This window comes from Plectropomus leopardus, chromosome 4 (assembly GCF_008729295.1).
Source record: "Plectropomus leopardus isolate mb chromosome 4, YSFRI_Pleo_2.0, whole genome shotgun sequence".
Classification (NCBI taxonomy): Eukaryota; Metazoa; Chordata; class Actinopteri; order Perciformes; family Serranidae; genus Plectropomus; species Plectropomus leopardus.
In genome coordinates this window covers 3369563-3491458 of record NC_056466.1, presented here as the reverse complement: position 1 = coordinate 3491458, position 121896 = coordinate 3369563, and the positions used below count along the sequence as shown (strand labels likewise).

The following is a 121896-nucleotide window of genomic DNA, read 5'->3' as shown; positions in this document are numbered from 1 at the left end:
GACATGTTTAACATTCTACTCTACTCCTCCTCCTCTCCTCTCATCCAGCCACAGCCTCAAGTCCCTGCTGCACTCTGGTTACTGATGGCCAGAGACGAGAGGAGAGGCACAGAAAATCCCTTAATCATGACCAGCACGCCGTTGTTGCTGCATTGTTGTTGCTGTATCTTATGAGCTCATTCTGCACAAGCGATATGCCAATGACACGCATGCTGTTGTTTTGAGCATTTTCAGCATTTTCATCTCAGGATGCCTTTTACCTCTTAGTCAATGATTTTTTCAAACAACAAATTTACTGCAGCACCGAATATCAGCTATGGAGAGCTTTATAGTTACATGCTTCTGTGTTGTTTTCAGAAAAAAAAGTTGTATAACTCAGCACATTGGTCAAAACTTCTAGAACTTTTAAGGATCCAGTCTTTATCATTGATATAAATGTTCTGTACACAATTAGGGCATACCTGCCATTTTTTAATAGCAGTGATTTATATGTATACGTATGTTTTTATGTGAGCAAGCAATTTTTGAAACCTGCTGAGGTCCAGGGAAATGCTTCATGAAACTCATATGTTCTATTTCCAATTTAGAGTTGTCTTTGTGATTTATCTCACTCGAAATAAAATCTATATTAGGCATGTGTGCTTTTAATACAATATGGGGTGGGGGGGCAAAGGCACATGTGGACGCCAAACCAGAGCTAAGGGAAGAGTGAATGTTGGCCTTACATTTGTCACCAATCCAAAAGACAATACATTATCACTACCAATGTGTTAAATACTGATGCTTGGTCAGTGGCCTGTCATGTCAAAAATGTGAGGTGTTAGGAAGCCTATTCTATTGTGTCAGTTTTGGACATTCAGGGATGGTGTGTCAATTTATACTTGTTACTTGCATCACAGGACATGTACAGCTCCTGCTTGTTAAATGTCAAAATAAAAATCATTTTAAGGTTTACTTTTGTAGGTTTAGGCAACAATGAATGTTGTTAGTTTTAGAAAGAAAAAAAACATACTTCGGTTTATAATTTCTATGTTTGTTGCTCACATAATGTATTATACATCACTATGCAGCATGTATGAGCACACCACTTTGTTATGAAAATAACGTGGTGTAGGAGTGCCGGAGTGACAAGATGGAGAGACTCTCTCACTTCAAAACAGCAACAACACAAGCTCAGGACAAGCTCACAGTAAACAAGACAAGACTGGTATAAAAAGTTGCTCACCACAACAACTTTAGAAGATGATGATGTCAATGTTGTGTTTCTACCTTGACCAGCTGACCCCAAGTGGCCGATACTATAGTATAGTATAGTATATAGTACTATAGTGGATAGTTACAGCTTTGAATATTTGCTTGGACTGTGCTGTGAAGCCATGCCTTCAAAGTGGCCATTGTTGAGATGGTTTGCTTCTGTTTGACAGTGCAAAGTTGTCCAACTTGATGCAAATGCTTTTATGGGTGTTTTATTCGCTGCCATGACCTATTGCACAGATCACAGCATTTCCTATTCAGCTTAAACTCTGCAGCCATAAATGGTTTTAGCGATATTGTTCATCTCTGCTGCATTCCTGTAAGAGTGACTGTGTGCAGAAGGTGGGTGCATCAACATGTGCACTGCATTTTAATTTAAAAGCACCTTTGTATGTGGATCTTAGCATATTTTACACACAGTGACACACCTACAGAACTTGCAACCTATTTCACCAGAGTCTTATTTGTACATGTCTAATTTAGGCTAACGTGGCTCCATTCTCTTCTTCACCTCACAATTCCTATCTTTTTGTCTCTATCAGACTCCGAAGCACTTCTATCCTCCCTGTTTTCCCCTTTCTCTTCCCTCTTCCTCCCTCTCCCCCTCGTTGCCTGAGGGTGAGCCAGGGTGTCCTGTTCCTCTCGCTCTCATCGCAAGCTTCCAGTCTGCATGAATGACTCTGCGTTACCTGCTGCAACCTGGCCTACTTCGAAAGTTCCTCCTCTGCTCTGCTCCAGCGCCACCAGCAAAGTCACAGCCAGACAGAAAGAGGTGGTGGGTTGGTGAATTAGCAATGTGGAGGGAGGCAGAGAGCAGATAAGAGAGCGGCAAAGACAGAAAAGTGTATAGCTTTGGATATATTTTAAAGACGCTGCATTCACGTTGTGCTCCAGAGTAGACAAACTGGTTGCTCATTGTTTTCTGTGAGAGAACAATGGAAAATGTTTTGCCAGCAGTGATGTAAAGGGGTTCATGCAGGGTTTTTTTTTGTCTTTTTTTCTAGCTTGAGAAAAAAACAGCCGTGGAAAAGCCCGTCGGAATGGATGCTGCATGTTTGTCCAGCTGTTCCTTTTGTCGCTAGCTCTCCAAAAGACTTTTCCTCTTTTTTTGGATGAAATGACAGAAAGTGAAATTGTGGTTCAGTTTCCACATCTCCCATTTGCTTCCTTTGAATTTACAGTGGAAACATTTAAAGTGGAATCATGTAAATAAATCATGTCCACATTCATTTTCAGACATTACTATAATTACCCTCAACAAATTAGACCATCACTGAGACAACAGGCAGCCTCTACGCTGAATTAAAATGGGTCAGAGTGTGTGTTGAATCTGCTACGTTCCTGTGTAGCACAAAATTGAAACACTTATTATTTTGCAATCTTAAACTTTACATGCTGCAGCTTTATTCTAAGCCTAGTTTATTCCAATTTGGTTTTCGCATTAGCTGACCCCGTCAGAATAAATTTTCGCTGTTATCAAAAACTGTTACCAGAGGGGTAAACAGCAACATGCTCACTGTACTCACAGAAATGAGAGTATGAGAAATATGGTCTTTGTTAAACAGCATAAAATGCTATGCTGCAGCTTTGATCATTTATTCAAAATGTATCGGTTTATTAGAGAACACGCAAAGCTCTTTAAAGCATAATTTCACCCAAATCACACACACAAATAAGCCCAGCTATCTGGAGTGGCACAGGTATCAATGGAGAAAGTGTAATTTTTTTATTTTTTGCTACCAGCGGTATCTTTAGTGTTTTCTTATCTTAACTAAAAGGATGGCCTCCTGACCTCCTTTCATGATTAATTTGCATTCAATAAATAATACATCAACACACTCAGTAGGAAGATTCTGAATCCTCAAAAGCAAAAGTAAAAATCAAGAGTAGACGCCCTTTTTTTTCAGTGTGCAAACTGCTTACTTGTTTATTCATGCCCGAAACACCCGTGCATGAATTAGCAATTTAATTGGAGTGTCATCCTCATGGGATTTTTCATTTGCATTAAACCATACTTTTCGCCACCTTACTGTTCTTTTTCTTTCCATGTTTTTTAGTCATTCACCTTGTATCTGTTGTACTTTGTGTCTTCTGAGTCTGCTGTGATTCAGTTGTACACTCCCATGTTCATACTGCATAGTGCTCTTCTGCAATGGACGTCACTCCTAACTTCAGCTATTCACCACTGATGAACATGTACATAATAAGAGAGAAAAAAGATCAGAGTGAGGAGGAATCAGCATGAGATTCACCTTAATAGATTTAAGAAAAAAAAAATCCCAAATACTGAAACTGCTTAGTTTGAGTAGTCAACAAGTCCTCCAACCCACATGGCCATGTAGGTTGTTTGTTCTGACCTTCAAATATGACCCACAGGAGTGTTTCTGAATTTTGCACTCTAAACATGTCCTCTTACCTAAATAACAGAATGGGTCCTTCTGCCAACGACTCCCAAAACAACATATAAGGCCATAAATGGTTGCAGTTTCAAACTTGTGTTTAACTTGTTTGTTTGTTTTTGGAAAAACATCATGGTTTTTGTTAAAATAAGCATCTATGTTACATTACTTAAGCTACATACAAAGTGTAACAGAAATATTGTTGTTTATGAAGGAAGCCTGTGTGACTTTAACTCACATATGTCACGCATGTGTTACGTTTGCGCCAGGCGACGATGATTTGTTACATTTTGTACCTAAATTGGCAGTAGTATATGACTTAAAGAAACACAATGTAGACACAAATAGCCTACATTGTGTTTCTTTACGTATGTTACATTTTGTACTTAAATTAACACAAGTTTGCGCCATTTATGCAAGTACCCTGTAATACATTAACTTACGTGTGTTACACATTGTACCTAAATTAATAGAAGTATGTGATGTTATGGACACCAAAGTGTTTTTTGTACTAGGCTCTGAACGTGTTTATTTTTGCTGTAAAGTCAGACATGTTCACACTGGTGTCCCTGGGAATTTAAGATTTGTGTTTTGGGGTCAACCTCAGGTGGCAATTAGAGGAACTGCAGTTTTTGGCTTACTTTTTCAGCCTCAGAGGATGCTGCTCGGTGAAAACATTGCTAACTTTTGGTGTCACACAGGACACAAACAGCTGTCACCTGGGCCAAAGTCCTGTGTTTGTTTGACCAATCTACCACCCCGACCTCCTGTGGACATTGACATTGTTGCTCTATTCAATGCTACCTTACTTTTTCCTTTTCTCTGCTCATAATTACAACAGTCACCATAGGTCGCTGCCTCACAGTAAACGTAAATATGAGTTGTATTCATGTTAAATGTGAGCATTTTTTATATTTGCTTGTACAAATGACCTATGAGGTTGTTTCAGAGGGAGAACAGTCCCTCTATTTATAAAGTATAACAATGTTTAGTTTACTCTAGCAAGAAGACAATGCAAACAGGCCAACATAGGGGCAAAAATATGCTGTGTGTCACAGCTTTTAAGGTTGAAGAGATTATCTTTTTTTTCACTCCTGCTTTTGACTCCTAGACTGAAAACCACAGGTAAAGTTAAAATACTGCATAACACTGTAATCAGCATTTTTATGGATGACGAGTGACTAGTCCCCTATAAAAAGGCCTCATATTCAAGGTCAAAACTGTAGGTCAAAGAGCTAACTCATATTTCTCCCTCTTTAAGCCACGGGTACAATTTAAATAAGCAGATAAGTGCAGGAATGAGTACGAAGAGAGACGGGCTAATTGCTGTGGATTTTCAGTCCTCCAAGGTATTGTCTCCCAGACCTTGCTGTTACAGAGGTGAACTTCTCTCTCCTCTCGTCTCCTGGGTGAACAAGGGAGGTCCCAAGGCAGCCCTCCCTCCTCAGAAGTCAGTGTTAATGGGGGCAGAGGGGAGCAGAGGGAGAGAAAGACAAGAGCTCAATCAAGATTTCGGTAGCTCTTTTTTCACCCTCAGCGTTTTCCGTTTTCTCTCTCTCTCCCCTTACTTTTTCACTTATATATTCTGACATCCTGTAAGAGATTATCTGTGTTTCTGACTCTGTGGTGTGTGTTGGCCAGTATCCACAGTGTGGATGAGCTGACACATCCGTCCAAGAACACCAGCCTACACAGGGCCCACCTTATCTTCTGTCACCTGTTTATCATTATTCTGTGTTAGTTTATTTACAGTAATCACATATTTATAGAGCAAGCAGCACCGTCAGCGAGAAGTCTGTTCCTGTCGTATAGAGCTGCGAAGTGGAAGCAAGGTCTTCCGGAAGTAAAAAAGTTCTCTGAGGATATTTTGGACCATGATCATGAGCTGGTGTCACCCTCTGAATCTAATGGCTATGTGATAATGATTTTACTTAATAATCTAACAGGCCTATTGGTTATTTTGCATATGCAGGGTACAGTAATCTTTAGAAGATGCTGCAAACCTTTTGTAAGAGGTATTAAACGGTTAATTTGTGGTTGAAATGGAATTAACAAATTAATTATCTTTTTTTTATTTGCTTTTCTTCCACTACGAAAGCTCTCGCCATTTATAGCAGCTTTGCCACACAGTGCACAATAGAAGCATCATGTCAGAAAACGGGCCATGAATGCATCTTTCCAGCTCAGTTGCTTAAGAGGCCTCAAGACTGACATCAATCTTCATTAAAGGAACAGTTCAACCCAAAATCAAAAATACACATTTTACACATTTGAAATAACTCTTTTAAAGTATTTTTCAGGTAAGGTCAGCTTAGTTTTACAAGTAAATTTAAGTTGTCTTTATTTGAAAAATTCTGTTAACTTTACTTAAAAACTTAAGTTGATTTTACTGGCAAAATTAAGCTGACTTTACTTGGAAGATTAATTTTGTACATACAAAAAAGGGTAGATCATACAATCACCAGTCTTGTTTGATCTACATACTAATCTTGCAATGCAAAAAGTTGCCAAAAGTTGCCTTCATTTTATTTCTAAAGTAGATCAAGCAGAATATTTTTATCAGTGAATGAACTAAGAGCCAAACACTCAGTAGACAGAAAAACTGGATTTGATTGCAAAAAAGAAGTCATAAAATATAAGTGAAATTACAGAAAAGCTATTCTAAAAAAAAGTGGGTTTTATCTCAGGTCTCAGGTGGGTTTGTTTGAAGTCCAGACACATGACTCAAGCCCTCATCTCCATGAAGTGCCATAGTAGATACTCATTTGTCTTGGGAAAACTGATTTTAAGCTCCTATAACATGAATTAATGTTTAAGAAAGACTGATGTATGAAACCTTCAATGACAGATTGCAATAGAGTGATGCAGGAATGATTCCTAAAATCATCTGAAATGATGCTGGCATTTTGGCACTTCAGGTTCCATCATCTTGAATGAGTTTAAGAGACTTCCCTGTTTTGTTGTGCGACATAAAATATGTCACATGTAAATTTGGTGTGATGATTTGCTTTTTTTTTTTGTAATATTTTTGTATATCTTTTCTCTCTCCCTCCCCTTTCTGTCCTTTGTCTCCTGCAGGGCATTTGTGTTAGAGGGTGTGGCTGGCTCCTCCTCCAGCAGCAGCTCATCAACCTGCCTATATAAGCCTGGTCTTCCTTTCACTCATTTTGTGTAGCTTGGCGGTGCTCTTTGTTCTTTCAAGTGTTCCTTCTGTGATTTTATTTTATTTTTTTTTCCCCAAAGTTGCATATGCCTTGCTATGTCTCCAGCGTTTTTATAACATGTGCTCAGCCTACGCCAGAGGTTTTTCTTTGAGTCAGCCAGCTCCCTGCCTCCACTGCCTGCTCCTTTGTTTTTTGTTTTTTTTTGTAACTAAAGACTAGCGTCAGTTTCCACTTTGGGGTCCAAAAAAAACCCCCAAAACCTAACATTTAGAAGCTTTTAAGTGTCTTTAAAAGACGGTTTCCGACAAGTGGCTAAATATGAACGTCATCAAGACAGACACAGCTTTGCTGCCTTGATGTGGTTGCAACCTGGAGTCCCAAACCATGCTGTTGTACACGTTTATTCATTAGGATAAGCTTCTTGAGATGAACCATCTCAGTTCCAAGGCCTAACTCAAAGAAATTAATGACAAGAAACAAAACAAAGACTTAAAGGAAAGGAAAAGACAAAACAAAAATTAACAATTCATGCGAAAACTAAGACAGTCAACACAAAATCATTGAAAAGAAGAGTAAATAACACAACCACAGAGCTTATTTTCGACAAGAATCCAGAATTCAATGGAACAATCTCATTGTATTTTGACATGGGGACCAGGGTGATGCTAACTTCAGTGTCAGACTTCCAAAAAAAAAAGTAATCCTTGCAGCACTCTTAGTGGAACAGAGGATAGCCCGGATGTGACGTCAGGACTTGTGCTCTCTATAGACATCAAACAGCCTGTAGTGAAATAGCAGGGAAAAAAAGTCTTTTAACACATGCTCCACTGATCCTGACTTGGACATCTGAGACATATATTTGAAATGTCCTTTGGTCGAGGTCTGCCTTTACTCATTTCTTGTCTCTCTCTCTCTCTCTGTTTCTTCATTTCTCTCTCTCTGGAAGTTAAAGGGCCAGTGGAGCCTGATTAGGATGCAGAGGAGGAAGGCTCTGCTGCAAATTGAAAACATATTGATTCTCCTCATGCTTGGAGGGAGAGGGGGCGAGAGACAGAGGGAGAGAAGGAAAAAGTGGGGGGGGGGGGTAGAAAAAGGAGGATAAAATCTGGTGATGAAGCAGAGAGGGCAGGACAGTCTCCCAGTGCCGGTAGCAACTTGTGTGGATGTCTGGTCTCTGTCACATGCACACATATGCATTTTTTTTCTCTGCATATACTGAGAGAGCATCCCATGGGTTAAGGGCTCTATGGTCGCCATGGCAACGGGGTCAGGGCAGTTGTGCGCATTTTGTGTTTGCATGCTGTCTTGTACATGTGAGCCGCATGCTGTCATGTCCAGCTGTGGCGAGGAGAGGCCACGGGATGCCGATGAGAGAGGACAGCGCATAACACGTACAGATGTGCTGACTGCACAGTTTCCATGGGAACAAGCCCCCCCACCACCACCACCACCTCCACCACCAACATATCCCTCCTCCTTTCCATCGCTCCTCATTGCTCTTGCAAAAAGCTTGACAAGATCAACCAATACGTCTCGCTGCGTCTTTATGTGTGTCCATGCATTCCTGGTGGAGCTCTCAGATCAGCTACGGCTCAATCTATCTTGTTCTGAGTGCAAGAGTCACATCCTATAAGTGTGTGTGTGTGTGTGTGCGCATATTAGTATATGTGACATGCTTGTCTCATTCTTTAATCAAGGATGAGGATGAAGAGAGGAGAGAGTGAGGGAAGTGATGGATGTTATCAAACAGAGTGGCTTTCTGTCTTGTGCACACACACACACACACACACACACACGTGTAATGTATGCACACAACATCATTTGTGTGCACACAGGCAATCACAGTCATTGCCGGTACTCTGTTGACAGGAACTGAGTGATTTTGTATGTGTGTGTGTGTGTGTGTGTGTGTGTGTGTGTGTGTGCCTGCGTGTGTGTGTGTGTGTTATAAGTACCAGAGCTGATCATAATGCACATTCTTGTCTTCTGTACAAAAGCTGCCATCATATGGTTATGCACTGCCACTGCGGGTTAAATAACTAAAGTGTTGGTGGCAATATGAGTTCACGCTGCATGCATTTTCTAGCATGTGCACATAATTAAAGGTATCTGCTGCAGATTATTTTGAGTCTTGCATGACCATTTACCCCTTCTGAAACCTGAAAAAACTGCCTTGATTTATTTTTTTTTTTAAATAATTGGAAAAAGGCAATGACAGATGAAAGAAGAAATGACCCCCAAATTAGCAAGAAAAAAGTACAAGAAATGTACCTAAAAAAATTATTTTAAAACATTAAAATAAAACAGAAAAACAAAGTAAAACAAACAAAAAAAGCTAAATGACCTGGCAAAAATAGCTTAAAAATATAATAATTCTGTAACATAGCCTAATTTTAAATATGTAATTATGATAACTAGGGAGATAAAAAAAAAAAGGCTAAGGAAAACTATACTTCTAGATGTTTTCTCTAGCCTTTTAAAAATAATGTTCTAAATCTATTTTTTATTTATTTATTTATTTTTTTTTGCAGTTTAAGGTACATTTATTACAATGTTACGCAATCACTTTTTGCCCATGTTTTTGAGTGAAATCGTCCCAATTTACTCCAAAGTTGTACAGAATAGTACAAGAATATTACCTGAACATTATTTACACAAAACAAAACAAAACAAAAGAAAAAAAAACAAAACAAAACAAAACAAAACAAAACAAAATTTTTTATTGCTCTTTACTTCTGTACAGCGTCTCGAGTTCCTTTTAAAAGCGCTCTATAGATAAAATGTATTATTGCTGTTATTATTATAAAACAACACACAAAAAATAAAAAACACTGTTCTTGTAGTTAATAGTCCACGATTAAATGGATCATTTTTATTTATTTATTTATTTATTTTAATTTAATTTCATACGTTTTCACTTTCATTAACATGTATGGAAACCTTAGTCAGGATGATGCAAAGAAAATAAAAGGATTTGAAGTTTTTTGTTGAACGTTGTTCGCTTGGGAGCCCGGTTCTGATTTACGACAGTTTCACAAACACAGAGCCGCCTCGCTTTACGGTAGTGTGCCGCTCCGTTCGTGCCAGCCAGCTGTTAGAAGGTAAACTACAAAAAAACCTTCAGAGTTTCAGCTTTTTCCACGCGTATTAACCAAATTATATGACATTTTAATATGCTCGTCTTACAGTGTTCTCATAAAGGCGACATCGCTTTTGCTCCCGACTAACAACTAACGTTACTGCTAGCTGTCGCTCATGCTAACTGCTAGCTAAACACACCGCGTCTGCATGTCAGCAATAAACTACAAACAGTGACTGTTCAGTGGTTATTACACGGATTTAGCGTGTCACAGTTGCATACCTTTGTGGGCAAATGGCTGTATGATTTCTATAGCATGTTTGTCTTTTAAAGTAAGATAAAATAACGAGTAAATAAGACTGGTTTTATGCATATATTGCCACTGCACCACAGCACGGTGCACTGTGTACAGAGTACATTCCAGTACTCTGCTGCAGTACATCCAATAAATACACCGAATATGTCCCAAGAACAAAATACTCGAGCTGTATATTAACAGGTCTCACATGTGAAACCTGGCTGCATGACCGTGTTACTAAGTAAATGGTGGAATAGTTTCAAGTAACGTTACATGTGCAGTATTTATATACAGTTTGAGGTACAATTGTGTAGCCTACTGCTACTCCACTGCATTTCTGAAGGAAATATTTGACATTTACAGTCACTAGTAAAAAATTTTTTACATAATAATAACAAATGATATACAGCAATGAACTACAACTAGAAATGTTTCCTGTCATTTCACTGACCACACGTTAATATAATGGAGCACAATTTCATACTTAATGTTAAACATGGTCAGGGAAACAAAATGTGAATATTATAAGAGCAATTTGAAATTGAAAACAAAAAAAGTCATATATTTCAGTAGCCAAAATTTACTTATAATGTCCCTAAAATGTGTAGCATTTAGCACTGTGCACTGTGCACAACAAACAAATAAGGTGTTTTCACTGGATGAACGCAATTGTGTAAATTAATAATAATTCTTGTAATAACTCTATCCAACTGGTATTTTTTGTGCAGACTTGCGAGAGTATCAATTTTTACATGTATTTGTTAGTGAAGAACATATATGCGTAATTTGCTGTAGTAATATAACACTTTGTAAGCAGCCATTCTGTTTGATGAATATTTTTACTTTAAATACTTTAACTGATAATAATTAAGTACATGTACTCACATGACATTTAGTGATTGGGACTTTGACATGTAATGGAGTAATTTTAGACTATTCTGTATTTATTTAGGTAAAGGATCTGAGCTCTTCTTCCATTGAAGGTGCACAGTTTTTTTTAATCAAACTTGTGTTATTAAAATGCTGTGAAGGACGGCCATATCTTGCACTCAGGGATAATTATGAGTTAGTAGGAAGAGAATATCAGCAAAAACAAACAAACTCTGCACTCTTAAATGTAACAACCCCTTTTTACTGGTGCCATTGTGTTCATTTCAATGTTCAATTTGTTAGATAAAAGAATTTTTGAAATTTCCTTTTTTCTTTATTTATTAATTCAGCAAGCAATTTGTTTTAATTGAGCCGAAAATAGTAAAAGCAGCAGCAACAGGCACTTAAATATCCGTTTATTTATAGAAAGTTATATTGTTATTGTCAGACTTTTATTCCACCACTGGTGCTGGCTAACTGGTTATGTTTTTGACCTGCTCAGGCAATGCGCATTGGACTGCCCGGTGCAGAATCCCTGCGAGGTGGATCATTGAAAGCTTTAGTTGTGGTGAGTGTGTGTTTGCTGCATGCTTTATTCTGCATGCAGATGTCTCTAACACAGTTTGGGTGGTTTGTTCATGTTTTCTATACTCCATGCCTTGCTCTAATGCATTTTGGACACCTTGTTACGCAGTTGTTTGCTGGGTTTCATCCTCTTGCTCCTGTTGTTCTCCTCCCAGACGGTGCTCCTGAGTGTGTTTATGTTCCAGCTGCTGAGGACTGTTGGACTGAGGGCGTTTTCCATGGCATCTGAGACGTACACGTCGGGCACACACTCTGCCGCTTTCGTCACTTGTCCGAACGACACAGTGGCCAAAGACTTGGCAAGGTGACACATCCACCAACATCCTCATTCAGTTTTAGACATGATTTTTTTTTATAACGTATTATAGAATAAAAGATCAAATAAATGTTAGAAAAATGATCCATTCTTAGTCTCTCTCCCCTCTGTTATTTACTTGAGTCAAAATGTATTGTCCAGTTTCATTGGAATTGTTTTAGCTCGTATTACTTTACCTGCAAAACAAATTTAGATTTTGATTTCTGCTGTTCAGTCAACAGCATTTAGCATCCTTGCTAGTTATTTCATGCATAATCCTTAGTGTCTGATGCATTATTTTCTTCTGTTTCTCAGGGGAATTGTGGAAAAGAAGCTAGCTGCTTGTGTCAACATCGTCCCAGCAATTACATCTGTGTAAGTTTTGAGACGGCTGCTTTGAAGTGTCATGCCCGACTGAGTTTTCCCTTTTTTCAATATGTACAAGGTGTTTTTTTACTCTCTGTGTCATTTTTGATCAAAACCTAAACTTAGATAAACTCAAATCAGTTGTTTCTCCTGATTTTATCATCTCAGATATTACACATTACAAAGTTTAGACCACTTCTTTCCACCAAAAATCTTTAATCCCTTGCTTCATTACTAATCCATTAGATGAATATATTTCCTTACTCTCTACCCCTTGGTAAAAAAAAATCCCTTTACCCTTGTCGGCTCATCCAAAATTCTGCTGCCAAAGTTTTGATTCAGACTAGGAAACATGACCACATTTCACCGATCCTGGTTTCACTTACTACCAGCTGCTTTGAGAATAGATTTTAAGGTGTTATTAATCACTCACAGAGCCCCGAGAGGCCTCACCCCACGTTACTTATCTGGTCCGTTCCTGTCTGTGTCCCTTCTCGCACCCCGAGACAAGCGTGTTGTTCCAACGTCCAGATTAATTCACAAAGGTGATAGAGCCCCCAGACTTAAAAATAACCGACCGGGGAGATCAGGGCCACAAACTCTAAATTGTCTTTTAAATCACTTTTAAAAACTCTTTTTTTAATGATTGTTTTTTTGTGATTTCACTGATGTTTTATGACATTTTAATTCATCTTGCTCTGTTTTTACCATGTGCATACTGTTTGGCTTTAAGTCTGTTCTTATTGTAAAACGTTATGTAACTGTTCCGAAAGGTGCTGTATTTAAAATTTATCATCATAACTATTAGATTAGATTAGTCTTTTTGTCCTTGAGGGGCAATTCAGTTTGCAGCCATGGTCAACACAACCAATTCACACCATTAAAGCAAATTCAATAAATATTGAATAAATATTTATGGTTATTGAGGGTTTATGAATGACTGGTTTTCTTTGTCAGCATATGAAATAAATGATTTTGCCCTTTAATAATATGGTTGACAAGGACTTAGTTGAGGTGAAATTCCTTATTTTGTTTTGTTCCTTCAGATATGAATGGCAGGGTAAGATTGAAGAGGACAATGAAGTGCTACTGGTGAGTGTTGAATAAGTACTCTGATATTTTATGCTTTGGCAAAAATAACTAAATGCAGCTAAATACCTGTTCTACATGGGCTTTCTTATAATAGTCTCATTGCTTCAGCTGCACACACACACACACACACATATATATATGATTTAAATGTTTTGTCTCTTCATGACCAATGGACTTAAAGGACAGACAACTTGTCTATCCATTGATGGTACCTTCTGTACAGAAAGATGAGGGGAAAAACGGTGCAACATTTCCGCCTTGAACAGGCAGTGTAAAAGGGGCTATAAACTCACACTGGGTGAGAGAGGGCAAGCATTTTTGGGGCGTACTAGACACAGACCAGGTTGTTTTTTTTTTACTACCAGAAATATATTTCATGTGAGAAAATGATAAAATCTTCAGAGATAACCCAGTGTCTCTCTCCTCTTTAGATGATTAAAACAAGAAGTTCCAAAGTGCCCGCTCTTGCCGAATATGTCCGGTAAGTTTATTTTTAAACTCAGTTCAGAAAACACCTCACCTGCTCGAACCTGACTCTCACAGGAACACTGTGTTACCCCATTAACTGCATGACTCATGTGGTCAAAGAGCACAGCTTTAATTACTGCTTATTATATGTTCTGTGTGTCTGTCTGTGCTCCCAGTTGACTCATAACTGCTCATTGTCCTCTTCAGCTCTAACCATCCTTATGAGGTGGCCGAGGTCATCAGCCTGCCTATCGACCAGGGCAACCTGCCCTACCTCAAGTGGATCGGAGAAATAGTCCCTGAGTAAGGATGAATGAATTATAATTCATGGGTGGATGTTTAAAAAACGTGCATACACACTCACAGTTTCCCTGCAAAGAGAAATCAAGATTGTCCAGATCTGTGAAAATACATTAGAGCAAGAGTCACAAGACAAATGCCCATCATGTGAATAAGTTGGGCGCTTTAAAATGATTAAAATAAAAACACAGCTAAAATATGTCATTTTTGCTGCGTTTCACAGTTGAGTCCTGTTAGAGCTAAATGTGTTTCTCTCCCTGTATGTTTAACACTAGAGGGCAGCCTTTGTCTTTAATTTTCAAAGTGATCCAGGTGCAGAATAAACTGCTGCAGCCTGTCTGAAGCTGCCACTAAAATGTTTGAAATGACATCAGTTACATTTTTCATTTCATTTGAGAAAGACACATTTTTGCAATAAACTGAAGGATTATTTTTTAATTGTTTTCAAGTCTGTCTTGGTGAACAACATACAGTAAAATTGAGGTCATGGTGACAATATTTCAATAGGTACATGTAACGTCCATATTACATACTGTATACATATAGACAGCGCAGTAGTCCAAGTGACACAATTGCATACAACAAGTTTTATAAAGAGACAAAAAATATTTACAAAGTAATATCAATCGTAGTGCAGCATGGTGGTTAATGCTGTCACCTCCCAGCAAAAAGGTTCTGTTTGAGGTTTACATATTCTCCCCATACCCTCACGGGTTATCTACAGTGTGCTCCGGTTTCCTCCCACATGCTAAGACATGCATGTCAACTTAATTGGAGACTTCAGAGGAATAAAGTGACATTCAATACGTTCACATGATGTTCGAAAAAGTTGAATTATTGTGTTAGTCTGACTAAAACTGGACTTTTGTAATACATGTAAACACGTTAGTCAGACTGAAATCACTCTGAGTCAAATTTCGCCTCAGACCCAAACTGGCTTAGGCATTCTCTGCATGCTCCATAGTTCCTGCTCTGTGCTTTGGCTGCATACATTTGTAGAAGAAAGCTGGGAAAAAACGAAATTAGAAGAAAAAAAGACGAAAACAAGAAAAGATAGTGCTTAGAGTACATACTGTAACACAATATAGGTTGACCAGCTGAAGGTCCAGTAGCAACTAGCTGAAAGGGGGCATATTGCCACATACCATTGCGGAGCTGGACATACCTCTGTCATTAAGTCAGTCCTCTCCCAGGGCTTGTATACTGGGACAAGGACGACGGCAGAGTGGAGCTTTAATCGTAGCTCGACTAAACTGTGCATGTTTACATACTGAGTGGTTGCCTGTATGTATGTGTCTGTATGGCTGCAGCCCCCTCGCAACCTTACAAAAGGATAAGCCGGTATAGCTAATGGATGATGTTTAGAATATCATCTGTAAACATTTATTTAGCCCGCTCTCACCCCTTTTCACTTGGCTTTGTATTTTACCAGTGCTCTGACAACATTCAAATAATATATTTGAATACAAACACTGATTCTAGAAAACAATCTGAAAAAAAAACAAACAAGTATGCAACAAATTAGCTTGATATTAGGGTTTACCTGAATACTCAGATGGAATGAGTACCCGGTACAGATAAAGTACTTTATAAGAGTAGCAGTATCATCTGAGTACAATGTGTACATATCTGCTCTCATGATGATGGAAAATCCTCATTTGGGTTGCTGTGTTCAATCTCTTATGATCAAAAATGCTGTCTGTTAAATTCATTTGTAATAAATTATATCACAGCTTATCAACCCATATCATTTTAAGGCAAAAATAACATTTTCAGGTTAGGTCCCACCCTTTTCCGCTTAAAGCCCAGCACACGTCCAGTTTAAACCCCGTCTGCTCCAATTACAAACACGGACACGGACAATTTAGCTGATTGAACAGATACAGATAGCGGTGTAGTTGCTCATCCCTGCACAATATAACCTGCAGATGTGAAATTTGACTTCAGTGTTTGAACCTTAATTAAATTAGACATAAAATATAAAATTCACAATACATCACAAAACGCACACCTACTATTTAAGCCGTCATAACCAACAGATTTGCTTTACCTTAAAGTAAGAAAGCAGAGAATCCTCCCAAAAAAATACAAAAAAATAGATGTTCATCACAGACAAACGTTTTTCTGTGCCTTCGAGATACATAATGTTGGTGTGTGTGTTATGTGTTAGTAAAACAAAAAAAAATACTTCAAACTTTAAGAGGATTTAATAAATAAATGGAAACACAATTGTCTGTTTTCTAAACAAAAGGTGTGCAGTTTCTCACTAGCATGTTTTTGATGCAATATCATATCTCACAGAGTCACACCGAAAATACACTTTAAACCTGCTTCGTCTTGAAACCTGCTATAGACGTTTTTACGATAGAAGGTTTCTGCACATTTCAGGTATTAATCTATAGCAAGATGTTGTCAGTTAATCTTGAGAGGAGAAAAGACTTTCTTGCTTTTAGGACATGCAGTGAGAGTAACATCTTTGTCCAGCTCCATGTACAGTAAGTATGCTCAGGCACGTTCAGTAGTGATGTTTCACAAAAGATCAACAAAAGCACTTAACAACCAAAATGTGTTTCTGAAAAAACTGCAATTCAGCTTCGTGGGCTGTTGAAGTTAAAGTAAAAAGTAAACACAGTTGACATTTTGCATTTCACAAAGGGTGATTAGTTATGTCCCACTGGGATATGATTCATACAGCGCATTAGCCATTTCAGAACAAAATGTTCCTGTGACAGCCCTTTTCAACATGACAACAATAAATAAATATAGATACATAACTGAAAGATAAGGTCTTTGATACAGTAGATCACCAAATACACAGGGCCACACTAATCTTTGACAACCTTCTTGGTGTAAAATCTGGTATTTCGTCAGTTTTAAGGGGAACGACACCTCAATTAAGAATTCTTATATGTTAATTCCACAGTTTAGGAAAGTTCAATCAATATTTGTAAGCATGAACTTCTCTCTCTCAAAACCAAAAACCTAAAGAATGAAATCTCAGACTTGATGGTGTCATCGGGAATAAAGTTTGGAGCTGCTCCGTAGTCATTGCCTGGGTCCAGACCTTTGAATCCGCCCACTCCACCGAGTTCCAGTTAACTGATTTGGTTAACGGAGTCAAGAATTAAATCCAAATATCAAAACTAAACTGACAATCTTGACCATACAAGTGTTTTTTTTTTTGGTTTTTTTTGCATGTCTTAGACAATTAGCAACAATAACACACTACTTTACAATACTTGCAGCCAGAGTTTGATCCAACACAGTTAACATCATGCCAGCTTTTATATTTTGTCAAAACTTATACATGTATATATATTTTTTACATTCTCACACCATGGCAAAAGCAATTGCATTGATAGTGGCAGACTAATAATGCAAATTTCAAGATAAAAGATCTGACCCCAAACAAACAATCCAAAGTTCTCTGTAATATTCACAGCTGTTCCAGATGTTTGAGCAATACGCTAAATTGCATTTACCAAAATCCACTGAAATCCGAAATCATCTCACCTGTTACAGATAGCTGATTTCAAGCACAGAGTTATTGTCCATAAATTCTTCAGGTTGAGACCTGCTGTTTCTAATTTTACTGGCCTCAGAGGTTGCCACCTCAGCAGGATCGAACCCCGAGCCTTTCTCAGCCAGTTCTCCATGTTTAGCACTCGGACTTGAGTGCTCCGGTTCAGATTTATCTTTCTGCACAACTTGTGTCCTTGAACACTCTGTTACGCCACTGTGGTTTCCATTTTGTGCCGTTTTGCACATTTCACTCATCTGTATGCCCCCTCCTGTTCCATTTATGTCCTCGTCTTCTTCTTTTTCACCACAGTCTTTCCTATGCAAGTTGATGACTCCTTCATTTTTTTGTGCTTGGAGCACGATGCCTCCCCACTCCTCTGTTGGTCGCTGTACCTCAGTGCCAGCCCTGTCGTTGTTCTTCACCCTGCGTGAAGCGCCACACAGGGCCTTCCTGAAGCCTCTCTTGAAGTTGTCAGACAGAAATCCGTACAGTATGGGGTTGGCACAGCTATTCGCATACGACAGCACTACAACAAAAAAGTAGAGCCCCCTGAAGTCCCCAGGCAGGACCACAAGGAGGTTGACGATGTTCAGAATGTAGAATGGTAGCCAGCAAAGGACAAACACTGCCACTACGACAACCACCATCCGGGTGATTTTACGTTCCGACTTCCTGCGCCGAGAGGACGTGGCCTGTGCCCGCTTCGCAACACTGCGCACCTTTGAAAGAAATATATAAAGAACTGTCACCTTTCTTATTTAAACACACATGTTCACTAGTAAAGGGTCAGCTTACCCAAATTATTTTCTCAATTTGTCTGATGAGATTCGGAGTTATCCCCACCTGAGATTTCTGTTGTGCTAAAATGCCTTCACTATCTTTTGAGACATTTCTATAAAATGTTGACATAAATAGCCTAGGAATCCTTGATATATAGCCAAAAACATGTTTTGTGAGGTCACAGAGACCTTGACCTTTGACCACCAAATTTTAATTAGTTTATCTTTATGTCTTTTTATTTTTATCAGTTTTTTAGGAAATTCTCTCAAAAACTTTCTGAGATATCACATTCACAAAATGAGACAGGCACAAGGTCAAAGTGACCTATGACCACCAAATTCTGATTACTTCATCTTTGAGACCAGGTGAGCATTTGTGCCAAATTCCCTCAAGGTGTTCTTGAGATACCGTATTCACGAGAATGCAACAAATAAGGTTACAGTACCCTTGACCTTTGACCAACAAAATCTAATCAGTTTATCCTTGACTAAAAGTGCAAAATTTCATGATGTCGACTCAAGGTGTTCTTAAGATATTGCGCTCACAAGAATGAAACAAATGCAAGGTCACAGTCACACATTCACTTTTGATTGTTGACCACCAAAATGTAATGAGTTCATCATTGAGTCCAAGTAGGAGTTTGTGCTAAAACTGAAAAAATTCTATTCAGGTGTTCTTGAGATATAATGTTCATCAGACTCGGGACGGATGGACAGACAAACAACCCGAAAGAAATTTTGCTTTAGTGCAAATGCTGCTACATCACATGAAATACAAAATGAAATTGTAACAATTAAAAAAAAGTAATGACTATAGCAATTAAATAGCTGTAAGGGGGGAAATATGTTTTTTTCTGATTTGGGTGCACTAGATACTTGTTTAAATATGCCTTGTTAGTGTGAGCATCAATGCAACTTTATGTAGTAAAAACTGAAAGTATATTCTGTATGTATTAGGAGGAATGTAGCCTTTACTGTGTCTTATATTGTGGTGGATGTTTTTCCACAGAATCTTGACATTAACTCCGGCACAGTGTGCTTCCCCATTATTTCTAAACAAATATTGCTATGACACAAGGACCCTCCAACATCATTAGAGATACCAACAGAGAACAGTCCAATTATAAAGGATATTAGTGTGTAACAATGTGTTTGTGCAGTTCATAATGAAAGCTGTTATGGCATTAAAGGGCTTCTCTGTACTGCAGCTTCATTTGAAAGGATATCTTTGTGAATAGCCAAAAACAATCACGAAAATATCTTTGAATTAAAAATAATGTAATGCAACAGAGATAGGATGTGGTATTAGCAATTTGGGAAATAAAAGGCACATTTATTTTTTTCCCCCTACACAATGTGGCGTGACTAACAGAGCACTTCTAGAGCTTCTATGGATGTGAAACTTCCAACAGAAAATATGTGATTTCTTTAATAAGAAGTCAAAGGTACAAGACTGCCTACATAGAAATTCAGGGAAGAATTTAACTGCCAGACTGCTCTCATTCCCACATTATCAGGTACACACACATTTGCACCCACTTCATATATCTATTGATGGCAAAGGCACCTTTTAGCGTCTTTATGTGATATTATGGGCTTTCAAGTAACTCCAATATAATTTAATCCATGTAATACTTGATGCTTAGGGCAACTAATGTTGTATAAAGAGCAAGAAAATTCCATGGGGGGAAATCGATCGATTAAACTAAAGAGGACTTTAACGCAGGAGACTGCAGTTCATGTCCCAGACGAAACCAACCGTCAATGTTGAATTAGTATAACCATAAACATGACATATGGTTGTTGCACACTGATTCTCACCATGTGTTTATATCCAATTGCATTATTTTAACTCATAACATCTTTTTTTATCTTAATAAGAGGTTGAATTAACCACATGCTACAATGTGTATTAGCTGTGTGTCACATAGAGATGCTAAAGGGTGCCCCTGTGCGTCGCTATCAGACACTGAGGGGTGTGACAAAGTGTCAGTATTTGACGATTTGGGAATGACAATGGGTTGTTACTATGATTTGTGCATTCTGGCAAAAAACATCAAGCCTTAAATTTAGAGATGTGCAGCACTAACAGCCAAAAGAAGTTCAAAATTATGGTGTCAATGAACATTTTATCTGCAACTTTAGTTAATTTACTTTTGTAGTCTGGATCAATTTGGGTTAATTCAGAACATTTTGCATATGCTACCTCAAGGATTTGTCTCAATAACACCGTTGGTAGAGGCTCATGGGTATTGTCTGTCATGACAAAATAATGGATGAAACCAGATTACTCAGAATTAAGTTCAAATAATTAAATAAATCTGAATGACCTGTCAAGGTGAGCCCCATGTTCCCATGTAAAGTAACATTAAGAATATCTTTTAAACTAAATTTTGAAACGAGAACGTATGTATCATGTTACTGTAAATGTTGTACCTTGATGACGATCAGCAGGTAGCACAAACAGATGACCAGCAGGGGACAGAAGAAGCCCACAGTGCACGCGTACACAATGAAAGACGTCTTCCACACTTCTGCCGGCTCAGGCCACACAATGCTGCAGTTCCCATCGTCTTTCAGCACGTCTGCAAACACCACCACCGGCAGCACCACCACAAAGGACCCTGCCCAAACTGTGGCGCTGATTGCCTTTGCTACACGGGGGCGCCGCCACCAGAAGGAACGGATGGGGTGCACAACGGCCAGGTAGCGGTCCACTGACATCACGGTCAGGCAGAAGATGCTAGTAAACTGATTGATGGCATCTACAGTCATGACCACACGGCACATGAGGGAGCCAAAGGGCCAAAATAGCAGGGCGTTCTGCACTGCCAGGAAGGGCAGGCCCAGCATGAAGAGCTCGTCTGCAATGGCTAAATTGAGGATGTAGATGTTGGTGACGGACTCATTCTTTGTGTAGTTGACAATAACATGGATGACCAGAGTATTGCCTATGAGGCCAACAACACACACTATTCCATAGATAAGAGGGATGAAGATTCCAGCCAAGCCGGGGAGGGATCCAGGTTCCCGTTTGGTGCAGTTCTGGCAGGTGCTGTTGAAGAGGAAAGCACTGTCACTTGGGGTGAAGTCAAGGTGCGGTTCAGAAGGAGTGGAGAGGAGCAGGAAATGGGAGTAAGGGGGAATGGAGGTGTCGCTCCAGGTAGCTGTCGGGGCTTCCTGAGGCAGCAGGGTGGCCTGGATGAGCTCCATGGAGGCTTTAGGGAATATGAGGCAACAGCAGTAGATAAGATCCCATCAGTGACAGTTCAACCTACAAGGCAAAGCAAAATGTGTTAATTAAGCACATTTCATACACAAAGGCGATCTAAAGTGCTTTGTATAATGTTTAAAAGTGTAGTTTCACATTTTGGGAAATTCACTTATTCACTTTATTGCCAAGTGTTTCATGAGGAAATTGACACTCTTATATCTGTGCATTAAGAGGCTGGAGCCAGAAAACAAATCACATAAATTGAGCATAAAGACAGAAAGTAGTGGGGAAGATGTAATCTGGCTCAGTATGACATTAAAAAATATGACTTCTAACAAATCTTAACCTTAATAACCTTAATAATGAATTGTTTTATTTCATTTCTGGCAGTAGGGCTGCCAGTGGAGTGTCTGTTGTCCTTGATGCCCCAGTCTGTCCAGCACCCTTTGTCCCCATCAGCCCTTGTTGCCTTTTTTCAGCCAATTTAGCATGTTGGTGAATTAAATTATTCTGATTGGCAGTTCAGCTAAGCACAAGAGAGGAGAAATGCAAGTGGGGAAAGTAACCAGAAGGCTTAAGTCAGTGGATGTGAGATCAAAACAGTCTTGTAAGATTATTTATCTTTAACAAATGAGCTCTTTTTAGCAGAAAAGTGTCATTATTGTTTCTGTTATTGTTCACTGGTGCAGGGTATATAAGCTTTGTTCTTTCAACATTGGACCCTATTGTCAATGTGCTTACTGGCCAAGTAGCGTCATGTCAGTCTTCTGGTTTACCTTTTTTAAATGATGATTACAGATTACCGCTGTCTGCAGGTGCAGGTCCTCTCACTCAGGGAGATAATGTTGTTGTTTGTTGTCTTCGCAGTGTATTGATGTGAGCCAACACAACTGTCAGCTCTAGTTTTTCAACGTTGGCTTGGTATGTCTGAGACTGTACAGCAGCAACAGGAGTGCTGGAGTGGTAAATACTGCTCAGATCAACGTGCATCACAAAACCCTTAATGTAATGTGAATGTCAAACTAAAATAAATACACAAAAAATGTGATGATCATGCGATGGGATCACTCCAGCTGCATTACGGCAATCCTCCTTACTACCGGTATCCTTGCACACCCATCTTTAACTCTTTCATTTTGATCTCAACTCAACACCTGTAAAGTCTGTGACTGCATCTTGCATGGTTCAGACTCTGTCAAGCTGTAGGTTGGAGGCATAAAATGGGCTCCTACTACTTCCTACCCCCTTTGCTCAGACCACACACATCTTTGAACTTGACTTTCATTTTGATCACAACGACACAACTGTAAAGTTTTGTGACAACATCTTGCACAATTGCAATACTTTTGCATTGACAATATCTGTCCACAGAGAGACAGACAGACATATGAACACTTGGCAAAATGCACACATTGCCATGATAACACACACACTCACACAGACACAGACACACACACACACACACACACACACAAGGTGAGGTGTCACAGTTGGTGTAAATGCTGCACAAGACATTAAAACCTGAGTGTTTACAGAAAGTGTTGAAGGACGACCAATGACCAACATGTTTTTTCTCTGATTCTGTGCTGTTAAAATGGCTTTTGTCAGTGATGGTGCCGAGAGTCCAAAGTTTAAAAGTTTGGTTCACTGTCAGACCGATGAAGCTTTTAGAATATCTAAGTGCTAATCAACTTAACTACCCTCCGTCTGTCACAACAAAAACAAGCCTGCACTGGAACAAAAACATAATGTGTTTAGTTCTATTAGTACAAGACTTGTTTATGAAGCCTTCTTAATAACTACCATGCCGCCCGCAGGCACACCCTCATCCCTCACAGCGATGGATAGTAATTGGCAGTCTGTTAGGAACAAAGTGTACTGACCTATGGGGAAAAATAATAGAGGCATGTCCTCCACAACCTTGACTTATATGCATTAATGCTGATGGCAGGATGATGGGAAGAGAATAGGGGAAAAAGGCAGAAAGAATAATTTATAGGAAACATGTCGAAATTGTGAGGGATAAAATGAAGTCAGGGATATTAACTATATTAACATATAAAGGGGAATATTGTACAGTTCAGTTCAACAACTAATGTGATCTTTTTTTCTCTTTATACAGTATACACTTTAGTTTTATACAACAAAAATATATGGGAACAATAAGGTGTTTGATTATATTGGTTGTATTTTAAACTAAAGGTCAGATAAGAGAGAAACACCATCACTGTGAAGCCATCCTCTTTATGCAAAACTCTTCTTGCTAATTTCTCCTGTATCATGAATATTTTAGTTTTTGGCTGATTGTAAGAGCCAGAAGGCAGAGGTCAGGGCCTTAATTACTAAATGTAAATGCAGCAGAGAAATGACCTGAGCCACTTAACAGGACACACTCACATACTTTGGTAAATATGCAGTATTAAGTTTTGTAAAGTAAAAAAAAATTCAAATTAATTTCAAGATTTAGCCTCCTGATACGAGCCCCTGATATGGTGTTATTCTGATCGTGGTGGATACTTGATAGTGGTTAATATCAAGACAAAATATTATGGTGACGATATGTAGCCGCAGAACATTCAGGTAGTCACATGGTGCAATGGTGAATTAATCATTATCTCTGGGCAGAAGTGGTTTTGAAAGCATGTTAAAAATCAGCAACAACATGCACTGCACACTACTTTGTACACATTGTGCAATCTAGACTCTAATAATTGAGTAAAAAGATTGAAAGAATCAATCTTTTGAGAATCAAAGTCATAAATATAAAGGTGCTTAGTCCACAAAGGCTTTCAATGCATATTTAACAATAGCATTTCAAAAGAATCTCTTGAAATCATGCATTATATAGTTATCGTTGGACTGTTTTTCTATTCAAGCCTTGTGAGTACAGTCATATGTGGGATGTTCAATTTATAAGAATATGACTGGTGTATACTATTTTACTGACGGAATTTGTTACAATACAGATATTTCTATCTATTTTGAGTCCATTTGGTAAATGGAAGGTGAGACAACTCTGTTGCTCCATTTCGCGACTATCTCATCTTTTATATAAAACAGCGAGGCGGCATACAGAATTCATACCTTGAAATGGCAGCGTAAAATGGGCTGATGATACCCAGTTTCAGGTGATTATTCCCTTATGAAAAATGATATACCATTTCTTCCAACAGATGCTGCTAAATCCTTCACACTGGACCTTTAAAACATTTGCTTGACTTTAGTCCTGTGGTGAAAAACAAGAAAAATAACAGATTAAATATGCATATGAAAAGAACCACACAGAAAACAAAACAGATAAATCTAAAAGTGCAAAGCAAGCTGTAGATGTCCACGGATAATAAATCATAACAATGCCAGCCTGGAGGATAGTGATACAGATTTATCACCAAATGACTTTAATCCCTGGACCAGCTGGTAAAATCTGGAATGGGAAAATTACCATCTTGAATTAAAACAACATGCAGGTGGAGCTGGAGTGTGCAACACGTATGTACCTTTTGCTGAAAGATATGGAATTTCAGTTTTTAATTACAAGGCTATTTACAAAAAAATACAGTACAAAAAATGTTTAGTCGCTTAATGTCCCAACTTAACTCCCATATATAGTTCACTCAATTGCACACACACATACACACACACACACACACACACACACACGTCCTCTTATGCTGCTGATTTCCAGGATGTGCAGCACAACACCTGCCATTCTAATCTTCGACTCACACAATAGAGCAGACAGACAATCTGTCTTCCCAGAGGCCATCATGTCTTTTGTCTGCCGTTCTATGGCCGCCTCTCTAAAAAACTTCCTGGGAGATGTTGCTATGGCGATGTAAGGTCAAGACAAGGCCCAAAAGGCCCTGTGCGGAACAAATGCAGGAGACAAACAAGAGAGTCCAAATGAATGCTGATTGAAGAGCCAGTTCTTTGAACATCCAGATACAAAGGCAACAGTGGCATACATTAAGCCTTGTGTGTGAGTACACACACGTGTGATATGTACATCTGCAGATTCTGGCCTCTGTGTGTCTTGAGTGCAGATACTATAGATCCAGAGTTATATGCGAAACTTTGATGTCACTAGTGATTAGGGACTTCTTGGTTCAGTTCATGCCCATTAAATTGAATTTGACAGTCAGAAGCTAGAAGTTGTGACAGTAACTAACAGAGCTTAGATTACAGTGATTATTTTTGACATGCAGTTGAAGTCCAAAGTAAGCGTTAAGATCCATAGACTCCCTCCTGAGATCCAATATGAAAACATGTTGTATAGGGCCGTGTACTGGCAAGAATCTGGTGATATGATACGGATCCCGATACAGGTGTTGGAATGAATGAATCTTTATTTCGAACATGCAAAAACAAGAAGCACAAATAAAAGCAAACAAGCCTTATAGCAAGTGCAACGAACAAAAACAAAAAGACAGAAACTGATATCATTGCCCTAACACTGGTTGTGTGTGTGTGTGTGTTTGTGTGTGTGTGTTTGATTTTGTTTTTGTTTTGTTTTTGTTTGTTTCTTTTTCTTCAGGGTGGTGACTGGATGGTTTTTATTTTAATACTTTTAACATGGCTGTTATTTAGTTATTTATTCATTTAGACACTGTCCTTGTCTTGATTTAAATATGATTCATCCTGTTGTTTTCCTTTTGCATAAAACTGCTATTTAGTAAATTGTGATATATTGCAATACTGTACGCAAGGCAATATATTATATTTTCTAATTCTAAAAGATCTAATTTTAGGACAACATTCAATGCTAGTGGTGCAACCTTTGTGACTCTGCCTTATTCATAGGTCGATGCTTTTGTGTTCATGATAGTGGCATGTCATGCTGGAGTGGAAGACGAAAATGGCTTACTATTCAATATACTGAATATATCGATACTCTTATATTATGATTTGGACTGCATTTTGAGTCAAAATAATTATTGTTAGCTCAACTCTAGTTGTAGTGACTTGGCTTCAGACTGACACATTTAATTTAATGAGCCTAAACAGCAACTAGGAAAATGACCTTAGCCCTTAAACACAAGTGACAGCAAAGTTTCACGTATTTTGCTGGACCCACAGTATCTACAGTAAGCAGATGCAGAGTTTGCAGACATACACAAAAAAGCACAAACCACAGACATGTGCACTCACACACAAGGTTTAACACTTAAAAACCTGAGCAATTTGGCCTGATTTCTTTCAAAAACATGGGCAATGGGGCACCCAGTAGCTCAGTTGGTCGAGGAGCACCTCATGAACAGAGGCTGTGTCTTCGCCGCAGCGGCCGTGGGTTTGTCTCTGGCCTCAGCCCTTAATTGCATGTTGTCCTCTCTCTCTCCACCTTTCACATTTACACTGTCCTATCCATCAAAGTAAAAAAAAACTACCTAAAAAATCTGCCAAAAACATGGGCAATGAGCAAATGAGCAAATAACTGATTTAAAAAAATAGCAAGAAATTAGTAAAAAGTAGAAGAAAAATACTTGAAAAATAATATATTATTATTATTATCACTATCATCATTATTATTATTATTATTGTTGTTGTTGTTGTTGTTGTTGTTGTTGTTGTTGTTATTATTATTATTATTATTACAGGATAATCAAAAACAAAAAAACAAACAAGAAAATGACCAGAAAAATAACAAGACTAATGTGACCGTTTATTTTGTCTGTCTCCGTCCTCTTTTGCCACATCCCCCACACCCCTTCACTGTTTCACTGTCATTTTTCATCTGTCCACCAGATGTCCTCATTCCCTCGTCCCCTGACTGCCTCGCCCATCCGCACACCTGTTCTTACTTCCCTCATCAGCCCTGCAGCTACTTGACCCTCACTGCTCATCTACACACCTGCTTCTCATTTTTCCTAATCAGCCCAGTTGTGTATATATACTGGTTCATTCTCACTTTGCTGTTTCATGCCTCTGCTTACTAGCTTCCTGTACTAGCTTGCTTTGCTGTCTACCTGCTTTTTAAGCTGATGTTATTTATCAAATCACTGAACCTGGGCTATCTGCATTTGAGTCCTGTCCCTCTTTCCTCACACACACCAGCTGTGGCATTTATAGCTTGTCTCACTGCTCCAAAATGGCAAAGAAAATCACATAATCCAGGTTTTAACTCTGGAGCTGATTTCCACAATGTTTCAGGGCATGTAAACAGAGGAATAATTCAACAGGGGATGTTAAACAAATGATTTTTGAAGTGGCATTCAATTATTTGGTTGTTAGATGGCAGGTTCCACGGGTGTCCATCTTGATTTCATAAGGGAAGTGGCAGCATACACTTGTGTCTGCGACTACATTCACACTCACACTAATATCCCACGATTAATCTGAATGCAACAATATTCATTCATGTAAACACCATATTCTGTTTGGATATTCTAAATTAAGCCTTATACAGAGTGTAGCATTTTTTTGATTAAGATATAAGATATACTGGTATTATTTAAATTTTAGGAGCATTCTTTGGACATGCATGCAGTGCATTTGGACTTTGCAGTTTGCAACACACAGCCTTTTGCCTCTTAGCTCTGTGCTCTGTGCATTTTACACAAAACAAACTGCAAGACTGATAGAGATGCATGAATCCCCCTGTCATATTGTGCTGGTGAGGTCATTGAGAGCAGGAGTCTGCACAGTAGCCATATCCCTGGTGGGGGAGTTCCCGCCAAAATACCAAAATACCCGTACAACCAATCACGAACAGCGCCATTGAATGCAAGCACATGGATTGGCTGTCACAGCTGTCAATCATGGCAGAAAATCTCCTTTTTGTAGATACCATGACATACTGCAATGTCAATGTAATGTCTGAGTTGATGCCAGACGAGGACGGTCACTTTAGTGAGAGTTAGAGTTTTAGTTAGAGTTTTTTTTTTTCATGTGGTTTAACAAGTCATTTGTGTTATTGGCGTAGGGGAAGGCTATACAGACTTTTTGGAGCTTTCTTTTAAGTGTACAGGAGATGATGATTCTTAGGTCTTAGATTTTTAGGTAAGGGGTGTGCCTTAAACCTTAGACTTCCACTGCTGTGATTTTACACAAGCATTGGCAGTCGCCATTTCTCTCAAGAGTTTATCGAGCTTTAACCGGTCACATTTGTGGTACCTGATAAACCTCTCATACAGATAAAAGAGCATGCATGCGGAGATCAAACACAATACAAATACATATTTAACAACAGACCACTCAGCCTCTGAATACATTTCAACAGTGAACTTCCTAAAAGCAGTCAGTATATGGACAGTGTTGTTGACTCTGTGCGTATGAGAGGCCTCTTCATGATTACATGGTTGATACTGTGGGTGAAGAGCTGCCTCCTCCTCACTGCAAACTCTATTGATGCCTGTAATTACCTCATAATAGTACGAGCCACAGCTTAGTGCAAACAACCTGCTGATGTGATCCAGTGACAACGAGGTCACCATTAAAACAGATGCCTGTCTGGTAAATATTTAGTCAGTCAAATTAATTCATGCTAATTGCTGGAATTGTGACAATTACCTTCAATAAGTGCATTTCAGGGCATTTCTGTTGTTTCCTTTACACACTATCTGGTTTGTTATTAAAAGTTGTTCCCTTTTGGAGACCTTTTATGACACAGGATGCATTTGCATTTTGGCAAAAAAAAAGCAACATTTTGTAGCAGTTAAGTGCTTTTGCCCACACATTGTTGATTTCACTGAGCTTCCATTAATACTGAGCCTGGAGTTTTGACTTGATTGATAAATAGTCAATCTCTCCACTTTTACATCACATGCTTTACCCAGTGATAACTCCATACACACATACACCAGATCAACCATGTCTGATGCTACAGGATACAAAACCACCACCAACCCACATGCTTGCAGCACTATCCTCCAAAGCACACACAGCGATCCTTCGGGGGCGATGGCCCCTGCAATACTTCCTGCCCCCCTTGTAAGACCAAACCCATCTTCAAACCGGGCTCATTTTAATGTTGCTTACAGACCTCTAAAGTTTCATAACTGTATCTTGTTTGATTGTGACATTATTGACAAAAATCCGTCCAAACAGACTCACAGCAAGTGCAACGTTGCCGCAGCTGGTAAAAAAATGACTTCAATAAAAATCAGTTGTTAAATAAGCAAACTGTCTCTGTGTTTTAAAAAGTTGGTTTAATGTTCCATGATGTTTTAACCAAATGCTCCTGGATATCCTCACCTCCTAAAGCAGAGACCACAGAGACACATTAAGTTGAAACATTACCAAATTGCTTTCGGGAAACTGCAAGCCTCAGTTTCACAAAACAAACTCAACAATAAGCGTGACATTTTGGGGGTTTGTTTAAAATCTAAAACTATACAATTCTGGTCTTGTCACACTCTTGATAATAACCTCAGGGTTTCCAACACATTATTTTTTTGTTTTGGGCTGCAACAACTGAAACATCCGCCGTCAAAAATAGATTTTTAGAGGCTTAGAATTTATTACATTAATTGGATAAGAGTATAGTGTTGGGTTATTTACAGTGCACTGGGCCAGGACAGCGCATTGAATGCATGAAGTCAAGTGTTTGATGGTTACTTTTTATTTATTGTCTACACACAAATAAAGTAACCATAATTTTGAAAAATGTGCACCTCAAAGGGCATTTTCACAAATTTCTGTTTTAGATACGGTAAGCTCTTTTTGCCTGTGGACGAGAGGCCAACATAGAGAAAAATATAAGTTTACAAAAATATCTGTCTACATGTAGACAGGACATTGGTCTTCTTGAAGCGTGAAAAAGGGCAATTGTTTTGTCTAAGTACATGTAAAAAAGACAAACAGTGGGAAGATGGAAAATCCCATTCTAATTGCCCCAAAAGAGGTTTAAGAAATGTTATTTCAAAGTGAAAAAGCTGCAACATCAATGGCTCCATCATATACAGTGTATTCACATAAGCATTCGTAGCCTTGATGCCTTTACAAAGACACACACACGACACTCCCGACACACAAAGAAGGATCTTCCTTACAACAGAACACAACACAGTTATGAACATGTGGTAAATTATGCTAAGTATACAAACGTGGTTTTCTCCTAAAGAGAATGTCCTTTTCAGGGAGACGGAGGACTGATTATATGTTTGTACTGGTCATTAATCTGACAGATGATCGACAAGCATGTTTTTTTTTCTTTCTGAATGATTGCATTTTTAAACAAGAAAGTATAAGTGGAACAGAGATACACCATCAGCTAATTGACGATCCATCAGTCTTATTCCCCACGGGAGTCTGCTTCCTCTGCTGCTGTTCAATTAACAGATTTGCAGCAGGTCTACATCCTCGCCACATCTCTGCCTCCGCACTTTTCATTACAAAGACTGACAAGGGCTCACAGATTAGCCTGAGTTTGATCAATACTCCTACAAGCTTGTCATGGGGATGTGCAAACACACACACACATGCACAAGCGCGCGCACACACACACACACACACACACACACACACACACACACACACACAGAACGTTTTTGAATGTAGTTTGCCTTTTCCAAACCACACGTGCATACACACAAAGATAAACGTACAAAGGTGTGCTCACATGCACACATGCAAAGCAGACATTTTGCCCTGAATGGGAGATTAGGAGAAAAAAAAACCTGATGAAGACTTCAGCAACTACAAAGAACAAAGTGGATTTTTAGGAAGGTATTGTCTTGTATTGACAGGTGATGTCACAGTCCTTCTAAACACAATATCAGCTGCAATTAACTCTTCTTCCCACACAGAGAGCAGTGCACACAATTGCATGTAATTATTGGCCAAATTGGCAAGATGAATGGAATGAAAAGCCTTAAAAGCTTCATTAGCTTGGACGTTTTGCCAATTAGATAAAAAGCTCCTGTGTGTCCCCAGACAGATATAGAAAGAGAGAAAAAAAGAAAGAAGGGTCACGAGAGGTTAGATTATTTCTTACTTAACTGACTCATCTGTTAATTGGAGGAACAGTGTGTAGGATTTAGAGGGACATATTGGCAGAAATGGAATATCTTTTCTAGTATGAAATCACCTAGAAATAAAAATTGTTGAGCATTTGTTACCTTAGAATGAACCCTTTATATCTACAAAAGATCCATACAGGTACAAGGTCACAATATACAAACCAAACACAAGCTGTAGACAGGGCCATGTGCATTTTTACATCAACCAATGTAGCAGCCTCTCTGTGATGAGCATTGTCTTAAAACCTGATTTTTTTTTTTATTATTAGGCAGGCTTACTGTGTTATTCAGTGTTTTTAACGCTTTAAATAATTGGGTCCTGTTGTTTTGGAGAGGAAGAGACCTCTTCGGGGAATTCAGCTTCCGATCCAAACCTCCTGAACATCTAGATCTCAAGTTATCAGAGAAAAAGCCTGAGCACAAATTAGCAGGCGCTAGACAAACGGCCTATGTCTGACATGCCAAACAGCATCAGAAAAACACTGATTTGTAACGTGAAACTGCTTTGATCAGTATTTTTACCGATGTTTATCACCAAGTGCATTTGTTTTTGAAAGAAGGAGACCTCTGAGAATATTTCGGCTCCTGTTACAAACCTCCTGAACATGAATTTTAAAGTGTCAGGGGAAAAAAATGTGAGCACAGATTAGCTAGTGTTAGGCTAATGGCGGTGTATGATGTGCCAAACAGCGTAAGAAAAAAAAAAGATGTTTTTAACATGTAACTGTTTTATTCAGGGTTTTTACTGGTTTAAATCACCTGGTCGGTTTTATTTTATTTATCATCTTGTTTTTTTTTTTGTTTTTTTTTTATGGGACGAGACCTCTGTGGACAATTTGGCTCCTGGTAGAAACTAAATATCTGGATTTTATGTAATTTAGGTAATTCAGCTCCCACTAAAAAAAAATCTCCTGAACAACAAACACTGGATACACACTGGACCTTGAAACAAGACTTTATTAAGCGATGCAAACTGATGAAAAGAAGCACCAAATTAAAAAAAAAAAGGATATTTAGTGTGTGCTTCTCTCTCATCTCCTCCTCTTTCCTCACTTTAACTCTTTTCCTCTTTCTCCCCTCTCTACTCTTGTTTTTCTCTGTTTCCTCTCCTCTTGCCTCTCTCTTGTAACCTCCCCTCGGTCTGTGACCCTTTTATAATCTTTCTTTACCTGTCTCATTTTACCATTTACCCTGCCTTTTTCCTTTATCTCTATCTCTCCATTTCTCCGTCTGGTCTTCAATACCAGCTGTTCTTGTCTTGTGACCCCTCGAAACAAATCAGTGTCCACCCACTGTGACAAGTTCTGCCCTTCATGTAGACATGAGCTGTGAGCAGTTTAACCTCAGATGTCTCATTTGAAGGCATGTCAAGGTTAAAGCATCCAGTATTTCACAAGTAAAGCAAACATTAGGTCAAGGAAAGATCGATGCTAAACAAATTTGTGCATATGACACTACTACTGTTTTCTAATACTATTGTTTACTTAACTGGTGCACTTTGTGCTTTGATTCTGCATTTAGTGCCTGGGTGTGTGCATGCATTTGTTATGTCTGTGAGATAGAAAGACAGACAGACAGTTTCCTCATGTGTGATCAAAACGTATTCTACCAATGCAGAATAATACCTCTATGTAATCTGTAAATATAAGGAAAATATCCTAATACAGTAAGACAGTATGAAAAATAAATATCAAAATACAAGAATGCATTACGTTTCTTGTAGGTGACCATCGATTTCAAAATGTCACTGAACACCAAGATCCTTGCGTAAAATTATAGTGAGATATGGATATTAAAATTTGGCATTTGAATACATTCACCGCACGGACAAGAGCAACGAAGTTTCGTTTATTAAAATACGCTGTGCTATCATACCATAAGGCAAATTCAGGCGATAAAAATGTTTGAGCGCTTCTGTTTTGATAAGTCAACGAATTATTTTACTGAATGACTGACATGAAACTTATCAAAAGCCTCGTGTTTAATCTTCAGTAGACAGTTTATGTGAAAATGCTCTGAGCGCCGAAGAAAGAAGACACTGCAGAGCCGGCGATCGCATATTTAAACACAAATAATAATAATACTTTTAAAAAATCAAATAAACTTACCACAAACCACCTAGTCTATAGTGTTGTTGCATCAGAGTCCAAATGAGGTTAAAGTCGCCCAAGTATGACAAGTGAACTGTCGCGTTACAGAGCTCTGTGTGTGCACATGGAGAGCTGTGAGAACAGCCTCCACCCCCCAGACCCCTTTTACACACACACACACACACGCACACACACACACACACAAATACAATTTTGATGTTATGTTGTTATCGACTAAATTATGATATAACCTGCTATGATCAACGTTCGCCACATCAATTCATATATTTGTCTATTTAAATCAGATGTATAGATATACACATCTTTAATACATTTAGAAGCGATATCTGTTTACATCAGATCCTCCTTTTAATATTTTATCCATTTCAAACTCTGTTGTGTTTCATACTGCTGTGGAAAAAAACCCTTGATAAATCCTCTTGATGAATAATATAATAAATTCAATGAGTCACAATGGATGTTATATGAATTTATAGGTTTAATGACAATAACCGATCCGAGAAGCTGTTGGTAAAGCACAAACAGGGACACACCATCAACCTGCTGAAACAGAACAACGCTTCACTCATTGTGCCTACCATTGGAGTCTGAACATTTACAAGGTCTTGAGCTCACAGAATCTTAACCTTCAGACACCCTGGAGCCTCCTCACATGCCTGCATGCAGACTGTGAAAGAGATATTAGATTAGATGTTAAGAAGGCGCTGTTACATTTTTGGCAATCCTTGAACAGGAACTTTCTTGAATAGGGGCCAGATTAGATAATGTAAAAATGGGGGGGGGGGGGCAGCTGCTTCTCATTATTATAGAAAAAAAACATACAAATGACAATAATATAACAGCGTCATCTTTAAGTCAAAAAGTGTTCATCTTTCCACCACTCCTAAAAGCACACACACATACACACACACACACACACACAGTAGAGTATGATGTAAGTAAGTATTAATACAAGTAGTAACAAAGAGTCAGACAAAAATTATTTTTCGTGACAGAATACGTATCTGTGTTTTCTAATAACCCTCAGATTTATCTTTACAGCTGTCTCATTCAGCTCTGATCTTTCTCTGATCTTTCCTTCCCTGTTTCCTCTACTGTCGTCTTGTTTTTTCAGCGGTAAAGTGACCGATCACGTTTCATTCACCAGGCTAACTGATGCTCTTTGTTTTGCCTGATTGTGCACTTGTCTGTGTGGGTATAAGATAGAAAAGAGTTTCCTCACTCCTGGTCCGTGTTGGCGTGATCAAACTTATCCTAGCAATAGAGATTAATACCTGACATGAAACTTGGAAATTCAATCAAGGAAAATATCCTAATATTGAAGGATATGCACAAAATTGACAGAATACCTAGTGTTTCTGTTAGATGAACACCAATTTTAAAATTTTAGTGAACACAAAGACCTTTGTGAGATAGTAAGATTGAAATTGACACGTGTGCATTCAGGGCGCAGACAATAGTAGCCTTAGTGTGCTCAGGTATCACTTATTAAAATATGACCTCAGCTACTATCACATCAAAAAGCCAATAAAAACTCAAAGTGTGTGTGAATTATCTGACTATAATTGCTCACCAAAAACCCTTGATATGCCAATGGCAGGAGGAAATATTTTACTAAGTAACTAATATAAAAGTTATTATATCTTTAATCTTCAGTGGACAGTAACATGTGAAAATACATTAACAGAGATCACATTTTTAATTTAAAAAGACTTAACTTGTGAAATTACAGCAGTCCGTCTGTGAGAAGAAAGGATGATGTTAATGATGTTCACACGAAGTTGGTTAATAGCGACCATAAACAAGGTTGTTTTTTTTTACCAGTTTATATATTTACAGTCTATTTTCCCCCCAATACCTCACTTCCCCCCAATTTTCTGATAATTGAATTCCTTGGCTAAAACAAATAGGAATCCACATACGGTTTTTGTTTGTTTGTTTGTTTATTTTGTTTTTTAATTTCATAGCTCAGCAACTCACTGTTGCCTGAGGTTCATTGTATTTCAACTTTAAGCTCTGGAAAAACTTATTTTTGAAATTTTCATTTCTATTCATATCAGAGAGTCCTCTCAACTCACATAAAATAAATTAAAATAATAATTGTATATATAAAATGAGAGAAAAAGAAAAACAGAGGGAATCTGACTTTAGAAGAGGACCCTAAAAGGGTCTCTGTGATGTTATTGGGACAAAGGTAAAGACTTTTTTAACAAAGGGGTGTGTGTGAGCTTTTTTACAGGTCCATTACACATATATACAATAACAATACCACTCAACTGCTGCATAGGAATTCTTTTAAACAAAAATATCAACTTAAAGATCCATAGTGTGGGACTTATAGTCATCTGTTGGCAGAAATGATTTATAACTAAATGTAACTATCCTATATATGGAGCTGGTCCTCACCTACAAAGTCCTATGCTGCTCTACAGATGCCCAGAATGGCTCCCCATAGGGCCATACGTGTTTTGACCATAAATTTGGGGAATTTTCATATTAGATACTATTGATTTGTACCATGCAGAAACATTGACCCGATCAGCTTCCCACCAGAGCTACTGCAGGTCAAAGGCAGCAGCAAAGTCTGATCTGGGTCTTTTAGCGGGGGGCTGTACTGCAGTCTGATATAGATGCATCAGTATAAACAACATGTTGTCATCCCAGCTCGTCACATGGTGTCGCTTTGTCAATGACCTTCCATGTTTACTTATGACAGGTATACCAGAGCATCAGCTGTTTACACTCTGGGACGCAGCTACCATGATGCCAACAAACGCACATGGTGGGATTATGCAGCACGTCGTTACACTACATGAGCACATGGCAACTTAAACGGATTATACGATGGCTAGGATTAGGCATCGAAGTCACAGATGATTATGTTTAGGCAAAAGAGGCACGAAGAAAGGTGTAGAAAAAAAACTAACATCTACATGGGAAGAAAAAAACGCGCTCTGGCATGAAATTCAGTTGTTTTTGGGACCCATCCACCAACGCTCCAGTCCCCCCTATAAGTGCATTACGTCATCCCCGACAGTGTTTCAACCTGACACCATCCTTCTGCGTTGTTAGGGTGCCCGTGGCAGGTTCTGTGTGTGTGCGTTCTCAAGTGACACCACCTGTGGGCATCTCACATGAACGTGTCTGATGCCGTCTGACCGTCTGCCGCATAACAATGCCACCACTTCTGTCTGGCCACGTTCTCAGCTGACACTGTCCACCTTGTTCCAGGTAGACATGGAAGGCAGCTTTTGGTGTCATGCTTGTACACTGAAAGCACTGACAGAGTCAACACATTTGACAAGTTCAGAAAGGGTTGGTATTAAACACACATTTTTTCATAACCTGTACTTAAATAGCAGCGTATTTCCATGTTCCGGTACTGTTGGTCTTCACACCTGATGTATACTGTACCGGAGTATGCATGATCTGTATTCCAGACCACCTTTACAAGTGGACTTTGGCATGGATCTGCATTCCTTACCAGTGTACAATACACAGTGTTCCAAGTACTCAAAAAACTGCACTTTAGGGTCATGTGTACTCATATTCAGGACCACCCCCTGATGTGAAAGACCCCTTAAGCAGTATCTGCGTTCATGCACAATGATGATGCTCTAATCTGCCTGCTGCATAAAATGCAGCTCAGGTGACAGTTTTTTTTTCTCTGTCTTGGTAGATTGCAGTCTCTTTCATGACACGTGATAAGTGATCAAAAATTTGTAAAAGGGCTGACCTTTCCAACCAATGGAACTGTGTTGATAAACCTTCATGAGTTGATTGGTGGCTCGGAGGCCAACAGGTCAGGGTGAACATATTTAAAAAGGTACCACTGGAGCACCAGGAGGGCAGTCATCGAACGAGATGGGTGGCATAACACGTCTTCTCCTTCTGCTGTGGGTCGGTGAGTAGTCGACTTTTGCTTACACGTCTTTAGCGACTCTATATGCTTTGAAATTGTATTTAATGTATTTTGAGTTGTGTGACTCCATCAGACATGCTTTTATTACACCTTTTGCTCACTCTTTCCCTGCTGCTGTGAACACAATCAGGCCTCTGGGATTTTAATAATATATATACTATGTATTCTGGGGCCAATCTGAGTGAGTACAAGAAGCCAGTTTAATGTGTTCCCAGAGAGCCCAGTAAGAAGTTTCGGTAGGTGGTATGATGCAGCTCTTAGAAGCTGATCCAGGGGTTGAGACAGCAGCTGGTGGATGGTATTAAGAGCGTAAAGACGTCAGGCTCTACAGGGAAACTCAAACTGTGCTGATGTAGTTTGGTCTGCTGCACCAAATGTTGCCATCTGCAGTGTTCTGTTAGCCAATGTTAACGACAGGTTAACTAGAGAGAATAATTAGCTCTCTCATTAAAGAGTGTCTGGAGAGGGGGGTTTTGGAACTTGCAGTCACCATTTTAACAGAGAAGTTTAAATGTGCAAAATCAAGGCTGGAGATGACGCTTTCAAAGTGGAGGACAGAGTATATAACAGTACAGAGGACAGCACCATTGGCCTCAGGAGGCACAAAGTGGAATCCAGGCTGTTAGGCATAGAGATATTGCAGAGGTTTTTTTAGTTTTGTTTTTTTTTTTAAACATTTCTCATTGTAACTGGTAATAACAGTAACAGGCAATTTATGTAAGATTAACCTCACTTTCTGGTGACCCTGCAGGCTTGCCCGTCCTGTGTCACTCACACACTACAACATATTCAAACAATTTCCCTTACTCTCAATTCCTCAGCACCATAGAGGAATTTATGTGATCAAGATTGCCCCTTCTTTTTGTTGTAATGGAATCTTACTTTATGCTAAATTAAAAAAAATAAATAATAATAATAATAAGAAAACAGAGATAAGAATGATAGATATTGTAATGCTGACTGTTCTTAGAGCTGTTTTACAGTGAGTCGTTGTATTCTGAGTGACTAAGTGTTGCTGCTGAGAAACAGATGTCAGTATTCTGGTCTAAGAGACGATTCTTCGATGTGTGTTGAGATTGACTTCTGTGCAGAACTGTATATCAGTTAAGAGAACTGAACACTTGTAACAGTTAAGTCAGTGAATGGAAATATGAGTTACCATCTGTAAACAAAATATAATGATAATAATAATAATAATAATAATTTCAAAAAAACTATGAATAATGACAAATTTTGACACTAAAATACATGACATTGAAATAATAATAACAAAAAAACAGAGATAAGAGTGATGGATATTGTAATGCTGACTGTTGTTAGAGCTGTTTTACAGTGAGTCGTTGTATTCTGAGTGACTAAGTGTGATTGCTGAGAAACAGATGTCAGTATTCTGGTCTAAGAGATGATTCTTTGATGTGTATCAAGTGTTTTGGTTGTGTAAGTGTGTTTTGGACTTGAGATTGACTTCTGTGCAGGACTGTATATCAGTTAAGAGAACTGAACACTTGTAAAAGTTAAGTCAGTGAATGGAAATATGAGTTAGCATCTGTAAAAAAAAAAAAATAATAATAATAATAATTTTAAAAAACTATGAATAATGACAAGTTTTGACTCAGTTTACGGTAGTGATAACTTCCTGGAGAGTGAATTAGTTTTTATTCTCCACAGCAATTTCTCTTCTAACTCACAGTAATGAAGGACTTTCTGTTTCAGGTGTCACAGTGAGCACAGTGGTGGATCTGCAGAAGAGAATCATCGGAGGTCAAGAATGTCGACAAGATGAGGGTCATTACCATGTGCGCCTGACGGAAAGACCTGGTACTAAAGAGCCTCTCTGTGGTGGCTCTTTGATCAGTGACCGCTGGATTCTGACTGCAGCTCACTGCTATGAGCCAGGACGGTGAGAAAGACAGTTTTACTTTAATTAGTGACAGTATAATTTTCACTCATAAAATCTGAAAGTCTTGAGGCACCAATCAGTAATGGTTTAATGTAAAACTGAAGCATCTCCAAAATGAAGATACAATGCCTCATGATTGTGCTAATTAATTACTGAGCTATAATATTTAAAGACATTTAGCCGCTAATAATTCAGTCATGTTCCTCCTTTACTTGTTTGTAGGACTATATATGCAACTTTAGGTGTGCATCCAGGTCCTGGAAAAGAAGTGAAAATCACAGACGATCCTGTGATCTTTACGGACGGAGATGGCAGACGTCATGACATCATGCTGCTGAAGCTACCTAAAAAGACTGACATTACTCCTATTAAACTTCCTGACTGTGAACATACTCCCCAAGTGTGAGTTGTGATTTTTTTCCCCTAAATAAGTGTGAATGCTCAACTGAGGAAAACAAAATGATACATTTTCCATGGGTAGTTTTAAATGCAATAATTTAGTAGTGAAAGTGATTTGTGTTTTGAATTACTTTAAATAATTGTATTAAACATTCTTGTATTATTTTCATTGTATTTCAGAGATTATTTGGTTCAGATGGCAGGTCATGGACCCACACAAATGGGCAGTAATTCTGAGAGAGGTGAGATGATTCTTAATTATCTTTTAACAACAACAGTTATCTATGTTTATCAATGTTAGTGTTTTATTTTTACCTGTATGTTTGGTAACACTGCTGACACATTTTATATTAAAATAAAGTTTTGCGAGTGAGCACACGCGCGCACACACACACACACACACATTATTATTATAAATCTTAAAAACAGCATTTTAAGATGTTTGGAAATCTAATTTGATCTTTGAAGCATATAAACATGTGTTGTTTGACTCCTACAAATATCTTCAAAGAAGACTGGATGCATTGCATAAAAGATTAAATAAGTATAAGATTTTGTTATTTTTTTGGTGGAATGACTGCCTGTGTACACAACAGGTTAAGATGATCATTATTTCTTTATGCAGTAGAGAAACCCTAACTTTTCTATTCTCATCTAGGTAATGATATATCTGATACTCTCCAATGTGCAAACATCAAGGTTGTCGACTGTCAGCAGCTCAGAAACTGTTTGGAAAGCAATGACCCACAGTTTTATGCAGACATAGAATATCAACACTGGTTCTGTGGCCAGATGCCAAATGTGGATATCAGTCCAGTGAGTTGGCTTCTAAGATACCCTTCTCTACAAGTTGTATTACTTCAATATAAATAATTATTTCAATAAATTTCTCAAAAGTATATCTCAAACAATTTAAACATTTCTTTCACAGGGTGACTCTGGTGGAGGAGTGGTGTTCAATGGCAGGATTTATGGTGTCATAGCTATTGGTGGTAATTATACCCATGCTTGTGTTGAAGCAGCTGGATTTATGAACGTCTGTGAATACATGGACTGGATCGAAAAAAACAGTGGTGGACTCCTGACCAAACTACGCCACAAAATGAAATCTCTGGTGTTTTGGGGATGAAAGGTCCCATTCATCAGCATTTTCACTGATTGGTTTAGATTAATTGTTCAGCTATTATTTGGAAAACCCTTTAAGACAGTCAGTAACTGTCATTCTGCAATATGACTGTAGTTTCAAAATGTAGTGTCTGATTTACTAATTCAACAGATTTAGCATGTTATTACACATTGTATGGGGAAAACTGACAGACACATGCTAGTCTGCTCTTCTTTCAACAACACTGATAAAAATGCTAAATATGACTCATCTTGTATAAGGTTGTGTCTCTTAAAATAAAATTGAGTTGGCTCACAATCATTGTGTAACAGATTGCTGTCATTTGTTTTATTTATTATCACAAACTATTATCATTATTATTATTATTGTTGCAGCTACCTATTATAGATACAAAAGGCGTGGTTTCAGGGATGTTTATTAACTGACCTCTTATGCCAAAAGTCATAAAGAAAGCAAGGGGAGTACAGAGTGGCTGAATCTCGTAAAACAGTAACTACCCATATGGGACGCTCTAAGAAGTACAGCAACACGTCCGCAGACCTGGTCTACTATTGGATTGGGGATTTTGACAGGAATGTGACTCAAAAGCAATCAAAGAGCAGAGGAAGGATCTGAGGGGACAGCATTCAAGACAGAACAGAGGGGAAATGAGTGCGAGGATCAGACTTCAAGCTGGAGCCCAGGAAACCCGTGAAAGCAACGATATATTTGAGCGAAAGCCCACATTGCAAGCAGCGGCATTTTGAGTGTAAGGGAAGGGCAAACAAACAAAATCTGCAAGTGGAATAAATAAATATTGCTCATAAATTACGCAAACCAAGCTCCAGATAAAAGATGAGTTTAACACCATTAAATTGGCCGTAGGTGTGAATATGACTGTGATTGGTTGTCTGTCTTTGTGTGACAGCCCTGTGATAGTCCGGTGACCGGGGTGGACTCCGCCTCTCGCCCAGTGTCAGCTGGGATAGGCTCCTGCACTGACAGAGCGGTGCTATTTGAAATGCTCAGAGTTAGGGGAGGTGTAATATGTGATGAGTTGTGATGAGAACCTGTCATTTCTTCTTTGAATTATCTTCTAACTGCTAACAGCTGCTTTTTAAACTCCTGTGGTGAGTCACATGCATAACACATCATCAAAACATCACACTGGTGCCATCCATGATCCCGTCCTGCCAGCTGTTAATACAGTACAGAGTGTACTATTGGCATGATCCAAACTCATCGCACCAATACAAACCTGACATATCACATGGAAATATAAGTCAAGACAATATCATAACAAACAGAAAGCTTTTAGCAAGATATAATGAACACAGTGGCCACAAATTTTAAATGTCAGTAACCAAAAGATCCCTGAGTGGTATAGTGAAATTTAAATTGACATGTGGAGTAAGTGTGGTGTGCTAAAGTTTTCTTTATTAAAATGTAACATGCTATTGTTACACCCTGAAAAGGGGAGATATCAATAAAGATGCTCGGACACAATGTTTCCTCTCTGGCAGCTTCGTTGAGAATGTGACTTTGTTTCAAAAGTATTTACAAAAGTACAAATGTTTCTTTAAACATGAATATTATAATGTCACAAAATATGCATTTTCCCAGTCCATGTTCCACATTTCTTCTGGCCTTAACAGGCAAGTATATTTTCACATTTTCCTTTAACAGGTAAGCACTTTAAAATCTCATACTTTCCTTTTAACAGGTTAACTTAAACACCACAGATAAATGACTGTGAAACTGTCTTTTAAAATAATAAACATCAACTTAAATTATTGCAAATTAAATTAATTGTAAATAAACAAAATATATCTTAAACATTTGTGTCACGTCTTTGTCAAATTCCTTGTTTCTGAAACAGTCACTGTGTGAAGCTCATAAATGATGTATTAACTATTAAAACACACAAACACATGAACAGCATCATGCTATAAAACATTAACACAAGCCAAATGCACGCCATGTGCGTCTCACGCATGCGTCCACGAGGAGGACGCAGTTAAGCTAACTGTTTTAACAATATGCCATTTGGGCGTTCAAACATAAAAATAATACCTTGAACATGCTCACAATGCAGTCATCATGCTCATAAAGCACACACAGAGCGACTCACAGAACATAAACGCTCGTTTCATACCTGAAAAGGGGAGATATCAATAAAGATGCTCCGACACGATGCTTCCTCTCTGGCAGCTTCATGACGCATCGTGGCCGAGAGCTCCCCCTTCCGGCCTCTGCAGGCATAACTAATCAATCACGATCAATCTCTAAAGGCTTAACAGGTAGATCCCAGATACACTCATCTGACAGGTATACTTATAACCGTTTTAACCTTGTTTTTAACTATTTTAAGCTCTTTCGTAGCACTTAAAATTTTAACAGCTTTCACAATTTTAATCTCATCCACAATGAATTTGAAAATTAATAATCATGAAAGAGTTTTATAGTTACAGCATCCATTTATAAATGACTTCTCCTTTTTACTGTTTTAGATGACCGTTCTTTAATGACTGATTTTATAAAGTGTTTTAAAACTGATTTTAGTGATTTTGCTGCTTTAAGAAATGATCAATTATCAGTTTCTTAACAAAAATAAATCTATCACACTATCACACCAAAAAGCCAGTAAAAATTGACTCATGGTATGTGAATTAACAGACTAAAATTGCCCCATCTGAGCTTCTGCGTTTTGATAAGCCAACGGCAGGAGGAAATATTTTACTAAGTAACTAACATAAAATTACTGTTAAAGTCAGGGGACATTTACATATGAAAATACTCCGAACCCCAAGGACAGAAGACACCAGAGCCAGTGATAAAAACAAAAAAAAAAATCATTTAGGTCTTGTCTTCCATTGGAGGAGCACTGTTCGAGTCTAACTGAGGTTCAATAAGCCTAAATTTTACTAGTAAACTCCCAACACACACACACACACAAGCACACACTACACACAAACACACACACACACACACACACACATATAAAGTGATAACCGTTATAGCAAACATTACTCAGTGGTTATTCACAGGTTTAACTGTTTTGCTGTTGGTGTGAGATTATTGGCTCTGAGTTGGATGTTGACTGCTGCTGTTGTTAGTTCCTGCTGCTGAGTGGCTATTCCTTATGGACTTTACTGGTTGGACTGGTTAGGTTTAGGCAAGGATAGTAGGATGGCTTGGGCCTGCAGTAAAAATACACAGTAACATTTTTACTGCTTTAAAGAAATTCTTTAAATCAAATTTAAAACTAAACTCCAACTTTTACTAATGTTTTGATGTTTGATGTTACACTTTTAATCTGTGTTCATGCACAATGATACATGAGTCCATATTGGGCTTCTCTGCCTGCTGATGAAAAAAAGCAACTTAGGTGACAGTTTTGTTTTTTTTCTTTTCTTTTCTCTTTGTACCTCAGAGTCATTTCCCTCACACTTGATAAGTAATCAAAATTTTGCAAAACTGCAGACCTTTGTACCCAGTAGGATTGAGATAATAAACCTTCATGGTGATTGGTGGCTCAGAGGCCAGCAGGACAGCGTAACAGATTTAAAAAGGCACCGCTGTAGCATCAGGAGGGCGGTCATCGAACGAGATGGGTGGCATAACACGTCTTCTCCTTCTGCTGTGGGTTGGTGAGTAGTTAACTATTGCTTACACGTCTTTACTTTAAGTATTTTATAAGGCTTGAAGTAACATTTAATGTATTTGATTTGAGTTATTCCATAAGACATGCTGTTATTACACCTCTCACTCTCTTTTTCCTTGTCACTTTTACCATAATCAGATCTTAAGGGGGTCCAGATATTGATTATGTATTCTGGGTCCATTCAGAATTTTAAAAGTAAGCCATGTCAGTTTAAAATCAATCCCAAAATGCACAAGAAGGCTGTGCAATGTGATCTCTTATTCTGGTGCTCATTTATATTCTGACAGCTTAACTTCAGACCAGTTAGATTTGTGAAGTGGCCTCTAACTGAAGACACTTCTCGGATATGCATTTCAGCCATTACGGTTGTTTTGTATGTTCCTAAATCACTCCCTTCTTTTTCCTATAGATGCCATTTAGAAGTTTAGGTTGATGTGCCTCCAGTTTGGTCTGGATGCAGACGCAGTGGCCAGATTGAAGTTTTGCAACCAGCTAATTGCATCAGGAACGTGCCAAACGCACACTCGTGTGCAGGCTCCCTTAGCACACCTGTTGGGCTCTTGGAAACAGGGTGGGATCAGTATTAGTTATTGCTGCTGGGTGCATTAAAGGCTGTGGCAATCATGGCTTATTATATGAGAGGTTTTTCAGGTTCCAAACTTAAGTTTAAAAATGATTTCCTTCCAAAGTCCCAGGCAACAATAAGTTTCCTCTGAGGAAATCCTTGTCACGTCATGTTTCTCATCACAGCCTCATATCTATCTGTACTATAATTCAGAATGTGTCCATTAATACATACATCATACTGAAACCCTTCACCTTACTCTGTATTCCTCAGCTCCACAGAGGAACTCATGCAATAAAGAAGAGCGTTTTCTTTGTGTTTGAATGAAATTTTGCTTTATACTAAATAAGTAAATAAAATGTATTTCAGTGACCATAGTGATATTTATGTAAAGCGACCTGTTATTACTGCTGTTTCAGGTCATTATGTAACAAAGTGTGGCTGTCGGGACACAGATGTCGGTATTCTGACACAGAAGTTGAAGTTCTTAGTGTTGCATTAGGTTATTTTGGATGTGAAATCAATTGTTATTGCAGAGCTGCAGTGAAGAGTAGGTACTGTCTAAAACAGTTCTGCAAAAGTGAACCCAGTGAAGAGAAATGTGTTAACAATTGGAAAAAAAAACACTGTAATACTTAGCTTCCATTGAAACACTCTTTCTGCACAGTTCACCCCGTATATTAACTCAGAGTGAAAAAGTTGTTATCTCTAATTTACAGAAGGACTTCTGTGTTTCAGGTGTTACAGTGAGCTCAGCAATGGATCTGCAGAAGAGAATCATTGGGGGTGAAACGTGTAACGACAATCGGCGGCGCTACCATGTCAAAATAATAAATGAAGACGATGATTTATTATGTGGTGGATCTCTAATCAGTAACAAGTGGATTCTTACTGCAGCTCACTGCCGGGAAGGGTGAGACGTAACAATCTTTACCTCAGAACCTGCATTTTTCTTACTCATGAGCTTATTCTGCAAGTCCTGAATCAAAACTATGGCATCACCAAACTCCAAACTCTGCTAATGTTCATGTTTAGTAATCACTGGGCAATAATATTACATTATGATGCATTCATAGTAATTCACTGATGTTGTGCTTTAACTTATTCTTGTTTATAGGCATATGACAGCAGTTTTAGGTGTGCATTCAGGTCAGACAACAGAAGTGAAAATCTCAACATTTGAGATCTACACCGACAGCCAGGGCAGGCAGCATGACATCATGCTGCTGCAGCTACCCAATCCCACTGACATTACCCCCGTAACACTTCCTAGCTGCCAAAGTCGTCCCAGTGTGTAAGTTGTGACCTTTCTCCTCTGTTAAATCTAAAAGTGCTATTGTTGAGGGACCATAAAATGTGTTATTCCTTTGGAATCTTTTTCAAAATGTAAAGTCATTCATTGTGAATGTAGTTTCTGTTAATCGATCACACGTTTTAAAAGAAAACTGAACAAAGAACATGTTTGTCTTTTTATTGTATTTCAGAGGTGCAACAGTTGAGATTGCAGGTCACGGACCCATAGACCCAGGCCTCAACAATGACAAAGGTGAGATGAACCTTGTTTAGTCATGATAATGATTATTGACATTTGTTACATTTGTTCCTGTTTTTGTCTGTATGTTTGGTAACATTGGTGACACATAGATATACATTTTTATTTGCTCATTAAATTCTCTCTATACATATTTTTTTTAAAAAATATTTCTATATATTTTCCTTAAAAGCCAAACCATTTTTGTCACATCTTTCTAACTAAGCAGATAACCAAGATGCTGTTTTATACTAAAGAAAAGATGTTTGAATAGTTTTTTTAAAGTATAAGTAGTCAGACTCCACTTTAATTTTCTTCATTTTAGGTGCTCTCCATTTCCGCAGTTAAATATGAGTTTCAGGTTATAAAAGATTGTATTTACAAAATTTGAGTTGAACAAAAATCAAACATTTATGATTATTCATAATTGTTCGTTATTTTATATGAATGTGTTAATCCAGTTTTAAGTTTTGATTTTACTGTTATTTTCATGTATTTGAAAAGTGCAGGAAAAAAGTCTGTAATGTAAACAGGAAAAATTCTGTCAAATTACAGATTATTTTTCCGGCATGGAACATATTGAATCAGACGACCTCCAATGTTTAGAGACCACGGTTGTCGACTGTAAGAATCTCAGAGAGCTGATTAAAGGCCCACGCCCAGACAAACTGTATCAACACTGGTTCTGTGCCTTCAAGGAAAATGTGGACTTAGGCAAAGTAAGTTGAAGTGGCCTCCGATCTTATATCTCTCTTTTTTTTTTAAACAGTCATTGCAATCTTTCACCAATGTAATACAACACGTGAAGTATTTCAACAAATGACGTAAAATATCTGTGACAAACAATGTCTCTCTTACAGGGTGACTCTGGTGGAGGAGTGGTGTATAATGACCAAATCTACGGTGTCCATTCATTCTCCGGTGACCCAAAGTATTACTTTCGAGCACCAGTTGGCTTTATGGATGTCTGTGCGTATATGGAGTGGATCAATACTGTTATAAGGAGACAGTAACTTTGTCTCATGTGGTTAACTGTGAAATGTCCTGTGATTTAACATTTCATGTGTAAAAACTGAAAAAAAAGAAAACTGTTGAGTTACTCTGAATTTACAGTTGTTACATTTATAACTGATAAGTTTTATTTAAATGTTTAACTATTATTTGTAAAGCCATTTTAGGCAAACAATAATTGTGATTATGCAGCATAATTGTAGTTTCAAGGTAGCATTTGTTAAATGTTAGTTTACATATTCTTGCTGTCAAAACAATTAAAAAGTTATATTTTTTCTAAAAAGAAAAACACTAACTACTGTTTTTACAAATTGAAATTTGGAAAAGCACTATTGTACATTTCACTTGCATAAATTTAATGTATTTTTCCTGTTAGTACAGTACAGCAGTCTGCTAAAAAAGTACTAACGATGACAAATATGACTGTTTACTACAAGATTGTGTGAGCTCAAATAAAATGAAGATGACTCAGCATTTAACAGACTCGTTGTTTGTCATTTGGAGTCGTGTTTCTTATTAAGTTAAGGCTAATATATATACTGTATAGTAGATACTCTACTACTATACATACTCGAAAATAAGTGGACACTTATGCTGAATTTGAAAATATATTCCCTCAAAGGGTTTCTTGAGAGATTGTGTTCACGAGAATGGGAATAATACAGATATTGTAAACGAGGTTGTACGTGTCTAGATAATATCATATCTATTCATTTTGTACTATGTGACTTATTGATGATAATCTGATTACACTGTAAGCTTGTTTACATTTCAAAGGCAGTTTTCAACTCTTTGTCCTGACTTTGCAGATTAGAAGTTGTGGTGTAAAGAAGGGAAGCAGTTAACATATAGGCTGTTCAATCTTTATTCATCGTGATTAAAAAAAGCAATACAATATGAGATTACAATTAATTGCATCAAACACAGACTTGTTTGCCTTGAAAACGGTCTTCCCATTGACTCTTAACAAAAACTTCATCAGCTAATAAGTTTAAAAAGGTGTTTTTTATTGCAGAATTGCTGTAAGAATCTCTTCACAGAATGATTGTGTCGTTCATTCACTCTCACCATTGCTGCCTGCAGCAGCTGTCATCCCCTTAAGAAATAGCAGCCTGTTCTCGTTCTGAACTTGCTAAATACTGTTGCTTTTGCAGTAATTTTGGCAAAAGATCCTGACGCCAAAACCAACCTTTCACTGTATGATACACCCCAAGGCAGCATCAGCCGCAAACCAGCTGGACAGAACCAGTTACAATGTTATGATATGCTGCCAAATGACTGGATGTCACCTGCTACCGAACTGAATCGCAGTGTTATTACATATAATAATTTAGTTCACTTTTATTCTCGAAGCTCCAGACACATAGTGCCGCTTACTGCTGCACCCACCAGATAATACCTTGTTGATGTGGTCTTAAAAGTTCATGTTCACAAAGTGCATGTAGATGAGATTGGTGAACTTTTACTTTATGCTACAGTGACAAGGATATACAGATTGATTCGACAAGTCAAGGACATTTTATTTGACTTAAGCCTTGAAGGTGTTAAACACCATGTAGAGTGAACAGTGTAGGGTTCAGGGCCATTTGTGTAAATTACATGCAACATCATGCTCTCGCGTTTTGAATATTTCGTCCCCTTCTCACTTATGCCATGAGGGTGACCGCATGTTCAACTTGGTGAAATCTTTATGTTCAATCTGTATGTCAGGATGAAGAGTCAAAGCAGCACAAGCTCTCTAAAGGGAATCTGTACCCATATGAGAGCAAGTGCCATCTCCACAAACAGAGCTAAACAAGGGCAACAGTGCTGACGGATCCAATGCGTTGATTAAGGGGGCATAGAAGAGTAGGTGCTACGCTTCTGCAACAATGCTGTCCTGATATCATCAGTAACTGAATGGCAATGAGCTAGTCGATATAGACATACAATAACATACACTAAGACCAGACTGTGACTGCACCATGATTTAGGGTCAACTTAAATTTAATTTATTCTTAAACCACATTTAAGAAGAAAGTATTTAGTGCAAAAACTCACAAGAGCATTTTCATAACAGTATAATTTTACTGCCGTTACTTTATGGAGGTTAAGGGCAGGAACTGTTGATAAGCGATCCAAACTTTGCATAAATGTGTAAAGGTTTGCAGCCAATAGGCTTGTGTCCATAAGCCTTTACGAGGTGATTGGTAGCTGCTGCTGTTGTTTCAGAGAGGCAGTCATCAGATGGTGAATGGCACCAATGTCTCATCTGATGCTTCTCCCTTTGCTGTGCGTTGGTGAGTTTTCAAATATTTAACATCTACATAGTGGTTTGCACTTTTAGTGCTCTAATGATACCATATGTTACTGTTTTTGTATTATGTTGCATTTTTTAAATGTCTAGATAACCTATTACGTCAGTATTGCACCTCTCACTCTACTTACCCTGGTACTATCAGCGTGTGCCAATGCCAATGGATGGTGCGTTAATATGAAAGTTACTGCATATATTATACTGCATCAGGACAACCTAGAGTATTTGTCTACGAGGTTTGGGAGGACATGTGTGTGCTTAAGTTACATGATTGGACTTGAGTCAGACTAATTTGGTGGCTTCAGATATCAATGGCGACTTCACATGCAAAACTTTTGACATGAAAATACTTTATACCTTCCTCAAAGCCCAAAATTAGAAAGGTTGTTTAAGGGATGTGCCATTAATCATTTCATTTTGAGTTGTCACTTATTCCCCAAATTTCACTTTGTTTGTTTTAACCAATCAATGACTCAGTCCCTTGGCCTTAAGGTGTGGGTTCCTGATCGAATTGTAATTATTTTATTTTATTTTATTTTATTTTATTTTATTTTCAGTCAGTCAGTCATTTTCTGTAACCGCTTGTCCTCGTAAGGGTTGCGGGGGGCTGGAGCCAATCCCAGCCAGACTATCGCAGGGCCGACACATATAGACGAACAACCATACACACTCACAGTCACACCTAAGGGCAATTTAGAGTCACCAATTAACCTGAGCTGCATGTCTTTGGACTGTGGGAGGAAGCCGGAGACCCCAGAGAGAACCCACAGAACATGCAAACTCCACACAGAAGGGCCCCCGCCCGGACCGAACCCCATTCCAACCGGGGACCCTCTTGCTGTGAGGCAACAGTGCTAACCACAAAGCCACCGTACTGCCCCTTTATTTTATTTTATTTTATTTTATTTTATTTTATTTTATTTTTTACAGGGACAGTGCACAATTGCACCACAGTTAGCTAGCAGCTAAATAATTGTGTCTGTTGTCCCTGGGCAGGTAAAAAAAAAAAAAAAAAAAGCGACACAAAAACAAAGAACAGCAAGTAGCCTACAAAACCTGTTCTGCTGGTCAAAGGTCAAGGTCTATAAAGTTCAAAGCACAAAGCTCTAGTAAGTGTGATACTTCCTTCTAGTACAGTTGAAATCCAACTCTGAGCAATAAATCAAAACCTATACTGACAAAGAGGTAGTGACTCTTAACACATCTGGTGGAGGATTTCCTCTTTCAGGTGTCTCAGTGAGCAAAGGGGCAGATCTGCAGACGAGAATCATCAGAGGTGAACCATGTGAGCGTCCGTTCCATGTCAAACTCAGAGTCACTGCTGGTGGATCTTCCTCTTTGTGTGGTGGCTCTCTGATCAGTGACCGATGGATTTTGACTGCTGCTCACTGTTTGAAGCCGGGAAGGTGAGCAAACAACATGCAGGATCTATAACAACATCCAGAGTAGTGCAGGGTATAATCAGATTAACATAAATGAATTGTGTTCTTGAAGAGAAGTATATACGAAACAGATGAGGAGCTGGAATTTGATGATTGATTAGATGTACTTTATCACGCAATATTCATCTTTGACCTCTTCCCATGTGCAGGACTATGTTTGCAAATTTACCAGTGCATCCAGGGAGTCCAGCACAAGAAGTGGAAATAACAGCAGAACCTGTGATCTATACAGACAAAGACGACAACAGTCGCACAAGATCCCACGATCTCATGCTGCTGCAGCTTCCCAGCCCCTCTGACAGTCAACCTGTAGCTCTTCCAGACTGTGAATATCAACCTAAAATGTGAGTTCTGACCTTTCCAATTTAGATTTTATTTTTAAATCTGTGAAGTATTTTTTGGGGGAATATTCAATTCAGTCAGGAGAATCTTTCTATTTTTAAAAAATTGCTTGAAGACCTACCTCTTGCGAGAGCATTTACTCACCTAGCATGCTCTTTCTAATTATAGTAATAGTGTAGCAGCATGAATACTTGCATTAAATGCTAATATTGAAACAACCAAACCACTTCATTCTTTGTTGTTGGTGTATTTTTTAGGGTTGAGATCGCAGGTCACGCTGCCACTACTGGGGGTCCTAATGATGAAAGGAGTGAGATTATTTCTGATAATTTAATCATACTTTTTTTTGTTAATTTTACTGTAGATTCACAGGTTGTCTCAGTTTTGCAGGTGTATGTTTTGTGAAACATACACCTGCCTCTGTGCTGAGACAGACTTATTTATTTATTTGACGCCGTCCTGCATGAGGATGAATATATATATATAAACAAAATGTTTATTTTTTGTTTATTTAGAAATACTTTGTTTATTAAAAATTATTCAGATAAGTTGAGATGTATTTATGTACTATGTACTACTTATGAACTTTTTGTTGTTCTTTTACTTTTCTTGAGGACCTGGTCAATCACCTACTCTCCACTGTGCAGACACTGAAGTTGTCGACTGTGAAGATCTCCAAAATACTCTGCAGACACTTTTCCCAAAGGTCTATCGCGTCAAGGTGTATCAACACTGGTTCTGTGGAAAATCACCTACAGTGGACGTATGTTATGTGAGTTGACATGCTCTTTAATATGTACTCTCATTTTCTTCATTAAAGTTTTAAGATAAGGGACACATTTTAATATTTATTTCTCTCACAGGGAGATTCTGGTGGAGGAGTGGTGTACAAAGATAAAATTTACGGCGTCATTTCTTTTCTTGGGGATCCTGACCGTGTGTGTAGGAAGGCAGCTGCATTCATGGACCTCTGCAATCCAGAATACGCAACATGGATCAACCAAACTATTACCTAAGCGGGAAAAAAATGATGCGGTTAACTGCAGAGGCTCTTTCATAATGAATGCTCAATGAGAAACTTTTTGAGTTTTTTTTGTACTTTTTATTAATTTCTTGCTCATTCCAAGTCTTGTTTGCCTGTTTTTTTCTTGGATTATTATTAGTATTTTTTTTAACTAAATTCAGGTAATTTTTTTTTCTTACTCTTTTCGTACTCATTTTTGGGTCATTTCCACTTCTGTTGCTCATTTCCAATTCCTATTGTTTATGAGAGAAATCAAGCGAATTTGCTTAGGTTTTAAATGGTTAAAAATGAAAAATTCAATTTGATAACAAAGTGCATCTAGTTAAATAAGAAATCTACGTTAGCATTTATTTTTTTTCTAAAATCCAGGTGAACAATATTGTACATTAAAATCCAAAATCTGGGATTTACCCCACAAACTTATTCTGGATAGTTGTAAATGAAGGAAGCCTTGTTCCTAACTTTTAATGGGGTTCGGTTAGTTTAATTTTCAGCTGTTTTCTTTTATGCATCACAATATATGCTATTGGGGTTTTTTCCATCATGAAAACAAATTTAAGATATTATTGTTGTAAACTAACATCCAACTTTAATCCCTTACTTGTTCAATTGGTGATTATTTATATAACACTTAATGTATTTAGCAATAAAGTCCAAAATGCAGACTTACAGGCTTGCAACATAAAAAAAAATGCAAAAATAATCAATTTTCATGTTAAGTTAATTAATGCATTCAGTGGTTTTCAAACGACAGGGTGTAAGTGTGGAGTGATAAACTGTACCTTCTCCACAGCAGAGATTTTGATCTGTTGAACACAGCTTGAAACTGCTGGAACAGAGCCATCATTAATATTAGCTCCACCTGTGCTTTTTCTGCCATGCCAAGTCAAAACGCCTGCTCTGAAGTCCTACGAATTTGAAAAAGAAATGATGCCCAAGATTAGGGTAAGCAAGATTTTTCAGAAGAAAAAAAAGTAAATTTCCTTCTTTTTCACAACTGTAGTTTTTAAGATGATCATAGTGACACTGGGTGTCGTGCAGTCCTATTGTGAATATCATGTTGAAAAAATGTTAATCTGTCTTTGTGATTGCAGAGCACTTTTTTTAAGTATTCAACCAGACTGCACATTTGAGGGGAAGCTTGAAATGGCAGAACACATTAATGCCTTGTAAAGTCAAGAGTGTCCCTATTGATCCTAATCTGAGCTGTCAGGCGCAAGTTCTCTGTAATCATCAATTCAAGGATAATCTGGTTTGAAAAGGCTGCCCACCTCACTCCTGCAGACCAGGAGCCTTTTTGCTGGCTGTTGTTTGACAAATGGCTAAGCCTCTAAAGAGGCTTTAGGGTGGAAAGAAAGAGAAATTGATTTATTGCAGCAACATGCTTCTCAGATGCACAGATCCATTCAGTCACACCCACTGTATGACATTTAGTTTGCAGTTTGTGCACAAACTGACTGTGTTGTCTGTAGACTGCGTACAGTCAGTTTTACATGTAGAAACTATACATTTATGATAAATTTAGTGTTTCGTTGTTTTCAAGCTGCCTTTAAAATTTAAGGTGACTGAGTTTGAGAAGTAAAAGTGACGTAATTTTGTAATGATTCAAAACGACAAAACTTTTCTTGTTAAATAAACTTGATGCTAATTTAGTTGTACTCAAATACTCGAGTTTATGAACCAAATGATTAAAGTACAGCAGAATTAGGAGAAAGAAGAAAGGTTTATTTGTTTCAAGTCATTACAAAATTACCTCAATTTGTCCTCTCAAATCCAGTTAATTTAATCTTTTAAGGCAGTCAGGGAGCTAACTTATCTAAGTTAAAACAAATACTTTTTGCAGTGTATTTTTTCTCTCTCAGTAATTTTATTGTGTTTTAAGGTTGTTAACAAGTCATGCCTCAGTTTGGCATGTAGGTTCTCTATGCATAGCCTTTGCTTAATGCCATTGCACACTCAATCTTTTGTAAAGATATAACTGATATGATTACACCCTTGTGCACACTGCTCTTAGCAGAACAGTTATTTTTGCACTTTAATACGTAATGCTTTCTTCAGTATCAAATTGCAGAAGTTTTGTAATGTATTGCAAGAGAGTTCTTTAAAAATACTTTGTCATTTGTAAAGGAAAATAGGTCATGACATGACAGCAATAGCTGGTATGAGCAAATCACAAATACCATATGGGATGAACAAATAATAATAATAATAATAATAATAATTTAATAATAATAATAATAATAATAATAATAATAATAATAATAATAATAATAATAATCTGCTTTTGCAGATTTTCTCTGCAGCCACAGACATAAACTAATACCATTTTGGGCAGTACACTATAATACACCTGACACTGTATTTGTATATGCCATGCATTTGTTTTCCTAAAATATCTTCATCTGCAATACAAAAATACATATGCAATGACTAAAGAACAATAAAAAAATGTGAATGTTATTTAAATTAAAATTGAGTTGAAGCAGGAGACACAACATTTAGCTAAAATTAAAAAATCCCACTAAAATATATTTCTGAAGACATTTTTTGGTGAGAAAAAAGTAATGCAGTAACAGAATCTTGGTTTATATTTGATCAGCCTGATTTTACCATTCAATCTAAATTCTGGTGGTCCTGGTGAAATGTGATTCCCTTTGGGCTATACAGAATTTGCTCGCTTACCAACACATGCTGACAAAATAATGCACACACACACTCAGACAAATAATGAGTTATGTTTCCCACCTGGTGGGCTGATGCGTATAACCTCTCCCCCATTTACACCATTAATCAGTTAGCCTCTCTTAATCAGCGCACACAAATAAATCAGTTTGATATCACTGCGCTGATGCCTTGCCCTCTAGTAAAGCAAAGTAAGACAGATGATGCTTGTAGCAGATGGTGGAAATGCAGTCACATATATCAGCGTTACCTTAGACAGACTCTCCACACTGAGCTCTTTTTTTTCAGAGCTGGGATCACTGGATGATGCTGCATGTCTGTTGCTGTAGGAAGCTGTTGGGACTATACTATAATAAATAAAACCACAGATTTTAGCCAAAAATCAGCCACGTGTTTCACCAAAGAGGATAACTCTGAAGAAATCACATCCTCTCTGCAGATCTTTTATTTGATAAAATGTCCTTTATTTTAATATCACAACAAATAATACGTTTGTTAATAACTTTTATTCAAATACAACATTGTTCAGCTCCCAGCTCATACAAAAGCTACATCCCTGAGCCTTATTTATTTATTTAATGTACCATTGATCGTTACTCTTAATACAACTGTTATAAGACATCATGAACCGATTTTATTGCAACTTTATCTGTGCACGTAGTAACAACTTTTATCATTATGTGAAGGTGCACAAGACACCTGTATGTATTTTTGGCCCCAAAAGAGCAGTGAGCTGCAGGAATTTACGTACGTTGAATAAACCTAGCATTCTCCTCTTGATTTACAGTATGTTTAAACTAATGGTGAAAATAGTGTGTGAACTGCAGTCTGTTGCATCCACATTTAGTGATTTTCTTTCATCTTTTATACCACAGAGATACTACAGAGTATGCTGTACAGAAAGGTTTGCTACCATTTTTTAATAACCGTAGAAGCATTTTTTTTTTTTTTTTTTTTTAACTAGTGGCAATCTAGTCATAGTTTTCTATTAGAAACATAACAGAACTTTTAAATCTTCGTCTTTAAGCTCAGGTCATCAGTCTGGATCGCTTTCTCTCTTCTTGTGGTCCTGCAAGAATGTAAAAAATGAAATCCACATGAATCTGTAACAACTTGATTAACACACACACACACACACACCGAGGTTAAAATGGCAGCACGTGTAGGATGTTTGAGAAAATGTAATCCTGCTTCAATATTAAAAACAGAAACGATTCTTTGTCTCAGCAAAGAAGTGACTCATTATTCCACATGCAATTTAGTAAAAATAATTTCTCTGTCACGTCTTCAAATTCTCTCTGCACCTTTATATTGAAATGCCAGCAGGATGCTATCAGTTCTACAATGATTATGGTAATTTAAAAAAAAAAAGGCAGGAGCTCAAAATTAGCTACTTTTTTTCTTGGACTTCGTGTTTTTCAGTTGCTAATGTATCTCCTGCGGAGAACAGGCTTGGATCGTCATCTGTCAAATAATTTCTGTATTTTCTAGCTCACTGATTTCTGTGTCTGTCCTCCTCCTGGCAAATTGAAAATCTGCCCTAAAGGTTGGGAAATAATTACCCAAATGCTGTGATTGGAACTCTTATTTCATATTAAATGTGACATTAGTTAAATCACCTCAGAAGAAACAGCCTTTATTCCCTGTGTGTTTTATCATCCATTTGTAATTATTTTTGTCTTTGTCTTGTGGTGTCTTGTTGCATTGAAACTGCCACATTTTTTTAAATTGGATTCTCTTTGGCTTGTTTTCTTACTCTTTGTCAAGTGTATCAAACTGTATGCTTGGTAAAGAAGAAGCCTTTGAATCATCTTTTAATGATTAGCCAGTTCTTGCCGCCCAGTATGTGATCAAGATTTCTCACAAGTTGTGTAGGATGTGTTTGGACTTACGATCCAGGAAAAGAAACCAATGAAAGAATCATCCCGACCCCTCCTACTCTGCTTCACTTGTTCACTACATCATTCAATCATCCTTTTCTTTGCTCTCTTTCTTTGACCACTCTCCTCCTCTCCCTCTGTGTTTGTTTCAGTCTTACCATTTACAGCAGTGAGCAGGGCTTCTTCTTGACTTTGGTGGGCTGGGGGCAGAGCACGGCTCGGATTGCCTCATCAAACACAGTCTTCAAGCCGCGTTGGGTCAAGGCGGAGCACTCCAGGTACTTGACTGCATCTAAACAAATAAATTAAAACAGCCAGAACAACACACATTAATAAAACTACTTATAGAAACATAAAAAACAACTGATGAAAGTAGGCTGAAGTACACAAGTCATAATGATAAGCTGCGCCGTCAAGCTGCATTTGGTAACTTTTATTGTCATATTTGGTTAGTGTACTATTAGCTGTAAAATGAGAGTTTGTGACCAAGCAGTCATATTGAAAACAGTTGGGGTGAAAACTAAGCACCACCTACTAGCTGGCAGCAGCAGCAGTTGACATGGGTGATATAGGCAGCTGCTTATGTCACCATCCCGAGGGGAGTGTTAAAACTACACCCAGAAAATAAAAGTTTAAGTAAGTTATCACAGTCTGAACAACGCACAATGCAATCTTTAATGGGTAACATCGATTCTCACTCTGAACTCTTTAAATAGTGCCACTCTGTCAGTGCTTTTTGGCGTACAAACATGACACCAGAAGCTTCCTTCCACATCCAACCACAATGTCGTTGGACAGCGTCAGATGAGAGAACACACAGTGACGTTATTACGCTCAAAGACAGCCAGACGGAACCAGTCGCGTGCACACAAAACGCTTACATGACAGTATCAGGTAATGCCAGTAACCACATATTACAGGTGTGTGTAATACAAGTGTGTTTATAGAGAGCAGGAGGGGGGTGGCTGGGGAGGTGTATGGGTCACACAAACAATTAATTTTTGTGCAGGAGTCTGCAGTTTGCTTCCCATGTGGATGTGTGAGTCTGAGTGTGTGTATTTTTTGTTATGTTTTCTACACTTAACTGTCTGTGACTTTGTTGCCTTATTCCAACCATTGTGACAGTCTGCTTCTCTGTGTAAACATAAATACCATACTGCCTCATCCCACCATGTGCATTTGTAATCTTAAGGGTTCAACTTTTAACTCATCTAATTACTTATAAAGTGATAAGGACTGCTTTGCTTCATCAGCCAATGAGACTACACATTTCTGTCATACTAGACCGGAGAGGATCCCATAAGCATTACTCACCTATCTCCTTAGCCAGGGCCAGGCCCTGAGGGTAGGTGATCGGTGCCAGCTTCTTTTCCTTCAGCTTCTCAATGGTATCCTTCTCATCCCTCAGATCCAGCTTGGTGCCCACCAGGATGATGGGTGTGGAGGGGCAGTGGTGGCGAACTTCTGGGTACCACTGGACAGATTGAGGGCAAACAAAATGAGAGGAGAAACAGGGGAAGACGCAAAGTGAAGGTAAGTGTCGGAGATGACGAAAACGACAGGGGGTGCAAGTTTGGAAGCCAGGAGGTACAAAAAGTGGGATGAAGGAGTCAGCCTGGTTTCTTAAGTTGTCATGAAGTAAGTCTAAAAATGCAAATGACATGCTGTAGGTATGAAATCCAAGTTTCGACCCCAACTTGCAAATAATTTCACAACATGATTGAGGTTTCCATTTTCAGACCTCCCCCTGCTGCCTCCACTCTGGCATTAAAATTTCCCTAAAAATGATTGCGTTTGCTGTATCTTTCGCCTATTTTCCCTTCTTTGCTTCACGCCTTTCCCTCTGATCTCAAGTTTGCTTCCTCCTTCTTACCTCATATCTCCCTTACCGACTTCTTCCTCTCTCTCACTTGACTCTTTACTTCCTTTGTCCATTTTCCTCAGTGCGAAAATGAGAGATTTTATCTGCTAAAAGAATTAAGTAAAAAGTAAGATTTTTGTGCACACACGGTGATGGTTGTGGTTTTTGATTGGCACATCCAACCTGCTTAGTGGCCTGCAAACCAGCCAACCTGTTGACATGTGGGGATTATGGGTATTACCTGATGAATTGTACTGCTGCTTCTCTGAGTGGGCTCTTTTTAAATGTCTTACTCTGTGTTACTGAAATTCAAAACCTCTTTGTAATACATATTCATGGACTCCTTGAATCTCCTTCAGCAGCTTTATCTTCTCACGAAGTCCCATTAAAATAAATTTATATTAAATTCTGTCACAGTAAACTCTATCTTGGTTAGAGCCAATAAGGACATTTACAGGTGGAGGTTTTTTAAACTTCATTTCAAGTGAGTTTTTCCTGAACTTGACCTGTTATTTTCAGCAGGTTCACTTCACATTATACAACAGCTTTAGAGTAAACTCAGGAGCTAAGTAAAAGAGAGGAGGACCTGATACTTGACTTGGACTTGGCTGTGGTGAGACTTGACTTGGAAACTGACTCCCTAAAGACTTTAATTGGCTTGAGTTTTGAAAGCAAAACTATTTAAGTTTCAAGTTTTGATCCTCTAAAATCCCACAATAACAACGTGCATCTCAATTTGCAGTGACTTATGTCTTGACTTAGAATTGCTCCAAAGGACTTAAGACTTGACTCGGATTTGTTTTTACCGACTGGAGACTTAACTGCTGAAAAACTTTCAGAGTTAACTGTTTAGTTTGACTTGATGCTTGCTCTGAAAGACCTTAGTCTTTGACATGTCTTAAAAGATTTGAGACTACGGACAAGGACTTGTCTTAAAGAACTTGAGTTCTGAGACATGTTCTGTAAAACCTTAGATTTTAATTGCACACTCAATTGAATGTAGACTTGACTGCGACTTGTTTTGAATGACTTAAAACTTGACTTGGATGTGTCACAAATGACTTGATGTTTTCTTATATCTCTGGTTAGGATGGTTATAGCAGAAGACATAAATTACCTCTTGTAACATCTAGGTTGCCTTTTTGGTCATGGATTGGTTTTACAGGTTCTGGAGTTGCAGTTGTGTATTTTGAATTGTCTTCCTGGTCTAGTTATCAAACTTGATCAGCCTGTGGTCATTTTAGGCTGCGTGATCAAATTTTTTTGTTTGAATGGGTTTCATTGGCACCTGTTTTTGCACTTAACAGTATGAATGTCACAATTTCGTTTACACGGTGCATTTTAGATTTACTGTAGGAGCTGAGCTAGAAATTCCAAGATTAAACAAAAGTACACAATCTTGCCAAAATTAACGCCGTATGCAAAACACAGCCAAAATGATCCAAGACTGAAGTAGAAACGCATGAAACGCAAAATATGCAAACAGTCCTAGAGTTAAAGTGGGTTACCTGCTGTTCCTTCATAATAACAGGCTTAAGATGAGCCCGCTGCGTAGAGTCCGTGAGTCCTGTGATGTAGCACAGGGTGAATACTATCTGATTGATGATGGATGGATATTGAGTGAACAGGATGGTGGACTCTATAATCCACAACGTCATTATGTGTTGATTTGCTCAACATTTAGCTGCTCAGATACCTTGCTGTCAATAGTTGTCAAGCTTTGCACCACGGATACTCAACTTGCTTTGCCCAGGGGGCAACTCTGCAAGATGACATTTGACGTCAGGCAGGGGCATTTCTAGAATATGATGACATTCGGGGCTTAGCCTGGACCTGTGTTGGAGTGATTGTGAGAAGAATCCACTGGCACTTTTTGATAAATAAGCTCTGTTTTAATGCTTAATGCACTCTGGCACTTGATTTAAATTCCTAGTATAAAAATTCCCCATGGGAATCAATTTATTTTCATTTCAAATTAGAAAATGGTCGGCGGGCACCCTACCGTGGGCCAGATGTGGCCTACAAGCCGTAAATTAAGTATCACTGCAATCCACACACACAAAAAGCCTTGAACATTTCTAAAATTCAAATGAAGGCACAAATGTGAAGAGGAAAACAGCTTAGTATGAAGAGTCTAAAAGGTCCAGGATCATAAATGGGTTGCTTTGCTGAGAATAAGCCATGCATTATATCTAAAAAATGAACAACAAACATACGCTGAGTGCAAACGTGCCAGTCAAAACATTTAGCCTCTTTATGTCCTTCATGTGCAAAATTATTTAAACTTAATCACCCCGACCACATACAAGTCATGCAGTTATTTTTTGTTCTTTTTGGCAGGCAAGGCTTTTTTTTTGTGAGTGTAAAGTTATAACGTAGGTCTGTCTGCTACATAGAATTTTCATTTTCACTATCAACCTGTCTTCCTTTTTAATTTCCCTCCATACCAACTAATCTATTGGGAACCACTTTTTTGATATGACTCCAGTTTCTTGTTACTATGGTGACTCGCATGGGATTCAAAATGAAGAGCAAAGCAGTGTTGAATAGTATTAAAAATGAATCTAATCAATATTTCTGATGTCATTTCCTTTTGTTATATTGTGTTGATGTTCTTATAGGATATTTATAGGGTTGCGAGGCAGCGAGTGGTTTTAGAAAGGCTCTGCTTTTGTTGCAGTACTTGTCCTTGTGTGATTGGCGAACAGGAAATGGAGAGAACATGAGACAGCCAAAGGCGAGAGAGCACTTTAGAGGAGAGGGCTGTGTATGAACGCTTTTAATCTCACAATGCATTATATAAACTCTGGTGTTCTTGGATATGTGTAGCGATCGAAATAGAAATAAGCAGGAATATAATATTGATGGAGTAATAGATGGAAATCTCTTCTTTTTGTTTGTTTGTGTGTCCTATAGTGTATCAATTTGTATCCCCTTTTTAAAGTCATAGTAAAGCATGGCATTCATAACAAGTACAAATACAATCTGACAGTGCTCCCAATTAACAGTCCAGTTCCAAAGAAGAGGAAATCAAACTGTGGCAACAGACATTTTAATCATGGCAAGCTGCCACAAAATTATCCATTTCCAGCATTTTTTCTAAATGCTGCACTTTAGATAAGTGAGGATGGTCCCTCGTTTGTTTGCATTGGGTCTTTTTGCATAGGCTTTCTTAATTTGCCGTGTGTTGAGCTCTCAGAGCCACCTTACTGTTGACATATTAAAGTCTTCACCATCATTGTTCAGATAAGTTGCCCCTTAAATTTCATTATTTAAAATCAAATTCAGTCAAACAGTCACATTTTTAATTGCCCGGTTTGTCTGCAGAACCACAGACAGCGTTAAACACCATGTCGTCTTTCTTTCTTCCTTTTCAAAAAAATCTTTTTGTTGATGATGTATGACTCTGCAGTTCAGAGCTGGGACTGTTCTATAAAATCGGCTGTTTTAACCTCTAATTATGGTTAACTGCTTATTCATCTTTGTTTTATAGTCTTGCTTAAACATGCAAATCGCCTCCCAACCATCTGATTCAGCGACTGCAGCATATGAGGCAGGAACAAAATCACTGTTTGTTTTAATCAGAGTAATTTACAGTATAACCACTGTTTTTTAAATCTATTTTAGGACTGCTTGATTTCATATAAAGGCTCCAAATAATCATGTGCAGCAGGTTCAAGACTCACCTTGGCTCTGACGTTCTCATAGGACGCTGGGCTCACCAGGGAGAAACAAATCAGGAAAACATCCTACATAGAGATGAGAGAGGATCGATTAGATGATAGATTTGAACATACTGGGACTCTTTTTATGTATTTTACAAGTTTATTTACAATTTCATATAAATGTTAAACTATATCTGTGGTGGGATGATAACTGCTTGACTTATTTTACTGCAGCAGACAGAATAACTGTTATGAAAAATCTTGCTTAACTGTGCGTTATTTTGTTGATGCACGTAGGCCCAAATGTTCTGGTTAATTTGACTGAAGAATCTTATTTTAAAGGAACAGTGTGTACAGTTTTTGGGAGATTTAGTGGTGTCTAGTGGTGAGTATTGCAGATTGCAACTAGCTGACACGTCTTTCTTCAGTGCTCATTGTTCAGGGAGGTTTTAACCTCAGTGGTCTCTTCCTCTCCAAAACAAATAGACTTCTAGATTTAAACTGGTAAAAATACTGAATAAATCAGCTTCATGTCACAGATAAGTGTTTTTCTAACACTACTCATCACAGAGGGACTTTTAACTATGGTGTCTGACAATAAAACACAAAGAGCCTTATCTACAGCCAGTGTTATATTTGTCCATTCTGGGTTTCTGTAGAAACATGGCTCTGCAACATGGCAATCCCCACAGAAAAGGTACCACTAAATATAAATGACTCATTTTAAAGTGACAAAAATACAAAGATAATTCATTTCAGGTAATAATACCCTAAAGACAACATATGTATCCCCCTAAATCCTACACACTGGACATTAAATACTGCAGTTGGTAACTTTTATAAAAAAAAATTAATTAATTAATTAAAAATAAAAGGCAGTAGTACATGAGACAAATAATATCTGAAAAAAAATCATGTTTCTCTGACTCCCTATATTGCTCCTTATGGCATTTGCAAGGATCTACTGCATGTGAATGAGAACAACCAATCAGAGCTGCTGGGTCTCTTATGTTGATTGCTGCTTATGAAGTGTCAAACCTGGCAGTGCTGATCAAATATGAACCATGATTCTGTGACAGTATTGCCTGTTTCTGCCCTCAAATGAGCCGAAACAAACTTTTTTGTTTTACAGCCAAACGGTATTTAATGAGATGTTGCTCAGTCAGGCTGAAGTTTTCTATATGGATGTGGCAGTCGCTGTTTGAAATCTCAGCAGGAGACATAGTGGATTTTATCTTGACTAATGAACTCTCTCTCTCTGTGTGTGTGTGTTTGTGTGTGTGTGGATGGATATGTATTATTATGTTGTGGGGTCATAAACTGTATGTACACAGTCACATGTAAACCATTACATATTTGGGTGAAAACAGCGGGACACAAAGTAGATTTTATCTGTATCTGGGTGTGTGTGTGTGTGTGTGTGTGTGTGTGTGTGTGTGTGTGTGTACCGTCTGTGGGTAGGACAGTGGGCGGAGCCTGTCGTAGTCTTCTTGTCCAGCTGTATCCCAGAGTCCCAGGTTGACTGGCTTGCTGTCCACCATCACATTAGCTGAGTAGTTGTCAAATCTGCAGGAAGTGCAGCAGTCAGTCAATCAGCCAGTGAGCCAGTGTTTCATTTAATTAATAATTTAAACAATCGATAATTTGATTTAGAAATGCCATAGAAATGCCATAGTTCTCATAATTAGACATCTGAGATCTGAAGGGAGAAGCTTACAGAAAAAAGGAAGTTCATCAGCGCATACTGAAAAGAGTTTGGGATGACCTGTAATACAGCTTTAATAAGTATTTCTTTGTTTAAATGGCATTAAGAAGAAAATGCATTATTTAGTTCAGTAAGTAGCTTATTAAACCTAAACAGACTATTTCTTTCTCAGTTAGTGAGCACTAGACTGGCCCTCAGACTGTAAGAACTTTAATTCCCCAGCTGTTTTTGTTTGCCATAAAAATGCGTAATCTATTTGGCCTCTGCTGTTACGGCGACTATATGCTTAAGGAAACACAATGTTCTAGATTAAAATATCTAAGCAGCACTGTCCTCATGTGGTCATAATGAAACACTACAGTCTCATCTGTTTGCTTATGACTTTGTTGCACTTCCTATGGACCTCTGGTTGCTACACACATATGCACAATTACCAAATTGCTTTAATACTTAAGAATAATAAGTGCATACAATTTACATAAGTGAGAAGCCAGTGATGCAGACTTTTCAGTGAATTAAGAGTTCATTTGCGAAATCAGTTGAAAGGCATTCTTAAAATGAATAAACCAAAATCAGTTTGAATTATATTCTTTTGAGTGAACAAAAAATAATAATAATAAAATAAAATGCAAAAAAAAAAAAAAAAAGAAATAACACCTTAAAACCGTAAAGAAACTGTGTTATATTTGGCACAAACATTATGTACATTATCAACAAGCACTGTCACAATAATTGAAGTAGAGAAAAGTTGTTAAAATGTATTTGTTTACCTGTCAGCTATTTAAAAAAATATATATTTCTTTTATTTACCAAGAAAGCTTTTCAGAAAGAGTATTTTTGAGGTGTGTGAATCATATTTGACTTTGCATGCACACAACTGCATATTACAGTTCATCAGCATCCATACTGAAATGTGCAACATGTGCAGTTATACATGTAATTTATTTACTGAAAGTTTTAGTGGCTTCAGAGAGAGAAAAAGGGAGAGAGCATGTGTCTGTGTGTGTCATACTCACACTGTAGGAATGTACTCCCCGGGGAAGGCATTGGTTGTGTAGCTGATGAGAAGACATGTCTTTCCCACCGCTCTAAATCAAGTAAAAACACATACAATGAGACATTAGGAAAAGACAATATAATCTGTTTTTACACTAAAAGAGTGGAAGAAAGTGAAACAATGACTCACAACAGGCAGGTATTTATCTGGAGACATAGGCTTTGTCCTGAGTCCTTTCTGCACACTAACTACACAGTAAGTGTAGAGTGTACAGTAGGTACAGTACATTCATTTTCAGTAGCACACTTACATCAGTCACGTAGCAGCTTTATGATACCAATTAGCTCCACAAAAGGAGAGCAGGATGGTTTTCCAAAAATTAACATTTTTCTGTTGTTTTGGGGATATTTCTTTTGCCGTTTCACCAAATGTGTTTTAATTTAGCATTGCATTGTGGGAATAGTGTCCACAGTATATCAGTCGTCTGAACTCAACACCTGGTTAGATTTTAGTGTGTTAAATGGATTTTCAGACGCAGCAATTAAAAAGAAGAGAGAAAAGATCACATGTTCAATACCACAAGATCATTCTTTACAGTTTACATTAGTTTCATTATGTAACATTGTTGTATGAAAGGCTCCCGGTCCGATGACATCACAGCTCCGCCTCCTCGTCATCTGAGTGCGGCCTCACCTCATTCAGTCCTCCGGTCATGAGAAGTAGTATACAGAGTTGTTTCTTTGCTGTTCATGTTCCCTGCCTGAATCACAAGTAGTGTGTTGTGTGTTCACCTGTGTGCGTCCCTGTGAATAAGTAAGTAGGCCCTACATATGGTTGAATTTAGTCTGTGTGTTGAGAAGTTGCACAGTGGGTACCTGCAATGCTAACACTAGCGATTAGCATGCTAGCATTAGCGGTTAGCATGCTAGTGGTTAGCACGCTAGCTAGCTAAGTTCACATGTTATGCATCTGTATTGTTTAAATGTTCCGGTTAATAGTGGGGATGAATGCACCCTCATTTAACTTCGTTTAGTTCACAGTCTGTGTCATATTTAGTTTATTATGGGTGCAATTTGAGTTGTATGCTTGGTGTAATATGCCAATCTATGCTATAACTGTGGCGCTGTGCTATGTTTCTCAGCTAAGTATGTGCTCTGTTGAAACAATAGCTGAATTAATACAGAGGCAATGTTATTGATTTCTGTTTTTATTGTTTGTTGCAGACCACACACACCCACACACATCACAAACTCACCCAGCTGTACTACATGCACATGGGACAATAAAGAAGGATTAAAGAAAGAAGAACTGCTTCCTGGGTGTTCTTACTGACGCCACCTGAACAACACTTTCTATCCAGACCCAGCACTGCAGTTTACCTGGTTCTCACCAACAATTGTTTACTTTAGATTGAAACATTAGATCCAGCAGGCGTGCAGTGCATGGCTTGTCTCAACATCCATGGTGATGAAACAGCATGGCTGCATGCACGAGATGATCAAACAAGTATAAACTGGCCCTGTTCTTATTTCGTTCCAGAGCTAATCTGTCAGTATTTCAACAATAACACTTGATCTCATGGCCTGTCTTTACCAAGGTACTGACGTACAAAGAGCACATATTGGTGGGAAGTTTTGACGAGTTGCTTCAGCCTTGTTTCATTTATTATTGCAAAGCAGAGAAAAGCCTGTAATGAAACCAGGTGATCTGCTGCTCAACGCTCAAATGTTGTATCTGCGGTTTGCCTGTAAGGATGATAATTCTTCTGCTCACATAACGGCTGTAAGTAGGCATGCCATGACAAATCCACCATGCTCCCAATTAACAAGGAGTTTATCAGCTCACGACACCTGGAGCACCGAAAATTGAAGTTTAGTGACACAAACTGTAGTTGCTTGAATGGCCACTTGAGGCTTAATCTGGTAGCAAGTTAATCTACACAGACACAATTTTAAAATGCCAAACCTTACAGCAGAATTTATATATATATATATATATATATATATATATATATATTCGTAAACCTCGCCCATTTATATTTTGTAAGACTTAAAGTTACATATTTCAGGGCATGGCTGCTGCTAGGCTTTATCATAGTCTATGAGCTGGATTTACCCGCCCACTCATTCAAATTTTAACGCATTGATTCCAAAACTCTAAGACGGCGATGGCAAACATGCCACACTTGACGCCTGAAAACATGCCTCCACAAACCAGTGGATGACATGACAGTGACAATGCCAATTATTGTTATACAGTGTATGCTCATTAACCACACTCGTGATGCTTTGTGTAGTTCATAAATCCTGGCATTTTTAAGGCCTTGAAAAACTGTTTTCTCAATCATCCTCTCTTATCTAAGTTAAAACAATATACAGGATACATCTCATTGAAGATTTCAAAATTAGTGTTTTTTATGTGTTTTTCTCAAAACTTTAAATTGGAAGGCTCTTTGGTAGAAAAGATAATTAGTGAAAACTATTTGGTTTCAAAGACAACATTTTCATTAACTGAGCACAATACCTTTTTGACAAAGTTGTTCTCAGTTGAAACTACATTCACTGATGAGGACCATGATATGAGGGGAAAAGCTGCAGAAACGGCAAGTAACCTTTAGTTGGGATTTTTTTTCACCGGGGGAAAAAAAAAACAACTTAAGATTTGAAACCAACTTTTCATAATTCATAATAACAGCTATTATTGGTGCATGATTCAGGAATCGTCAGCAGCATTGTCTTTGTCGAGCAATGAGGCAGAGGGTTTTTTTCCGTTGTGGAAACTCTTTTTTAAACAGATTAGGTTATATGTCATTGGATCAGAACAGGCCTCAGCTATAAATGAGGTGCAGGAGTAACAGTCTAAATGGATTAGTACTGCTCAAGCATGCATTGTTTAGAACTAAAGTAGAGATAAGGGGGACTATTCACCAGCAAAGTGCACTTTTTGAGAGCTTAAATGTAACTTCAGTCTCCACCAGGTGTAATTGCATTGGTACATTTGACAAAAAATGTATCAGTGCGTCACCAACATATCTATTTCTGTACCTAGCACCAATAAAATGGTGACTTTTAGAGGGGACAATGGGGTTGGACTTCACCTATTTTGCATAAATTCATGCATGTCACATACAAATTAAAAAAATAAAAATAAACATTTGACATTTATAGTATTTAGCCATGCAGACAGTTTCACTTTTATTTGCCGAGGTACAGAATCGTGGCAAATAAAATATTGCCAAAGACGACAACTGCTGCCAGGCGAGGAAGGTGGAATTTTGGTTGTGGTGCAATATTAAAAAGTCACATCTACTTAGAATAACTTGGACAGTTTTCAGTATTTTTGATTATAAAAATAGGAAACAGAGAGGTGTGTGTATTTGTCTGATTTTCCAAACTAAATAAAGTGAACTTTGTGTTATTTTAAGTACATCATCACCATGTTTCTCTTCCTAAACCTAACTTGCTTAACTTAACATAAAGCAAATAATGTGACGTTTGTTTTCCTAAACCTAACCCACTTAACTTTATTTTTCCTAAACCTAACCTACATAATTACATTTTTTCCTAAACGTAACCTACATAATTACATTTTTTTCCTAAACCTAACCCACATAATTATTTTTTTTTAAACCTAACCCACTATTTTTTTTTCCTAAACCTAACCTACATTTTAGTTTTACTCCTCCTATCCTACATAACTTTATGTTAAGTATATTATATGATAACGCCCATCCATGATTGTTTTCCCTAAAGCTAAACTAATTTTTCTTTTTCATTAAATATCATACAAACTACTGCTTGAGCATATGTTGGCGAATGATGTCAGACACAGCCTTTTGCATAAAAATTAAATTTCTCTCTGCACGGTTGTCGTAGTGGCGAGACTGTAGGATAGTTTGATCGGCACTAATGAAGCTAAATTGTCTGCATGGCTAAAAAGCACTACAGATAATAATATATATAATATTTATATATATCTTTTCCATGCTGTGTATAACTACATTTGATGTGACCGTTTAAGAAAGGGTTGACAAAAGATTGTTAGCTTTCCAAAAAGGTTCATTAATGACGATGTAAAGATTTTATGATGCTCAAATCAAAATGATCGGAATTTATTTATTTACTTATTTATAAAAGAACTAATCTACAAACTCGTAAGAGGTCTAAAAAAGTCTCTCCTTCAGCCCACAATCAAGATGACTCAGAAGTGGTATGAGCATCACAGCTGTCAACTACGAAAAGTTTTGAGTGTCTGTGTGAGTACTTCTATCTTTGTGAGGACCAGTTTGAGTTTTAAACACTGAGCTGGACGACATTTTGTCAGGTTATCAATTCTCCACAAGGCTGTTTGAAGATTCAAACATGGTTTTGCGATTAAGGTTAGAATGAGGTTTACGTAAAATGTAAAGGTCGGGGTTCGGCATGCAGTCGCAGCCGTTAAGGTTAGGATTACGAGTGAAGCAGTGTGGTATGTCAGGAAAGGCTCTCAGAAGAATAGAAGCGCAAACACGTGTGTGTTTTGTGGTTGTGTGTGAGTCAAATAGGAACTGATCTGTTTCAGAAGCATCAGTTAGGCTACTGAAAACAGGAACCAGCCAAACTCAGATATCAAGACTAAAGAAAAAAGACCTCTGATCTCGCTCTGGCTCTCTGTTAACCTGTTTTTCCATCAACTCTTCCCTTGTTGACACCATCCTGCATTATCTGATATTAGCACGGCAAACTCTTCAGAGTCACTCTGTTTCTGTCTAATCTTAACCGCCACTGTGTCTGCTTCAACCAGAGAGAAGAGATCATTACATCTCACTTTTATTTCCTCCATTGTATCTTTCTTGCTCTCTTTGTTCATTTGTTTGAATCATGTAACCATCGCAACACAACATACTTTCTTTTTTTTCTTCTGTCTTGGTTTGAGACACCCTTGTCTTCCTCCCCTTGGTTCAATCCAAAAAGCACAAGCCACAGTAAATAGTCAAATGCATGAACTAAATTAAAGCAAATAGTTTATCATTAGGTGTTCTTTTTTTTTCTCAAAGCTGAGGATATAAGAATAATAATATAAATGATACAGATTTTAGATTTATATATATTTATATATACTTTCAATCATATCATTTTCTTAAATAGATTCAAAACAGAGTGAAGGCAAAATTCATCCATGTGTCATTATGAAACCATTGGTGCTGGATGCTCGGAGACACAGTTATAGCCACAGAACCACTTGGTGAACTACTTTAGACACGGAGTGGCTTTTAAAACTTCCCTCTATTTCAGCAGCACGTCATTAACTTGTCTTTAATTTTATTTTAGGACATTAATTTATTTAATTAAGAGCTAAAGATTCATAAAATGCAAATCTCTTGTGTGTGATTTATTACAGGCTACTGTTAAACAACACAGCAGACCCCATAGAAGAGGACCTGCTCCTTATGTAGATAAAAATGGTTTATTTTAATCTAATCAGTACACATCATTCCCTTGGTTAAGGTTACTGATGATAATATATTTATGAATATTATATACCATTTCTGCTATGTCCCCCTTAATCCTATACACTGGACCTTTAAGGACAATAGCAGGTCTATTTCTGTATCAGCTTGTTCTTGTAGACCTATTATTATTATTATTATTATTATTACACTCACTGAAATATTTAAACCCAAATCTTTGTGTTTCTCACAGCTGCTTCAGTCCATTACATAAAATTATTTTTGTTTGGGATTTTCTACATATTTGGTTAAATTCAGCCAGTCATATGGGGTAAATGAGGCACGTCAATTTTATTTACATTACATTGCATGAGGGAGCCACCCTCCAATATAAGATCTCCACTAAAATTTGAAATACAGAATTACATACAGATACAGATTTTAGGTGTTTTTTAATGATTTTGTCCCCTTGCACAAGGGAAACACCAATGGTGTCCCATTATTCCCTTAATCAACAGGTGGCAGCAATATGCCAAAATATGCTGCAATGTGCCAGCAAAGATAGGGAAGAAGTAGACTGCATGCTGGTCAACAAAAACAATGCTGGATTTATAATACTTAAAACTAAACTAAACTCAGCTTTGCAAATGTTTTATGAGGGTGGAAACGCACATGAACGTTTTGTTTGTCCCCCAGGATACACGGTGTGTTTTGGTGAGTGGCCCTTTATTTAAACTTTCTTTGTTTATGAGAAATATCCACAGGGAGCCTTTTAGAGATTTTAAAATGTGTGTTTAATGCTGTTAATCTGTATATTAAGATAGAGATTTTGGGATTTCCATCCAAGTACTATAATTGTGCCATATATCAGCTGCCTGGTAGCTTGTGTGGACTCAGTGACTCGCCAAGAAATAGCAGACTTCCCTACAACCTGAGACCAACTTCCTCCTCTCTCTCTGTTAACAGAGGCTTTAAATCCAATTTTAGACATCTGGTTCAGCTGGTTTAGTCACAAACACGTGCTCACACACCACCCAGAGAAGGGAGCTACTGATTGTCTTTTAAAAGACTCAAGTGTCTCCACAAGGTCCACCTGCATAGGGTTCATCTGTGAAACTGGTGGAGCCCCAAACTCTAACTACTGCTATGCACATCAAAGGATGTTTGCAGAGGCTGCAAAATGAACAAAATTTTGAAAAAGGTCATGGCAGAAATTGTATAAAACCGAAATGAGCTTTTCAGCTCTCATGAAGCCAATACAGGCTACCAGTATTCTCTAAGAGCTGTTTAAACAGTCTGTCAAGCTTGTTTCAGACATAACTCCAGGGGTGTCCTGAATGGTTTTCACACAGTTTTGCAATTTAAAAACAGATGATCAATACTTTCTGCAGTGGCTGTACAGGTGTAAAACTGAGCAGAGCTCCAGGCTGACTGCAAATTCTTTTCTGCACATTTCTGATGTTAATTCCTCAACTGTTGGTCTTCTCAGCAGAACTGCACCTATAATATTGCGTCAGCAATGTGTTTCCAAAAAAACAAAGTATGATGCAATTCTGTTTTAAAAAGAAAATTGCTTTATGATCTTACATGACTTTGGTGTTTAGGTTTTGGCATAAGGAGTACTTGGTTAGGGTTAGGTCAGTGTCATGTTTTGGGCTTAAACTGGGACTTTGTTAAGATTAGGGCACATTGTAGTGGTTGCGGTGATAAGCACTTTCTCAGTGGGTTTCCATTAATACTCAAATTGCACAAATTGAAATTGCAAATATAAAATACATTTAATGGAAAAAAAAACTCCCATTTATTGCAAAAAAAAGTTTTTATGGTTGCTTGAAGTGCTATTTCAGATTTGAAAAAGCCATATTTCACAAAACTGCAATGAAAAGACTTTTTTCACTTTTATAGGTCGCATGATATGACTATGTGCTGAAGTTGAGTGGATCATTTGGAAGTTTTGAATCTACGATTCCTCTGTGATATCATGGACTATCATCTCCCAGAAGTCCCGCATACATGGCCACTACCACATTATCGTGCATAACATAACACCACCTACATCAGCTTCAAATGGAAATAACGACAGCTAGTGTGGTGGCTGCAATAAAAATTAAACTGCTGTTTTCAGCATCCATCATCATGCTTCTTTAAATATCATTGCAAGAGAAGAAGTCGCAAAACATCACTCAATGAAAACACAGTCATCTCGCAATTATGTTTTTATCAATTTGAAAATAACCAATATCATTTTGTGCAAATCTGTAATGGAAACCTGTCTACTGTTAAGGAATTATTCTGGTCCTGCTTAAAAAGAAATCAGTGTTGACTTTAGTTAACCGGAATTGAAAAGCTGTCTTCTTTGTTAGAGTCCCACATTTTCTCAGACAGATTCATCTACCATGTCCTCCCACCTCCCTTTGTGGCTCTGTAACAATGTCCCATTATCTGTCCTGTGCTGCTCCTGAAGTTTAGTCTTATTTTTGAGTGTTTTCATCTCCAAAACAGAGCTGAAAGTCAGCACTTTGGCATCATAAACACTGTTTTATTTTAAATAGAGTGTACTGAATTAAACCAAAATAACATAAAATGCCCCACTATGCAGGTAATTACACACTTCAGCCTCCTCACTCCTCCACTCTTCAATTTTAAATCACAGAGTCACAATCAACGCACACCAGGAAGCTCAACACACACAGGGAAATGGAGCTATGGTATCTTGAGCTACCTGTTAATGCTTAATTGTGTGTAACTGAGCTCTTGCAGCAACAGCGACAGTACTTCCGCTTTAAAATTTCCTCCATCATGACAACTGGTTCCTCTGCCCCAGCTTCGAGGTTAGGGAGTAGAAGTTAGTTTTTCTAATGAGGTTGAAGACACATTGTACAAACTTGTTCTGAAAGTACAATTAAGCCTAAAACCTCAGAGATTCAGCAATTTTCTAACACTAAAGAGTACATTAATGCCCAAAAAACTGCTATTTTTTTATTGTTTTACTGACTGTGCCTTACAGTAAGAGCCCCTCTTTTTAGGCTTTTTAAAAAATTTTTCATTTCCATCCACAGTGAAGAGTCTGTGCTCTGAGCTTGCTGCATTACAGCATTTTCCAGCATGTTGTGGCCTGCACCATCCAGCACCTTCACTCTGAATCAGCGCTGTCAGACGCACACCTACACGTAACCCTGAGCAGACTGTGTTCTTAAACAGTTTTAAGAGAATAGCAGTTTTTTTGAGTTACCGCCACATCACACAGATACATTACTGCGGAAGTTGACAAAACTGTTAGTCGAGGCTGTCCAGGCCATGTGAAAATCCTTGACATCATATAAGACTAAAATTCTTAGCCTGGGGCTAAATATCCCCATCATGCATCAGCTGGGTTAATACCGCTTAACTCAACACTTGCTAACAGCTTAAGTTAAAACAATGTAAACGGTAAAGTGAAATAATGGCGTACCCATCTCCCACGACCACACATTTGATAGCCTGCATCCTGTTCCGCTCAGCTTCGCCTGCACTCTTCACTGTGACAGAAACAGACTCACAGAGCTTCCTCTGCTCAGAGACGCAGATCAGCATGCAACTACAGGAAATTGTTACACACCTCCCTCACACCCCTCCTCCCGCTGCCTCTTTTTTTTCTCAGTCTGTCGTCCTTCATTTTTGCAACAATCTCTCCTTCCTGGTTTGTTGTGTGTTTTTTTTTCTTCTTCTAAACCAAAGAACTTTTGCAAGCGTAGTATGTAAATGGAATAAAATCTAATGTAAAGTTGTTGGATGACGTAGAAAAAGACACCGACTGTGGCAATAAATAAGAACTGTGAAAAGAGGTGTTTTGAAAGGGGGAAGATGGAGCAACAAAAACACTGGGCTTTATTTAAAACTTCCTCTTTTGTTTACTGAGAGATTTGCAATCATGCATTTATATACACACACACACACACACACACAAAAATTAATGGTTTACTTTCAGCATAGTTTAAAAGGTTTAATTTGTAATAAAATGGCAAAAAGGAAATTAAAAGAAGTAAACCAGATACACAAACATTTACCACTGCTGCAACTACTAAAGGTTTGGACTTTGTACTTGAATCAGACTCTGATAACAAATTTGATGACTTTAGATCCACCTTGACAAAATTAAAAGATTTGAAACTAGACTTGAACACTGACACTCACAACTCGACTTGTATTTGGACCTTTTGACTTGAAAATATTTGATAACTTCCGCTAGGCCCAAAGATTTTAAAGTATGTTTTTAACAAGTGTGCCAAATATTATTAATTCCCCTTAATTCCCTGATCAACTAATGTTAACCCTAGTTATTCCCAGCAAGTCAACGCTTAAATCTTCAGATTGTTTGAACCAAACTGTCAGAATCCAATCAAACTGCAGGAATCACGAAGAAATAATGTAACAGAATATCATTAGTGAGCAGCGGTTGAAAAAAAATTCTATAATTTCGTGTTGAACAAAAACAATACGGTAATCAAAGTAAAATGATTTGCAAAATGTAAAACTGGTAGATCGAAAATCACAGACGCAACTTTCAGCAAACTTGTTTTAGCAAATAAATGCTAATACATGCCAATTTATAGAGCATTCATTATTTTAATATGTTTAATTTATTATTACTCCGTAGTTAAAATGGCATTGCCTTCAAGTTCAGGATTTGAAACTTGAATTGGGACTTGTCAGTCTTCACTTGGGAATTGAGTGCACACAAACACAGTTCTGGTTTAGTTTAGATTTAGTTTGTGATACTTTGATTTGATTTGATTTGATTTGATTTGCAAATTGATAAAAAATTTTAAATAAAATGGAAATGTGCCACAATGATATACAAACACATCTCTACACACTCATGATCATAAACTACTAACAACACCTGTGATATTCCTTCACTACCACAAGATGGCACTTTTGTAACATCTTTCTCATTAGTTTTCATGTCCCAAACTCAGCACGAACAGCAGAGGAGCTGTTTGTTCAACTATTAGACCTATACCGAATACTTAGATTTTTCTTAAGCAGAAAAATGTTTTAGCGAGTGGCACACAGTTGATGTATTTGTTATATAAATAATGATAAAGTCTTAGAATATCCTTACAGTGATAACGTCTTAAGATGACTTTACAATGTGTTGTGAGATCACAATTATTTGATTTTGGTCAGTTTGTCTTTCTTTCATCTCTTTAGCAGATTTTCAACATCAAAAACCACCAGATAGATGTTTTACCACCCATGACTTCTGCTCTAAACAACGGTTATAACTATCAAGGCAGTCTGAGTTATGATAATCTCATCTTCACAATTAAAGTGTTAAATTTGAATTCAAAAGATTAAGAGTGAATTATATCAATCTCTCATTATAAAGCAGCAAATGACCATAATGCCTCTGTCGTGACTCAAATGTCGGCTTCAGCACTTATGTCACTGTATGACGAGATTCCCGGCTTTCAAAACTCACTTCCGGGCCTGGACTGTGTTTTGCAACCACATTTCATTGTCCAGTTTCAAAATACTCTCTGTTACTTCCACTCAATAAATCTCGTCTTCAAACTTGTAAATCCAAGCCAAAATAAAAAGTGAAAAACAATGCTGTGTTATAAATCTTTTTTTTTCTATAAGTCTTCTTTGTATCAACAGTTTAATTTGTTGTAATCTTTTGTCAGTCACAAGACAACAAAACTCAAGTTCTGTCCATGTTTTAAAAGTCTAAATCCCAAAAATAATTTCTAAAAGGACCATCCAACCCTCGTCAATTGCTTTCTTCATCGACAAATCCATTCAGTAAGGGCTTTATTTTGAAGGAGCTTTTACTTATTCTTTTCTGTCTGACATTGTGATGTATAGGGAAGAGGAGGGGTTAAAAAATAACACCTACTTCATTCAAGTGTCACTGCTCTGTGTGCTGTGGTAGTCTGTCTATCTTGATATCTCGACCTGACTGCATGTACCTGTTCTGACATTGCCAATTTTTGCTTTTGTCTTGGATATAAATGACTGATTGCCAAATGGGTAAGACCTCTTGCTCTCATTCTCTCTTTCTATTGTCGGTTCTCATATGTGATATTTGTATTTTACATATCATAGACACTTTAAAAGAATTCCAGCATTTTATTGTCAAATGTGTGGTCTAAGAAAAGTATTATTTAGTTTTTCAAGCTGAGGCATGGGTCAAACATTATCAACCATATTTTGCTTTTTAGATAAGCTGTCATTCAATTATCTCCTGCCTATGACGAGGTATTTAACTATGCTGTCGTGTCAATGTACTTGGTATTTGTACTAATACTAAAGCTGCATTTGTCAACACACTGACATTGATGACACAAATAGACAAGACAACTAAATGTCCATCTTAAAAAATAACTCAGCTGTTTGGTAAGAATTTATCATCACACATTTCTATTTTCAAACAGCTGTGATATACAAATACATTGAAATGAATTTCATTCTTTCTGGTGCGATTTATCATAAAGAGCTGGCTTTTTTTTAATATTTAGGTTTTTGGTACAAGGTTGTTGGTATACCACTTATCGCAACCGGCTCTCTGAGTTAAAGGATGCACAGAGCGAATAGTGTTGGTCTCAGCTGAAATGGGGAAGAGGCTGTCACACTCTGAACGCACAGGACGGCACACTGCTGATAATAATATAAAAAACAGAAGTTGCTATCTTTAGTTTGACACCCAAACAATGTATATCTAAAGCTCTAGTGTCAAGATACACTCTTATTTCTCAGTATAAACCCTAAATACTAAATAATGTCAATGGATATAGATGGTTTATGCTTGTCAGTGTTGTTGCACAAGGTGTGTAAAGGAAGGGTGGGGATGTGGAAGTCCTGCGGTCAGATCATTAGCACCAAACAGCTCACAGGAAGTGTTGTTAGCTGTCTTTTTGTTAACTTTATATTGTGCAAGGGTTCTTTTCTTTCTCTCTCTCTACATCTTAAGTCTCTAACCATGTGAAACAAATGCTACTCTCTATTTAGGAAGGCACCACAGAGCTCTCAGGTGTAGTTTCACTGGTAGCCTATTAGATACACTCTGCCGTGTTTAGCGGTAAATCTTCTATGCTGATGAGAGAGACATTAATGTTACTTCTGTTTTTGTCTCATGGGAGTCGCTCTCTGCATGCTGACATTCAAATCAGCCTTCTAAATTTATCTATAGCTCTATTCCTACACGCAACAGCTTCAGCTAAATGTGCTTGCAAGAAATTAGCAAGAAAAATGTTGTAAGAATAATTGAGTCATTTGCTCAATGTTGTGCGCATTCAAGAGCTAGCCCAAAGATTAGCTAGCTCACAGATTAGGATGAACTAGTATATATTCACAGTTCACAGTTTGAGTTTTGAACTAAGGTCACAATTTCCCAAAACATTAACTAGTTTACATACATGCATTTTTTTAAATGAAATAAAATCTTGTGATCATCATTCACTTGTAGATATTTCCCAAGACTAAGTCGATGCTTCTATGCATTGTGTCATTTCAAGTTGGTTGCCACTGTGGCTGACATTTGGATTTTGGAATTGTTCATAAATGTCCTTTGGTGTTGTCTTTTGTGTTGTGTTGGCATGCTGGGTACAGTAAATACTTGGATGCCATACAAGTTAGTGTGATTCCCTGCTGCAAGATTTAAGACACTTAAATTTGGGTTCATAAATTGCAAACTTGTGCGTTGAGTTTGCAGCTCACCAAAAATATGAGCATGTTAAACAGGCGCACTGTTTTAGCGAAACTTGGTTTTGCCACTTGCCAAAAAAGAAACAAAAACAACCAAATAAACAAATCATAAGGTTATGATATTCGCATGAACAGTAGATTTAAGGTATATCAAGGGAGACTCACTTGGACTAATGTGAATAAAATGTTAAAGGTTTTTTAGCCTGTGTATTTCAAGGCACAATATTTGTATAGAAACACAAACAAGCTTTGCAGATGCCAAATTTCCAGAGAAGAATATCTAGAACTGACAAGTTATTCTGGCAACACATTTTTTTATGGCAAATGCATCAATGATATTTTATAGCGTCCTAAAAATAGAGAAAAAGGTGTGGTATTGATTCCAATATTCTGAGGGGAAAGTTGGAATTTTGTGATAAATATATGAGCTCGTAGGGGGGAAATTTTATGCAGTTTTATGCAAAAGAAGATTATCCCACTGGTGCCCAGTGGCTAAATCTCAGCAATATTTGTAATCCATATACTTTTCCTCCTGCCCCACCAGAAGGTCAAATTTTTCACTTATTTGATATATCTTGACATCTATGTGACTAATAGGCACAGAAGTTGATGCTGATACAGATGGTAACTTGACAATGAATCGACTCACCTGACTTTTAGTGAAGACACCTGCAAAACTAATCGCATTCCCTTCAGCCTTAGTCGTACTTTGTGCTTATTGCTAATTAGCTAATGTTGGCATGCTAAAATACTAAGATGGCAAACGTGGAAAAAGGTTATACCTGCTTCAAATCAGTATATTGTTGTAATCATGAGAATGTTACCATGATGACATTACCATTTAGCTCAAAGCAGTGTGTCTATGTCCGGCCTCACAGAGCCGCTGGTGTGTCTGTAGACTCTCACTCTTACTTCCCGCATTTCATATGTTAGTCATAGGTAACCTTGATAATTGTAACTAGCAATTTATAAAGCATTGAGTTAAAGGGACAAAAACTACTACAATCAAATGTGATTGATGATATAAACTTGAAAGTGTAATTGGTAACCCAAGATTGGGGACATATGGCTGTTAATGTTACCCAGCAACATTTAAGTATAGTTTCTTAACTAATCACAATGCCTAGATTAAAACTTTAGTGTAAGTACGACTGTGTTAGGTTTTAATGATTCATACCACATCACTTCTGTATGACATTGTGCAACTCATATGTAAGCTGGGATGGTTGTCAAAGAGGAAATAGTGTTTATCCACAGAGCCTGTTAGCTGTGTTTGAATATCTATCCATGTATTTGCATGCTCATGCCTTGTGTTTTTCTAGAAATGTATTCAAGGTTATATTTAGGAGTGACTGATATATTTTATGAGAAAACCACACCACCTGTCACACGTTCTGTATCTTCTAGAGAAACCGCTCTTCCCCATGCTGTGGCTTTCTTTAAATATACAAATACAACCATACTGTTTGTAGATTTACTCAAATCAAACAAAACAGGGTGAATGTTATTCATTCAAGCTAAAGAAAGTTTTTTCTCTATTTTCTCTATCCAAATGACAGAGCATGTGAGTGTTTCTGGAAATCTTCTGATATCTCAAATAAAGCCAAATATGTCCGAACTAAATGCCTTGATGTGATGATGAAAGTTGTGTGGGTTGATGAAATATGAGGAACATAATTAGAATTACTTAGAATCTGTATGACGGTTTTGTTCCTATTTTGTACAGTTTCCTCAGATTTCACAGCAGATGAGAAGATGGAGATTGAAAGCATTAAGTCGTATAAGGAGGACCTTTTAGAGGATATCCAGGTACAGACACACACATATTTGGTAGCCAAAAATGCAGTCTTAATTCAAAAATCTCTGGTGAAAGTGATTATCCTGTTTTAATACTGAGGAAACATATATTAAAGACTTTTCTTTCATACAGAAATTGAAGATGCAGATAGATAATGTCATGGCGGATATCCTCAGCTTTGAATCTGCGGAGGAAAAGTGAGTTTTGCTCTGGGAAAACCCCCCACACCTACCTTACCAACTTTTTTTTTTTACGACTCCCACTTAATGCTCCCACTTAGTTTTTCAGTGTCACGCATGTTTCAGTTTTACAGTTGCTTTAAACTTTAACCCACGTCTAGGTTATCTACCTTTCCTCAGAATGTTAGTTCTCAATGTATTCTTTAATCAACTTCCTCAAGAACTTCTTCAAGAAAAAAAATCTCTTAAAAATTCAACCAATAAAGTAAATTTGTCAACAACTAACTGCCTTTCCTAATGGTCCTACATTTAAGATGAATGCCTCACATCAACATCCTGTTGACTGGAAATGAAGTCCCACACAAAACCCTCTTACACTTTCTGACTGGATTAAACAGAAAAATTTATATCCCTTTAATTCCTGCATACTATACCTAGATTTTGTTACTTTTGTACAAAGCCAGGTTGGCTGTTTTCACCTGTATGTGAAGCTAAGTGAAAAAGCTGTTAGCTATGGCTTCATATTTTGTGGTCAGATAAATGAGTGGTAATAATATCGTCATCTAACCCTTCCGCAAAAAGTGCATCAGCATATTTCTCCAAATGCAGAAGTATTCATTTAAGCCAAATGTGTAGCTGCGACTGCACTGAATAATTACATTTGAGCAACTGTTTTTTGTTTGTTTTTTTTTGTTGGGGGGGGGGGGGGGGGGGGGGGGGGGGGGGGGGGGGTTCAATCAAAACCTTGTGGGAGGCTAAGTTTTTGCACACTAATAGTTTTTTGTTTTATTAAGTCTGCATTAAAAAAGTCTTGTGTTACTTGAGCACAGTATATAAAAGACTAGACTACTTAGAATATGGATAGAAAATCTGAGTATCGTGATGCAGCTTTTCATAAAAACATAAATTAGAGATAAAGGAAACCCTCAATAGGAAATTGCATTGTTTGGCTAAGGCAAGTCGTACAGTTTTAAAGATTATTAACTAGAATGGCTACTAATGATGATACAATGTGCACAATATAATTGATGTTAACTGTAATTCCCTAAAAAATGTGTTGGTTCGTTTAAGTTTAATTTAACTTTTAGGGTAGCATAATTACATGTCATTTTTCTTTTTTTTAATCAATGTTGCTTTTCTTTCAGCAAAACTTTAGAGAAAAGCAAACAGTTCTCAAATGGGAAGAAGAAATTCAACATGGACCCGAAAAAGGTGAGCACCAGAGTTATATATATCTGTCGATACTCTCATAAAGTGAACGTATTTTAGCTTAAATATCTTGATTAGCATAATGCTTACTGAGAAATGTCTCCTTGGTATTCTTGCATGGTTGAAAAAATAAAAACCTTGTTCATGTCACCATGCGATCTTTAACATCTTTAAGTGGCAGCTCTTGCTCGTCGCTGTGTGGACTTCCTCTAACTTAACCACACTGGAGCTGCTGTGAGTCTGTGAACTGACACTGATGCAGGTCCACAGCACAGTTTCTGTGGTTTCAGTGGCACATCATGCTTGTTAGTGTTGTGAACACAACAACAAATACAAAGTAAAAGCATGACCTTTTTGCTTACTGGAACTGATCAACATTAAACTGTACTTAGTATATGAGTTTAGCTGAACTATAGACAGACTTTAGAGGTTAACTTTAGGCCCTTTTTCTGTTTAGTATGGGTTTTTTTGTAGTATGTTTTTTTATTTTCTGTTTTTTATGGATAAGATAAAAATATTTTTCTAGAGTTTTTTTTTTGAGCATATTACTTACTTTCAACATACAGCAATTTCAGTATTTAGAAAAAGGAGTGTCTTTTTTGCCCATGTTGACATATGCAAAAAATGCTGCGTTAGAGGTTTCTACTTTTAAATATGGTTTGTGTTTGTCTTATTTCCATTGCAAATATATTTTTAAGCATCCTTTTCCTCTCTGAACCCTGTGATGGAGGAGAAAGAGGAAGAGAAATTCATTTTAAGGAATCAGGATTAGAGAAACCGCGAGTTTGCTCGGTTTTACCAGCCAGCGATGAGATAATTGTGAAACTAAACACATGTAACCACCAGCATTGTGGGCAGTGGTGTATGTGTGTGTTTGGTGCACGTTTTAGAGCACTATGTCATAAACCAATAGTACTACTTACCAGTGCAAATTAAGCTGTCCGTGTGCAATTAAACGTATAATGTATAAGTCAAGTAAACAACCTACTTTGTGTTGTGCAGGGTATCAATTACCTGGTGGAGAATAAACTGCTGAATGGAAGTGCTCAATCCATTGCAGAGTTCCTATACAAGGAAGAGGGACTCAACAAGACAGCCATTGGAGAGTTTCTTGGAGAGAGGTGAGGAAGAGGAGAAGAAGCGACAATGAGAAAAACAGAATGAGAATGGAGGACAAGGGTGTGGAGAGGTACAGAGAAGTAAAAAGGGAAAAAAGGGAAAAGGAATGGGCAAGGGACTGTGGATTCGAAACAAAGAAGGTACAAGGAAGATAGACAATAAACAGGTAGATAAAAGAGAGACAGGAAGATATTTATGATGGGACTATAAGTAAAGGTAAAATTCATGAGACAGACACAAAGAAAGAAAAGCAGAGAAAGAAAATGTATCCATTAGAGGGGGAGGATGTCAAAAAAGGGGAATCTACGAAGGACAAATGAAGGACAGAAGAGATTTTGAGGGCAGGTTCCAACAGAGAAAGTTAATACTTTCTTCTGGTTTCATGCGTCTCCCTCCTTGTTTCCCACAGGGAGGAGCTTCACCTTCACACCCTGAAGGCGTTCGTGGAGCTGCACGAGTTCTCCGACCTCAACCTGGTCCAGGCCCTCAGGTCAGCTCCCGTCATCTTCACTCCTGTTTCATCCACACTGATGTGACTCATAACCACACTAGCTCCACATCATGGCTCTCATTAAGATGCATTTACAAAAGGAGCATCAGAAAAAGATCTGACAACAGTGGAGAAAACAAGACTGCTAAGATAACAAAGACCAAAGAGCAACTGATAACAGCTTTTAAAATAAGATAGAAATATGCATCTACTGTACTTGCAGACACCTAAATCAGTAATCCTTTGATACATTTTGGACTGGAACTGTTTATGAATACATTTAGAATTGCATCAATTACAAATTTTACAATTCTTATAAAATTCTGCTAGTATTGTTTTTATGCCTCCATGCTGGCAATAGCAGTGGCCCGAGGCATTTTGTTTGCAGGTTGTCCATGCATGTACGTATGTCCAAGTCATTGTAGTGAATACGATATCTCAAGAGCGCCTTGAGGAGATTTCTTCAAATTTGGCACAAACGTTAACTTGGACGTGAGGATAACCTGATAATAAGTTTGTGGTCAAACGTCAGAGTCACTGTGACTCCTTGTCTGGCTCATTCTCATATGTTTTATCTCAAGAAGGCCTTGAGGGACTTTCCTTAAATGTGGCACAAACATCCACGTGGACTCACAAATGAACTAATCAGAATTATGTTGTCAAAAGTCAAGGTCAGGGCCATAACTCATAAATTCAAACAATAATCATAACACAAGTCACAAAAATTTCCACACAGACAGAACGATGAAGTGATAAAATTTTAAAAAGAGAACTTAAGTATTTTCAGAAAAGATTTGTCATTTCAGTAGCTGATGATATGATTTGCAGAGTAAATATTAACTATAGCTGCCTTAATCAACGCAGTGGAATGAAAAGTCATGTTAAGTTTTTTTATGAAGTGAAGTAGAAGGAGTTCGAAGTAAATAAATGTTCAAGTTAAGTACATATACATTAATATTTTGAGATGTTATTATTTCCAGTTGTGTGTGACTGTATATTTGTGAGTAAATGTTAGTTATCAAAGTCACATGGTGACTAACAGTCTGTGTCTTGCCCGTCACTTTGGAAAATGTGCATTAACACACTCTCGTTATCCAGATGGTGCATCTGCAGTTGACATACTGGTCACAAACTTATGTATAAACTTATGTATATGTTACGTGCAGACATTCATGTTCTTGTGGTCTTGATGTGACAGACAGTTCTTGTGGAGTTTCCGTCTGCCTGGCGAAGCCCAGAAGATCGACCGCATGATGGAAGCCTTCGCCACACGCTACTGTGACTGCAACACTCATGTCTTCCAGTCGACCGGTGAGCTTCACTAAATACATCCCTCCACTTCCTGTCTGGACTGTGTGAATGTGTGTGCACGTGTGGGGATGTTTTTAAATGACCACAACACTTCTCTCTGTTCGCTTCTCTGACTTTCATTTCTTTTTTCCTCCCAGATCTCTCTTCTTTACTGACTCTGTTCTCGTGATGAACATTTTGTTGCTGTCTCTTATTCTTTGCGTGTGTGGTTTTTTTTTATCCTCTGCAACACCAGACACGTGCTACATCCTGTCATTCGCCATCATCATGCTCAACACCAGCCTCCACAACCCCAATGTGAAGGACAAGACCACTCTGGAGCGTTTCATCTCCATGAACAGAGGCATCAACAATGGGGAGGATCTACCTAATGACCTGCTCTCGGTGAGAACAACTTGCCAATCACAGACCTAAACACCAGGAAGTAATAACCCAAATACAAATACAGCTGAAATGGCAAATTCTACAAGAAAATGGGCCACCTCTGTTTCTCGTATTACAGCCCATGGCTCAGTACAATACAGTCCCCCCCAGGATGTTGCAACCACAACTCTTGACACATAAATTCAGCCAGTCCCAGTGACGTCTGCACAACTTTGCAATTTTTTTGTCCAATCACCGCAAATTAACCACAAATTTCACAATTTAAAAAGGTTATAATCTAATGTCATTGCAGAGCTTTGGTCAGCCTCGTCTTCTCCGCTTTCTCTCTCTTTCTGTTTATCGGTAGACTACTTTTGCAGGAGTGTGAGCTCAGAGTTACACACACAATAACAGGGCTAACTGTAAGCATCGCACAGCTGATGTTACTCAGTGTTTAATGAGAGAGTCAGGCAGTTTCTGTGTTGGCGTGAGATTCTTGGGACCATTAAACCACTCTGTGTTTTAATTTAGCTGCTGCTACTTTGTTAGCTTGAGCTAAATGAACAGAGAGCAGGAGGACAGCGGGTCAGGAGCGGGTCAGGAGCAGACCATCAGCGAGCAGATTAGATTACATCAGATAGACTTTATTGTCCCAGTGGAAAATTTGCCTTGGACTTCAGTGTCTTCAGTACAAAAAACAATAAAAACAAGAATACATACATAATAAAAATACAACAATTAAAAAAACAAAAAATACATTCATTCATCAATTGCACAGACCCACCAAGAAATAATGCACACATGTTGCACAATACAGCTGTGACCACATGTCTCCTATTCTTTTGACCTTTTGGATAAAAAATGTCATTAGTGTATCATTTTATTATATTAAATATTTGGATGTTTGTGCTAAAGCTGAATAATACCCTAAATGTGTTCATGAGACATCGCGTTTACAGTAATAATACAGACAAGGTCATAGTGACCTTGACCTTTCACCCATGACCACCAAAATCAAAATTCATTGCTGAGTCCAAGTGTTCATTTATACCAAATTTAGGGAAATTCCCTTAAGATGTTCCTAAGATACTGCAGTCACAATATTGGGACAGACGCTTGAACATACAACCCAAACACATAATGCCTCTGGCCACAGCTATCACTGACACGGTGAACACCAAAACGCCTCAAAACATAGCAACATGCGTCACAATTTTTTAAGAAAAGCTGCTGTGAAACATGGCATGTTAGGCCACAACAATCCTCAAAACAGCCCAAGTTACTGATAATACATTATATGAGGTGAACTGTATTTTAAAGGAATATGTTTACAAGTGTGCAAGTGTTTACAAGTATGTTTACAATATGTTTTTCAAGTCCAATTAAAGCTAAAGTCCAGCGCCCATATGTACATTGAATCAGGTTCTGCTTGCTGGAATCATTCCTAATCTTCAAACTAGTCATCAAAGTATCTCTTCCTACAGTAGAATACAGCAGAGACGTAGACGTGACCACAAAAAGAGATGTATGACACATATATTACTCTTTGTGGAATGTTAGAGGCTGACATGAAAATGAAAATGCAGTAAAAAAAAGTAATACCGATCCTTTGAAAAAAAATGTTGGAACACTTTTTTAAAGCCATGCGGTACTTTCTCTGCTTGTAAAATCCGACCACTATCTCACAATCACCTCCCCGTGTGGAACAGAAACTCACACTTTGAGGTTGTTCTCAGGCAGCCCTGCAGGTCAGTCACAACCAACATTAGTTTGCAGGAGGTGGTGGCATTTAACATTGTCCCAGAGTGTGGGCTGGTGGTAAATTAAAGATGTGTGAACACAGCAATGGCCCATTCACCCTGAAAGCCACTGACTCAGCGTCACTCATAACTGAATCATGCACACAGACATGATTGTGCTTTGGTGCTTCAGTTTGAGGGAACAGAATTACATTTTAGTTGCCAGTTTGTGTCCATATTGTTTCAATTTTTTTCATTTCATTTTTGCATTCAATTCCTTTTATTGGTATTTGGACTTTAACAGACTTTTTATCTTCAGCAGATGGTACAATAGTTAAATGCTAGCATTTTAATTTTTTTTTATTTACCTGTTCGACTCCTCTTTTCTCAGAAACTGTATGAGAGCATTCGCAACGAGCCTTTTAAAATCCCAGAGGATGATGGGAATGATTTGACTCACACCTTCTTCAACCCTGACAGAGAAGGCTGGCTCCTCAAACTTGGTAAAAACACCTCTCCACAAAAGCTTACTGTATGATTAATGTTTGGATGATAAGCAGATTTAAGGAAAAACATTACCAACATAACCAAAAACTATTATCATAATTATTAAAACTATGTAATAAAAATTGTGTTGCACAAAAAATATTTATAAAAGTTATCATATTTTAATACTTTTTTATTTATTTTTTGTTTATTTATATCATGTGTTTTTGTTTTTTCTTACTTTTCTTTTATTTATTATTTTTCAGGTAATTTATGTTTTTTTTCCCCTAATTTTTGGGTCATTTCTTAAGTTGCCCATTGCCTTCTTTCCTGTTTTTTTGTTTTTTTGGGGTTTTTTTTTAATGAATCAGGGCAATTTTCTACAGTTTCAAAGGGTTAGGTGATCTTTGTGCCGTGCAACATTGTGTATAAGCTGCTACATAAGACTAAGAAACAGGAAAGTACAGAGGAAGCAGTCAGAAAATGACCCAATAATGGAGTATACCTTCGTGTTTCTGTGTTTGCATGCAAACCACATCACGTCAGTGTTAGATTATGCAGAAGTTTAACTTTAAATGGAAAAAAAAAATGTATATTTTGCTCAGCTGGTTGGAAAGATTAGACAACTTCTTAGTAGCATAGCATAGTAAATACATGTGTATAGAGATCTTTATCTTTTGCTTTCTTGGTATTTCAGGAGGTCGAGTTAAGACGTGGAAAAGGCGATGGTTCATCCTGACTGACAACTGCCTCTACTACTTTGAGTTCACCACTGTAAGGCGCCGACACTGCTCCTTTTAGATCCCTTTGACTCATTATATATTTGGAGGTCTATCCAGCCCTAGCTTCTGTGGTTTTGACAATCAAATTGTGTTTTTAGAGCCAATAAAAAAAAGTAAAAAGTTGTCACAGTATGGGATTCTCTATCTCTTCTGCTTTCCTTCTTTTCGTGACGCCAATGACATTTTTACCCTCAGCTCTTCCTTCTTACACTCCTGATACATCACCTGACTCACTCTGTCTCTTTTTAATCCGTCTGCAGGACAAAGAGCCCAGAGGCATCATCCCTCTGGAGAACCTTTGTGTGAGAGAAGTGCCATATTCTCGCAAACCGGTAAGATTTTTGTTCAACGCTGACATGTTTTAGGACAAATGTATTGACTAGTTTTCTGGAGGCTGGAGATGAAGTTGCTTTTCAAACGTTGCTTTTCAAAAGGAATTGTTCACATACTTGCCTATGTGGTGCTCATGTTACTGGAGGACTCCACTAGAGGGCACACCAGAGACGATACAGAGCCTCTGGATTTGTATTACGTAAACAATGTGCATGGTAACATTAGAAGAGGTTTCCAAATTGTTTATTCTGTTACAAAAATTTCAAACTGATCTGCTGTCAAAAAGTGATGAAAATGATCGGGGTAGTAGCAGTAATGAGTACTTCATAATAAAAGTCAACTCTTGTTTTGCCACTTAAATGCTTTTAATGTGAAGCTGCAGTCATAGGAAATGTTCAGTTTGCATTAGCAGTAACTACAGTATTTATTTGCATAAGTATTAAGTAGTATCCCCAAAACCCAGTTCATAAAGCATTAAATTTATATAAATAATGTAGTATGACACACTCATTTATTTATTTATTTATTTTTTGACATTTTCTGTGAGTAAGGTCAGTAGATTTTAGAATGATTGATTGCCACATGGTTCTGATGTGTTTTAGTACTGTCTGGAGCTGTACAACCCCAACAGTCGAGGACAGAAGATCAAAGCGTGTAAAACAGAGACGGACGGCAGAGTGGTGGAGGGGAAGCACCAGTCCTACACCATCTGTGCTGCCAGCGCCGAGGAGAGAGACTCCTGGATCGAGGCCATCAGGTCAGACCACACACACACATACACACACATACATATGTTGGGAGATTTTGCAAACATCTACACAAATGGCCACATGTTTATAACCACAACACATTGTGCAACAATGCAGAGATACATTCAGTGGGTTTTACAGAACGTTAAGCTGCCTGCTATGCTTGGAAATGATGATAGTGGAAAGAGTCGCCAAAACAAAAAAAATGTTGGCTCAAAATGCCAAAATAATGAGTCAAAAGATACTAAAACACTGACTTGGGATTTAATTTTTTGACAGTTTCACACTACAAGTGGCACCTTTAATAAAACAGTAATTTGACCAATTGTTAAATATTGATTGTAGCAGCTTTAAATCCAAACATTAATGTTAAATGTGTGTTATGAGGACCAGAAAAGATTCTCACCTTAAAATGTGTTTTTCTTATCCTCCTCAGAACATTTCAGGCTCGTTTATGGTCACTGTTAGATACCTATACAGACATGAATGGACCCTTCTGTCTGTACTCAGCGTTCATTTCATTTTTATTTGTTGACGTTTTGTGAAAATTGTAGGGGAAGTGTGGCGTAGTTAAAGTGAGCCTAGGACATGAAGAAGACATTTTTAAAATGACATTTTTTAAAAAGAAACAAATTGTTAATATCAAGAAAAGAGTTTGCCGTACACGTGGCATCACAGACAATCGCCATCGACAACACTGCCTCTGTTTTAAGGCACATTATTATGACCTCCACCATCGCCATATTTGTTGATGTCAAAATTCTTGACTGTGCACTGTAGTGCCATCTATTGGATGTATCTATAACAACATAAAGGACTCATGGAAGTATGTCTGGGCAATATAAAGAAATTACATTGCATCAAGATGTTATATAGTCTATATAACATCTTAGAAATGGGATATTGTTACATTGTGAAATGGAATAATGTTTTTTTTCCTGATTTAAAGTTGTGTACTTTTCTCAACTTATTAGTTTTACTTGGTTTAATACTTGTCTTTTACCCACTTAGTCATTATATCTATATTACTAATGATTATTGATCAAAAATGGATTTGTGTTGATATTTTTTCAAAGTACCAAAAGTCATTCCTTCAATATTGTCACATAAAAGGGATTTTGGTAAAATGTTTGATTTTGTCTCCTACTTCTGGCATTAATAAAGTGCTTCAAAGGAGATTTTAAAATATCAAGATGTATATTGTGTATGGAGATATAGCCTGAAAATATCGTAATATCATTTTAAGCCCATCTCGCCTAGCCATACATGGAAGTATGTAGGTGGTGACCCTTCCAATGATTGAAATGATCTTATCAATTTTTGTACGTGAAGGGAGAATAGTCTTCATAAATAATGAATTGTAATACATATCCACAAGTTTGTGTGTATTCCCTAGCCCCTCACCAAAACCTTGGCCATCACAACTCAATACTTAACTCCAACCCTTATCCGAACCTAACCCAAGACCCCTTAACACTTCCAACCAAGGCTTAACCTTTAAGAGTCCTTTGATGCATGGAGAACAAGCCAAAATGTCCTCACAATGCAGGAAGGTGCTTACTATGCTGGTTTAAAGCAGATTTTGGTCCTTCCCACAATGACACTCTTCTTTACTTTAAACAGAGCGAGTATCACCAAGGATCCGTTCTACGACTTGGTCTCAGTCCGTAAGAAGAAGGTGATAAACCAAGCTCCTCAAGACTGAATTGCCCGGCACCCCCTATGGACATTTAGAGTACTGCACCAAAATGGGATTCAGCTCCTCTTTAAGTTGTCTTAAATGCCCCGCAGAGCGACTGTGCGAGGACACTGGAGGCTAGACACTGATGGCGGTCACTTTGACTAAAAGATGGACTTCTCTTTCCACTTCTCTTTTATACAGACTGCACAAAACTGTGTCAAAGGTGAAAACAGTGACTCATTTTTGTTGTTTTCACTGTCAGCAAAACAAGCCATAAAGAATTTGTCAATATATCGTCCGCCATGAGAAGCTGATATCACGTTCGAAAAGATTTTGTTTCTAGGATCAGGGAGACAAATAAAGCATGTGATGTCACAGTAGATCTAAAGTATGCGTGATATGAAAAGGGGAGATGTTTTACAGCTATCTAACAGTTCTCATAAGGCTCAAAAATGGACATTTACAAGTAAAGTAGGAATAAACAACTTTATTTCTGTTTAGTGGATCATTATTTCTCACTTGTAAAGAGAGCTGTATATCATATGCAACTGTTCGAGTAAGGTTTTGTTTGGGGATGGTTGCATATGCTTCACTGTGCAAATACAGATTTATTTTCAAGCATTTAAGGAAATTCTTTTTTTTATGTTGTTGTAAAATTTCTAGTACTTTATAGAATGGCATAGAATTTGCCTTAAAATGCAGAACACTCGCTCTTATCAGACCAATCCTGCATTTTCTAAAATTTCACTTATGGTGCCTTTTTAGCACAGTGCAATAAGTGCAGCATGCATTCTGTCTATTTTGATTTAATTGCAATGTGTACACTGTATTATATGAAAGTAATCTTTTCTTTGTACCCGATATTGTGCATCATTGGAAGTATTGTATTTTGTTATGTTTTCATGAATTATTTAATAAAGTCTTTCATTGCATGTTAACATGCAAGATTGGATGCTGTTTTTGCTTAAAAGGAGCAAATTGAGAGACGTGTTTTCGGATGAACGCACTCTGAAACCATCAGACCACACCTCAGTTTCTCATGTTTACAGCCTCCGTGTGTGTGTGTGTGTGTGTGTGTGTGTGTGTGTGTGTGTGTGTGTGTTGATATGCTCGCTTCAAATCCTTGCATGTGCTTCCTGAAGGTTGAAGCACCTAAACCACATTTGTGGTTTAATGCAAATTAAGAAAACATCTAATTTTATCCACGTTATCACACCACCACGCTATGTGCAACTTCCTCTGGCCTTCTTAATCTGATAAATTGAACCAAATACAGTAAACATATTAAATGCCTTGCTCTTAACATTGTATTTAAAAAATGTTTAACCTAAAACTGGGCTATTTAGACATCTGATTTACAACACCAGGCTTCTAACAAACACATTGTACCACCTGAAAGTCAGTCACTGATTAAAGGCTTCCTGCGCTGTGTTTAGTATAAACTTCTTGGTTTAATTTTTATCCATCGAAAGCATTCAAGTTACCCTTAAGGTTCACAACTAGTTTTGCATATTTTTAAGAGTTTTGAATGAGTTTTGATGTTTTGCATCCAACATTGTTTATGGATTTCCTCCAAACCTTTTAAGACTTATAAAAATGTTACACACAACAAAAAAATACACTTGGAATTTTAATTGTTGTCCAACAATTTTCTACTAAAAAGTGTAACTCGCTATAGTTCTGAAAATGACCAAGTAAAATTACATGATCCATAGTGTGCCACTGAGGAGTAAATGCCACATACTGTATGTTCTTGTTTTAATCTTGTTCTAGACTTGTGAAATTTGACTTTAATTTGTTGTAACACAAATAATCTTGATATGAAATTACTTCTGGTAGACAAATTATGATTTAATTTCATTTGACAGTGTTTTTAAATAAACATTAAGATACACACAGGAAATAACATTTTTGTGCCTGCTGTGTGTCACTAAAACTAGTCTATAAATTAGTTAACGCCTCTTCCTGCTTAGCTCTGACTTCCTGTTTCAGTGTTGCACCACATCCAACTCACAACCCCCACTCCCCACCCTCCACCCTCAGCTCAGCTCAGTTCCCATTAGGCCTGCGGTTCCTCTCTAAGGTCTTAGCAGTTCACAAACACCCAGAACAGAGAACCAGAGGGAGGACAAGGGAGGCAACTTGTGGTATGATTATGTAGTGCAACCATCTATTAAAATGTTGGAGTATTACTGCGTCTCACCACTGGGTGGAGCTATCATCAAAGTTATGCCTCATGTTTGTTATGACATGAATTCCCAAAGAAATTTCCATCACAGAAAGATAATACGGACACTGCAAATAATTAGTTCCAGACTAGAATGTGACAATCTTAACACACGAACAAAATTAAAAAACTTTTGTTGTTAACTATCTGACACCATTTATTGAGCAAACTGTAGAACATAAACCACAACTTCAAAGTGTAGCAAATAGACACTGAAATTAAAAAAAAAAGCAATATGTGTTTCACATGAAAGACAACATAGCAAAATAACAAAGATTGTACAGTACTGTTTACATAGAAAGGCACACAATACCTCACCACCACCTGGGTGACACAGGTAGATATTTGTTCAACTTTCTTTTGGTTTATTTTAATTGGTGTGATTGTCAGACTGAGAAATCAGTAACGTCCTGGCAATGTCCTTTTTTAGGATTCTCAGAGAGGGTTCTTTCCATCAGTGATCACTGCCCTCCAAGTCTGACTCTTATTTTACAGAAATAGAAACCCACTTATTTCAGTGTATCAAAAGGTACACTGTGCTAACTTTACATTCAGTGTCCTCCAGACAAGCCCTTAGCCTTGTATCCATGTAGCCAAAAAAAGTCCAGAAGAATCAAGCCGCAAACAATCACCAGCGAATATCTAAATAAATCTCTCTGCACCCCACCAGTACAAAAGGGATATCCCCTGGCATATTGACTCAGCATTTTAAATTTGACGCCCAACTTAAACAAAAAACAAACAAACAAAAAACATTAAAGTGTCATATGCGAGTGTCTCAAGAACCGTGAATTCATTTGGTCTTTCTTGAAGGCGCTGGATAAAATACTTACAATATTGCACAGTCCGAGGTGACGTCACTTTCAAGGAAGTCATTCTGTAATCCATTTTAAGAAGGTAATCCGTTCTGTGGTCAGAAACTGGCAGTTCACCTCAGGACACTTGACATGCGTTTTTTCGTCGAAGTCGACTCTTCAAACCTGTGTGCAAAAAACAGTTACATAATTATAAAAAGAGATTGGTGAGGCAACAAAGATTATTTCATAGAATCAATTCATAAAGGATGTTGTCTGTCAGCATGTTACCACTATGATCAGTGGATTCTTAACATTTTGGTATGTGCACCCTCGAAGAAACACTTCTACTTAAATACTATTATTTGTATATCAATAACTCACCTGTTAGGTTGAACTCATTAAGAAACACTGTTTTTCCTGCATGTGTCAATAGTGATAAAGAATTGAAAAAAATAAGATTCTAGATGAATCCAAATCATCGGTGTTAAGCAGTAAAACTGTATCAAAACATTTGTTTACAAACTCTTTCACAATTTGTGTAGTATAATCTCCCTTTCATTTATCTAGTTGTATGTTCAGTACTTTTAAAATGTGCATTTTTGCTGAAACCTTATTATGTAAAACACTAATAGTACACCTACGCTGTCAATGCCTTGGATTACACCGCAAAAATTGTGTGAGAGTTAATAAACACATGTTTTGATATAGTTTTGCTATTGTTAAAGCACACCCCTATGACTTCAATAGTCAAAGGGGTGTCAATAGTATAGGTCATAAAGCCCATTCTTCCATGTTAGTAAATGGGACATGGGCCAAACTAAAAACTCAAAGTACACGCTAAAGATGGTTTCCTTTCCTTCCTTTTCCTGGTATTCCTTTACAACAAAGCTAATTGTCTTGTGACCCCTCAGATTAGCCACACATTGGAAAGTGCTGTCATTTGTTTATTCTGGATTCAAGCTAATGTATCAACTTTAATCCTGACTTACTTTCATTATCCTGTGACATGTTGACAGTTTGCTGAGAGTCTGTCCTTCGGCCCAGTTTAGGCAGCTTCTTACTCTTGGATTTGGATGGAGTTTTCACAATCACCTCAAAGTTGTCATCGTACTCATCCGTCCTATTGGTGTCTGTGGCTGTAGGGCTTGCACTGCCTGCCAAGCTGCTATCAGGAAGCTTATTGGACGATTTTCCTCTGGAGAATTTCTGCCTCCACGTGAACCGACCCTTCTTATCCTGCGTGACTCCGTTTTTGTTCTTAAATATATCACTAGGGGCTTCTGAGGGCTTCGGACTCAGTCGCTCAATCTTCTCACTGCTGGTCACTTTTGGCCTTCCTGGGTCCATCTCCTCAGCTAGCTCAGCCAAGGTTGACCCTCTCTTTGTCCCGGGCTCCTGCAGAGACCCTGGTGGACGTGGGATATCCCCAAACACCAGTGAGTATTTGGGGTTGTAGTATTTGTGTGCAGGTACTTGGATGTCAGCTTTCCGTGAATCCCCTAAGGTAACCTGGAAGCGGGATGTGGTCGCTGGTAGAGGCGGGCGTTTGGGGCCCACTTTTGAGCGTATTGTCGTGGTAGCAGCAGGTGGGCTGACATGAAACTCTTTGTAGAGGTTCAGTTTTTCGGAGATGGCGTAAAGCTCTCTGAAGTCCTGGTCAAAGAAGTCAACCACCTGCCCCGTCATCACAGTGATCATGTTCCGGTCCATACGAGACGTACACCAGGAGAAACTAGGACAGAGACAAGCTTACAACAGTTAACAACTTCATTAGTGTGTCCTCATTAGTCTATTTGGTTTACAACAAACAAATCATTACATAGAAATAACGTAGTGCAAAAAGTGTCAAACAACTTGGGCTGTATTTTTGTAGCTTTGACCATAATTTTTCCTTTATTTCTTGTTTGAAGTAGTCTCTATCATTGTTTTTTTTAGCCATATTAGTGGATGACAATATCTGTCAGTTGGTCCAGACTGAAGTATCTTAACAACTATTGGATGGATTATATTGTCATACAGACATTGATGATCCCCAGAGGATTAATTAAATGACTTTGGTAATCCCCTTACTGTTCCTTTTTGCACCACAAGAAGGTTGACATTTCCTGTTTTAAGCAAAATGTCTCAACAAATATTAGATGGACTGCCATAACATTTGGAATAAACATCAATGTCCCATTCGGGATCAGCTGTAATAACTTTCAATTTAACACCATCAAACAATTTGCTTTTGACCAGATGACATTCCCATCAGCTTTACTTTGTGTTTAATGCAAATTAGCAACTAAGTTAACTAACACAGGACATAGTGAACATTATACCATCAAAACATTAGCATATTAATATTTCCAAACTAATACTAGGAGTCACAAAAGTCAGACATTTTGAAGTTACTGAGTACTTCAAACACAAATAAGGAATTAACAACAAATCTATTACAAACACACACTCTTCACAAGTGATGGAAACAAGCGCTGTATAAAACGGTTAAGTTAAAAGCGCGTACTAACCGTACACAGAGTGAATAAGAACAAGACCTTACCTGTAAGAGCCAAACATGACTTTGTCCCCGTCCACCAGCATGTACTTATTGCAGAGTGCACCAGGCAGTCTGCCGAAAGACAAACCGAAGCCAATTCCCTCAAGTGTCCTGGTTCGGATTTTCTGTGGCCACAGAGGGTCACAGTCAGACAATGGACAGTAAAACCACACAGAAAGCAGCAGGTTGATATTGTACCACAGTTGCAGCGTACAGTGCAGCTCAACCATCCATCCAACCTTCCAGTCTTCCTGGTTGTTTGGTACTTATACTGTCTAATATTGTAAATGCAAAAAGTAAATTAAAGGTATGAAAGGATACCTCTATGTATACCAAAAATGCCAAATAGTTGTATTGTTTAATTAACTAATTCAAGAAATGTGGCCATGTCAGTGCTGCAGTTGTAATCATGCTTATCTTCTTTATCACTTAAACTGTTTGGCCCCCTTTTTTTTGCCAGAATGCCATCATTTTCATTTTCATGTCAATCTAATTTTGTTTTTGATAAACTGTCATTAGTCTAATTAATTTTAACTAACTTAATTTCCCAAGGATAGCTCACTTAGCATTAATTATGCTTTCTAAGGAGCCCTTTGTGCATGTATTAAAACAAGCAATATTGAATATAAAAATCTGTCAGAAACTATTGAACATTTGATAATATCATGTAAGCAGTATGTCTGTAAATTGTGTTCTATGCTACAAGTCTGTGCTACATTAATCACAGATGTAAAAGTGCCGTTTTACCCGAAGGTGCTGTGAGCCAATCTGCAGCCTGGAGCACATATCCAGGAAGTGTGGCACACCTTGGTTATCCAACAAGATGTAAACAGACACGGCGCGACGACAGGCCGCATCCATCAGGTCCTGCAGGATCTGGACGTCTGTGAGGATGTCCATCACTATTGCTATCACCTGTAAGGAGAAAAAAAAAAAGAATGTTTTTTAACTAACTAAAAGGGACAGTTCGCCCCAAAATTTAAAAAAAAGCATGTTCTTTCTACTTTTTATCAATCTATATAGTTTTGGCTTCTCTGAAGTAAAAAAAAATGGAGCTAGCATGAGTCTCTCATCCAAGAGTAAATGCATGCTTCCTTCTGCGCAGTGATTTGGTTGATGGGTGCAGGAAGAAAATAGTTCCTACATTAAACTATTCTCAACAAGGTCTGTGGCTTATCTTGAGTAATCAGATCATGGTTTTTGGAAAGAAACATTGCTGTTGAGTTTTTTTCAGTGACTTTTTTTGGTGCTTTGAGCACCACAAGCTAAGTGCCATCTACTTCCATTATACTGCAGAGCAGGTAGAGATCTCTACAGCTGATATCCCCAATACTCAGCAACTCACAGCAAAACAATCTAGACTGATAAATAGCACTACAGGTGAGAATAAAAAATATGTAATTTTGATTTTGGGATGAACTGGCCCTTTAAAGTCAAAACTTCATTATACAGTGTATTAAAAAAGTATTCAGATCCCTGAGCTTTTTTATGTAGATGCGTTACACTAACATTATTGAAATTCATGTTTACCCTCATAATAATAAAGTGAAAACACGGTTTTAGAAAAGATTGTGAAAAACTGAAATGAAAAAGAGAAAACTGAATTATAACATCAACATTTATTCACCTTAGTTCTATCTGACATTTTTTTGTCAAAACTAAGTTATTCATATAAACTTATTCTGTGAAAACTGACTGATATTATGTGAGGTATTACATGCATTTTTGGACTTTCTGTTAAAAATAAAAAACATTGAAAACATTTATGTGATTTGGAATGCAAAACTTTGAGGTTTAATATCTCAAAACTGCTCAGAACAGAGGAAGAACATAATTGAGCTCAGGTGCCTCCTGTTGCTCCTGATCACCTCTGAGGGGTTTCAACACCTTCATTAGAGTCCACCTGTGGTAAATTACACTGATTACACTTAACTTGGAGAGGCACACACACACACACCTGCCTATATAAGGCCTTGCAACTCAAGATGCACTTCAGAGTTGGAAGGAGCAGTTTGCATAGCTCAGAGAAATAACTGTTGATGCACAGGCACAAAGAATCTGATATTAAGTGGGTGAATTTACAAAATTTCCTTCACAGTTTGCTCAGGTTTTTCATCATACTGCGGCAGGATAAAAACACCTTGAAACCAAGGAAAAACACTACTCAATACTGCTTCTCATCCATGTTACCTCTCTAAGGAATAGAAGAAAAATCAATAAAATGCTGACGGGCAGAATGTCTAACAAAGAAACCAGCAGTTGAAGCTAATCTGTCTAAGTGAAGCACTTTAACCCAGTGATACACCCACCCTGAGGGCACAGTGAAGGCCACATGAAAGAGTCTTAGCTGCTGGTCTTGCAACAGTGGAGAGAGCCACTGTATTATCCTCCTGCTGTGCTCCTGTCAGGCTGACAGATCACACATAGAGCTTTACAACAACAAGAGGAGATCAGCTAAGGAATTTAGGACTTAAATGTCTTCAGAAATGCTTCCATGTGGCTTTTGCTTTCTCTTCTGTCAGAGTTGGGATTAGTAGAGGTCTGCACTTTGCTTTTACCAAATAAAGACATTCATAAGAACCAGTAGTTTTGCATGTAAGCAAAAACAGATGTGCACTGCCTTTTGTAGAAATTACAACTAAAAATTATGATAATAATTGTAAAGAATCTGTATAATACTGTGGATGTTTTTTTTCACTGTGCCCAGCTGTGCTGTATATGTATTAGTTTTAGCACTATTCTGTTAATCATGCACCATAAATTGATGGATGTCAGGATAAAGGTCAACTACAGAAAGTTTAAAACAAGTGTAATAGTCTGGAGCCCATTAACAGCCCCTAGAGGCGGCAATATTTATGACACCCTACAATATAACATTGTGGGTGTAATAAACAACAGGAGCATTATACTAAATGCTTTTCAACTCTGGACTCCTCTGCAGAGAACAAGTATGTAGATTGCATTCCCACATACTTTCCTTTTTTCTATCTCCTGAGAAGAAGAAAAATATGATGAAGTGTGACAAAGAATGGTTCACTTTCAATCATTGACCTGCTCAACACATCAGCTTTAGCTGTTTTTGCTGTCAGTGAAGTTGGTCTCTGGCACTTTACTGACAGCAAGCCAAGGTTTCACACACATTCATTTATTTGTGGGTGCATGCCATTATCTAAACATCTGTTGCCACAAAATAATTTTATAGTTTTGAAACTGGATTGTTCATCAGGAGCACTACTGGAATATTATTATATATTGCATCACACTCTCTGAGCGTGGAGCATACTCTTGGCACAGGCGGAACAGGAGAAAGCCAGACACAGTGAAAGTGAAACTTATCATGATGGGTCTTAAAAAATGCATTCACTACCTCTTGTAGCAGCTGCTTCTCTCATCGATCGATCTGATCACCTCTGATCAGATCAGCTGATCAATTATCCACCCCACTATTTAAACCCCACAAAGGGCTGCTGTGAAAATCTTTTTTGTGGATCTGTGCAATCACCCACAAAACAATGTCAGAATTTAGAGAGGGGATACAAAATAAGTGTTTTAAAAAATGGACACATACTACAAAAAAAATGAAAAAAAAGGGAAAAATCACTGTTTAAAAAAGCATGAATGTGCTAAATACATTATATGATAAGCTGTACATAACGTTTTCATACTATACAAGTAGCTGATATTTTGGCACTAAACAAAAGGCCACATGGTTACTGAATATGTACCAAAGTGTAGTATGAACACAGATGACATCTGTCTAATGAACTTCATAACCAAAGTAAAATTAAGAGTCAAAGCCACAGAGCTCTGACAGAAGTTGGCTGTTATGCCCATACAATGACGAATTATCATGGAGATTTTCAGGATAAAAGATTGGTGTGTTGTTCCACTATTCCCTGAGAACCAAACTCATGGAAAACAATGTTTTTTTAAATGTTCAACAAATGTTCCTCTGTTGGGCAGAAACGGCCTGTTGTTTCCACTCAGTTACTCACTGAGGAAAAATGCTGAGTGGAGTTGGGGGGGGGCAGAGGTACAAGATGAGACATGTGTGGACAATGGACTCAGTGCTGTGAAGCCTCCTGAGTGATTTTCAAGTCGAATTTGAGACAAAAACAAAAAGGACAAATAGGAACACATTTCAAATCTGCATGCAAAGATGAATTATGCTAGTGCCTGGAGAACTGGTTGCTCCACATGTGTTATCTTGCTTGTGTGGGTGTGTGTGTGTGTGTGTGCGTGTGTGTGTGTGTGTGATTCTTATGAATAGCTCCTTGCGTTTCTGATAAATGACAACAAAGCTGGTATTTTTGTCACATTCCAGAGATGCACACCAAGCTGAGCCGCCTACTGTACTTACAAAACCTTTTCTTTATCTGACCCAAAAAGATTTATTTTGTTAAGGGTATAAAATAAAGTTAAGTATATAGCAAGATGGGCTTCCAGCTCTAATGCCTATATTTTTTTGACAAAATATTACAAGAGGAAGTGAGTTAGTAAACAAAACACTCCTGACGTACACCTCCCTTATGCCCAACATGATGACGTAATAACTGGAAGGAAGGGCAACCAGGAAGTAAAGCTGATGTGTGCATACTCTAAATCACTTTCTTTATCAAAAGCATAAAAGCAGAGAGAAAAGCGGTCTTTCAAAAGGGCCAAAGGTCTTGTCTCACAATGCTTATGGTAAAGTAGATTTGAAACCAGGAAGGAAGGAAAGCAAAATAAGTGCAAGAAAACAAGCGCAAAAGGAAATAAGTATGAGGAAGGAGGGAAAGATAAAATAAATTTCCAAAGAAAATTACAGGGAAATCCAAAAATGGGTAGCATAACAAAGCAGGTTAAAAAGACCCAGTGAGTTTTTGACACATGCATCTACTGTCTTCTTTGACCCAGTTTTAGGGAGGCACAGTGAAGCAGGGTGAGCCAGGCTGAACATGTCACTGTGTTACTGAGAGCAGGCGGAACAGATGACTCAGCGGAGCTCTGGCGCTCTATGAGTAAACATGACGATGGGCAGCTTAAACACACAGAACCACTTCAGGCTCTCAGTTAGTGTGTGAGGAGGTATTAATCCCTCTAACGTTTAATCGCCCCACCTATAAACACTTACATAACATACTTTTTTAGACAATATGCCAAAAAGAATCCCTGGATCCAGCTTCTCAAATGTGTAAAGTTACTGGTGTAAGTTGCCTAAATGTAAACTTACTGAATTATATTTGTGTTTTGGAAAGTTGGTCACACAAATGAGTAATTGATAGCCCCTTCTGCAGTCTTTTTCAAAATGTGCAAGTGTGCCATCTCACCATTCTGTATATAAAGTACGATCGCGCAATGCGCAGATCCTGTGAGAACAGCAACGTCACGCTGCACTTTATAAAAGGATCAAGGACAAAATTCAGTAACAATCCTACCTTGCATCTTGTGTTCTTCTATGGTGTGTCAGTACAAACTTCCACCAACAGCTACTGGCCTGGCCTGCATACTACAGCATTTTTGGTTGTTTTTGCGGATCTGCATACATAAGCATTGTTCTCACAATGTTATTATCTGAACGTTAATGTTTTTATAAACAGAAAGGAAAGACCTTTCTGTTTCTAATAGGGCTGTTCTCATCTAATCGTGCCACAAGCTCTGGTGGTGCGTGCTGTGCACTACACACAATGAGTTTAATAGAGAAAGGAGCGCCTTTATTTTCGACCATATTGAAAACATACCTTCTAAATACCCTGGTATACCATCATACTGTTATACCGCCCAAACCTGATGCCCATCATGCTTTTTTTTTAATTTCATGATGCCTGATGCCACTTAAAACCACACAGTGGAGTGAAACGATGCTGGCGACATTCGGTTCTGTGTAAACACACAAAAGAGGCATAAAGAAGGGGCTTAGTAGCAGCCCTATAGTACAATCTCTGTGTAAAAAGGGCTGATGTCTATATACATCTCTGTATATATATGTTTGATCGTACATACTTCCATGATCATATCAACCATACTTTGCTAGAACTATTATAGTAACTTTGACTAAACGTCCCTCTTTGTTTGCCATTGTTTGCTTACTTACGTGTCAACAAAACCCATTAACCTTCTTTCACTCCACCCATTGACGTTTAGCTCACACATCAGGATATTTCTGCCTCAACAGCATCTTAACGTTCCCAGACAACAGCTACAAACCCATTTAATATGTGTTTTTAGGCCTACAAACCCAAACTACAGCTTGTCCAAAATTCAGCAGCTAGACCAGCATATTATTTAGCTTCATGTCATTGGCTAAATATTGGCTAAAATATTATTATAAAACCCTTTAAAGGCTTGCTCTGGACTCACCAAAATTCATTTAAGATCCTCAGACTCTGTACGTGCCTAGCTGAAACCTGAGGACCTAAATCAAGGCTCTGCCACAAAGTCTAAAATCTTGGCTGAAAACCAAGGGCCTTTTCTTTCAAGGCCCCCTGCTCTCTGAAACCTCCATCCTGAGGACATCAAACCATGAAGTTCCTTATCCTTTTTTAAATCCCTCTTAAAAATACATTTTTATAAATCACTTTTAGCTGTAAGTCAATTCTTAAAACCTTTTTTAAAAACAAAGGCATTTTCTTATTTTTTCATTGAAAGTTTCATTTATTTTAGGTATTTTTTCTTGTGCAGCTTTTAAACTGTTATTATTATTATTATTATTATTATTATTATTATTATTATTATTATTATTATCTCATTGTCTGCCATTTTATATTATATTTTTATAGAGCACTTTATAGCTGTGTTTTGAAAAACACTATATATTTTTTTTAATATTAATATTGTTATTGTAAATATTATTGTTATTTGTACTGACAATAGTGTATGTGTGTTATGACTGTGCCAGACAAAAATACAGGGCTCAAGTAGGTAATAAAAGCATAATAACTTCCTGTAATTGGTATTGAGTCATTATCTGACAAACAAATTATTCTCTCTTTAAACTTCAGTCTCTCAACCACCTTTGATTTCACTTTAAACAATGTATTTTTGTTCTGCAAGTCGACCTCATAAAGTAATTGGGTATTATGACCTGCTATTGGGTAATTTGTCAAATGCACAATCTTAAATGCTATCTCTAAGTCTTTGTTTTGTTTATTTTTTCTTAATGTCCAATTTCTGTCTGTCACTTGTCTTTTTGACAATCTGTAGGGTTTTTTTCCCCCTGTATTATGTACTTTTATTAAGCAATTAAAAAGTGCAAAGAAAAAACCTCAGGGAGCTATTTTTATTTATTCATTTGTTTATTTGCATTTTCACTGAACTTAAAAAGTTCCTCGGGAGTTGCTGAATATGATGTTAAACGTTTCTGTTTTGATCAAACATTTGCTAAAGGCATTTAAACAAAGTTTTGTGTTACGTATGTTGTGCTGTGTATTCCAAATCATAGATATGGACATAAATATTTGAAGTTTTACGATAAGAACACATCGGTTCTCATTAACTATTAGTAATGGGCATCTGCATCAGCCCTGAAAAACACAATAATAAAATAATAACAATTATAATGTCCTCTTATCTGTTATGTCCCCTGTGGTCCTCACCTTACTGGCCTCCTGGATGAGGCGCCTCACCACCTCCTTGATGTGGGGTCCGTTCCCTTTGGGTGGGTGTGTGTGCACGGCGACCCGGGTCACCCCTTTGAACAGCCCCCCGCTGGGCCAGCCGATATCCAGCGGCGGCACCTCGGTGTCCGACATCTGGGGCCAGTAGGTGGAGTGGACCCCTGAATCCGCGTCCGTGCCCGCGGCTGCCTGCTCAGACCCGGCCGGCGGAGCTTTTCTGCTGCTGTCCTTCTCCGTGTCATACTGTCTGAACGTGTTTAGTAAGAGTTTGACTTCTCTGGCAGATAAAAAGTCTTTCATATTATCATCTTTGAGTCTTGTTTTAAAGGCACCATCGCCGTTTTTGAGCAGCTCCTCGATGGCCGCGCGCTGCTCCTCGCTGTAGTAGAACTCCGGTTTGGACTCCGGGACTTTGACTCCAATGTGGCCGTCCTCCATGCACACGAGCTGGGACTCGGCCATGGCTGGCGGTGAGTCCTCCTGGAGCTCAGAGACTCTCTCACACCCGGTGGGGTCTTTTTGACATATACGTGACGCCGGGCGGGTTAAATAAGGCTGAGAAACTTTTCTTACCTGGACGGGTGGGAGGGGGGTGGCGCTCGCGGAAAACTCATGTTGCCTTCACGTGTAAGTGGAATAAAGAAAACTCGCCTTAAAACGACTAAAAAGGATTTTAAATAAGAATAACTGATTTCCAGATGGAGCCTGAATGCAGCAGGAGTAGCCTGGGTAGGAGCAGCATGTTCTGTAGAGACATGTAGGGCTGGAAGGAGTTTCTCTTTCCCTTCAAGGCTTCCCCTTGTTCATGCAACAAAAACAGACCAGTTATAAACTGAGCAGACAGCAATCTTTATATGTAGGCCATTCAAGATGCTCTGTCATATGCCTTCAAAGAATGAAAGACTAATCCTGTGTTGTTTATTCTGTGTATTGCTCTGTACTTTTCACTTTGAACTTCTGGTTATATGCCAAACTGCATTTTTGTTGCCGTAGTGCTCTGTGTAATGACAATAAAGTTAAATCTAATTCACTTTAAATTTGACAGAGGATTACAACTCTTTTGTGCTATTTTCTGTATATCATGTCTGATCCGAGTCTACGCTCTGGAATCCAACTGAATCCTGATTGTAAATTTGCATTATTCATTGTTGAGGGTGTGCATATGAACTAATATGTGTGTTCAGCATGTGTAAACATTGATGACACTTAACACACTCTATATTATGAGTTCTAAATGTGTCTCATACTATTTGTCAGCCTTTAATTTTGGTTCTCATGTCTTCTTTCACAATCAGCAGAAATAATAACCATAGATGGATTATTTTGCAAAGTGTCAGCCCCCAAACCCCAATTAAAAAGTATCAACTCAACCACAAAGCCTCAAAAAATGATAAGACACTCAAAATGAGAAAACAAACAACAATGCAAAGGGGCAAAACAACTAGACAAAGAGTTGAGAGACAAAGAGAAAAAAATATCACAAACATGAAGAAAATGACAACAACAAAAAAAGTACAAAGATGCATAACACCTGGGAGACCAAACACAACAGCAAAAATAAGTGGAGCCTTTTACATATCTGTGCCCAGGGGCCCATTGCTCTATAATATACCCATGATTATCACAATACACACAATGAATGAATCATATCAGTGGTTTAGTTATGCCTTTGCACAGCATATTTGTTTTATGGAGGCTAAGCAATCAGTTACAACTTCAAAGGTTCCTAACTTACAGTAAAATAATGAGGACTTTGACATCATGTTGTACGTAGAATACTGTAAAACTCTACATCTGGCTTTATGGGGCCAATCGCATAATATGGGACAATTTGATCTGGATGTGTTCTCCGGTGCAAGAAAAAAAAAAGATTTGGGTCATAATTGTCTGTAGCTTCATCCTAAAAGTAACACCTCACACTTTGTTGCATTGTTTTTACGTTATCATTTGATACATTTTTATGATAAAATATTAATTATAGCTATCATACATCATACATATCGGAACATTATTACTGATGCATTAATGTGTAAGCAGGATTTCAATAGTGTCAGGGTGGATACAATTTTCACAACTTCACCCTTTGAAACCCAGAAAGACATCACTTCCCCTGTGCTTCCCTCAGATGACTTTCACAAGAACTTAACCCTTTGAACCGTGAGCAAATTTGTGCAATTTCTTTCATAAGCATGGGGGGAAAAGGTAATGAGCAACTTGGTAATAAAAGTTTCATATATTGAAAAAAATGTATAGATTTAGCAATAAATAAATGTATAGGACTAAAAAGTACAATTTCTCCCTCTGAAATATAGTGGAGTAGAAGTATTAAGTGGCCGGAAAAGGAAATAAGTAAGTAAAAGTACCTCTAATCTGTACTATAGTACTCGAGTAACTGTACTTAGTAACATTCCACCACTGGACAGGTCAAGATAATGTATGATTATTGTTAAAAAACGTATTGTCAGCTCTCATTAATAATGCCCATTATTGTTTTTATTAAAGAAAACAATGTGAAAATAAATACGTTGTTGAGATGGTAACTGAAAATCGTTTTGACACTTTTTTACATATCTTAAATGAAATGCATCATGTGTAGATTATATAATATGTAAACTATATTGATTTTTTGAGAAGACCTGGGAACTTTTTATAGCCAAAACAGTCACCCTATTGTATCCATTGTACAGGACATACAGCGGTTTGTTTTATGTGTGATGATAAACAGAAATCCCCTGTACTCTTTGCGTGTGTGTGTGTGGGTGTGTGTGTGCACCAAACAAGTTAGTCTTCATTTTATTCTCGACAGCTGACATCTTCTGTCATGACACGCTGCAGCTGTTGCTGCTGGTTTAGGGTTGTGACTTCTGTAAGTTACAATGAATTTGTATGAAATAATATTAGACATGAAGCTTAATACAAACAACTAATACTATAATATTCATGTATCTGGAAGCGTGTTCCTCTCAGATAGGTTTGGTGTAGCTGGAGGGAAATAGGCCGGTTTTGCCCCTCAGCTCACCTCTCCACCAGGCCTGGTCGGAGCACTCCAGGACGTTGATGATATCACCCGCGTTGAACTCCAGCTCGTCTTTCTCTTCAGCTTGGAAACTGTACAGAGCTCTAACCTGCAGCTTGGTGGAGGCTCTGTGCTGGAGGAGGAGGAAGACAGACAGGATGAGAAACACACAGACAGATGCACACACACACACACACACAAACACACACACAACTGCAAACACACATCACTGGGGTATCTTAATCAACTATACAAATATGTACAAAGAGGCCTACATAAACATATGGTGCTATGCAGTTTGAATCTCTACATACCTCTACAACATAATCGTCAGAATAAATGTCATTGGTGGATATTTTTGCAAACCATTGAAAACCATTGATGAGTAACATTTGTTCATTTCATACCTGGCAGTGTTCCTCAGTCTTTATGTTTCAACTTCATGTTGTGACAATGCTGTGGTTGAAGTGTTGTTACGAAAACATAATGTTCTGGCCTGCAGTACCCTCTTTTGCCACTACGAAGACAGTTGGAAATGTCCTAAACTCTCCCACTTTTTTTGGTTTTGAAAAGTTGTACGCTGCTTGGCAGCGTCCTCTTATCTTCCTGATGTGAAACTCAGCGTATGTATGTTTCATCTTAACTCCACCATATGTATGAAATTTACAAACTTCAATGTATCCATGGTTTACAGAAATATACAACGGCAGCATTTTATTCTGATGACCGGGCTGCATGGTGTGACTGAGTACCTGTCGTGGTGCAGGTCTAGGTGGGCAGTTGGAGAGTCGAGGAGTGGGAAGCAGCGGTAAATTGTCTGGGCCTCCTCTTTGCTGTTTTGACACAAATTTCATACTTTTTTTCTGCATGTGTTCACTGTTTTTATATAACTGCAATTAAAAAAAATACTTAAATCAAAAAAGTCAATACTGCTATGACAACATTCTGATATGGACGTTTCTATTTAAATCCATTAACAGTGCATTAAATGAGTGTACATTTTTTACATAGGCTTACTTTATCACTCACATTATGTTTTCTATGAGTAGGTTTCCTACCTGTTGTTGTGTCTCTTGTAGGAATATTTGACTCTGTTTGGAGATAGATGTGTTTTTGTAATATTCCACCAGCTGGTTAAGGGAAGGGAACTTCTCTGACCAGAGATAATACTGCCCTCTACTGTCCCGCAGCACCTTGAAGTGCTGCACATCTGCTTCATGTCTACAAAATAAAATAAAATACAGAGAATGCTTTCTTTTTCTGTGTCTTCTTTTGCCTTTTGAGTAATAAAGAGTCTGTTTCAATAATTGTAGATTTTGTATCTGTCTGTGAATGTGAAAATCTGAGATGTTTTTGAAATGAAACCTGCACACCATTTTACCATTTTTTTATATAATATTTTTCAGTAAAAGAGGATATTTATACTCCTAAAGCTTGTTAACTTCTTGTGCCTGAACAAACATATCCACAACCTTCCAGAGCTGGCAGGATGTATATAAGGTGCATAAGAACAGGATGTGAAGGGAGGATAAATGAACAGAGAGCATGAAGGTGCGGACAGATATGAAGGGAAGAGAACAAGAGCACAAGAGAAGACATCATTCACTGTTGTATCTAAAGAATAATTGTTAGTATTTAAATTTTGCAGTATCCAGGGGTTTTCCATCTTGCTTGTAATAAAGCATCAAATATGTACAGAAGTTCTTCAGAAAGACCATGCAACTGCAGGAGGAAGTGATGACGTCAAATAGTTATACATAGAAAATGCATAAAAGTTAAATTGCAAACAGGAGTTCTAATAATGGCTCACTGGAGTCCACAGCGATGTGACAGAGACACAGAAAGAGAAAGAGAGAGAGAGAGAGATGGAGAGAAATGTCAGCTGAGAAGAATAAGACAGAGGGATTGCTGACAAACACAAAACAAAGTGAAAATGTATCGGAGAAGGATGATCTTAAATAGGCCACTTTTACCAAAAGTAACAAAGCATCCTGTGTAATTAGGTTTGTGTTGTGACAGCTGATGGATTCTGGGATTGCATTGCACCTGCCACTAAAAGGTGATTGTTCGATACTACTCAGACTACAAATGGACAACAGATGGAAACCGGAGCACACACCAAGGTCTTGTCCGTCGCTGTTTATAAAGATTAATCAGCAGATTCTTACTTTGTTCAACCTTTCAAGTTACACAAGTGCACGTATATACATGCTGAACGCACCTGACAGAGATGGAGAAATCTCGTTGAGATGCAGTTGTACTCCCCCGTATGATGAAGGCCCCCACAGGCTGCTGCATCAGCTTCTCCTGAGCGTCACTGCGACTCAAGTCTTCCTGGTACCAGCTGGAGTCATGGAGGAGGGAGGCAAAAAAATTGCAAAAGTTTCAGGGGTTAAAATTAGGAATAGTTAGTAGACAAGGGAGTAAGAAAGTCATGATTATGACAATAGGGGGACAAATGATCAAACATTGTTGGAAGAAAGACTGTGTGAGAGTGAGAGGAAAAGTAAATGAAAGTAAAGATAGTTTAAGAAACATAACATCTAAACAAAGCGCAGTATTATTATTATAGGTTCAAAATGCAAAATTAAATCATGTTATAAAAGGAATGACATTGCTCAAAGCCTGGAAAAATCTGAAAAGAGTTATTCATTTATTTTGAGTGTGATTTAATGACTATCAATCCACTTGTACACCGTCTCAGAAACTGTCTTCTTCATGTGAAAATGATTCTCTCCTCTATTCAGTGTTATTTTGAAAACAGACAATGTCCGTTTATCTTCCTTTTACTTTTCTATTTAATTTTTCTTTCTTAAGCTGTATGTGAGTTACCTTGGCAGATGAATGTTGATGAAGTTTTTGGGTACAAACCCTTCAAATCCATTGAGTTCTCCTTTGTACCAGTTTCCAGTGGTCTGCAGAATCTGTCACAGAGGGACACAATCACATGAAACACTACATATAAAGTCACATAATCTACATGGTAGTCTTTTCACGCAATATTCATCTTATATATACATCTTATGAATCAGAAAAATAATGACAAAAAAAAAATTTGACATGATACGTTGAAGCTTTATGTTTTAACATAGCATAGCTAATGTGGCAAGAATTTGGCAAAAACCCAATTGGTAATAGTTGGGAATAATTGAATAATAAAATGCCTGGTTTTGGAGGCACAATCCCCACTGGAAAAGCAGGGATGTCTTGCTTAAAAAACAATCTCTTTTCGTAGTACTATCTCTGCTGGAAAAACAGCAAAAGATCACTAAAAACACCCATGTTTGGTGCCTTAAAAGCCATTGCAATCTCAACAATGACTCGCTAAAAAAGATGTGGTTTTGTTATTTTTTGGTCTTGAACAGCGTTCTGCAGCTTGACAGGCATTTTACCTATAGGTGTAACACCATCCACCATCCTCCACCCCCTTCACCTCCCAATGACAGATTCAGCTCATATATTTGTAATCAGAACTTTGTCACTTCAGAAATGTGGATATGATTATTTTCAGAAATGTATAAATGTAAGATATTGTGGTTTGCAAAAATGTACAATGCCAACATTTACTTCTGGAGACTGGGCTTTACCTCGCTAAGCACTTTAAGTACAGTCATAGTCTACATGTTGAGCTGCAGAGTCAACTTATTCAACAATGTCACACTAATGGTTTGGTTGTGATACCAAATAACATCTGTTTTTATCACATTATGGCACCTGGAGGAATGTGGGTTTTAGGGGGCTTTCTTTCATAACCTTTGTGTTCATGCAACAAAACAAAACACACTTGTTACAGTAAACACAGCAGCAGTTATTTTCTTAATATAAGGATCCATAGAAGAATGATGTTGACGTCAATCAGAATAGCACAGAAAGATATTAACTGAATCAAGAAATGTACATCAAAGAATATGCAAGCTAGAGTTATGCAATATTTATATACATGTATTTATGTAAGACCTAACAAAGCAGTCAATGCAATGGAATTATTATAGACGGAGACTCTATAGTTATAGTATGGACACATATTAGGTGGTATTAAACAATGCTGTGTTTTGACACCAGCTGATCTGTTTATTAGACCATACTTTAAAAATTGTGCAGATGGATGTTAAGCTATAAATTCTTATAATGATGACAATTCTACATATTCTCTCTTTAAATTAATCAGACCTATTGCGGTGGTGTTTTTTCTGTCTCCACCTACAAACACCATATCTGGTGAGACTGCATCTGTGGTTCATGTCTGTGTGGTTAGTCAAAAGTTTTTTGGAGGCTGAGTGGTCTGTTTTTGTATTTTCACCTTTTCTCATTTATCTTGTTGCTGTTTCACTTTTAACTGTTTACAAGCATGTATCTTACTATAAAGCACAATTAGCTTCAGATCCACCTGAAATGAAAAGGCTAGGATTACAGTAATCTGCTTTTTAAAAATGTTTGATAAGTCTGTTAAACTGTTACCAATCTGCACTCCAAGATGCGGAATTAGTGGTTTAGAGGTGAAAGTCACCACTTTCACAACCAAAAAGATCACAAGATCCATCTGTGTGAAAAGCACACACAACTTGTTACACTCTTGTGCATTCTTGATTATTGTCACTATACTTTGTATTTAGCTGTTTAGTCACACAGACTACCTCGCCTCTGCAGTGTTGTTTTGTACTTTGTGCAACATTTGTGTCAAGAAGTCCAAAAGGAAACAAACTTCACATTGCAATGACTGTCCTGTGAAATAGGAAACAAACTTGTATTTGAGCAGCAGGATGCAGTTTCGTAACACATTTTCATAACCTACTGCACCAGCTATTAAAAACTGCCGCAGGTGATGCAAATGCAAATGCTGTTGTTGTTCTCACACTGCATGAATTGACTGTCAAGTCACGTATATGTTAAAATGATTCACATAAAAACGCTGCCAGCATTGTACCAGCAGTCCCAAATTTGAATATGTTTTTTATATTGAGAGCTATTAATAACTTGAAGGGTGTGCACCATGTTGCTGAAAACACAAAGTAGAAACTGTGTAGAAACTGAAGAAGTGTGTACAGCATGTTTTAGTGTGTGTATGTTGTCTACCTGCAATCGCTCTCCTTTTTTAAAGCTGAGTTCATCACCAGCGGTAGCTTCATAGTCGTACTTGGCCGTAGCCTCCATTATAAATGAGCTAAAAGAAAGATTTTTTTTAATTAATTAAAAAATATACATGTAGAGGCTTACAAATGATAAAACTAAAAAATATTTTAAACACAGCACATTTATAGTTTTACTCACTTTGTAATGTAGCCAATTAAATTACTCTCTTAACACTTTTAAAAACCCAGTTATGTTTGGTTAAAAGGTGAAAGTTATTTATCTATTTTTAAGAGGTCCAGGACCACGATTTCAATGTGAGATGTGAAATGCAGGGAATTAAAGAAAAAAAAATGTATATATGTGTTACATCTTAAAAATAAAAAAAACTAAACCTAACTCCCAAACCCTTACTCCAAATTTTCAACCAAATAAACCCCAATTTAACTTAGATGTCAATGCAATTTGGTCGTAATCTGTTTCGAAGGCTATAGAATGAGCACATTTTTTTTAAAAAAATGTTCGAATGTTGTAATAAACATTTGCTTTATTTTAATGTTTATTTTGATATTGCTCTTGCCGGCAGCAAAATATTTCAGATACTTTCACTCCAAAAGCACCACATAGAAGTGCTTTAACCTGTCGTCTCTCCTACATTTTTCTTCTACGGACATGACGGATTTGACAGATGAAATCAATAAGCTATCATAAGCTTCAGCCAGACTCAGTGTATTTCATGGAAAATGCAATTAGATCCAATGTATTGTACCTTCAGTCAAGAGGATAGTTGGTATTGACAGCTTAGATAACACCAGGTCAACACAGCATAATTCAAAATGACTATTTGTCACCATTTGTGCCCTGTTGAAGAGAAAGAGTAACTCACCATGTATGTGTATTCTTCCCACAGAGCTGAAATTGTGCAGTTTACAAAGAGAAGTGACAAACCTCTGCTGTCGGCTCACAGGAAGCAGTCAGACTGCAGCTGCCACTGATAAACACTTTCTGTCGCTGCTGACCACTTGCACAGTCACACGTGCTCATACTGAAATAGACACAGGTGCAAAGATACTGCATAAAGATTAGAGTTTAGACATATGGGGCACAGGCACAGGACCAAATTCTGGATGAACTGAAGGCAATATTTAGGTCTGCATGACAGGCAGCTGAAACTTTTTATTCAATGTGTTAAATATGTACTGCCAGTGGTGGAATGCAACTTTGTACATTTACTCAAGTACTACACTTAAGTACAAATTTGAGGTACTTTTACTTTATTTGAGTATTTTAATCTCATAACACTTTCAACATCTATTCCACTACACTTCAGAGGGAAATATTCTACTTAAAAGGAAAGAGAAAGAGACTTTTACTGCACTATAATTAGTGCAGTAAAAGTCTCTTTCTCTTTCCTTTTTGCCATGATTGTATTTTATTTGTTATTTACGACATCTATTGCTTGTCTGTCCGTCCTGGAAGAGGGATCCCTCATCATCCTCTGCCGCACTTCCTGAGGTTTCTTCCTTTTTTTTCCCCCCGTTACAGGGGTTCTTTTTCGGGAGTTTTTCCTTGGGTGATGTGAGGGTCTAAGGGCAGAGGGATGTCGTACACTGTAAAGCCCTCTGAGGCAAACCATGTTTTGTGATAATGGGCTCTATAAATAAAATTGACTTGACTTGACTTGACTTAAATATGGGTTGGTAATAATTTGCATTGAACATTTCTTTAGTGCTGTGACGTTTGATAGTGGTTCTTCAAACTTGTTTTCTTGGGTAACAAACCTTTTTTTTACTTCCCAGTTTCTAAATCATTCCTATTTAAATCTATTCTATTCTATTCTATTTAAGCCATTCTTTGAACAAGAGGGGATTTATGGAAGCTGTAAAAAACATATCTGCTTTGGAAACTGTTGCATATTTTCAATCATTAAGGCATTAAGTGACAAAATTGAGCTATAGGCCTGTAGTAGATTGTGAGACTGGTGCGGTCATCTATACCTGCGGCAGGCTGTTCTAATGTTTGAATTTTAGGGTTAAATCTTGTTGTAGTGGTTATGTTTGCCACATGGTGGCAGCAGACTGCAAGAAAATCCTTTTCTACAGACTGAAGTCATTCAAGTTTCTATGAACCTCTGGTATCAATACTCTAGAAAATAGGTTTTATTTATTGGAAAGATAGACATCTGATGTGTGTTTTAGTATGTAGTCAATTTAATGACCATGTTTGGTTTCAATGGACATTGTAGGCTCACATTAGATCACATTTTTTCAAAATACCAAGGGAGTCCTCTTCCACCAGTTTGAGGACGGTGTGTCAATCATGACAAACCTCCCAGAATAAAAGTCAGTATTTTTCTTTGTTGTTAATTTGAAGACTTGGATATATTTCAGGTTCTCAAGTTGTATCTGTGGTTTAATAACACCTGAATAATTGCTTAATGTTTTCATTTACACACTTGAAGAGCCACATCAGTGTGCTTTTGCACCAAGATACAAACTGTTTAGTCTCTCCAAGACTCTTTGTGTGTTCATCTGACCACCTTTTAATTCAAGTCAGTTTGGCTGCTGAAATACATCACAAAAAGCTGGTGGGAGGTTAAGAAAAGGTATTAAAGAAGACAAACTAGACAGGAAGAGACAGAAGCAGAAAGTGTTGAAGGTGAGAGGATGCAGAGATGCAGCCAGTGGTAATGCAGGCAAATATCGCCGCAATAAACCCTCTGTACTCTCCCACTGATATTCACAGTCCGTCTCAGTGGTCAGCCTGCCTTGAATGCTCACATCCTCGTTTGGTGTTCGCAGGGGATTTGATGCTGCGACGGGGCTGAAAAGCAAATGTGATTTGAAAATGCAAAAAAAAAAAAAAGTGAAGCAATCAGCATTCCCACCATGAGAAGGTTGATGAATGGACTGCACGTACACTCATAGATGTTTATGTGAGCGTGTTACTTTTTTTTTATCAATGCCAAAATTTGCCTCTTGATAGATGCTGCAAAGGTGACCTTCAGTCATGCGTGCATCTACTTTTATGTAGCATCAAGACAAGCAAAACAGGTACAGGTGTAAATATTCCAAAAAGGTATTGACATGCATGTGTGTGTGTGCAAATGACACATTACTGAGTGCGTTTATTGGCCTGAGCACATCAAATATCCCATCAAGCCTCATGACAGAGCTCATAAAACTCTGTTTAAACAGGTGGAAAGGAGTCGTATATGGCTCAATGCAGAGCTGCCAGCCAGCATTAACGGGCCCGTTAACTGTGTTCGCTGTGCGTGACTGTGCACCGCCTGCCCGCGTTAATGCTCTGCGACAGTTGCATCTTTCAGGTGTTGAGAGACTTTAAACTCCAGAGAGTGAGTGAGTGCAAAGGGAAGAGGGAGAGACTGGGAGCAAGATGGATTCATTTGACAACAGAGATAAACGATAAATATTCTGTAAGCAAACATCACGTTTCATTCTGTTTACCTTACTAACTCTGCTCCACTTCCTTCTCCCAAACCTCCGACCAAAAGTGTGTGAGAGGCAGAGGGAGAGCGAGAGGAGACGAGGAAGAGGGGTTTTTGACTTTTGAAGTTCGTCGACAAAACAGCTCTCTGAAATTCTAAAAAGACAGAAAAAAAAGATATCCTAACAGGATTTGAAAACAGTGAGACCAACAATATGTCTTGGCACTACAGGTATCTTCTAACATTCATGAATCTGACAGTATCTTCCCCAGCAGGAAAACACCTGAACTCAGAGAGAAGCATGATAGAATCTCCGAGTACATGTTAGGAATGAAGAATCAGCTCAAAAACACAGGTATCACTGGACTCCCATGAAGATGTGAAGGGGTCGTTAAAAGGACTAACAGCACTTTTTGGAAATGCTCCTCTAGCAAAGGCTCATATTCACATATGTTATGGGAATTTGTCTCTGTCTAAAAGTTGTGGTATGAAGTTATTAAGATTTGTGCTTTGACCAAAATTTGTATTCAGCCTGACCCTGTACTCTGTACAACAGGGGATCTGTCAAGATTGTCTAACCAGCAACACAACAAGTGGATGTCTGTAGCTTTTGCTGTTGCCAAAAAGCTGATTCTTTTATAAATGGAGAGCAGTTTCAAGACTGGACTGATGCACTGAAAGCAGCTAAATGCGAAATAATAATTTCTATGAATAATGGCTCAGTAGATGAGTATAACTTTATATGGTCACCCTTTTTAGCGCCCATGCACTAAAGACAACAGAAGTAGTTACCACATTAAAACGCTTCACTTTGATAAAGCTTTCTTGCTGTCTTTTTTAATTTAAATTTCTGTCTAATTGTTTGTTGCTGGTTTGTTTGTTTTTTTTATAGATGCTGTTCTTACCATTTTTGCCTCTGTTGTTTGCTTGTTCTATTTGTTTGCTTCATTTTGTTACTTGCTAGTTTCCTTGCTGGCTTTTTGAAAGAGCTTGATGGGTTGCATAAGGTGCAAACTATTGTTGTGCCATCTGATTTTGAATTGAACTTGTCAATAAAAATAAAACTAAAAAAAAAAAAACATTTTAAAAAAACACATCAGAACTGGTCATTGTCAATCCAATCTCAATTTCAAACATTCACAGATCTTCAAATTAAAGTCATTAAAAACTGTGAAATCTTTCTCTTTTTTTCAGAGTTGGATGATAATTTGGATGCTCAGTGGGCCCTGATTAAAGTGATAAAATATTTGCCTTACACTGATATATCATTTAACTGTGCAATCCATCACCCCGCTTTTTTGTTTAAAAGATTGAATCCTCAGAAATATCACTGCCTCACATCCGAAAACAGACTTGTAAAACTACAAATAAAAAGAAAAAAATAAAGATATAAAAGATATATATGTAAGAATCATTGTTTTTTTGCTACCTTAGAATGAGCCGGCGGCAGCTGACCCTGACCTTTCTGCACAAGTGAGCTAAAGTGGAGTGAAATAATCATTTTTCATCAAGAATCAATAACATACCATGCATTATGTATCATGCCCCACCCCCCCTTGCCATTTAGTGTCCTGGCCTTGTCCTGAACATAATGATGTATAAGAGCCTATATGTCTCTGTCAGTGACAGTCCATATCTCACCTTCATCCACTGCACATGTATATCAGCGGCTCATATCCATGCATCATACACTGATGGGGCCATCAAGTTTAAATGGCTGGGAAAATGGCTGTACGTGCGCAGCTGGTGATGTGACTCCACACAAACAGTCCAATAGTAAAGTGGACTCAGAGATCATGAAGATGCTCGAAATGCATTACATTTTCTTCCTATTCTTAAACTCTTTAACAGCAGTGATGTGTCTCACGACTGATCTTTCAACCACAAAAACACTGAGAGAGGACTTAAGCTGCTGCTATTGTTTTGCTTTTACTCTGTGCCACATTTTTACTCTGTATCGGTGTGTCGGCACTGTGTCGGTGTTTTTCATAGCTTCCTCGTGGATGCATACTGCTCACAAGGTGGATCTCCATGAACCCTCAAACTGCGCAAATTTAAATTAGGATTATAAAATACCCTTAATGGAAACATGTTGATATTGAAAAACTCCCATTTATTGCAAAAAAGTTTCTTACACGCACGTGAGGTGGTATTTAAGGCAAAATTTATAAAACCATTTTTCACAAAACTGCAATGAAAACTCATTTTCGCTTGTAAAGGTCACATGATGTGCAACAAAGAGTCACATGACATTCTAAAAATCAAGGCGCAATATGTGTGGATGGAGGAAGAGACCAAGATCTTTGAACGTGATGCAGCAGGCATCACATAACTCTTCAAAAGTTGAGCGTCGAAGTTTTGAATCCACAATTCTCTAACATCTCCACTCCCATTGTCACTCACATGACATGCCATCACTTTCGATTGGAAATTACCACAGCTAGTACAGTTACTGCAAAAGAAATAAACCTGCTAATGTTTTGAACATCCGCCATGCTTGTTGGAATATTATCACAGGAAGAAAAGTCCCATTAAATCCATCAATGGAAACAAAGTCAATAGCAATTGTGTTTTAGCAACATTTTGAAAATATTGCTCAAAATCTGTAATGGAAACCTGCCTATAGACAGCATAAAATACTGGATGTAGTCACCATAGTGTCACAAATTGGTTTTCGGGATGTTTTGAGGCCTTAAGTTTGGCAATTTGGCTGTCGCCAACTTGTCTTTTTCTTTTCAAGCCAGATGTGACCATTTTCATAGTGTCTAGAAATTGTTTTTTAGGAAAATCCTGCATAGTATACCTATAAGGTTAACCTCACTTTACTAAATTAACTCAAATTCTCTAATGCTAAGGGGTATAAGTAAAACATTCAAGGTGTCAACTTGTTTTTTTAAAGTTCAAATTGTAAGTCCAGCTTTTATTAAGATTTACTTTTTTTGAGGAGGAAAAGTGTAAGCTATTAGCTGTTATTTGATGGGTCGATCAGCATAGGCTGCTGCTCACCATGGAAACAGTTCCCATGTGTGTCCTTCTGCCGCAAACAGTGTTGAAATGACCCTCATTTCAATACCATGCATATTCATCTGGAAGACACACAGACTGAGGCTGGGTCAGAGTGAGTGGAGGTGAAGATGAAGAGAGAAGATGGCACAATGAAGAAATACTGGCATTGCACAGGGGATACACACACACACACACACACACATACACACACACACACACATATACACACACATGCACACACACACACACGATCCGCTGCCAGGTCGAGGAGCTGAATAATTCAACAGAACAAGGATATTGCAGAGGGCAGCCATGTGTAGAGTATGGACTGTCAATCTCATACACACATATACTAGAATATTCCATAAATCTGTGAACAACAATTTAATTAAATAATTTTGCATACATTTACCATTGTGTGATATATATCAATATCAGACGAAAACCAACACACAAAAAGACTGACACTCGATCACCAAGACACCAAGTAGCAGCAGTGCCACAGACACTTCCACACTCAAAGTAAAAAGCATTTGCAATACAGAATAATTTGCCCATCAGAGAGAACTGACAACTTGACTTGAATTTTTTAATACATCCCACTTAGTATCTTGGTCACAATTCAGTAAAATAATAAAATAAAATATGGAGGAATCTGTATCGAGTCTGTTTGTTTATGGGTTATGTTGCAACCCATAATAAACAGCCGAGCAAAAATAAATAAATAAATACATGGGTTGGTATGAGAAGTTTTTTAAACTATATCAATATCAGTACTGACTTCAAAAATTCTGTATTTTATGGATTAGTATGTTTAATATCTAATTAAGGACAAGGCCCGCACTAGTCCATATTTTTCTCACTCTGAACAAATCCAGGAAAAGACCAGATGACTCAATACTGTCTGACTGCCCTGATAGCTCTTACTGAAGGCAATTATAACATATGTACATTGCTATGCAGCAAATATGTTGAAACTTAATGTTTCTTCATGTTCAGCACAAAAAAACACTTAGAAAGAAAGAAAGAAGAACGAAAAGATCATGCTTTGGCTTAAAATTTATAGTTTTGGTGCCACAATCACAACCGGAAATGCCACCAAAACCTTGCTGAAAACACATAGTTTTGGTGGCTAAAACACAGCTGGTGTGGTGTTTGTTCATCTCAAACCGTGGCCTACAGCACGGCAGTCGTTTCGGCTAGGTGTCTCGCCATCCACCATTCCCTTCATCTGCGGATCACAAAGTCAGCTCATAATCATGTGATCAAAACTATGCTATTTTAGAAAAGTTAATGTAATGTAAATGAAATGCACTAATGCAACACATCCGTGGTGTGCATAAATGAACAATGTCAGCGTTTTATTCTGGCAACTGGGCTGGTTCACGATAAACCTTTTTCTCTTTTTAAAAGAAAAAAAAGATTTAAATCCCTAAATCATCAGTACTGTAGTTGTTGCAAACGTTACTCCCGCAGGAGTGAGTAATGCATTTGTTGGGGGACTATTTTCAAGTTACCACACATTTGAAGAAGTGAGTATTTATGGCAGCAAGACTCTGTATGTACGTGGGTTTGATTCACAATAAACTTAATTGCTTGTTTTCATGCTAATCAAGGAAAATTGTTCACATGTTTTTAATAGGTTTTGGAGCAAAAGAGCTCCATGGCACAGAGGAGTACACTATATGAGGCTTTGAACAGACAGACAATGCATGTTAACCGGACCAGTTCATTGTTGCTTTTGGTTTTTTTAATTGGATCCGTCAACAATAATATAAAATCTTGGAAATCAGTAGTCTTATCTTTACATGCATCTTTAATTAGCATATGAATTAAAATCCACAAACAGTAGTTAATCTGTGTACATTTAATTTGTCCACACCTCTGTCTCTTTCTATTCCTCTTTAGTGTTTTTCTCTGTCTGAAATTAACTGTTTTTCATTTTTGCTGTGGTTTCATTTTTCATTTTGTGTCAATAAAGATCAAAAAAGCATACTCTTTTGTAAGAGTTAAGCATTTTGTCTTGTGTGCGAAACCACTGAAGCTGCATAACTCACTGTTTGTATGACTAGACTGAGTGCAAGTGATTTGTTTGGGTGTCCTAAACACTTGTTGGAGTAGTTGTTGATTTGTACTTTAAGAGCTAGAGAGAGAGAGAATGACAAGGAACAGAGGAGATAGGGAAGAAAAAAAACAAGAAAATGGAAGCAGAAAATTGGAATGACAGGAGGAGGATGGGGTGAAATAAAAAAGGATGAGAGAGGAGGAAGGCTAATAAATTTCCGGCTCTCGAGAGCAGACACAAAATTTGTTTAAACGATGATCTCATTTTTTCATAAATGGGTGTAAACATGTCACTGAGCGATTTACCAATCCAGCAACACATGCTTGACAGATGAGGACTTATTAAGAGTCAGTTTGCACCACTCCAGTCATTCAGTATTTACTGCCAGAGCATCAGCCGGACAAACAAACTGGCCTTCACTGTCAGATACAGTTACACATGTTTTTCTAGACAAGCAGGAACACTGGAGAGTGTGATCAAAGGGAAGCAGCTCTGCCACAAACATGAGCTGATGTCTACTTTGGGTCAAACCAATTACTCCAAAAACTATGATGAATATTAACACATTAAATCTTATCAGTCTTCACCCAGCCAAGTAAATCTCCCCAGAACTCCTGTCCCTGGTATGTGCCTTGAAAACAAATGTATATGCAATTTAACTAACACCAGGTATCAGCTGATTAAGGATTCCTTTTTTCCGGAACAATTGCATATACTGATAATACATATACATATCAGCAACTCATAGAGCTCTAAAGATCAAAATACAATTTCCACATCACTGTGGCTCCGAGGGTCCGTGTGATGTACATTTCTCATTTGCCCATCTCTGCAGGCCAAGCATGCCGAACACGTCCGTGTATCCAAACAAACAACAAAGTATAAACAGAACTTTGTGCTTCCATGTTCTTTTTAGATCATATCTGGTTGTTAAAGCTGGTTTATTTTGCTGTCATTGGACAAAAATATCGTCAGAAACATCGAGCGTATTTCAGTTCAAGTGGACTGAGCAAAACCTACATTTCTACACCTCCTT

The 121896-nt window shown here is 37.8% G+C and overlaps 9 protein-coding genes across 10 annotated transcripts; 5 read left to right on the top strand and 4 right to left on the bottom strand.

Moving 5' to 3' along the window:
* The first annotated feature begins 9862 nt into the window (after window positions 1–9862).
* Window positions 9863–16241, top strand: LOC121942396 (protein CutA homolog). Of its 2 annotated transcripts, XM_042485590.1 has the most exons (8): window positions 9881–9918; window positions 11147–11177; window positions 11567–11632; window positions 11805–11953; window positions 12260–12319; window positions 13357–13402; window positions 13834–13883; window positions 14078–16241. In XM_042485590.1, the coding sequence occupies exons 3-8, from the start codon at window positions 11570–11572 to the stop codon at window positions 14175–14177; spliced, it is 468 nt and encodes a 155-aa protein (XP_042341524.1). In that variant the 5' UTR covers window positions 9881–9918; window positions 11147–11177; window positions 11567–11569; the 3' UTR covers window positions 14178–16241. The 2 variants fall into 2 exon arrangements, with proteins under 2 accessions (XP_042341523.1, XP_042341524.1); XM_042485589.1 differs by lacking the exon at window positions 11147–11177 and having other exon boundaries at window positions 9863–9918.
* A 1445-nt stretch (window positions 16242–17686) lies between these two features.
* LOC121942394 (somatostatin receptor type 5) lies at window positions 17687–33817 on the bottom strand. The gene is made up of 3 exons (XM_042485588.1): window positions 33751–33817; window positions 20909–21746; window positions 17687–18412 (listed from the first exon to the last, which is right to left on the bottom strand). The coding sequence occupies exons 2-3, from the start codon at window positions 21683–21685 to the stop codon at window positions 17687–17689; spliced, it is 1503 nt and encodes a 500-aa protein (XP_042341522.1). The 5' UTR covers window positions 21686–21746; window positions 33751–33817.
* A 3799-nt stretch (window positions 33818–37616) lies between these two features.
* Window positions 37617–41397, top strand: LOC121942543 (trypsin I-P1-like). Its single transcript, XM_042485779.1, has 6 exons — window positions 37617–37657; window positions 39389–39575; window positions 39798–39977; window positions 40155–40216; window positions 40633–40790; window positions 40906–41397. Exons 1-6 carry the CDS (start codon window positions 37618–37620, stop codon window positions 41101–41103), a joined length of 825 nt encoding a protein of 274 aa, XP_042341713.1. The 5' UTR covers window position 37617; the 3' UTR covers window positions 41104–41397.
* Window positions 41398–44689: 3292 nt separating this feature from the next.
* LOC121941553 (thrombin-like enzyme elegaxobin-1) lies at window positions 44690–47852 on the top strand. The gene is made up of 6 exons (XM_042484377.1): window positions 44690–44729; window positions 46047–46221; window positions 46426–46602; window positions 46793–46854; window positions 47395–47558; window positions 47700–47852. The coding sequence occupies exons 1-6, from the start codon at window positions 44690–44692 to the stop codon at window positions 47850–47852; spliced, it is 771 nt and encodes a 256-aa protein (XP_042340311.1).
* A 2240-nt stretch (window positions 47853–50092) lies between these two features.
* On the top strand, window positions 50093–52946 carry LOC121941590 (kallikrein-6-like). Its single transcript, XM_042484416.1, has 6 exons — window positions 50093–50129; window positions 51375–51552; window positions 51738–51932; window positions 52188–52240; window positions 52578–52693; window positions 52794–52946. The coding sequence occupies exons 1-6, from the start codon at window positions 50093–50095 to the stop codon at window positions 52944–52946; spliced, it is 732 nt and encodes a 243-aa protein (XP_042340350.1).
* Window positions 52947–56078: 3132 nt separating this feature from the next.
* Window positions 56079–74729, bottom strand: rac2 (Rac family small GTPase 2). Its single transcript, XM_042484391.1, has 7 exons — window positions 74624–74729; window positions 65764–65835; window positions 64491–64608; window positions 63064–63126; window positions 58831–58990; window positions 57675–57808; window positions 56079–56705 (listed from the first exon to the last, which is right to left on the bottom strand). Exons 1-6 carry the CDS (start codon window positions 74656–74658, stop codon window positions 57678–57680), a joined length of 579 nt encoding a protein of 192 aa, XP_042340325.1. The 5' UTR covers window positions 74659–74729; the 3' UTR covers window positions 56079–56705; window positions 57675–57677.
* A 2354-nt stretch (window positions 74730–77083) lies between these two features.
* Window positions 77084–92038, top strand: cyth4b (cytohesin 4b). Its single transcript, XM_042485204.1, has 13 exons — window positions 77084–77187; window positions 80588–80670; window positions 80792–80856; window positions 81984–82050; window positions 83050–83168; window positions 83576–83656; window positions 84855–84967; window positions 85203–85351; window positions 87461–87572; window positions 88253–88329; window positions 88598–88669; window positions 89273–89427; window positions 91043–92038. Exons 1-13 carry the CDS (start codon window positions 77169–77171, stop codon window positions 91122–91124), a joined length of 1194 nt encoding a protein of 397 aa, XP_042341138.1. The 5' UTR covers window positions 77084–77168; the 3' UTR covers window positions 91125–92038.
* Window positions 92039–93458: 1420 nt separating this feature from the next.
* fam83fb (family with sequence similarity 83 member Fb) lies at window positions 93459–105023 on the bottom strand. Its single transcript, XM_042485328.1, has 5 exons — window positions 104238–105023; window positions 97411–97578; window positions 96667–96788; window positions 95114–95856; window positions 93459–94307 (listed from the first exon to the last, which is right to left on the bottom strand). The coding sequence occupies exons 1-5, from the start codon at window positions 104718–104720 to the stop codon at window positions 94261–94263; spliced, it is 1563 nt and encodes a 520-aa protein (XP_042341262.1). The 5' UTR covers window positions 104721–105023; the 3' UTR covers window positions 93459–94260.
* A 1540-nt stretch (window positions 105024–106563) lies between these two features.
* grap2b (GRB2 related adaptor protein 2b) lies at window positions 106564–113292 on the bottom strand. Its single transcript, XM_042485674.1, has 7 exons — window positions 113228–113292; window positions 112348–112435; window positions 110107–110198; window positions 109496–109618; window positions 108333–108495; window positions 108027–108107; window positions 106564–107407 (listed from the first exon to the last, which is right to left on the bottom strand). The coding sequence occupies exons 2-7, from the start codon at window positions 112423–112425 to the stop codon at window positions 107222–107224; spliced, it is 723 nt and encodes a 240-aa protein (XP_042341608.1). The 5' UTR covers window positions 112426–112435; window positions 113228–113292; the 3' UTR covers window positions 106564–107221.
* Window positions 113293–121896: the final 8604 nt, after the last annotated feature.

Bases quoted from the DNA above. Each gene is read 5' to 3' on its own strand.
- rac2 (XM_042484391.1), bottom strand. From the start codon at position 74,658: ATGCAGGCTATCAAATGTGTGGTCGTGGGAGATGG. The intron at 58,991-63,063 runs GTGAGTCTTGAA...CAATCTGTCCAG, and splicing joins ATGAGAACGTCAGAGCCAAG to TGGTACCCAGAAGTTCGCCA. The intron at 57,809-58,830 runs GTGAGTAATGCT...TTATTTGTTTAG, and splicing joins GGCCCTGGCTAAGGAGATAG to ATGCAGTCAAGTACCTGGAG.
- cyth4b (XM_042485204.1), top strand. The intron at 80,671-80,791 runs GTACAGACACAC...TCTTTCATACAG, and splicing joins ACCTTTTAGAGGATATCCAG to AAATTGAAGATGCAGATAGA. The intron at 88,330-88,597 runs GTAAGGCGCCGA...ATCCGTCTGCAG, and splicing joins ACTACTTTGAGTTCACCACT to GACAAAGAGCCCAGAGGCAT.
- fam83fb (XM_042485328.1), bottom strand. From the start codon at position 104,720: ATGGCCGAGTCCCAGCTCGTGTGCATGGAGGACGGCCACATTGGAGTC. The intron at 96,789-97,410 runs GTAAAACGGCAC...CTGTGGCCACAG, and splicing joins TTGGCTCACAGCACCTTCGG to AAAATCCGAACCAGGACACT. The intron at 95,857-96,666 runs GTAAGGTCTTGT...TCTCTGTCCTAG, and splicing joins GTCATGTTTGGCTCTTACAG to TTTCTCCTGGTGTACGTCTC.
- LOC121941553 (XM_042484377.1), top strand. From the start codon at position 44,690: ATGGGTGGCATAACACGTCTTCTCCTTCTGCTGTGGGTTG. The intron at 46,603-46,792 runs GTAAGTTGTGAC...ATTGTATTTCAG, and splicing joins TGCCAAAGTCGTCCCAGTGT to AGGTGCAACAGTTGAGATTG. The intron at 47,559-47,699 runs GTAAGTTGAAGT...TCTCTCTTACAG, and splicing joins AAAATGTGGACTTAGGCAAA to GGTGACTCTGGTGGAGGAGT.
- grap2b (XM_042485674.1), bottom strand. From the start codon at position 112,425: ATGGAGGCTACGGCCAAGTACGACTATGAAGCTACCGCTGGTGATGAA. The intron at 109,619-110,106 runs GTAACTCACATA...CCATGACTCCAG, and splicing joins ATCAACATTCATCTGCCAAG to CTGGTACCAGGAAGACTTGA. The intron at 108,108-108,332 runs GTAGGAAACCTA...GTGTCAAAACAG, and splicing joins TACAAGAGACACAACAACAG to CAAAGAGGAGGCCCAGACAA.
- LOC121942543 (XM_042485779.1), top strand. From the start codon at position 37,618: ATGGGTGGCATAACACGTCTTCTCCTTCTGCTGTGGGTCG. The intron at 40,217-40,632 runs GTGAGATGATTC...ATTCTCATCTAG, and splicing joins GGGCAGTAATTCTGAGAGAG to GTAATGATATATCTGATACT. The intron at 40,791-40,905 runs GTGAGTTGGCTT...TTTCTTTCACAG, and splicing joins CAAATGTGGATATCAGTCCA to GGTGACTCTGGTGGAGGAGT.
- LOC121942394 (XM_042485588.1), bottom strand. From the start codon at position 21,685: ATGGAGCTCATCCAGGCCACCCTGCTGCCTCAGGAAGCCCCGACAGCT. The intron at 18,413-20,908 runs GTACAACATTTA...TTTCTTTCAAAG, and splicing joins ACCTGCTGATCGTCATCAAG to GTGCGCAGTGTTGCGAAGCG.
- LOC121942396 (XM_042485589.1), top strand. From the start codon at position 11,570: ATGCGCATTGGACTGCCCGGTGCAGAATCCCTGCGAGGTGGATCATTG. The intron at 12,320-13,356 runs GTAAGTTTTGAG...TTGTTCCTTCAG, and splicing joins GTCCCAGCAATTACATCTGT to ATATGAATGGCAGGGTAAGA. The intron at 13,884-14,077 runs GTAAGTTTATTT...TGTCCTCTTCAG, and splicing joins GCTCTTGCCGAATATGTCCG to CTCTAACCATCCTTATGAGG.
- LOC121941590 (XM_042484416.1), top strand. From the start codon at position 50,093: ATGTCTCATCTGATGCTTCTCCCTTTGCTGTGCGTTG. The intron at 52,241-52,577 runs GTGAGATTATTT...TCCACTGTGCAG, and splicing joins GGGTCCTAATGATGAAAGGA to ACACTGAAGTTGTCGACTGT. The intron at 52,694-52,793 runs GTATGTTATGTG...TTTCTCTCACAG, and splicing joins GAAAATCACCTACAGTGGAC to GGAGATTCTGGTGGAGGAGT.